The sequence below is a fragment of the Delphinapterus leucas genome, chromosome X, assembly GCF_059928025.1.
Source record: "Delphinapterus leucas isolate spDelLeu-1000000601 "Yukka" chromosome X, BTC_Dleu_Yukka2, whole genome shotgun sequence".
NCBI classification, from domain to species: Eukaryota; Metazoa; Chordata; class Mammalia; order Artiodactyla; family Monodontidae; genus Delphinapterus; species Delphinapterus leucas.
The window spans coordinates 1920950-2042213 of NC_143150.1; the positions used below are offsets into that span (position 1 = coordinate 1920950).

Here is a 121264-nt window from a genome sequence, read left to right on the forward strand (position 1 = left end):
AACAGTAGTATTTGCTGTAGCTCAGGGCTCCGTGTTTTTATTGTGTGTATTCACATTATCTGTTACTGTGTGTGTTCCTTTTGTCTGTCCTGCCTTTTATACACAGTTCAACAAGAGATATGCTGCTTTGTTTCCATTGTTCGAGAAAGGTTTTTTTACTGTCTTGATTCAGGGAGCCAAGGACAGAGGCTCATCCGCACCGGGTCCAATTGCAGGGTGCCCCTCTTTCTCTAGGGGAGTGACCTGCTTGCTTCTCTGTAAAGCTGTGACCTTCCACGTCGTTAGGGGACCCCCCCCAGGCCATTTTCTGCAAGGTCGACTCGTGCTTTCTTCTCTAAGGCTGGGTGTCTGAATCCGATAAGATGCGCTTTACCTTTATAAGTGACATTTCTGGTGAGGTTGTGATTAGAAATTCAATTTACCCACAAGCCCGACGCGGATGGACCGATGCAAATGACTGCTTTGCTCTGAAGCCCAGTGTGGCCGCACAGTGCTTAGGGATGCGCCAACTGCCTTCGGTCAAGGTCTCCAATGACTTGTTATAAACTTCACCTGAGGTTACTTATCAATGTATTATGATCTTGCTATGACCTGAATGTCTGTGTCCTCCCCAAATTTATATATTGAAATCCAAATGGCCAATGTGCTGGTATTAGGAGGTGAGGCCTCTGAACAGTGATAAAATCATAAGGGCGGAACCCTTGTGAATGAGATTGTGCCCTCGTAAAAGAGGCCTGAGAGAGACTCCCTCCGCTTCTGCCACGTGAGGATACAACGAGAAGTCTGAGACCCCGAAGGGGGCCCCCATCTGACCATGCTCACACTCTCCAGCTCCCAGCCCTGTGCGAAATCACTGTTTGTGGTTTACAAGCTACTCCAGTCTCTGGTATTTTGTCACAGTGGCCCGAACTGACCAAGACAGGAACTTGGTACCGAATAGCGGGAGTGCTGCTGTAACGAGTACGGAAAAATGTGGAAGCAGCTTTGGAACCCCGTCATGAGTAGAGGCTGAAAGAGTTTAGAAGCGAGTTTGATGTGGACCCAGAAGGTAAAGAGGAGAGCCTCAGTCTTCTCAGTAGAATGTAGAATCTGTGAGCAATGAAATTGGCTGTTTGGTTGAGGAAATACCTAAGTAAAGTGGTCAAGGTGTGGCTTGGCTTCTCTTGAATGCTCACAGTAAAATTCAAGAACAGAGAAATTACTTAAAGATGGAACGATTAATCAGAAGGGAAGCAGAGCTTAAAATTTTGGAAAATTCTCAGCCTGTCCGTCTTGCAAAAAATGAGAAAGCGTGTTCGGAAGAGAGCACTAAGGGTGTGGCCGAGCGAGCCTTTGATGAGCAGACTAGCGTGGCTGTGAGCTGAGGATTTCATCAGCCACCCCAGCAGGAAAGCTGCCAGCTGGAGCCGAAGGGGACGGAGACAGGAAGGAGTGAGGGAGGCTCTTCAGAGATCATCAGCGCTGCCTTCTCTTTTTCAAAAAGAGGTCTGGGTTTCATCCCTCCACCTGGGTTTTGAAGGATGGAGGGCACCTGGTGCTGCAGGCGTGAGACCCAGGCAGAGAGCCTCGGCTTGGACAACACCCAGTGGAGCCATGGGGCTGGCACTGCGTCCGGAGCCCAAGACTGGTCGAACCACGGGCATGTGACTGGAGCCCGGGTGGGCTGCGGGCGCCCAACTCCAGTCCGTGAGACCTGCTGCGTGGGCTGTGCCCAGCAAAGCCCTGGGGACAGGGACGCCCCAGTTGTCTGGAAGGCAGGACTCCTGTTCCCCTGGGTCTGGTGGGCAGAGCATCGGGTTAAAGAAGCTGATACTCAAGCCTTTGTGTTTGATGTTTCGCACTTGCTTGGGACTTTCTTTCTGATTTCTCCCTTTTGAAATGGGATCGTTCACCCTCTGCCTGTCCCGCTGTTGTATATTGGAAGCACAGCACTTGTCTGATTTACAGGTTTACAGCTGGAGAGGACTTTGCCTCAGGATGGATTGGACGGCAAGTCTGACCCATATCTGATTTAGATGATATTTAGATGAGACTTTGGACTCTAGACTTTTGAGTCAATGCTGGGACTGCTTAAGACTTTGAGGGCTGTTGGGATGGAATGAATGTATTTTGCATGTGAGAAGGACATCACTTTGTGTGTGTGTGTGTGGGGGGTCCAGGGCCAGAAGGCTAAGACAAATGTGAATGAATAAAAGTCAAGGTTCATGTCCCGTCAACCCAAATTCCTCCATCAAAAGACAGTTGTGGGCGATACAGTGGATCTGCATCTCGCTCTGTGCTCATCGTCTTCAGGTTTTCTGGAGCATTTTCTGCATTGCAGGGCTTCCCATTTGCATGGTGGCATCAGGAAAATCTAACGTGACCCTGGTGTCAGTGGGCTGTGTAGTAGTCTGCACAGGTGTAACCTGTTAAATGGAGAGCTAGCGAAAGAGCAAGAAGAAAAGGTTTCTTTTTTTAAATTAATTTATTTACTTTTGGTTGCATTGGGCCTTTGTTGCTGTGCGTGGGCTTTCTCTAGTTGCGACGAGCGAGGGCTACTCTTTGTTGCAGTGCGCGGGCTTCTCATTGCAGTGGCTTCTCTTGTTGCGGAGCACGGGCTCTAGGCGCACAGGCTTCAGTAGTTGTGGCATGTGGGCTTCAGTAGTTGTGCTGCACGGGTCTAGCCACTCCGCGGCATGTGGGATCTTCCCGGACCAGGGATCGAACCCGTGTCCCCTGCATTGGCAGGTGGATTCTTAACCACTGCGCCACGAGGGAAGTCCCTGAAGAAAAGGTTTCAGTGTGTGACTATTAGAAAATGGGACACTAAGGACAATGCCCGCAAAATGCCAGGACAGATCATGATAGCTGGCTCTCCCTCATCCATTTCACTTGTTCCCTGAACGTTTCTGGTAATTATGCCTTGCTCACTGGTCTTTGGCCAGCAGCCCACCCCAGGAAGTCACCTGCTTCTGGTCAGGGTTGATCCTAGGAATCTTGAGCCTTCGTCCTGTACAGGTTGATGTGGGTTCTTCAGGTAGATCAGGCTGTTCTCAGGAGTTACATACATTCTGCGATTTGGTCTGGATCTCTGTATCTGCTATCCAGTGCTGCTTTTACCCAGCCACCCTAAAAGCACAGTGGTTTGTTACTTCTTATGAGTTGATGTGTTGGCTAAGCTCTGGGTGGGGGCGGGTCTTTGCTCCACCTGGTATTGGTTGCGGTCCCTCTTGTGACCTCATTCAACTGGGCGCATAGCTGAGGAGGCTGGAACATTCTAGACGGCCTCAATCCCGTGTCTGGCAGTCGGTGCTGGCTGTTGGCTAGGTTCTATTATTCTCTTCCACATGGCATCTCATCCTCCAGGGTCTTTCTCCCTGCAGGGCCTCTCAAGCAAAACAGCTCAAGCTTTTTTTCCATGGGACTGGATTCCAAGAGGGCAAGTACAGAAGCTGCAAAGCCTCTTCTGCTTAGACCTGGAAGTCACCCAGTGTCACTTCTGCCACAGTTGATTAGTCAAAGCAAGTTGCAGGGCGAGACCTGGTCAAGAGAAGGGGAAATAGACTCCACCTCTTGTTGGGAGGAGGGGTGGCCCAGGCATATTGCAGAAGGACGTGCAGAATGGGAGCCACTGCAGTGGCCATCTGTGGAAACAGTCCGCCCATCGGTGAGAAGTGCTGCCAGCCCCCACATCTGAGAGAAAACCCAAGAGACAGGAAGACGTTGTTAAAAGTTGGCACTGAGGCTTCCCCGGTGGCGCAGTGGTTGAGAGTCCGCCTGCCGATGCAGGGGACACGGGTTCGTGCCCCGGTCCGGGAAGATCCCACATGCCGCGGAGCGGCTGGGCCCGTGAGCCATGGCCGCTGAGCCTGCCCGTCCGGAGCCTGTGCTCCACAACGGGAGAGGCCACAACAGTGAGAGGCCCGTGTACCAAAAAAAAAAAAAAAAGTTGGCACTGAGGTCGCTGATAGGGGAACATGTGGGTAGGCGACAGCAGCACTGCCCCTTCCTAAGTATCGGTGCCAGGCTGCCCACCATGATACTGTCCTGCGGGGCCATGTGTTTCCAGCCACCTTGGGCCTGACAATCTGTCCATTTTGTGTATCCCTAAAGCTATTAATAAACAAGGGGATTTTAAACCTTGGAATATGATCTTGCAGTAGGTGTAAAAGTCATTGTGCCAAAACATATTTTAACTGTTTTTATTGAAGTGAAATTCATATAACATAAATTAACCATCTTAAAATGTACAGTTCAGTGGCATTTAGTACCTTCACAATGTTGTACAACTATCACTGCTGTCTAATTCCAGAACACTTTCCTCATCCCAGACAGAAACCCTGCGCCCGTTAGCAGTCACTCGCCATTCCCTGCTCCCCCCAGCCCTTGGCAACCCCCCAATCTGCTTTCCGTCTCTATGGATTTGCCTGTTCTGGACATTTCATATAACTGGAATAATGCAATATGTAGCCTTTTGTGTCTAGCTTCTTTCATGGAGCATCGTGTTTTTGAGATTCATCCAAAATACAGCATGGATCAGTACTTTATTCCATTTTATCAAAACATATTTAAATTAATAACATCTAAATAAATGTACAGGGTAGCTTTTATAATCCCACTGAGCGATTTTTAATAACTATGTTGCATTCGTTTTTAAATTAACCCTTTTTTTAGATAAGTTTACTTATTTATTTATTTATTTATGGTTCCGTTGGGTCTTCGTTGCTGTGCGCGGGCTTCCTCTAGGTGCGGCGAGCAGGCTTCTCATTGCGGTGGCTTCTCTTGTTGCAGAGCACAGGCTCTAGGTGTGCGGGCTTCAGTAGTTGTGGCACACGGGCTTCAGTAGTTGTGGCTCGCAGACTCTAGAGCACAGGCTCAGTAGTTGTGGCACACAGGCTTAGTTGCTCTGAGGCATATGGGGTCTTCTTGGACCAGGGATCGAACTCATGTCCCCTGCATTGGCAGGCAGATTCTTAACCACTGTGCCACCAGGGAAGTCCAAACTAACCCTTTTTTGTTGAAGTATTGTTAATTTACAATGTTGTGTTCGCTTCAGGTGTTCAGCAAAGTGATCCACCTATATATATATATATATATATATATATATATATATATATATATATATTCTTTTTCAGATTCTTTTCCATTATTGGTTATTATAAGTCATTGAATATAGTTCCCTGGGCTGTAGAGTAGGACTCTGTTGTTTATCTATTTTATATAAAGTAGTGTGTATCTGTTAATCCCAAACTCCTAATTTATCCCCCCCCCTCGCTATTGCCTTTAGTAACCATGTTTGTTGAAGCAGTTTTTAGGGTTTTTTTTAAAAATTTTATTGGAGTACAGTTTATTTGCAGTGTTGTGTTAGTTTCAGGTACACAACAAAGTGATTCAGTTATACATATACATGTATCAATTCTTTTTCAGATTCTTTACCCATACAGGTTGTTACAGAATATTGAGTAGAATAACCAGCTTTTAGTTTCATTGATCTTTTCTACTGTTTTTCTTAGTCTCTATTTCATTTATTTTCTGCTCTGATCTGTATGATTTATTTCCTTCTACTAACTTTGGGTTTTGTTTGCTCTTCTTTCTCTAGGTGCTTTACACATAAGGTTAGGTCGTTTATTTGAGACTTCTCTTGTTTCCTGAGGTAAACTGGTATCACTATAAACTCCTCTTAGAACTGCTTTTGCTGTGTCCCACAGGTTTTGGATTGTCGTGTTTTTGTTGTCATTTGTTTCTAGGTATTTTTTGATTTCCTCTTTGATTTCTTCAGTGATCCATTGGTTGTTTAGTAGCATATTATTTAGCCTCCACGTGTTTGTGTTTTTTGCAGTTTTTTTCTTTTAGTTGATTTCTAGCTTCATAGTGTTGTGGCCAGAAAAGATGCTTGATATGATTTCAGTTTTCTTAAATTTACAGAGGCTTGCTTTGTGGCCCAGCATGTGATCTATGCTGGAGAACGTTCCATGTGCACTTGAAAAGAATGTGTATTCTGCTGCTTTCAGATGGAATGTCCTATAGGTATCAATTAAGTCCATCTGATCTAATGTGTCATCAAAGGCCTGTGTTTCCTTATTGATTTTCTGTCTGGATGATCGGTCCATTGATGAAAGTGGGGTGTTAAAATCTCCCACTATTTTATTTTATTTTTTTTTTGCGGTACGCGGGTGTCTCACTGTTGTGGCCTCTCCCGTTGCGGAGCACAGGCTCCAGACGCGCAGGCTCAGCGGCCATGGCTCGCGGGCCCAGCTGTTCCGCGGCACGTGGGATCTTCCCGGACCAGGGCACGAACCCGTGTCCCCTGCATCGGCAGGCAGACTCTCAACCACTGCGCCACCAGGGAAGCCCGAAAATCCCCCACTATTATTGTGTTACTGATGATTTCTCCTTTTATGTCTGTTAACATTTGACATATATTGAGGTGCTCCTATGTTCAGTACATATATATTTACAGTTGTTATATCTTCTTCTTGGATTGATCCCTTAATCATTATGTAGTGTCCTTCTTTGTCTCTTGTGACCATCTTTATTTTAAAGTCTATTTTGTCTGATATAAGTATTGCTACTCTGGCTTTCTTTTGATTTCCATTTGCATAGAATACCTTCTTCCATTCCCTCATTTTCAGTCTGTATGTGTTTCTAGATTTGAAGTGAGTCTCTTGTAGGCAGCATATATATGGGTCCTCTTTTTGTATCCATTCAGCCAGTCTATGTATTTTGGTTGGAGCATTTAGTCCATTTACATTTAAGGTAATGTAGTGGAAATCACTGCCGCCAAACAGAAAAGAGAATGAAAAGAAATGAGGACAGTTTAAGAGACCTCTGGCAGAACATTAGGTACACTAATATTCACATTATGGGGTCCCAGAAGAAGAAGAGAGAGGAAAAGGGCCTGAGAAAATATTTGAAGAGATTATAGTTGAATAATTCCTTAAACTGGGAAAGGAAGTAGTCACCCAAGTCCAGGAAGCGCAGAGAGTCCTATACAGGATTAACCCAAAAAGGAACACACCAAAACACATTGTAATCAAAATGATGAAAATTAAAGATAAAGAGAGAATATTAAAAGCAGCAAGGGGGGGCTTTCCTGGTGGCGCAGTGGTTGAGAGTCCGCCTGCCGATGCAGGGAACACGGGTTCGTGCCCCGGTCTGGGAAGATCCCACATGCCGTGGAGCGGCTGGGCCCGTGAGCCATGGCCGCTGAGCCTGCGCGTCCGGAGCCTGTGCTCCACAACGGGAGGGGCCACAATGATGAGAGGCCGGCATACATCAAAAAAAAAAAAAAAAAAAAAAGCAGCAAGGGAGGGACTTCCCTGGTGGTGCAGTGGTTAAGACTCTGTGCTCCCAATGCAGAGGGCCTGAGTTCGATCCCTGATCAAGGAACTAGATCCCACATGCATGCCACAACTAAGAGCTCACATGCCACAACTAAGGAGCCCATGCACTGCAACTAAGGAGCCCACGTGCCACAACCAAGACCCGGTGCAACCAAATAAATAAATAAATATTTTTTTAAAAAGCAGCAAGGGAAAAGAAACCAATAACGTACAAGGGAACTCCTAAAAGGCTATCAGCTGATTTTTCAGCAGAAACTCTGCAGGCCAGAAGGGAGTGAAATGATATCGTTAAAGTGAAGAATGGGAAAAACCTACAACCAAGAATACTGTACCCTGCCAGGCTCTTGTTCAGATTTGATGGAGAAATCAAAAGCTTTACAGACAAGCAAAAGCTAAAAGAGTTCAGCACCACCAAACCAGCTTTATGGCAGATGTTAAAGGAACTTCTCTAGGTGAAAAAGAAAAGACCACAACCAGAAACAAGAAAATTATGAAATGGAAAAGCTCACTGGTAAAGTCAAACATACAGTAAAAGTAGGAAATCACCCACACACGAAGCTAGTTGGGAGGTTAGAAGACAAAAGTAGTAAAATGATCTGTATCCACAACACACAGTTAAGGGATACACAAAACAACTAGATGTGCAATGTGATATCAAAAACAATCATCATGGGGACTTCCCTGGTGGCACAGTGGTTAAGAATCCTCCTGCCAATGCAGGGGACACGGGTTCCAGCCCTGGTCCGGAAAGATCCCACATGCCGCGGAGCAACTAAGGCTGTGCGCCACAACTACTGAGCCTGCGCTCTAGAGCCCGCGAGCCACAACTAATGAGCCCACGTGCCACAACCACTGAAGCCTGTGTGCCTAGAGCCCATGCTCTGCAACAAGAGAAGCCACTGCAATGAGAAGCCCACACACCACAACCAAGAGTAACCCCTGCTCACGGCAACTAGAGGAAGCCTGCGTGCAGCAACAGAGACCCAATGCAGCTGAAAATAAATAAATAAATTAATTAATTTAAAAAAAACAGTCATCATGAGAGGAGGAGAGTACAAATACATTTGAAATTAAGAGATCAGCAACTTAAAACAATCACATATATAGAGAGAGTGCTATACAAAAACCTCACAGTAGCAGCAAAAAAAAATCTATAATAGATATACACACAAAAAAGAAAAAGGAATCCAAACATAACACTAAAGATAGTCATCAAATCACAAGACAAGAGAACAAAAGAAGAGGGAAGAGAGACCTACAAAAACAAATCCAAAACAATTAACAAAATGGCAATGGGAACATACATGTGGTGCGTTCTGATCATGCCTCGTTATTCCCGACCCCCCCTTATTCACATGCACTGTACAGCGGGCCACCCAAGCCAGACAAAGGGGCAAACCTTGCTGTTATTAGGCAGCCATCTACCAAGGATGGTGGCATGGAGAAGACCCTTGTCAGCACTGTTATTAATTTGAGGACTGACCTTGGAGAAGACCAGTACCAAAGAGCATTGTGAAAGGAGAGTTGTCAACTGCTTGATAAGAGCAGAGATGCCCTAGAACAAGAAATGCCTGTGGCCTTGACAGTGTAACAAGAGTCACAATATTTGATAACAACCCACAGGAGAAAGTAACACAATAATCGGTAAGAATTTTAGCTCCTCCATTAAGGAAGGTCCTTTGCTACTTGTTTTGTTTGCTTGTTTATTTTCCTACAATTGGCCTCAGTTGTGAAATAACCATACCAAGGGGCAGCAGGGAAGCACCTGTGTTAACGGAATTTTGAGCTGTCAGTTCCTACTAGGGTCAGAAAAAAACCTCTACCCTCTGGGTAGAGTACCTGTGCTGAAAAGATACTGATTACTTAAAGACCCCTTTCTTCTGAGCGCCCAGGCCTCTCTACTGTATTATACATAAGTTTTTAAACATTTATTGACTTAATACACCTTTACATATATTATGCAAATTTACACTTACATACAGTGACAGTGAAAGATGTTCAGGTGGCAATGTTATTTAAAGCGTTAAGATTTTAAGTTTTCAAACACAACCAAAACCACCAGGCAGAGCACAAAGCAATGCTTATGCTACAGTAATTTTCTGAATTTGAGTGTTATGAGAAGCAATTTCGTTTTTTCACAGACAAGAATGTATCAGCAAAAACTGATCATGTACTTCTGGGGACTTCCCTGGTGGTCCAGTGGTTAAGACTCTACACTCCCAATTCAGGGGGCCCAGGTTCGATCCTTAATCAGGGAACTAGATCCCACATGGCACAAAGAAAAGATCCCACGCGCGGCAACGAAGATCCCGCATGCCGCAGCTAAGACCCTGCACAGCCAAAAAAAATGTGATCATGTACTTCTGTATTCTCCGTCTCTATGAATTTTAATTCTTTTGGAGATCGTCCAGGTAAAGATTATTTGCTAATTACCTCAATTTATTATTCACCCAAGGTCTCAAAGTCAATGGATTAGGGAATCTTAGAAATTATAGTGGGTCGAGATAGAAGAAAAGTACAATCACAGTTGATGAATGAGAATTACTCACTTTACAAAGTGGAGTAGCTTTGTAGAGCTACATAATTACTGCTATTGTTGGAAATTTAAAAGGATCAATTTTTAAAACAAAAACATTAATTATGGGACTTCCCTGGTGGTGCAGTGGTTAAGAACCCATCTGCCAATGCAGGGGACACAGGTTCGAACCCTGGTCAGGAAGATCCCACATGTCATGGAGCAACTAAGCCTGTGCACCGCAACTACTGAAGCCCGTGTGCTACAACTACTGAAGCCTGCGTGCCTAGGGCCCGTGCTCCACAACAAGAGAAGCCGCCGCAATGAGAAGCCCACGCACCGCAACGAAGAGTAGCCCCTGCTCGCCGCAACTAGAGAAAGCCCACGTGCAGCAACGAAGACCCAACGCAGCCAAAAATTAATTAATTAATTAATTTAAGGAAATGCATTATTTTAACTCAATTTAGTTCAGCTCACGTGTTTACATTTACATAACCATAGATATTTAATGTAAGAAGTGATAATTTTTTACAAGAAACTTTATTGAATGTAACTTCCTAAACTCATGAAAATTAACAAAATAATTTATTGAAGGGTTTACCTTGCATAGAAATATTGAAGGAACTTGGAGTTTTAGATTACTACCTTGGCTTTATTTCATCAAATGGAGTACAACTAAGGTCACGACTTGATAAGTGGGGTTCAAAAATTTTAATCACAAAAAATGAGGGGTTGTGTCATTTGGAGATGAATGCAGTGACCGGGGCCTTTGCAACCCAAGGCCACCCAGTTTCCAGCTTAAATGGCCCTAGAATCCGGTGACTGGTGGGGACTTGAGAAGCCTCCCAAGTGTTGGCACCCATGCCTCGGCCCTGGAGGTGTGTGGGGCAGACAAACTTCAAGGCTCAGGGCCTTCCTCTTGGCTTTCCCGTTCCTGTCGGGCTTGCAGGCCACTGCCCCATTTATCTCTCTTATGTTGTTAAGGCCCTTGACATATTGGTGAGAGTGTTTAATACGGAAGGGGTTCCTGAAGCTTCTTTATAACTGCTAACGTTTGGCCTGAGAGCAATATATGTTTCCTTTCCCTTATTCTGTAACTTAGCAACCAGGATATTGCGACAATTACAGAAAAAAAAATCCAGTTTTCCATTTTCTCTCCTCCAAAAACTTTTTTTAGAGAGCGAAAGAATGTATTGAGGAAAGAGGGCTACTGCTTAGACTTTTACTATAATAGCCTAGTTGGTTTTATATGGTTATTTATACATTTTTAAAAACTTATTAGAGTATAATAACCTCAAGTTCTATGATTTTATTGATTAATTTTTATCTTTTCCTTTTTGAGCATTTAGAAATGACCTTTGTGCACAGAAAAAAACCCATGATGTGATATTGTCCCCACAAGATCAATTTCTTTAATTTATTTAAATATCTGAATAGGTATACTGACCGGCGGGCAGGTCCACATTGTGTGGGTTCTGAAGTTTAAACAATCTGGATCCTTCTTTAAGAAAAAGATACACATTTAGTTCCAAAAGTATATATTTATTTAGGAAAAGAAAAGAAAAGCAAAATTCTACTATTGTATTATAATTTCAATTTCAGCTGACTGTATTATCTTTTTCTCCCTTCGTTTTGGCTGCATGCTCTGATCACATCTTTATAGGACAATGATTGTGAGACAGGATTTTCTTTTAAGGGAATAGCACAGTAAGTAAAGCTGTCTTCCTCCCAGCCTGCCTGATGGAAACGGCTTACTGTGGATGGTTTAGAAGAGTCTGTTTCCGTTTCGCTGGTCCTTGTCAGGAAAGCAACCTCAGGAGCTTCCTCTGAGGTTTTTTGCTCAGAGGCCCAGCCCTTGGGGCTGAGCTGTGGGTGTGAGCGTGGCCCAGACCCTGCCAGTGTTCCAAGCCAGTCTGCGGTTTCTTCTGTGTCCTCACCTTGAGGGACCAGGACTTTTACAGCATCAGAGGTGCGGGCTTAACACTTCCAAAGGTTTTCCTCCTGGGAGTCTTTGAGACCAATGAGAACAGGGGTTCTCTGGGCTTTGAGAACCTCAGTATCTTTGCTTGTTCATTTCTTCCGGAAGTGGGCAAAAGTAGCTTTCCAAGGAAACTCCTCCCACTGATATGCATACGGAGGAAAAGGCCTCGCTGTCACCCAGCAGAAGCATCTTCTTGAACTCACTCGTATGCTGGAGACTGTCAAGGAGTCCCCCCACTGCAACTGTGCCCCAACTGGGGGTCCTCGTTGGGTGCAGGGTCGATAGGGTCAGGAGCTCCTGGGTGCGAATTGGCAGGTGGAGTGGAGCGCCCACATTTCCTGGAACCTTCCCACAACTTCTCCTGCCGTCCTGCCACGTGGGTCAATCCTGGGATTCCTCTGCTTCTTCAGAGGGGAAGAAAGACAGAAAGCCGACAATAAAACACCATGACACATGCACCAGATTGGCAAGAATTAACAGTCCCAACTCTGACAGCACCAAGTCGGCAAGGGACACGAAGTCTCAGGAGCCCTCGGGCATTGCGGCTGGGACCGCAACCTGGCGCACGTGCTGGGAGAAAGTCTGCTCAGCATGACCATGCGCATGCCCTTGGCCCCAAGCAGTCACTCCCAGGTGTGTGTCTGTGCCCAGCAGAGAGGCATGCTGCGCACAGGCTCCAAGACGAACTTTCGTAGCAGAATGTTTGACTCTGTCATGAGCAAAAACCGGTAACCACATAAATGCCCATCAGCAGTAGAACAGAGAAATAAACTGTGCTATAGTCACACATCGGAAGACCATACAGGAGTGACAGTTAAGTATAGCTGTATCGAATAACACACGTAAATCTCATAATAGTGAGTGAAAGAAGAGAGACACCAACTAACCAATACTGCGTTACTCCATTCACATAAAGTCCCAAAATAGGCCAAAGGAAACTCCTGTTTGGGGAAGCTTCTTTAGGGGGCAACACTCTAAAGAAAAACGAGGACGTGATTATTGCAAAAGTGAAGACAGGAGTGCCAGCTGGCTGTGGGAAGAGGACTGCGGCTGAGAAGTGGTGACACAGGTGTTCGCTTCGGAATTGTTCTTTAAACTGTACAGTATATTTCATGCGCTTTATTTCAAACGGCTTTATTGAGGTATAACTTACATACGACAAAGTATATTGTTTAAAGTGTACAATGTGGCACGTTTTGACACATATATACACCTGAAAAACCACCACAATCAAAATGATGAGCATAGCCATCACTCCAGAAAGTTCCTTGCACCCCCTGTAAATCCTTTCCCCGCAGCACTCCTCATAGACCAACCCCTGGGCAACTCCGATCTACTTTCTGTCACTATATGTTAGCTTGCATTTTCTAGAGTCTTATATCAATGGACTCACAGTATATACACTTTTTCTGCCAGCTTCTTTCTCTCAGCACGATTACTTCGAGGTTCATCCAGGTGGTTGCATGTTTCGATATTTCCTTCTTTTTTGTTGTTGAGCAGTATTCCCTTGCGTGGGTGGACCACAGACTGGTCCCCATTCATACTCTGAAGGGCATTTGAATTGTTTCCAGTTGGAACTATTACAAATAAAGCCGCTCTGAACATAAAAATGCAGAGAGTTTAATTCCAGGTTGAGATAGCAGATTGAACACCTGTATCTAATTCTGCCCTTCAGCAAAGCTACAGTCCAGAGACTTTTGAGAGAAAAAACAACATAAATCTCTGAAAGGGGAGGGCAGAGGCTGAGAGCACAGCAACCATGTTTTGGGAGCCGAGGAAACAGGTAGGTGTGTGGAAACTGACTTAGCCGGCCAGAAAGTCAGAGGACAAAACAAGGAGTCAATGGGCCGTGAAATTCTACCTGGACAGGGCAGAGAGCCTTTCCCTCTGCACCCGGATGGGGGCCTCCAGGCAGGGTGTTACAAGTGTCTTCTCTGGGGAGTCCAGGTGGGACTGAGCTTCCAGTCACTCGCCCAGAATTGCAGGACAGGAGCTGCCAGATTGAGAGAAGGCCCAGTGCTTGGAGGAAAACAGAGCCTGATGCTTTCTTTAGAGCACTGAGGACGAAGGGAAGAGTCAACAAGTTTCCAGAGAGAGGGGCCAGAATTTAGGAGAAAGAGTCAGGATTCAGAAGGGCAACCCCTGAAACCAGAGCTAATGCACCAATTTCTTCTAGACGCTGGAGGAGAATCATTTCCAACCCAGCATTCTGTAAGTAGCCAAATTATCACTGGGTTCTCACAAGTGTCTCTCCTGCTTACTTTTCTCAGGGAACTGAAGGTAAGCACGACAGAGGAAAGCAAGAGCCACAGGGAAACAAGCTCCAACAGAGGAGAGAGACGGGGAGGAGTTCCATCCAGGAGGAGCCAGCCTGGATTGGAAAAAATGTTATGCAAAAGACAGACGCAGGTGGTCCCCGGTCTCCATCCCGGCCCTGCCACACGCCCGACCAGGGAGCCCTGTTTCCCAGTGGTCACTCATGATCTTGCCCGCTGGCATCTCCAGAAGGGAGCTCCGTGAGAAGCAGAGGCCAGACCACAACCCGGAAACTCTGTGCAGCCTCCCGTCTCTGGGGAGCCTGGACCCTGCAGTGATGATCTGACAAAGGTTCTAGTTCCTCTTGACACTGATAATAAAGGCGACAGAGATGCAGGTGTGTCTTGAGAATGTCTCTGTTAGGTCAACTGACATTTGAGTGCCAAGGACGGGTGGAGAACAAGGTGTGCAGCTGCGATTTCACGTGTTGTGGTGCAGAGGGCTTCTCGGAGCCGGGACACTTGAGCAACTGCTTCCGATTTCCTTTGAAGCATATTCTGTGACCACTTTTTGTAAATTTCTCATTGGAACCAGAAAACATGTATTCCTGTAGTATACACAGCTTGATACATAGAAAACCAATGTCATGGATTATAGTTTTGGCCAACTCTACTGTACTGTAAATATTTAGAATGTCTCTGTATATTATGACGTTTTGACATTCTGGCTCCGGAGAGACTGCCCTTCCCAGGGCTAGCCAATTCTTCGAGATAGCAAAGGGCCCAGCCGGGAGTATGTCTTGGATGTGAAGAGCAATCCAGTGCCAGGCCTCCTCCATCTGCCCTGACAGCCTGGGAGGCAATACTCCTCCACCTTCATCGTCCAAAGGCCAGGTGCCAGGCGACTAGAGACACCCACATAGCCCAAAGCCCACGAGAGTGTTCACCCTGTCCCACCTGGCCTTTCCCTCGGAAACCCCAATAAAGGCCTTAGCCTAAAGCTTCCCCTCAGTCCTGTTCTCTGACTCCTGACCATCCCGGGGCTTCCCCATGTGGCTCTGCAGGGGAAGCATCCTGTCTCTAGGACCCGGGAAGGGAAGGCACTTTGTCTTCCTGAGACTCTCCTCTGTCTCCTCTTGCGGTCGCACCTGATGGATCACCCTTTAAAAGAATACGAGAGCCTTCTCTTTGTTTTGCCCCAAGTATAAGACTGTTATATTTCTGCCCATTTCTTCTTTGAGTATTTCCAGCAAATCGTGCTTTCTGTGCTTCAGTGAAATGCTGCTCATAAAGATTCATTACAGTGACTTCTTTATGGTAAGGTGCTCTCCTTATTGACATAAAATGATACTTTTGGGGTACCATTTAATATTCTTTGAATTCTCCTTTGTCAGACACTAATATTGCTTTTTCTGTTAATTTACGAAGGAGGCACATCTAAGGGACAAACCAGCGCGCCTTGGCTTGGAGTGCTGGGTCCACAGGGTGTAGGGAGGCTGGGGGGCATCTTTGGTAACTGGTTCAGGGGTAATCATCCCATTTTGGAAATGAGTGATTGTCTGAAAGGAAACATTCTGAAGAATGACGGTGAGCATGAAATCCATGAAGATTGGGAACTGTGGAGCTGCTGTCCCCAAACACAACATACACGTCTGGAAGCGTGAGTTTACAGAAATAACAGTTCAGAGAACGCAATCAGGGCTGGAGGGAGAAGAGGTAGGACAAAGTTCCAGTGGGCTGACTTCCTTATTTTTTGATAACAGCTATTGCTCAGTGTTGTTCAATCAAGGAGTAAAGGTTTGACTATATTATTTAAAGGTATAAGTGAAACCACGAGAAAATCTAAAAGTAATCATATAAACGGAAAGTTTGGAGGAGCAGAGGGCAGGGAGGGAGGGAGGTAGCAAGGAAGATGCGTGTGTTAATTTCCTAGTCTTTTAAAGTAGAGAATTCATTGATGGACCTGCCCCAGGCCTTTTTGGCCTCACATCCATGCCTCTGCTGGGTACTACGGCAGAGGGGAATGACAGACAAACCAGTGACCAAATATTAAGCCAGAAAGGATCCTGAAGAAATTTCCAAAATAGAAAAGAAAGTAATCCAGAACACATTCTTGGCATAGAATGTTAACAACAAAAGCGGAAAAGAAAAGAAAACAAAAACCTACCTATAGAATTTAGAACACCCTTAAAACACATCTTTGGTTAAAAAAAAAAAAAAAGCCAAAAAAAATTGCAGAATAGCTAAAAAACAGGAATTATGAGAACAGAAAGTACTGAGTTGGAACACAGAGAAATCAGAGAACTAATAAATCAATCCCAAAACTGGTTTTTTGAGAACGCAAAAACAAGACAAAAAGATAAAACAATAGCCAACCTAAGCAAGGTCAAAAAACAAAGCAAAGTTAAAAAACCCAAACTAGGAAATAACAACACATACTGATGGAGTCTTTAATCTCCCAAAACCCCACAGAAGTGGCTATAATCCACCCTAGGGCCACAAGCACCTTGTGATCAAGGCAACAGAAAAAGTAGTTATGGCAGGGGAACCCTTAACTACAGAAAAAGTTCTCGTAAAGAGACCTCTGAGGCCTGACTGAACTACCGCCACCATTTCAGTTGTCACCTTCAGGCTCAACCCAGTCCAAGTGGAGCAGAGGGGCTGAGGCCTCCCAGAAGCCCCTGAAGGGTTTGCCTGAACTTCTCATTGGCCGGAACTAGGTCACGGGCCACCACAGTTCCTTGCAGCAGGATTTCTTCCTGATTTACACAAGAAAAGAGTGGGATTCAGAATCTAAGCAGAGGGACTTCCCCAGGGGCCCAGTGGTTAAGACTCCGCGCTGCCAATGCAGAATCTAAGCAGAGCTCTACCGACGAGGCAGAAAGGGGATCTACCCTGACTATGTCTGGGTCTCTTCAGGGCTCTGCTCAGTCCCGTTGATCATTTGTCTCTTTCAGCACGAAAGCTGCACTATTTCCCTCAATGTCATTTCCCCGTGTGTTTGGATAGCTGGTAAGGCAAGTCTTCCCCCGAGTCAACATTCTCTTTACCCATCTTGTGCATTTACTCCGATGAACCTTAGAATCATATTGTCACGTTCTATGACACTCAGGTAGGAAAAAATGGGTATCATTTCTTGGGCACCTTCAAACCCCAATATGCTTTTGTTTCCCGAACTTCCTCCAGTCTCCTACCTCCCCCTTAGTGATTATCTTTTCATCTTTATCAGGCTGGTATGTAAATGTTAACTCTGACAGTATACAAGTAAAGTGTAGCTGATACCAAGTGGTCAAAGATACATGGCTATTGAAAGTTAAGGGAACAAGAGATCTGAGTGTATTATTCAAGCTTACAAGGAACTAAAGATAACAGTGTGAATATCAAATATGGTGTGTCAGGAGTCCCCAAGACCACCCTCAGGAACACCCAGGCCTGCCGAGTTAACCCTTCACTACACCTGAGGGGAAGAAGGCTGTGTCCCACCCTGTAACAAAACCTATGCCTCCATGTTTTGTGCACAGGTTGACTCTAAAAGTTGAAAAGCCGAAGGCAAAAGTTCACATTATGATGTTTCTGTAAATATTTTTAAATGCCAGATCAAGAAGACGCATAACTAGGATTACATCAAATCTAATTTGATGACCCCCGTTTGAAAAGAGAAGTTTCTTAGCAACAAGGGCCAGTGGATTCTCTTTTCTTAAACATCATCAACTGGTAGATTTATATTTTACTTTCCTTCTTATTCTGATCATAACTTCCTGATACAGTTCTTTTTTCCCTGCTGTTTCTAATTGGTTTCCTTATTTTCTTGAACTAATTACCGTCATCATATTTAATTTTCTTCAAACTCCCAATCACACTATCTAATATGTTGAGTTCACATACATACACTTTAAAAAAAATAAAATAACTTTTCCTCTCTCCCAGAGCCTGCCATTCTCATATTCCAATCTGGACAGATTGCCAGTCAGGCCTTCTGCCCAGTTGGCATCCCTGGTATTTCCTGTCACTGCTCTCCTAGATTAGATCCACTGTCTTGTGGATCCCACATCTTCCTTTTTCTTGGCTTACACCCTTGTTTTGCTGGAGAACATCCTTAAGTAGCTTCCTAAGAAAATATATTTGAGAGGTAAATTTTCTTAGGTATTGCATATTTTAAAATGTTTTTATTTCATTTCACACTTGATGGATATCTTGGCTGGTGTAGAATTCTAAACTGAAAATCATTTTCTCTTGGAAGTTTGAAAGCATTGCCCTATTATCACTTTTTAATTGTTGCCCTATTATCCTTTCTTTTTTTTTCTTTTTTTTACATCTTTATTGGAGTATAATTGCTTTACAATGGTGTGTTAGTTTCTGCTTCATAACAAAGTGAATCAGTTATACATATACATATGTTCCCATATCTCTTCCCTCTTGCGTCTCCTTCCCTCCCACCCCCCCATCCCACCCCTCCAGGCGGTCACAAAGCACCGAGCTGATCTCCCTGTGCTATGCGGCTGCTTCCCACTAGCTATCTACCTTACGTTTGGTCGTGTATATATGTCCATGTTGCCCTATTATCTTTTATCATCCGGTGTTATTATGAGGTCCGATTCCTATTCCTTTTTCTTGGTTTTATCTTGTGAAAACTATTGTTAATTGCTTGCTGAACTTCCTAGATCTCTTGCAAAGTCCTTATATTTTCTCTATTTTTTGTCTGTGTTGCTTTGTTCTATTCTCTAGGAGATTTCTTCAGTTTTATCTTTCAATATTTCTATTGGAGGGACTTCCCTGGTGGTCCAGTGGGTAAGACTCCGAGCTCCCAATGCAGGGGGCCCAGGTTCAATCCTTGGTCGGGGAACTAGATCCCACATGCATGCCGCAGCTAAGTCTGCATGCCACAACTAAGAAGTCCACATGCCGCAGTGAAGATCCTGAATGCCGCAACTAAGACCCAGAGCAGCCTAAATAAATAAATTAATTAATTAAATATTTTTTAAAATATTTCTATTGGAATTTTAACTTCTATAATCACATTTAATTTCCAAGAATTATTTATTGTCCTCTACTCCTTTTACATAATATTCTGTTCTTGTTCTGTGGATACAGTCTTTTCTTGGTTCTCTGAATATGCTAATTAAATTTTTAAAATTTCCTATATTTTCCTCTGCATTTTCTGGGATTCTTCCAAGTTCATTTTTCCCCTATAGTTTATACTTGACTATTTTTCATGTTGAAGTCTTTCTTCAAATTTCTGATGATGCTTTGTGGTTTAGTAAAGAAGGGCTGGATAGCTTTTGCAGATTTAATCGGCTTTAGGGCAATGGGTCAATTCTCCTGCTATGACTCCTCTGTGTAAAACAGGGAGCTGAGGAACAGAGTTGCCCACATCCATGCTGGAAGCCCTAGTTCTCTACAGACATTTCATTTAATTTCTTTAGAGAACTGTCAGGTATTTTCCCTGCAGGCCTGCACCAGCTGCTAGCTCAGCTGTCTGGTGGAGGAGAGGAAGTCTCAAATGATGCAGTCATTCTGTATTGGGGCCTTCAATTAATCCCCATGTGTTCAGACCCATTTAATTCTGTTGCTTCCACCATGTGCCTGCTGATTCTGAGCCTACTCTCCGGTGTTATATCTGGCTCCACCTCCTCTGTAGTTCCTTTGTCAAATATTCTAGGCTGGATTTTTCCTTCTTACTTTATTATTCAACTAATTCCCATCTGCTTTCCAAAAAATCGTTGAAATGTGTCAACTGAGGATAACCCCCCATCCTCACCACATTCTCTTCACTCTGATGAGTCTATTCCTTTCTGTTCCTAGATACTTTTCTTGTAGTGAGCATCTAAGGGTAAAGAAAGAAAATTCCCTGTGTGTGTATGTGTGGGTGTGCACGCATAAATGTGGGCATGATGTGCAAGAATCAATTCATTTCTTATCTATTTTCCTCTTTTTAGTCAGTCAAATATTTCTTTCTTTATTTACAATTATTTATTTATTAAATAAGTTATTTATTAAATTGAAGTATAGTTGATTTACAATGTTGTGTTAATTTCTGCTGTATGGCAAAGTGACTCAGTTATACATATATATATATATATATATATATATATATACATTCTTTTTCATAAACTTTTCTATGTTGGTTTATCACAGGATATTGAATATAGTTCCCTGTGCTCTACAGTAGGACCTTGTTGTTTATCCATACTATACATATATACTAGTTTTCATCTGCTAACCCCAAACTCCCAATTGTTCCCTCTCCCATATTTTCTTCTTTTCTAATAAATGTAGTTATGGTTATTAATTTTTCTAGATGACCACTTGGGCCACACAGCATAGGTTTTAATATGTACAGCTCTCATTGTCGGTCATATCTGAAGAGTTTATAATTTCAGTTTATGTTTCCCCTTTAACCAAAGAATTATTTTGAAGCCTGTTTTAAAACTTTTTGTTTTGTTTTACTTTTGCCCATTCTTTTGTTCTTAAGTTTTAATTTTATTGTATTGTTGCCAGAGACTGAAATGCATGATTTCTACGTTTTGGAATTTACTGAGATTTTTTTTTTGAGAGGTCTAATTCATAAGCAACTTGAGGAAATGTTCCATAGAGTTTGAAACATATTTGTGTGTTTTATGTTTTGTGGTATCATCTGGGATGTTAGTTCTAAAATTTTGAACTGTTTTACCCTTCTCATTTTCTGTTGTCATTTTGGATTTGCTCTAAATATATATATATATTTTTTTCTATCAGTTCAAGGGATTTAGACGGAGCGGAAGTTTGGGCTCTGTCTGCCATATAGATAAAATCCCTCAGGTTGTGGCTTTTCTGTCAATTGCTATCTATACTATATTTTTCTTCTTTTTATCTTCTATAGACCCATTTTCAAGGGGATGCATTTTAAAATTGTTATAGTAGTCCCATTTTTTAAAATGTCCCATTTTAAATTCTACTAGTAAATACTTTAAACTCTACTGTATTTTTCTACTTTTCAAGGGCAGAGTGAAATTTTATCACTTAAGTTCCGTTTATTCAAACTAAGGAATTTGGCAAGACCCTCGTCATTGGTTTTCTCTTTCAAAAATGTCTTGACATCTAGTCTTGTACACCTACTCTTCTCGCCTAGATTTTGACTCAGGCAAAGAATTTCCAGATTAATTTATGAAGAATTGACATCTTTATTATGTCAACTCTTCCTTTCCAGGATTGTGGTAGTTTCTATTTTTTTTCAGGTCTTCTTTTATGTTTTTCAGTAAAGTTTTACAGTTTTTAAATATAGTGTTTTGGCATTTTTTATTACGTTTATTCCCAGCTGTTTTATAATTTTTGTAGAGTGAGTTGAATCTTTTTTTTCCCGTTACTTTTCCAGCTTTTTGTTACTGGCTGGACCTGTATGCCTGTGTCCTAACAGCAAGGGAATCCATTTGGGATTAATGGGTCTTTCTCCTCACGATGAAACTCCAAGGATAAGGTTTAAAAGACAATGGGAGGTGAAGGATGTGTGTTTTATTTTACATGAATGATGTTGCACCATAGATCTTGTTCTATTTCTTGCTTTGTTCCCCCTTAACACCATTAAATGTGACCTTTCCTTTAAGTTTTTTAAGAGGTACCTTTGATCAGATTAAGGAAATTCCCTTCTATTCATAGCTCTCTGAGTTGCTGCTGGTTTTTCTTTTTTATCATAAGCAGGTGTTGAATTTTATCAAAGGCTTTTCCTGCATCTATTGACATGATCACATAATTTGTTCCCCTTAAATCTGTTAAGTTTGATTTTCTAATTTTAAACCATCTTTGCATTCTTAGAATAAAACTCAGCTTGGTTAGGATATATCAATATATACTGCTGGGTTCAGTATATTTGTCTAGAATTTTTACATCTATTTCCATATCCTGTGTCTTCCTTTCATTGGTTTGTTATAGTAATTATATTAGTCTCACAAAACAAGTTTGGGGAGATTTCTTTCTTTTTTATGATTGGAATTACCCAATCATTAAAAGTTTGGTAGATGTCAGCTGTAAAGTTCTCTGAGCTTTTTTGGCGGGAGGGGTAGATTTTTAAAAAAACATAGTCAATGGCTTTGTGGTCATAGAGGGTCTATCTAGACTTTCTGTTTCTAGAATCAGTTCTGGTAAGCTGTGCTTTTCTAGTAACTTATTCATTTTGCTTATGTTTTCCAATTATGATATACAGTAGTTTATAATACCTTTTTAGAAAATTTATCTGTTTTATCTATTATCTATTGTATAATCTATTGTATCTATGGTTATGTTTCCTTTTCATTTATAATATAATTTACTTGTGTCTTCTCTTTCTCTATCTAAGAGGGCTGGCTTTTGTTTCCAGCTTTTCAAACCATCAGCTTTTGGTGTTCTCAGTCTTCTCAATCGGTTGTTTCTGTTTAATCAAATTCTGCTCATCCTTATTTTTCTTCCTTCTGTTTCCTCCAGGTTTACTTTGCTGTTCCTTTTATAGTTTCTTGAGTTAGATGTTGAGCTTGTTGACTTGTTGACTCAACCACCTACTCAACATCTCGTCTCAACATTGCAGGTCTAATAGGCACCCCAAGCTTAACATGGCCAAAACAGAATTCTTGATCTGTACCTCCCAAAATGTGCTTTTCCTACAGTTTTCCCCATCATGGTGAAATCACCCATTCACTCAGTTGCTCAGGCCAAAAACTCAGGACCCCTCTTTGTTTTTTCTCTTTCTCTGTACGCTACATCCAATCCTTTCTGCTCAATTTTGAAAATATAGCTTGAATTTCACAACTTCTCAGAACCTCCACTGCTACCACCCTAGCTAAAAACCACTCTCACCTCTGCTAGACTGTTGTCAGGGTCTCCTGACTGGGCTCTTGCTCCTTTTGTCTCACCACAGATCTGCACACTGCACCTGCAACATACATCTGATGATGTCAGCTCCCGTTCAAAATCTTCCAAAGGCTTCTCATCTCAGAATAAGCTCCCAGTTCTCCAACTGCATACCTTACCACCCTGTAGCCACATAAACTTCCTTGTTACTCCCCAATGTACCAGGCATAGTCTCTCCTCAGAGCCTTTGAACTTGTGTGGAATCTTCTTCTCTCCTCAGATAACCATATGGGGGAATAAAATGAGAGCAAAAGCCTGTGGATATCTAAATAGCACCCCCTTCACCCTTGCTTTATCTATCTCAAAGCTCTTACCATTATGTGACATTATATTATATACTTATTTGTATGTTTACTATGAGTCTTCCCCCACGAGAACGTTAGATTGCTGTCTTGTTCAGTACTGTGCATCCAGAGCCTGGAACAGTGCCTGGCACATAACAGGGAGCTAATAAATGAATGGGGGCTGGGGAGTGACATCAGCGTCAGAGGGTTCCTTGTCAAGCATGGAACTAGCACAAAGAGCATTGGATGAATTGGATGACAGCTGGAATCAGAGTAAGGTCGCCTTGACAAACAGTCCTATCCTGAACACTCCATTAGCTAAAACTTTTCTCATGCTCTTATTTTTCCATACCAGCGTTGCTGGATCTTAGGTCCCAAATCACGTCTTCCAGGCAGACCTAAGTGCTGCTTCCTTTGTGCTCCCACTACTCCTTCTGCCCACCCACACCAAACCGTCTCATCCAACAATGACAGGTCTCGTGCAGCCTTGGCATGCACCCTCTCCCCCCCACCAGAGTTTCAAGAAGGCCAAGGCTGTGATTTGTTGTTCAGTTTATTCCCTGCCCCTCTGAGAGTGTGGTACAAGGCAGGCTCAGATGGAAGAATGCATTGGGTAGGCCTCTTAAAGCAAGGTCCCTCGGCTGGAACAATGTCAGGCAACTTTGCTGCTTGTACTGAAGGTGGTGATGTTGAGAAAACGTGGGTGCTGTGAAAGGCTTATGGTAACGTACTTCGTGCGTTTGTGGACAGCGGGTCAAGGGCCCGGGATGGCCGCACAAACAGGCGTCCCGAGCCTAGGCCTTCACTTGCCCCAGCATCCCATTAATCCTTAATATTCAAATTCCGCCCACTAAACCAGCCCCTCGGCACCCAAGCCACCTCTTTTCCCCAAATGACGGCCGTCGGCAGCCAATCGGCAGCTAGAAGGGGCGTCCGCCCCTTTTTCCTTTGCCGGAACGGACACGAACTCCCGCCAATTGGAGGCGTCGCCGCCGAGGCTCCGCCCCGCCCCTGCCGCCGCACCCAATGGCGGGCCGGCTGGCAGCGGCGCCGGGGGCGGGGCGCGGGCGCGCAGGTGCAGCAGCGCACAGGCCGACCGGGAGGGCGGGGCGCGACGTCGGCCGTGCGGGGTCTCGGCGTCGGCGGCGCGCGCGCTCCCTCCTCTCGGAGAGAGGGCTGTGGTAAAAGCCGTCCGGAAAATGGCCGCCGCCGCCGCTGCCGCGCCGAGCGGAGGAGGAGGAGGAGGCGAGGAGGAGAGACTGTGAGTGGGACCGCCGCGGCCGCGGGTGGGGACCCTTGCTGGGGGGCGGGGGGTAGGGGCGGGACGTGGCGCGGGAGGGGCCCGCGGGGTCGGGCGACACGGCTGGCGGATGGCGTCCCTCCTCTCTACCCTCCCCCTCCCGCTGGTGACGGCGCCCCCCCCCCCCCGGCCCGTTACCCGCACTTGCGGGTGACCGTCCTCGGCGCGGCCTCCCAGGACTGCCTTCGCCTGGTTCCCCCCGCCCTCCCGCCTTCGGCGCGCATCCCGGCCCCCGGCCCCGCGGGCACCCCTGTCGCCGGGGTTTCGCCTGTCGGGGCTGCGCGCGCGCGTCGTGCCCTTCGCGGGGCTTCGGGCCCGAGGCGCCGTCGCGCGCCCGCGGCCCCGGCCTCTCCCTGGATCGCGCTTTCCCGTCTCCCTCCCTCGCGCGCCCCCTCTCCCGTTACTCGGCCCCCCCACGGGCGCGCGTGCGCAGTCCGCCTCCCGTCGGGAGAGTGCGCCACAAGGGCTCCTGCGCTTTCACCCCCATCTCCAGGCTTTGCCTCCCCCTCCTTCTCGCCCATTCCATGACTTTCTGCCCCCACTGCGAGCGAGTTTCTTTCGCATCTACCAGGAACAAGTAGGTGGGAATTATTGTCCACCCACAAAAGGCACTAGACATTGTGTTCCTGACCCCACAGCTCATCAGAAAGAGGCGGTTATAGTTGCCATCAGGAGCCGTGGGTAGGGGACTGTGTCCGGCAGCACCTGAGGCTCTTCGGTGGGAGCGCGCCCCCAGGGCCTTTGGGGGTGCCGTGGCCTCAGAATACGAGCGCCCTCCCATCCTCCCCCCCTTCGCCGGCGATCTTCAGTTACATAAGTGGAGTGGGACATAGTATGTGACGGGCTTCCATAGTCCTGGAGCGTGCCCTGCTCAAGATCACCAGTACCAGATGGGGCAAGTTCACCGCATCGCTGTGGCTCCTATCAGTTGGTCCCTGAAAGTTTATTTTCTTTTTAGTTTGGTTCTGAGTCACGCAAACTGAAACTCAGGTGACTTATTCGTGGCGTGGCAATGTTTTTGTGGTTTTGCACTGAAGACTTAAGGTCATTGTGAAGAGTCTAAAGATTGCTCTTACAGAGGAGACCGTTCATGGCATTGCTGAGTGTGGATCCAAGGGGGAAAAGCTGTCTCTGGAATACACCTCTGTGGCCGTCGCTTCTGTTGTGAGTGTGTTCGGTGTGGATTGGTCACAGCAGAAATGGGCTCCACCACAAAATTCATATTCCTGACTCATGGTCAGGCAGATGTGTGCTTCTGGTTTTTCCAGGAACAGGAACAGGCTCTGCAGAGCCATTCACACGTTGTGTCTCTGCTGTGCGGGATCAGTGCCCCAAATTGTAAGATGGTAGGATCAAATTCAGGGGGTGGTTGGTGATTGTGGAACCGAACCTACTGGCCTGGGAGGCTGAGTGGCTTACACTTTGTAGGACTCTGGCAAGTTTTAGGCATTTTGTTACATTACAAAAATGAAGCATATTTGGGCCTTGGTAGTAAAATTTATTGTTAATAGGCAGTTCCTATACAGGAGAAGTTCGGGTTTCATGGCCGGAATTTTCATCTGCATCTGAGTGATTTCAGCTAACAATGAGATTAACCTCTCCTCTCGGGTCCTTTGAAATATGCTGGATCTTTATTTTTTTTTTAAAAAAATCTGGATTTTTTTTGGTCTTTTGGGAATTTCCACGAGGGATTTACGGAAATAGGCTTATTTATGGGTTTTTTAGGACTTCTACTTAAAATCCTAGTCACGGAGCCTAGGAAACATTTGCTTTTATTTTGTTACCCAGACATATCAGAACCTTAAAGGGCACAATCAATCTAGTAGAAGTACAGTTGATTGAATAAGTTGCCACAGAATACCCATTCATGACATGTCAGCCAGGTGGCCGGCCGATCACTGAGGTGCATTCCTGTCTGCACACACAGATAACACAAGCTCACTTGACGAAGATTCCAAGGTTTGTACGTCTAAGCCTGAGACGTGACAGGACAAGGGCTCTGCTTTGTTTTGCGTCATTGGCAGTGCATTAGCCTCCTTGGGTGCCCCTCCAGTTAGTTGTTCCATCATATCCCTATCCCTTTAAACTGCACAGACAGCTTCCAGAATATAGTTTCTCTGCAAAGTGATTGGTGGCATCTGAAGTCATCATGTCCTAACAGCTTGAAGAAACCTTCTGTGGCTTTCTTGCCAGTACTGGTCTGTCACACCATGCTCTTTTTTTTGTTGTTACAGATTTGCCTGGAATGCTTTAAACGTAGAGTCCCGGGTCTTTGTTTCACTTGGTAGAGCATGATGCAGTCCAACCGTACTCCAACTTTTGCGCTGCGCTGCTTATGTTTCAGGAGGGTTAGAATACAATTTTGCATTCTATTTGCAATTTCCAGCCACAGCCATTGTTTCCCTGCCTGCCCTGCCTCTGTGTGGCTGAATTTAGTGGGGTGGGGAGGCAAGCTGTGGAATTTGACAGAAGAAGTGGCTAGATGAGTCCAATATGATTTTACCCCACCCAAATACCCCTTCCCCCATGTGGAGATGGCATGAGAAGCTCGCTTCTTGAACCTAGAATAAAGAAGAGCAGACGGAAAAGTGTCAGTTCCTTACTCGAGGGCGGTTTCCACCACTAATACACCTGCCCAGACTATTTACATTATAAATGATGTCTCCTGGAACCTGTAATCTTTTCTTTATTTTTTTAAAACATCTATTTAATTAATTTATTTATTTTTGACTGTGTTGGGTCTTCGTTGCTGCGCGCGGGCTTTCTCTAGGTGCGGCGAGCGGGGGCTACTCTTGGTTGCAGTGCAAGGGTTTCTCATTGCAGTGGCTTCTCTTGTTGCGGAGCACAGGCTCTAGGCGCGCGGGCTCAGTACTTGCGGCTCGTGGGCTCTAGAGCACAGGCTCAGTAGCTGTGGCGCACGGGCCCAGTTGCACCGTGGCATGTGGGATCTTCCCGGACCAGGGCTCAAACCCGTGTCCCCTGCATTGGCAGGCGGATTCTTAACCACTGTGCCACCAGGGAAGCCCTGTAATCTTTTATAAAGGTGAATATCAGTGAAAAGCTTTTAATTGGCTAAGAGCAGTTTGTGGCCAGCCTGCCCAAGTTATGTATGAGAAGAAGAGGAGCACAGAAAATGTTTGGCATTTGTAGTAACTAGTGTTTTAAGTGCAGAAGTAGTAAAGCATTGGTCCTAGACTGGTGGTTCCAGGGAGTGTGGCAGGACACCTGCTTGTTCTCACCACCCTCTGCTCTGGTGACATGCATGCAGACCAGCCTCGTGTGGCCGGCAGACGCAACCTTTTTTCTTGGGTAGAGCATTACTGCCGCTCCAGTGGAAGGACCTTGTCCTCAATGCTTCTGTACCAGCTCTCTCCAGTCAAACTGCCATTGTCACCGCTGTGCCTTTACCTCATTTCGGGTAGGACGGATGTAAATGAGTTCCTCTTCCTGGGACTCACTGACACAAAAGTTGTGCTCTTCTGCCTTTACCTGGTCTCTTCTGCCTTTTTCTGGCAAGGAAGCTCTTCTTACTGAAAGCTTGATTTGCATGCCATTGCTTAAATACCTGGTTCCACCCCTTTGATGGTAGGTATGGTGTGTGGGGGAACTGAGTGGGAATGGGAATTGGGGGGCTGGCAGGGCATGCCCACTCCCATGTTTAAGGGGGGTTGTGACCGTTCCATTACAGAATAAAGCCTTGGCCTTTTTCACTTCTTCAAGGCACACTTGCGTTGGTTCTGCTGGTGTATGAATGTGTCTTTAGCATAGCTGTTTTACAGTACTGCAGAGGTCTGGACTCTTGGGAGCAATCCTTAGGAAGGGTTCAGTTGGCTTCTGTGCCTAAGAGATGGGGGCACTATGTATATGGACCTGCAAATCATTGCTTTATTGGGTCTTCACCTAAGTGCTCTCATTTGCTGGCTCTTTTTTTTTTCTCCATGGAATCTTGAGTTATCAGAGATCTTAAAATTTCAGAGCTAGAAGGAACCTTAGTCTAGCTCCCTCAGTTTACAAATAAAAATGCAATTTACCAAAAAAAAAAATGCAGCTGTGAGAAGTTGTGGCTTTTCCAGGGCCTCCCAGCCAGGGTGCCAGTTTGATTTTTATTATATGGCTAACTGAGTAATACTGTAACCTTGACTTCTGGGATTTCAAAGTGTTCTATGGCTCGAATGTTTAAGGGAATTATAAGGCCTCACTGCACCTCAACAGATAATTCCAGGTACCATCCTGGTAGTTACAGACCAGCAGTAAAAGACTTGGTTGGTGTTGCCCTTCCTCTGGGTTTGATTACATGAGTAATTGTTTGTGTGAAGAGTCTCTAAGTTATACACTCTAGGCTTTTTTTAGTCTAAAGATAAAAGTGCCACTCTTGGGCCAGCAAGGTATCAGAGATTAGCTAATATGGGGCAGTTTAGGTTTAACAAGGAAATGACGGTTATCTTGATAAAAAATAGAGTTACAAAAGACCTTTTTTGAACATGTGTTCAAAAGCAAAATAGAAACTATCAAGCTATTAACCCAGTTTGTTGAACATTTCGATTTCCTGATCTGAGGGGCTTAAACGTGATTGCTCTAAAACAGACTTGTGTATTTTTGAGGATAGCTTTGGATCTCCCAGGGCACTTGGTTTCTGTTGGTGTTGCCTTTTTTCTCTCACGGTTAAAGCCCCTTTATGTAATGTTACAGCAGCTTGTTGCAACTTCAGCTGCTTTAAAATGAAGGGAGACTTTGCCTCTGGATTTCATGTGTTCTTCTTGGGATGACATTTTGATGTTGCATGTTCTCTTGAACATGTCTTCTCTCCCTGAGTATTTCTGTATGACATGTTGCAAGAAGTACTAACCAGAGATCGCTACTAACGGTATGTCTTATAGTGTCAAAATTTCCCTCAGAGGTGACAAGACCTGTGATAGTGTCGGTTCTAACATGCATGAGTCTTTCCTTTATTTTAGTACCGTGTGTTATATGTCAGTAAATTGCAGTTTATTCTTTGTTTCTAGCTAGGTAAGCCGGGAGATAGCATAGTACTTTGTCTGTATGTTTATCTTCAAAATGTCCCAAATAGCCCTGGGAAAAAGGTCGTGGAGCACAATGGGGGCTTTCAACTTACGATTTTCTTTGTTTTAGGCTCCATAAAAATACAGACTCACCAGTTCCTGCTTTGATGTGACATGTGACTCCCCAGAATACATCTTGCTTCTGTAGACCAGCTCCAACAAGATTCCATGGTAGCTGGAATGTTAGGGCTCAGGTAAGTAACCTTCCTTTTTTTTTTTTTAGTATATGTCCTGGTTTGGCCATCTGTTTTTAAAAAAAAAAAAAGGAATAAAACAAGTTATACTACTCTTGGACAGTATAAAAGTACCCCAAAGACTAAAGACATAACTGTGCCAAACTGTGCCATATAATAAAAAAAAGTCACTTCCCTGAGCCCTGAAAGGTCAGTTTGGGTAGGGCTACTTGGTAGCCACAGTGTGATCTGGGGGCGGGTGTCAGATTAGAGCCGGAACTGGTGACCTGCACCTTCAGTTCACCTTCAGGCAGGTCAGCTGAGCTGAGAGCGCTTTGACTGAGCTCTTCACTTGCCGCTACTGCTGTCGCCTAGCGGCCTTCAGCACTGTGCTTTGTTTGCTTTGGTATTGGGTAAATGACTTCCTGGTCAACATTAGTGAGTGGCAGTAATGCATTTTCAGACGTGGGAACTGGTGTGTGGTCCCCTAGAAGGATGACATCCTGAAAGCTGTTGCCAGACAGCGGAGCCCATGGCTAATGGTGTGTGCTTGCCACACTCCTCCCACGGGGACTGCAGAGAACGCCCAGATACACTTCTGGCTCTTGAGACTCTAGAGCAGAATGAATGCCTTTTGAAAAGCTGGGAAGCTAAGTCATTTGAGTCTGACACTCAGAGGCTCTATCAGCTGCGCTTTGGGCTACTTTGGCGCCACTGCGTGGACTTTAATTTCGTAAAAATGAGTGGTTCCCTAATTTCTCAACTGTCTGGCTCAATATCTTAAGCTTTTTTAGAGTAGGGGTCACTCCACATTTGATGTTTTGACATCCGGATTTCAAACATTCCATGTGGTAAGACAGAACGTTCTAATTTGATTTTTCCATTTCTTTTCCTAAGAAAAAATGTGAGTTTACACATATGCTGCCATTGTGATTCCAGCTGAGACCCTCAAGTAGCACTTTGCTGTATCTCTCTAGTGGTTTCTGACGCCTCAGTGTAAAGCCGTGTGGACATCCGTAACAGATCGCCCATTTCGGGGCTGTGCGAGGGGCAGAGTTTGGGTGGCAGAGAATAAAAGGTGTAGAAGGAAGTGAAGAGCATCACACTGCCTCCAAGTCCCAAGTTGGGTTTCACTCCTGATCCTGTGACTCAAATTGTCATTCCCGTTTACCGCTGCGGGCTGTGCTCTGGGCCCTGCCGACAGGGCGTTCTTTGTACGCCACGTATTTATGCTGGTGGGAGTTCTGTGGCTGGCGCTTTGTGCATTGTCTCAGAAATTGTGTGGACTAAATGTAACATAGGCAGTGAATGGGTTTCTTCTGATAGATATTAGGCCTAAGGGGGTGATTTATGTTTTAATAGTCTTTTTCTCAGATTACGAATGGATTTTAGAAGACAGTGGTGACTCTGTACAGTTTCTTCTAAGAAATGTAGAAAGGAAGAGATGTTTTTAAAAATATCTCTTATTACTTATGAATGGGAAAGACACGGCCATTTGAGCTTCAAGGAACTTAGAAGGTAATTCTCAAAGGACAGAACCTGTTTTTAATAGATAAGTGCTTGATATCTTGCTATTTTTCTCTTCCTTTTTAAGAAATTATAAAAATAATACATGCTTTTTATAGAAAGTTCAAACCATTTTAAAGTATATCAAGTAAAAAAGCGAAAGCTCCCCATTACTCTCCGTACCCACTACCCAGAGTAACTGCTGTTAATAGCTTAACGTAGATCCTTCTGAATCATCTTCTCAGGCTACACCAATATGCACCTTTCGTATTTTTGACAAAACAAGAATGGTATTGTACGTATTCTGCATCTATCCATGTGATGCGTTTCTCTGCCTCATTTCTGTTTAATAGCAGCGTGGTTTGGTGCCAATTTACTGTCATGTGTTGTCCCCCTATTGGTTTTCCCAGTGGTTCACTTTTTAAGATGCTGTTGGATTGAACTTCCTCATGTGCCAGTCTTTTTGAAGAATGGCTACCTAGACTTGGAGTTACTGGTGGGTACTACCACATCACCTTCCAAAATGTCTATCCCATTTCCCATGACAGTCTTAGAAAGTGCCAGTTCCCCATACCCTCCCAGAATTGGATATCCATCTTTTTTTTTTTTTTTTTTTTTTTTTTTGCGGTACGCAGGCCTCTCACTGTTGCGGCCTCTCCCGTTGCGGAGCACAGGCTCCGGACGCGCAGGCTCAGCGGCCATGGCTCACGGGCCCAGCCGCTCCGCGGCATGTGGGATCTTCCCGGACCGGGGCACGGACCCGTGTCCCCTGCATCGGCAGGCGGACTCCCAACCACTGCGCCACCAGGGAAGCCCTGGATATCCATCTTTTAAATTTGTGCTCCTTGGGTTATTACTGGCGTTGAATGTCAGTAGTCATTGGCCATTTGTATTTGGTCTTTGTGAATTGCCTGTTCATATTCTGCATTTATCCTTCCCTCGGGATATTTCTTTTTAAGTCAATTTATAAGGACTCTTAATGTATTAAGGAAATTAATTCTTTGTCATCATGCAGATATTTTTCCTACTTTGTTGCTGTGCGTGGGCTTTCTCTAGTTGTGGCGAGCAGGGGCTGCTCTTTGTCGCGGTGCGTGGGCTTCTCATTGCGGTGGCTTCTCTTGTTGTGCAGCACCGGCTCTAGGTGCGCGGGCTTCAGTAGTTGTGGCTTGCGGGCTCTAGAGCGCAGGCTCAGTAGTTGTGGTGCACGGGCTTAGTTGCTCTGCAGCATGTGGGATCTTCCCGGACCAGGGCTCGAACCCGTGTCCCCTGCATTAGCAGGCGGATTCTTAACCACTGCGCCACCAGGGAAGCCCATGTCATGTACCTTTTGATCCTGCTTGTCTTTTTGATATATAAAATTTCTGTTATGGTTTCTTCTTTTGCTTTTATACTTAGAAAGTCCTTTCCTACTCTAAAAACATGACAATGTGCATCTGTATTTCCTTTCTTCCTAAAAAACTTGATGATGTGCTATATTCATATATACATATTTGATACATGCAAAAGAATCTTATAGGTAAGTTGTCCTGTGTTTTTTGTGTGGTATTTAAAATACTTGTTTTTGTATTTAACTTTGCGGTGGGATGAGGTCTAGAGCCCACCTAGCCAGTTGTATCATAGCCATTTGGTGAACCAGTCATCTGGTCTTCATATGCTTCATCTGGTGTATCATATGCTGAGTTCAGGTGAACAAAGCATCTCTTACTTTTTTCTTTCTGAATTTTTTCTTTGTGAGGCTTGATGGCAAGCCTGTCAGCAGATAATCATTTATTCATTCACCCAACAAATATTTTAGCCCCTGCTTTGAGCCAGGGATGGTGCTGGGCCCTGCAAGTACTACCTTCTTGACCAGGCAAGGGGTGGCGGGGTAGGCTACAGAAGTCATGATGCCAACTGCATGGCTACAGTGCTCATTCCGGAAGACTCAAGAAAATAGTGGATCTTCACAAAAGTAGGTTTTAGATAAACTAGGAGGAATCCAGAGGGTGTGTGTGTGCATGTGTGTGTTTTAAATTCTGACATAGAAGTTAAAGCTTTAGGGTAGACTGCAACATAAGCATAGTTTGTTTTCTAACTCATGTAATTGAAGTCTGATTTGTGTCTTGATTTATGATGAGGGCTTTTTGCTGTTAAAATAGTTCTATATTCAGCTGGCTTGGTTGTGATGGAATAAAAGTTGCGTACTGATAAAAATGGTAATTTTCTTCTATGATGATTTTGAAGCTTTCTGTAATAGCTGATAAAAATAAAGACAGGATTTTGGTGAATATAATCTTAGGGGAACAAGTGTAATTTTTTGCAACTTGTATCATTTAAACCTAATCAATACCCTCAAAACTGAAGTGGAATCCTGATTTTTTTTTTTTTTACTTAAAGAAATGATATAAATGATTTGTGATTAAGGAAAAGGCTTCTTGTATAAGGCTGAGGGTTTTTTTTAATGATGTTTTAGAATAGTTAGGTATATAGTACGGAATGAAAAAGGTGGTACAAAAGGTTACATGGTGTAAGATCTCCTTGCCACTCTGTCCCCAGACATCCATTTCTCTCCCTGAAGGCAGTCATCATTACCAGTTTCTTATTAATCTGTGTGTGTGTGTAATTTTTAAATTGTGCTAAAATAGTCATAACGTAAAATTTACTGTTTTAGCCATTATTAAGTGTACAGTTGAGTGACATTAAGTATATTCTCATTGTTGTGCAACCATCACCACTGTGTATCTCCAGAACCCTTTTTATCTTGCAAAACTGAAATGGTCCCCTTTAAACCATAACTCCCCATTCTTCCTTCCTCCCCCAGCCCCTGGCAATCACTCTTCTACTTCCTGTCTCCTGTGAAATTGACTCTTCTAGATACCTCATATTATTATATGTGTTTATGTATATATTTTATGTATGTGTCTACACACACAAAGGTGTGTGTTTTTTTTTACCAAACAGTAACATACTGTGCGTATTTGCAAAGTTTGCTCTCTTTAGTTAATATATCTTGGTGATAGTTCGGTATCAGTTTCTATAGAGCCACGTCACTCTTTTTAAGGGTTGGGGTAGTAGTCCATTATGGATGCACCGTAATTTCTTTAAGTGGTTTTCTCTTACTGGATATTTATGTTTCCAGTGTTTTTTATTTCATTAACGCAGTACTTAATAGTTTTTTACATAATACCATTTTGCTCACAGCCAAGTTTATCTGTAGGAGAAATTCCTAAAGATGGAACTTGCTGGGTCAAAGGATATATGCATTTTAAACTTTGATAGATATTGCTAAATCAAGGATGGCCTTTTAATTGCACAGTTTTAGAGAAAAAACTACATATGAGTAGATAAGCACAAAAATGTATGACTGCACTGCAATTTGTAGAGATTAGAGAGCTGTTTATTAGGCTAGGAAGAAATTGCTTTCAGCAGTTAGCACGAGAAAGCAAAATTTCAGAAGCTTCCATTTCATGATCTCATGTGAGCAGAGGCTGAGACAGGACCCTTTACTTGGCAAGGGGAACTTCAGCCTGTTCTTGTTTGTGAAATCTTGAAGAAAATGGAGCATTTTTATTTTGGTACTGTTCTAAGTTGCAGTGGCTCCTTGGGACTCAGGGTTGCAGAGTGCCGCAGCTGCTGGGCGTTCTGTCTTTTTCGTATTGTAATATGTAATATGCAGTTGCTTCACTTGTCTTTGACCATGGTACTCTTACATTGCAATACTTTATTCATTTACCCTGTACTAATTGAGCATCTATTATTTGTCAGTTCCTATCCCAGGTGCTAGGGACTGTTCCTAGCCTCAGTGGTCTTGTGGTCTAAAGGAAGACAGACAGGCAAATAGGCCATTACTTTACAAGGGGCTAAATGCTACAGTGGCCACTGAGGGTGCACATAAATATTAGAGGGATCCCACCTAGACTTTAGGGTAGGGTCAGGGAAGAGAGTTCTTTGAAAAGTGACCCCTCCCCCCCCAAGACCTGAACGATAAGGCAACATTAGCTAGTCCAGGAGAAAGTACGTGTGGAGGAGAGAGCAGCCCGTCTGCAGGCTCGGATAAGAGAGAACTGTCAGGCTGGCCGCGAGGGCTCAGGGTGCGGGGATGAGACAGGCAGGGGTCTCGGAGCAGCTGCGCTGGCAGAGTGTGCTGGTGGGAGATCAGACACAGCTGCGCCGGCTGTGCCAAATAGGCTCAGCTTCCCTTCCGAGCCGCCGCGCTCTGAGAGCCACCGGAGCCCCCGGAGGCCGTGCCAGGCGCTCTGGCCACCCGGCCTGTTCCCCCCACCCCGCCCCTGCTCTCCAGGCCATCTGCCCTGAGTCGGCTGGTCGCCTACCCATCAGGCCCCTGGGGCTCCTGCTCCAGACCTCTTCCTGGAACCTTCCTTCCCTCCACTTCTGCCCCAGGGCTTCACTCTGACACTTGATACTGCGAGGAGGGAGACAGCTTGCCTGGCGTGTGAGTCAACTATGGGACCAAACGCACTGCTTAGTTCTGATTTTTATTTATTATTTTTTTGCCAAGACTTTCGTGGTGAAGGAAGCAGTGCATGAACAAGCTCACTCCTGTCTTGTCAAGGAACAGGTCCACCCTGATGAGCCCCTGTGGACGGCGCCGCCGTCATCCCCGCGAGCCCGGGCTCGGGCGGTGGGCTCCTTGGCTCCTGCTGCTCCGCGCTCGCGCTCCTGCAGGCCATCCCAACCCTGCTGCTTCTCAGGTCCTGCCTTCCCACAGGCCTCCTGGCCCTCTTACTCCCTGTCCTCTGCACTCTACTCGGGGGTAGACTCGGGTACTTTCTCTTCATACTCCGGAAATGTTAGCAGTTTGCCCAGTTCACGTCAGCCTCCTCTTACGGAACTCGAATGGGACAGCTCCAGTGACACCCCAGCCTATGGTTGCACTTGCCGCTCTGTCCCCCGAAGGTGATGGGCATACTCCCCATGCGTGCTCTGTGCTGTGTTCCGCGTGCCAGTATATAACATTCAAAAGTGTTTTGCAAATTTACAGGATGGTATCCTACTGTATGTGCCATTCTGCAGCTCGCTCTTTTCACGCTATACTTGGCCTTTTGAGCCTGGTCCATGTTGCTCTGTGCAGACCTTCATTCATTTAACATGTCTCCTTGTGCTGTGGAAACATCTTTACAACCAAAGTCCCACCAGAGCCCTGAGGGAGAATGGAACTGTGGAGAAACAAGGATTGACATCTGGTTTATGTTTACATCCTTTGGGTCTATTAACCGAGAAGAAGATATTTTTATTTCTGTGTTTGTGAAAGCTTTCCACAAAAAAAGGCATCCATTTTCCAGACTTATTAATAGAGCAGTCCGAAGGTTTTATTTTTAGATTTGAAAGAAATCAAAGAAGGCTTCTGAGATATGCACATTTCCCTTCATTCCCATCTCCTTTGCAACATTTCACGTTGCTGCTAAGACACCAACTTGAGCACTTTTCAGCATGAGCTGACTTTCTACATGTAAATTATTTTTGAAAAATTAAAGCATTTTCATTTTTCTGGGGTTTCTAGTGGTACTTAAGTTTTGACATTTCCTTGAAAAGTTGTATTTCAAATTTGTATATACATTTTTAGTAACTTATTTTTAAAATATAAATTTCTGTGTGTTTGTGGGGTTTGTGTTTTTGTAAACACAGAAGCTATTAGTCCATATTAAGTACTAATTCGCTCTAATATTTTCAGCTGTTTTTGGAATTACACTTGGCAAAAAAATAGACAAATGTCTGCAGTTGTGACAGTTTGTCTTTTTGTTCCTTTTAACTCCAGAATAAATAATTCTAGTGAATTTTTTTCTAGGTTTGTAAGAACACGGGAATGATTCAATTCATCATAATAAGTAGTTAGGGAAGGTTGGAAGTCTTTTTTAAGTGGTATCACTGTACGAAACTGTTAATACAGCTTGTAAGCAGCTGTATAAAATTTCTTAACCACTCTTCCAGGTTGTTTAAGACAAAACAAAATGAACAACCAAACGAAAACTATTCATTACGCTCTTTATTTTTTAATTACATAAGTAAAGCATCATTGTAGAAAATTTAGAAAATGCGTATGGAAATCACTCTGGAAATTCCACCATGCAGAGGAAACTGCTGTTACTGTTCGATGTATATCTTTCTAGACTGAGGGTTCTGACTCAGGGTTGAGAAGCCAGGGGTTCTATAACCTTGGATGGGAAAAACACTCCATCTTTATTTTCACTAACCTCTCACTGAAAATTTAATGACAAATATAGGCAGCAGACCATGGTAGTATTAGGAGTACCTGTGATTTTGTCACCAATAGAGATCAAAGATGCTTTCATATCATATTACAATTACAGAGATTTTGAAATATCACTTGTGTTCATCACAATTCAGACTTAGTTATCAGACCCACCTGTAGATTTGGCTGTTTTAGTGGCTTACTAAAGAAGCACATTACTCTAGCACCAATTCTCGAAGTAAGTTGTTAATCAATTTCTATGCATTTTATTTTATGCACTTCAAAACATTCTTCTGAAGAGTGGTTCAGAGGGCCAAAAGGGCCCATGGCATAAAAAGGTTAAGAATGCCGGTTGTGTCCATTATACTGTGCAACTACAAATACAAGAACAGCCGGCACTTGAGTGGTCACTGTGTTGGGGAAAGAGATCAAGGAAAGCCCTAAAGCACAGGTGCAATAAAGAGAGACAGAATGACATTAAAACTTAGTTCAAATTATTATATCAGATATTTTTTGTGAACACATTTAGTGTTTTCCAGATACTGTGCAAAGTGTAATGCAACTACAACTGGCAAATAATAGCCTAAAAGTTACCTTTGCTATTGGTATTTTAAACATTCTTCTAGAGTCTTCCTTACGCACCTGTGTGCATGCATATATGTTGTTTTAGATAAATGGGATCATATAGTATGTGCTGTTGTAACTTGCCTTCTTTCCTCAATGATGTTGTAGATATCTTTCCATGTCACTAAAAACATAATATCATCACTTTTCCCTAAAATGAAAGTAACTTAATTGTATTTTCTAATTATAAAAGTAATATCTGTTTCATGAAAAAAAATGTTTTTTAGAAAATATAGAGAGAGGAAAAGTAAGAATTGCCCATAAATCTGCCGTCTACAGATAGGTAACATCTGGATAATATTTGTTTGTTTTTTACAGAAGGACTCTTTTTTTAAAAATAATATTTATTTATTTGGCTGCACCGGGTCTTAGTTGCGACATGTGGGATCTTTAGTTGTGGCACATGGGATCTTTAGTTGAGGCATGCAGGATCTAGTTCCCTGACCAGGGACTGAACCTGGGCCCCCTGCATTGGGAGCACGGAGTCTTAACCACTGGACCACCAGGGAAGTCCCTGAATAATGTTTTTACATCATTTTTAATGACCATCTGACATTTTATTGATGGCTATACCTTGATTTAATTAGGATTGTTTCCATTGTTTCTGTGCTTTCATTGCTCCAGATGATGGGTATGGCTGTGTGCTGACCATTCTACTCTGTGCCTGTGTCTCCAGCTTGCGTCTCTAACCTCTCACTTGAGCCCCACATTGGATGGCCTCTTCAGTATTTCCCCTGGAGTTGCTCATAGACATCTCAAATGTAACAAGTCCCAAACAGAACTCTTGCTTTTTTTTTTTCCCCCTTCAAATATGCTTCTCTTCCTAGTTTCTATCTCATTAAATAACATCAGCATCCACCCAGTTACCAATCTAAAATCCCAGGAGTTGTCCCTGATTCCCTTCTTTTCCTCACCTTCCTGTAATTCACCAGCAAGTCCTGTGGGCCTCTACATTCAAAATGTACCCCAGAACCAACAACTTCCCACCATCTCCACTAAGACCTCAGTCCTTGCCACAGGTCACTTCACTGATGGATGCAGTGGGACTTTGGGTGACATATTAAACAGCTTTCTCACCAACATTAGGAAACACTACATGTTTCATAGGCCTGTTTGTTACAATGACACTTAATTCTAAATGATGGAATTGTTCCACATTTCATAACTTTTTCATCTGACCAATACAGTTCAGTTTAAGTACTGAGTTCCTTGCTGCTCTGTGCTGAAGGATATGCAGTTCATCAGGCTGTCATCCAGCCATTCATTCCATGATGGAGTCAGGTGTCCACAGTACCTGGGGCACTGTGGTAGGCAGGCTGTAGGGTGACTGAGACAGATGGGTATCTCTCCTCATGGAGCTTAAGTTTGGCTGGAGAGACAGACTTTAAATAATGCACAAGTAATTATGTAATTACAATGGGTTAAGTGCTCTAAAGGACAAGTTGGGGGGAGTGTTCACTGTGATCATATGTAATGGAGGAACAGCTGAGCCTTGGGAGGGATAAGGAGGCCTGCCCTAAGGAGGCAGTGCTGAAACGGGGAACCAAGGGGTGAACAGACGTGGGCAAAGCACAGAGTGGAGGAAGGCTTTCCCAATGGAGAAGAGCATGTGTGAAAGCCCTGAGGCTGGCAGGAGCTTAACCATCAGAGAGAGATACTTAAGCAGCCCTGTGTGGCTGGAGCAGAGCAGGGGTGGGGGGATGACAGAGATGCAGGGTGAGAGGTTGACGAGCTGGGCGCAGGATTTTAAAATTTATTTATTTTTGGCTGCATTGGGTCTTTGTTGCTGCACGCGGGCTCTTCTCTGGTTGCAGCAAGTGGGGGCTACCCTTCCTTGTGGTGCGCGGGCTTACTGCTGTGGCTTCTCTTGTTGCGGAGCATGGGCTCTAGGCACGCGGGCTCAGTAGGTGTGGCTTGTGGGCTCTAGAGCACAGGCTCAGTAGTTGTGGCGCACGGGCTTAGTTGCTCCATGGCATGTGGGATCTTCCCGGACCAGGGCTTAAACCCGTGTCTCCTGCATTGGCAGGCGGATTCTTAACCACTGCGCCACCAGGGAAGCCTTGGGTGCAGGATTTTTGATGTTAATGTCAGAGCAGTAGGAAACTATTGAGGGGTTAGGTTGCTTGGATTTTGATTTTTTTTAATCAAAATATTACAGCCACTTGCTAACAACATAACCTCTCTCAAAGGAGGTTATGGTGAAAACAGCAGTCTACCCCTCCTCCTTCCTGTTCCATGACCTAGAGATGCCAGCTTTTAACGGTTTCTACTTTTAGTTTCTTTGATGGTTACCGTCAAAACTAAATTGTATGCTTATACATCTTTTTTGATTTGACAACGTTGGGGAGTTATGTTAACTCCCTGAAGTGAAAGAAGACAACTTAGCTTATATCACCTCCCTTGTTGAGATTCATATTCACGTTTTCTCTGTGACTGTAAACAGTGGTTCCTGTTCTGTCACCTTTAGTCCGTACAGCACTTCCCCACTATATAAGGGGATATAATGACCCTGCATCAGTATAAATGCTGAATCTTTGCCTTTGATTATTAAATTCCAGAGTAAGGAGTTGGTGTAGTAATCATCTCAAATGGTGGCAAAATATTTGCTGTTGTATTTTCTGTTGTCTCATGTCAGTATGGACTCATGGCGTTTTATTTATTAAATGTTTTACAGTTCAGCCAAAGTCACTATTCGCTTTTGATCAAATTATTCCAAATTTGGTCAATGAGATTCCCTTTATGCTGGCGCCTGTGTCATCTTGGCATATCCTTATTAATTAGTCCTTGAGTGATGTTTTGCTTTCTGGCACAAGACATTCCATCCCAATGTGTGCTTTTCCTACCCTGGAACTGGTTCCAAGAGCTCTGGATCCTTTTAGTGGGAAATGGTATTTAGAATCCAAGATTTGGGTGTTAGATATGCACACTCTTACTGGGGTGATATTGTATCTAGGCTCTTGCAGTGGGCAAAGCTAGAAAACTTTGAAAAAATTTCTTAACTCATAAGTACATAATGATATCTACAATGGAAATTTAACATTACAGCGTTTGTCTTTAACTTTTATTTTATCCTTGTATATCTTTCTTACACAAAAAGTGTTCATTCCTAATTAACATTAACAGTTACTTATTTGCTTTATCTTGTAATATACATAAAATAATTATAAAATTGTAATACCAGTATTGCTACTAACAATAAAAATCCTGAACGAGGTTTGTTTCTTTTTGTCATTAGGATGTATCTCACCAAGGATGTAAAATCAAGATTATTGTGCTCAAAAGTCACTTGGGGAATTTGCTTCTAGTAGTAGTGAGGTAGCTCATCTTGGAGTATCCCCCACTCCCTTGCAGATAACAGCTAAAAACGCAAAGACAAAAATAAAAAACAACTATTTAAGGGCACTAGAGAGTGATTAAAGCAGGCAGAAACTGGAGGGAAGTTGATACTTGGAAGAAAGGAACTGCATTAGATGAATTTCCTGTTTATAACGGCTTTTTACCCAAGGGCAGTCCTAGTCAGTGCTGCTGCAGGGAGACTGAGACTTGGATAGAGACCTATAATCTCAAGGGTTAAGGACTCAGAGGACTGAAGGCACAAATCCTGGAAAGCAGATAGTCACGGGCAGTTGGGGTGGGGGGCGGGGGGCAGCAAATTCTCCATATAAACTCTAGCTAAGGCCAAAGGAATAAACTGATTTCAACTGCTGCCCACCATAGGGAAGACAGTTTGGAGTCTGAGTCCTATCAAATTAACTGCCTGCTAAAATAAAACATCGGTACTCTTCATTGGAACATAATAGAATCCAAAGTCTGACAGTGTATCACTCAAAATATCTAGACGTTTGAAGAAATAGGAAAAATGTGACCCTTACTCAAGAGCAGGGATAAGCACATTTTTTTCTGTACATAGTAACTATTTTAAGCTGTTATAACCGTGCTCAAGAACATAAAAGAAAATATGCTCATAATGAAAGAACAAATTAGTGGTCCTAAAAGCCAATCTTATCAATAACACATTAAATGTAAATGGACTAAATGTTTCAGTGAAATGGCAGAGATTGTAAGCTGAATTAAAAAGCAAGACCCAGCATATGTTGTCTTTAGGATAACCAGTTTTAATATAAAGACTCAGCTAGCTTAAAAACAGAAGGATGGAAAAAGATATACCATGCAACCAGTAAGCGTAGGAAAGCTGGAGTGGCAATACTAATATCAAAAAAAGCAGACTTCAAAACAAAGGATATTACCAGAGATTAAAAGACACATTTCATAATGATAAAAGGGTCAGTTCATCAGGAAGAAATTAACTGTCATAAATGTGTATGTGCCTAATTACAGAGCTGCAAAATACATGAAGAAAAATTAGCAGAATTACAGAGAGAAATAGACAAATCCATAATTGTACTTGACAATTTTAGTACCCCTCTCTCAATAATTGGTAGAACTAGACCAAAAAATCAGTAAGGATGTAGAAGATCTGAGTATTACCAGCCACATTTATGCAATAACACACTCAACAACTGCAGAACACACATTCTTTTCAAGTGTACATGATACAGTTCAACAGTGTATTATTTGCTGGACCCTAAAACAAGTCTCCATAAACTTCAGAAGCTTAAGATCCTACAGATTATGTTCTTTGATCAGAATGGGATTAAATAAGAAATCATAACAAAAGATTAGGGGAAAAAAACCCAAATATCTGAAAATTAAACCACACATTTTTGAATAACCCATGGGTCAAAGAAGAAATCACAGGAAAAACTAGAGAAGATTTCAAGTAATAATGAATTATAATGAAAATACAACATATTTAGTGTTATAGGGCGCAGCTAAAGGAATACTTAGAGGGAAATTTATAGCTTTAAATGCATTTATTAGAAAAGAAAAGTATAAAATCAGTGATCTAAGATTCCATCTTAAGCTAGGCAAAGTAGAGCAAAGTAAACCCAAAGTAAGTAGTGGGAAGGAAGGAAGTGACAAAGGTAAGAGCAGAAATTTATGAGATAGAAGACAAAGAGTAGAAAAAATTAACAAAACCAAAATATATCAACAAAGTTGATAATCCCCTGGCCAGACTAATGAAGATAAAAAGAAAAGCACGTAAGTTGCCAGTATCAGGCATAAAAGGGGATATTACTAAAGCCTCTTCAGACATTAAAAGGATTATAAGGGAATGTTACGAACAAGTTAAATTGACAACTTGGGTGAAATGGACAAATTCCTTGAAAAAAAGGACATCTAAAAATCGACATAATATGAAATAGAAAAAAGCCCTTCATTTAGTAAAAAGATTCAATTCATTATCAAAAAAATTTTCCACAAAGAAAACTCTAGGCCCATCTGGTTTCACAGCTGAATTTCATCAACCATTTAAGAAATAACACCAATCTTACATAAACATAAGCTTTTAGAAAATAGAGGAGGAAGAAGAAATACTTTGTAGTTTGTTTTATGAGTCTAACATAACCCTGATACTAAATCTTACAAAGACATTGCATAAAAAGAAAATTACAGATCATTATCCCTCATGAGCATAAATGTCGAAGTCTTAATAAAATATTAGCAAACGAAATCTAACAGTATATTAAAAAGATAATATATCAACCAACTCAGGCTTATCACAGGAATGCAAATGTGGGGTAACATTTAAAAACCAGTCTGTAATTCACCACATTAAGAGGATAAAGGAGAAAAACCATATAATAAACTCAATAAATATAGAAAAAGTATTTGACAAAATTCAGTGCTCATTTATAATAGAAACTCAGCAGATTAAGAATAAGAGGGAACTTCCTCATCTGATAAAGTGCCTTAAGAAAGAGATACATATAAAGTGTATTTAATGATGAAATATTGAACATGTTACCCTTAAATCAGGGAAAAGTTCTAACCAGTGTAAGGCAAGAAAAAAGGTAAAAAGCATTAATATTAAAGGAAGTGAAACTGTTTTGGGAGGTAATGTAGAAATTTGAAAGAATCTATAAGAGAGAAAGATGTACTAGAACTAAAAAGTGAATTCAGCACGGTCTCAGGATACAAGGTCAATTTTACAAAAATTAACTCGAAATGAAATTTACAATGCAGTCCCATTAGGAATAATTTAATGAAAAACGTACAAGGTCTGTACACTGAAACTGGAAACATTGCTGAAAGAAATTAAAGACCTAAATAAATATAAAGATATACCATGTCCATGGATCGAAAGACTAAATAATCTTTACAACAATTCTAAAATGTATATGGAAATGCAAAGTACCTAGAATATCCAAAGCAATCTTGAAAAAGGGCAAAATTGGAACACTTATACTACCTGACTTTGACTTACTGTAAAGCTACAATAATCAAGACTGCCTGGTACTTGTATAAGGATAAACACATAGTTCAGTGGAAGAGACTAGAAAGCCCAGAAATTGACCAAACTTCTATGATTGATTTTTAACAGAGGCACCAGAGCAATTCAGTGTGAGAAAGGAAAGCCTCTTCAGCAAATGGTTCTGTTCATACCAGACAAAAAGGAACCTTGACCCTACCCATATTAGTTGCCTAAGGCTGCTATAACAAAATACCACAAACTGGATGGCTTAAAACTCAAGGTGTCCTCAGGCCCATGCTCCCTCTGAAACCTGTAGGGAAATCCTTCCTTGCCTCTTCCTAGCTTCTGGTGATTTGCTGGCAATCTTTGGTGTTCCTTGACTTACAGCTGCGTAACTCCAGCGTCTGCCTTCTCATCATGTGGTGTTCCCTGTGTTGTGTCTGTATCTTCACATGGTTATCTTCTTATAAGGACACCAGTCATATTGGATTAGGTACCCACCCTACTCCAGGATGACCTCATCTTAACTAATTACATCTGCAATGACCCTATTTCCAAATAAGATCACATGCTTAGGTGCTGATCACATTCTTAGGTACTGGGGGTTAAGACTTCAACATATCTTTTTTGAGGAGGACACAATTTAACCTGTAACACTACCTCACACCATACATGAAAATTAATTCCAGATGGATTATGGACCTAAATATAAAGCTATTAGGAAAAAACAGAATATCTTCACAATCTGAAGATAAAGGTTTCTTAGAATACAGAAAGCAATAATTATTAAAGGAAAAAATGGGTACATTGGACTTCATTAAAATTTAAAACTTTTGCTCTTCAAAAGATACTATTAAGAAAATGAAAAGACAAGTCACTGAGAAAATAGTTGAGACAAGTCGCAAATAGAAAGTCATATATCTGACAGAGGACATATCCAGAATATATAAAGAACTCTTACAACTCAATAATAAAAAGAATCTATTTTTAAAACAGGAAAAGATTTTAAAAGTACTTCATAAAGGAAGGCATCTGAATGATGACCAGTATTCCCACGAAAAAGTGCTAACATTAGTCATCAAAGAAATGCAAATTAAAGCCACAGTGAAGTACCACTACACACCCACTGGAATGGCCAAAACTGAAAACTGACAACACCAAATGTTGCTGAGGATGTGGGATGGGGCTGCCTGGAAAGTGGTGCCAGGGAACTTTTGTGGCCATGGTAACATCGTCTATCTTGATAGGAGTTTGGCTTATACAGGTGCATGCACTTGACAGAGCTCATCAAATGATACCTTTAAGATTTGTCATTTCACTGGATGTAAATTTTACCTAAAAAAATGAAAATGAATTTTCATCTCTTGTTAATGATATGCATGCTGAAGTGTTTGGGGATGAAGTGTACTGGTGAACTTTGAAATGCATCACAAATAAGATGGATTGATGGGTGGATGAATCATGTCAACAATGGTAGAATCTGGGTGATGAGTATGTGGGTGTTCTTTGTACAGTTTGTTCAATTTTTCTGTATGTTTCAAATTTTTCTTTATAATGTGTTGGAAAAAATGTCACTTGGAATAATTCTTTTCTGTGTGGTTATGTTACTGATTTGATATAGTTAGGTTTATTTGTGTTCAGTTTTGTGGTTTGCTTTTTTCTCTTTATTTTTGGAATACATAAAGTATTTGATGGTTCAAAAGTCAAGCCTAATCTGATTGGGGAATTGCTACTTTACCAAACTTTCTTTAGTTACAATTGTGGAATCACAAAAAGTTATAATTGTCATAATGATTCTTTATATTAATAGCCTATATGTACACTTTATGTACACGTAAACAACATGTATGGGTTTTGTAATTCTCTTTTGTTATATTTATTCTGATTACATTTATTGAAATGAAATTTGGTATCTGTTGAATCTAGTATAACAGGCTTGAATTTAAAAGAAAAAAAAAAAAAAAAAAAAAGCCAAGGGCTTCCCTGGTGGCGCAGTGGTTGAGAGTCCGCCTGCCGATGCAGGGGACACGGGTTCGTGCCCCGATCCGGGAAGATCCCACATGCCGCGGAGCGGTTGGGCCCGTGAGCCGTGGCCGCTGGGCCTGCGCGTCCGGAGCCTGTGCTCCGCAACGGGAGAGGCCACAACAGTGAGAGGCCCGCGTACCGCAAAAAAACAAAAACAAAAAAGCCAAGCCTCAGATGGTAACTAGACTTGTGGTGGTGATCACTTTGTAATGTATACAGAAGTCAAATGCTGTACACCTGAAACTTACATAATTTTAAAGAAGGCCAAAATTTTTGTCTTATTTTTAAGAAGCTAAGCCTATAGAGTACTCAGAAGTTATTAGTTTCTTGCTTATCCTTCTCGTGTTTCGTCTTGCAAAAAGATAAACCAGTAAATATATGTATTCTTATTTATCCTTCTTACACAGAAAGCATGCTTGACATGCTGTTCTGCATCTCGTTTTTAGTTTGTTTTCACTTCCTCTATCCTGGAGATTGCTTCCTATCAGCGTCGATACCCTCCTTGTTTATGGCGGCGTAGAGCTCTCCCTTCCTCATTCTTTTTGTTCCTGCTGCACAGACTCCGTTGTATAGATGAAGCATGCTTCAGTCAAGCAGCTCCCTGTGGATGGACATTTGGGTACTTTTCAGTCTTTTCCTGTTGTAAACAATGACACAGTGTTGTTTCGTATTTGTAACTAACCCATTTTTAATCTTTGAACTCCTGTCCTCTGTTTCTTTTTTGTTTGTGGATGTTTCTGTTCTGGTTTTATGGCTGAATTATCTTCTAAAATATGAGAATATTATCTGTTTTCTCTAGGGACAAAGTTGATCTCTCTTCCATATTGCTGGGTCTCTTCCCCTGACCCTGGAGAGCTGTTCGGGTTGGTGACAAGAGGCCTTGGTAGCTGGCACCCTACCCTTGCTCTGGTGGAGTCACCCATTCCCTGTGGGGTCCCTCCCCCTAGGGAGGGTTGGAGTAGGAGTTCTACGGGGGCTAGGGCAGAGCAGGACAGGCTGTCCTGCAGACTTGGCTTTGGTGGGAAGCAGACAGGGGTCCTCCCTCACACCATGGACCCTTGGAGGGCAGACGGAGGTGGGCTTCACCTGGGCTGCTGCCGGCCACACCAGGAACCTTGTGGGAAGGAAAGGAAGGTTCCAGCCTCTGATTTAGAAAAGACCCTTTGGTTTCTTGCCTGTGGAAGGAAGTGACACCTTGCCACTCCACATGTGCTCCACTAACCAACCCCAGTACTGTCAGCCCTCCTTGGGAGCTTGCTGCAAGTGTCCTGCCCCCAAACCTTCTGGATCAGAATCTGATAGTCAGCAGCCCCCCAGGTGACTTGTGTGTCCGTGAGAGTTTGAGGGGCACTGCTTGCCCCTGGTCTGGTCTGCTCTGATCTGAGAGCCTTTCTGGGGTTCTGTCAGGCACAGGGGCTCCCATCTCCTTTGTAGCTCCCTTGTAGTGCACTCACTCTGTTCCATTAGCCAACACACCCTCTTTCCAGCACTTAGAAATTTGTGAGACGCGCCTCATCTGTTCAGAAGTCCCCTCCTGTTATCGTTTCTGTCGTCTCTGTTGGAGGTTTCTTCCTCTTTATGCACCTGTACTTCGTTTCTTTGAGGCTTGAAGGGCCAGGTAGCAAATGCGTGTATACAGCTGGTCATCCTCTAGTGAAGGATTTTAATCAAGGAACTAGCTGTAATGTGACCTTCATCAGAGGTGGTGAGGAACAGAGGTCAGATGGACTGGAGGCTGGGTGTAGACAGTCCTTTTTGAGAAGTTTTGTTGTGATGAGGACCAGAGAAATGGGCTGGGTGGGGTCAGGGGTGGTGGTGGGGGGTTGCAGAGAGTCTGCTTCAAGGGGGCTCTTGAGAGCACGTTTGCACAAGGAGCCGGAGGACCTGGGGTCCTGGATGAGCAGTCTGCTTGGAGAGAGGCCACGGGAGGGCAGGCCCTGGGTAGGCACTTCCTCCTTGAAAAATGCGGGGAGTGTAGAAGGCGCGTGGGTCCTGTGTAAAAGCCCAGGAGTCTAGCGAGAATTAGAGCTCAAGCAGAAGCTGGTGAATTTATGGGACAGCTGCAATGAAGGACCCCAGAGCAGGCGGCTTCCACCCATAGCAACGCATTCTCGCACAGTGCTGGAGGCCAGAGGTCCGAAATCAAGGTGCCACATGGTCCCACTCTCTCCGGAGACTCTTCTTGCCTCTTCTAGCGGCTAGTGGCTGCCTGGAAATCCTAGACGTTCCTTGGCTTCTGGTCACATCACTCCAGTCTCTGCCCGCATCTTCACTTGGCCTTCCCTTGTGTGTGTGTCTTGCCACCCTAAATGCAGAATGATCTCACCTTGAGCTCCTTCACTTGGTTATATCTGCAAAGACCCGTTTCTAAATAAGGTCACGTTTGCAGGGTCCAGGGGTTAAGACGTGCAATACCTTTTGGGGGTTACCATTGAACCCGCTATAGAAACCTGTCCATCTCCAGGATAGAAGGGCCCAGGGAAGGCCAGGAGTCCCCACAGAACAGTTGTTTTTGGTGGAATCCAGGCTGTAAGAAGATGGGCAGAGGCAATTTGGACCTATTCCGTGTAGGGTAACCACAGTAGTTTTAACTAAAGGGGTTCATGGTAGATTTAATACGATGGTCATTTTGTCCTAAGTAGTGTTCACATAGCACCCATATGACTCCTGGCTGTCTGGCTGCCACAGTTTGGCAGCTCTAACAGGACAACCCTCTTTATTCACTGGCAAGTTTGTGTAGTTGAAATCAAGTGTTCCCTTAAGTCCGTGCTCGTACTTCTGTACCTTGTTCTATGACAAGACATAGAAATGAAACATGAAAAAGTGGAAGTACTTAAAATTGTGTTCTTGGAGACACCTTTTTAAAGATGCACATACTCTGAAGGATAGCCACATCTCTTTATTCTTTCTCGAAGTCAGACTTTTACACTGGCTGGTGCTGGTGCCAATTTGACCCTAATCTTTTTCCTCATACCTTCAGCTCGCTGCCCCTGTAACCAACTCCAATAATGCGTTCCCCTCACGGGCACTCAGGCACCTTTGGTGTTCCCATCTTTTCTCCGGCCCTTGCCTCCCCTGTGTCTTCTCTCATCTCCTTCCCACTGACGCACCAACCCCGCAGCTTCACCACTTTGTTGCCTTGTCATACTCAGTTGATAGGGCCCCAACCCTGGTAAAATGCAGCCATCCGCCGGCTTCCCACCTGCTCTGCCGCCCTACCCCGCAGCTGAATGTGGCCCCCTGGTTGCTCCCATTTTGAGTTCACGTCCACTCACTTCAGGAGCATTTCATGCTGCCTGTCATACTGCAATTCCCTGGTCTCTCCTGGCTTCTGCCACCCTCCTCACCAGCTGTGACACCATCTCGAAGCTGATACCTCATTTCCTGGTTCCTGGAGAGCAGGGAAGCAATCCGAGGAGGACGTCCCCAGGCCCAGCATCCCCTCGGCAGCCTGTGCCCTTGCTCCCCGCTCCCCGCTCCTCTCCTGGGCCCCTCTCCCCATCCCCTCAGCCAGCCGCCGCCTCTCCTACCTGGAAGGGAGCTGCCTCCATCCCAGCACCCTTCCAGCTGCTCTGCTTCTCGTTATTGGCAGGACTCTTCTTTTGTGTCTCCATGTGCTCTCTTGGGCCCTTTCCAACTGGTCCTTTGCTGACACGGATGATGACCTTTATGTTTTAAAATCTGGGGGCCACTTGTCACTTTTCCTCTTCCCCTGCCTTGAGGCTGCGCACCTGCTCAGCTGGGCCTACCCTGACTGCCCTGTTTTTTCCAAACCATAGCTTTGGTCCCTTCGTAATAGAAAAGGTGATTGACTGTGTTTATCTTAACTGTCTGTCGTCCCTGCTGGGGCAGAACTATGGGGTGGGGTTGTTCGCCGTGTTCACGGAGGTGGCTTGGACACCTGGGATGGTGTCTGGTGTCCCTGAGTCCTGAGAGGTCCTGGCTGAGCGTGTGCCAGGTCTGCCTCTGCGCCCCATGCGCTGTTGGGGGGCCTTGGGCTCAGACTTCTCTCTACCCTCGCTACCGAGGGGATCTTTCTCGGCATCAAGGCTCTCTCATCCACCTGTGAGCCGCTGGCTACCGGCTTCATGTCTTCAGGGTGACTGGGCCCCCTGAAGCCCAGACCCGCGCACCCAGCACCGACTTGACCTCTCTGCTCAGCTTCCAACAGGCTTCTCCAACTGTACGTGTTCAAGCCTGAGCTCCCAATCCCTCGCGCCTGGCCTTTCCCTGGCCTTCCCTTCCCAGTAAACAGCAGCTCCATCTTCCTGCGCCTCGGCTCAGAAAGCCGGTGCTAGTGCCCCGTGCTGCTCTCTCTCATGCCACCTCCCGCTCCACGAGCGCCGCTTGTTCCCGCTGGCAGGTCTCCCCAGCTCCGTTCTTCCATCCTGCTCTGACCTCCCGCCTCCCTCTGCCCTTGACCTCGGCCTTGTCTCTGTTCAGTCCTGCAACATGTGGACTCTCCTCTCACTCAGAGTCAAAGCCAAAGTCCTTACAGTGGCCTGCAAGGCCCAATCTGGGATCCCCTCTCCTGCCCCTCATCCACTGTAGCCCCCCTGGGCCCTCCAGGTACACCCCTGCCTCAGGCCTCGACCCCCGCTCTTCCCTCTGTTGGGAACATTCTTCCCCCAGGAATCGCCCGGCTCCCTTTTTGATCTCCTTCAAGTCAGCTCAAGTGTCACCTTCCCAGTGTCGCCTTCCCTGAAGATTGATGCCACCCTCCCACTTTCCCTTGCCTCGCCTAGCCCTTGTCATCACCTGCTATATGCTGTTTTGCTTGGTGGTTTTACTTGTGCTCGCACGTGCTCTCTGCCACCCCCTCCGCTCTCCCTCTTCCTCCCACTAGAATCTAAGCCCCTGGAGGGCAGAGGGGTTGTTTTTGCCTCTCCCCTGCTGTATCTCCAGTGCCTGGAATCATGCATACTTATTGGGTGGACAGATGGATGAATTCTGCAGTGGGACCTTGCCCTAAGATTTTGTCTTATACTAAGAGGGGCAGAATAGAATGCAGCCTGCTCTGCTGTTGACTCGTTAGCTTCTCTGTGGCCAAGAGGAGCGCTATTCTTTATGGTTTAATCAAATCTGCAGTCTGGAGCAGAAGGTACCTGCAAAGGGCGGATGTGTGGACTTCGAGTTTGAGGTACTTTGGGGGGATTTGCAGTTATCCAAAAACATGGCATAAATTGATGAAAGCCTAAATAGCACCTACCCTAGTCCCCCCCCCCCAACCTTTTTCTTTTTTGGTCACGCCGTGTGGCTTGCGGGATCTTAGTTCCCCAACCAGAGATTGAACCCAGGCCCATGGCAGTGAAAGCACCGAGTCCTAACCACTGGACTGCCAGGGAATTCCCAGCACCCCCCCCCCTTTTTTTTTTTTTTTTTGCGGTACACGGGCCTCTCACCGTTGTGGCCTCTCCCGCTGCGGAGCACAGGCTCCGGACGCGCAGGCTCAGCGGCCATGGCTCACGGGCCCAGCCGCTCCGCGGCATGTGGGATCTTCCCGGACCGGGGCACAAACCCGTGTCCCCTGCATCGGCAGGCGGACTCTCAACCACTGCGCCACCAGGGAAGCCCCCCTTTTTAAATATAAAGGCATAACTTGTTTTATTGTGCTTCACAGATAGTGCATTTTTTACAAATTGAAGGTTTGTGCAACCATGCGTTGTGCAAGCCTGTTGGTGCTGTTTTTCCAACAGCGTTTGCTCACTTTGTGTCTCTCTGTTATATTTTGGTAATTCTCGCAATATTTCATGCTTTTTCATTATTATTATATCTGTTGTGGCGATCTGTGATCAGTGACCTCTGATGTTACTATTGTAAAAAGGTTACAACTCGCTGAAGGCTCAGATGATGGTTAGCATTTTTTAGCAATAAAGTATTTTTAATTAAGGTCTGTACACTTCTTTAGACATAGTGCTATTGTACACTTAATGGACTACAGTCTAGTGTAAACATAACTTTTATATGCACTGGGAAACCAGAAAAACTTGTGTGACTCGCTTTATTGTGATATTTGCTTTTTTGTGGTGGTCTAGAACTGAACTCACAGTATCTATGAGATATGTCTGTACATCCTTTATGAGTGTATAATTTAACAGCACGATTTCCCAATGCAGCTTTGCAGAACAGGAGAAATGAATTTTAAAGGCTGTCAGGTGCCTTTGCCATCTGTGGCTTCGTATTTGTATAACAGTATTTGTGTTTTGCCAACAGACGTGCAGCTTAAAGTACTCATGAGAATGGCCTTTGAAGAGGTGTTTACTGCCCACCCCAGCTCCTGGGCCTGGGGGCCTGACCACTGCTCACTTGGGCCCTTAGCGACCCCTACAGACACCTGGTGCAGGCCCTGTAGCCAGGAGGGACAACCGTTTCTGGCATGTTGCTTTTCCCCAGTGGGTCATGAGCTTCTGGAGCAGAGACTCCACATGAGGCCTTGGGGCCTTCCCCTGCATAGTACAGCGCCTGGCATGAGCAACCGATGGTGTCCCTCCGGGTCTCCTGGAAGCCATAAGGGGCAGCGTTTCTGGCTCACCATGCAGCCTCTGGGCACACGTGTGTGCATGTGCCCGCTACCTGGACCTGGTTTCCCGGCGCACTCCGCGGGCTTGGGCCACTCCTTTCCCTGCCTGGTGGCTCTGGCTAATTGAACTTTCTCAGTCTCAGCAATTCAATCAAACACTGTTTTGTTTTTGTTCTGGTTGGGTTATGACACCCACTACTATGAAGGAAAGAAAAGGAATCTGGTGTTGTAGGAGGTGGTATGTTGTGTCATTAATTGTTTTATCTGTAAGCTTTTTATATTTTTGCAATGAGTTTTCTTTGAATAAATAATTCTGAGAGTTTATCACATAGAAGGCATATGTGTGGTCCTCAGTACATTCTGAATTTTCTGGATTTATTTTTGTCTCTTGAATTCACTTATACACAATTCAAAGGCTGCATTTTTAGCCAACAGAAATAGAAAGAAAGCAGCTCAGAATTTATGTCGTTTTTCAGTAGCTTCAGTTATAGTGATTGTGATAACTTGGTGAAAAAAGCTGTGTATCAAGTAAACTTCACATATGGTTTATCATGAATATTTTTTTTGACTTCTAAGTACCTTGATACCTTTTTGTGTTAAAAGAATCCCCTACTCTGTGGATCTTGGGTTTGAAGCAGGTGGATCTTAGCTTCTACTTAAGAAAGCCTAAAGATGGGGTTGGAGGCTTGTGGTGTCCTCTTGTGTGCCCTGACGTCTGGGGGCAGGCTGTCCATGGCTGTAAGTATCTGGGATCCAGGGCCCCTCAGTCTTTTTCCCCCATCACCCTGAGCAGGTGACTTCCATCCTCAAGGCTGCGTGTGGTCCCAAGATGGCAGTTGCAGCTCTAGCTGTTGCATCTTGCTCTCCAGGGAGAGAGAAGGAGGGCACGGGGGTAGGGGAAAAGGGCACTTGCTGGCACACCCTCCAGTCCCATTCAGTAATTTCCATTTCCGTCTCCGTGTCCATCATTTTTTTTTTTCTGAGGAACAAACAGCAGCTACAATAGCGATCATTTATTTCTTACTCATGGGTCTGGGTCAGCTGCAAGGTGGGGTTCAGATCTGTTCTCAAGCCTGTCGTTCCAGGACCCAGGAGGGAGAAGCAACTGTCAGAGATGGTCTCTTCTTAAGGCAGATGTCAGGAGCCCAAGAGGAGTGAGCAGACCCACAGAGGCCTTTTAAAGTCTCTTCCTCCTCGGTCCCATCAGTGAAGCCAGATGTGTGAGCACGTGCAGAGCCAGTGGGCGGGAGGTGTGCTGAGCGCAAGGTTCTGTTAGGAAGGCAGACAGAGGACCTGGGTGTTGGGGGGCAGCTGGTAGTGCCTGCCATGGGGGACCGATGTTCCTGCCCCTTGGTCTCCAGAAGCTAGGGGGCGGCCATGAGACCCAGGCTTGGCCAAACCCATTCTCCCTTCAGGGACTTTGACTCCTTTTTTTTTTTTTTTTTTGGATCTTAGTTCCATGACCGGGAATTGAACTCGGGCCCTCGGCAATGAAAGCCTGTAGTCCTAACTACTGGACCGCCAGGGAATTCCCCGACTTTGGCTCTTGAAAGACAGTGAGCGATAAGTCATGGTAGTGGCACATGCAGCAGGAAGCCGGTGTCAGTGGCTCATGTCTGAAGTTGCTGGTGGTGCTGCCCAGGGTGGGTGTCCTAAGCACACGGCCCCTTCAGTGCAACCTTGGCTGCGTTTTCAGTCATGCAGCTGCTTTTCTGGGCTTAGTTTTCTAGTCTTCTCTTCATTTCCACATGCTGCCGCGGAACTCCTTTGTGACTGGGGTCAGCTAGAGTTGTTTTCTGTTGCTTGCAGCCAGGACCTTGCTTTCGCTGTTTTATCTTGAGTAGAGTGGATGAACATAGGCTTTTTGAGCCAGGTTCCTTTAGGATTAAATCCCGGCTTGTTCACCTACTAGCTTTCAGGTCACTTTTTCCTCCTTGAGCCTCAGTGTTGCCTTCATTTAAATGTTGCTTTTGTGTGTTGCTGAGCATTCAGTGAGATTGTATGTAAAGCGATGATAGTGAAAGTATTGGGAACATATCCTAGCCTGAGGTTTTTGGTGGACGATATATCACCTGGGCAGTGGGTTAGCAACCTAGGAGTACTGTTAGCAGCTCAAAGGGCCCCGCTGGGCAGGGGATGAGAAGGGACAGGGAGCGCTCCTGGGGCCCACTCTGAGCAGCGCTCTCGGCAGGCCCTGGCCTCCAGCAGAGCGCAGTGGTGCTTGACAACCAGAGGTTGTTTGCTGAAAGGAGGAATGCTGCGGTGCAATTTCTTGGGATCTGGGCGAGTCTGAAGTGTTTGGAGAAAATAGTTAAGCTGCAGATCACCACCCAGCGAATCGTCCTAGGGTTAATGCCTGCCACTGGGCAGCGGGGACAGTGATTGTTGTGAGCGCACTGGGGCAGATTTTTAAATTTCCTTTTTATTCTACACTTGAATGCAGCAGTTCTTACTGCTAACTTACTACCAGTCACCACTAATGAACAAAGAGCATGAACAGGAAATTCATAAAGAAGAGATACAGGTGGCCAATGAAGATAGGGAAAGAGTTCTGCCTCAGTGATAATCAAAGAGACACACATGGCAACAAAGAATATGGCATTTTGACCTACCAAATTTGTAAAAACTAAAAGGACAAATAGAAAGAAAAGACCTGGTGCCAGCGAATGTTGGGATTGGCTCCTGCTGCGTAGTTCGAGCCCCATGTTCTGGGCTGGCCTACACGCACCGTCAGGTGAGGCCTTTCCTCGTCTCTGGGTGCATTTGGATCCGCTATTGAGCAGGTGGCCCATGCACATGGTTCACAACTCAGGAAGTGTGAGCTCTAGAGTGATGCTTGGTCTCTCAGCGTCCCTGCTGCCACCCGGGCCCCTCTGCAGGGAACAGCTGCCTCCAGGGGCTTGTATGTGTCTTTGAGGTGTTCTGTGCACATACACGCACTTCGAAACCTATTTTTATTTCCCTGCACCTGCTCAGGTCAGTGTGGCTAAGGTATATTTTTGTCCATTTCATCTGTGTTACTAAGTTTACTAGCAAGAAGCCATGCTTACCTTTTTATAAACCTTTGCAACATCCGTATTTATCTCCTTTTTCATTCTAGTGCTGTTACTTTTTCCTTCTCCCTTTTTTCCCTGTCTTGGTAAAAATTGTTTGGGTTTTATTAGTCTTTCAGAGAGTGAACTTGTGGGCATTATTGTCCTGTATTACTGTATGTCTGCTTTCCAGTTCATTAAGTTATGTAAAATTTTATCTTTATTATTATATCTTCTACTTTCTTGGAGTACATTCTCTGGTTTTCTTTTTCTCACTTCTTACATTCTAAACTTAGCTCATTGGTTTTCAACCTTCTTTTCAAACATAAGCATTTAAAGCTGATCCTCAAACGATTTCTGCTACATCGAGCAAGTTTCAGTGTGTCGCATCTCCACTTAAAGTCAGCTCAAAGGGTTTTTTTTTTAATTTCCTCTGTGAGTCCTCTTTGACCCACAAATTATTTAGAAATGTGTTTTTTAAATTTCCAAGTACATGGCTTTGTGGGGTTTTTTTTCCTAGTTACTATTTTTAAAAATAAGGTCCTAGCTAGGGTTTCCCTGGTGGCGCAGTGGTTGAGAGTCCGCCTGCCGATGCAGGGGACGCGGGTTCGTGCCCCAGTCCGGGAGGATCCCACATGCCGCGGAGCGGCTGGGCCCGTGAGCCGTGGCCACTGAGCCTGCGCGTCCGGAGCCTGTGCTCCGCAACGGGAGAGGCCACAACAGTGAGAGGCCTGCGTACCGCAAAAAATAATAATAATAAATAAATAAAAAATAAGGTCCTAGCTGAATGGCACCATGCTCCAAGACTGTGGTCTGTGGGGCATCCGCTTCACAGCTTGTGGGGCAGTGCGGGACCACCCGGACGAGCATGGGCTGTCGGTGGGGCGCAGGAGCCAGAAGAAGCTCGTCTCCTTCATCTCATCCCTGGGATTATGAAAGTGTCCTCTCTTCCTACTGTTGTTCTCTCTACTTGAGTTCCTCGCTACTGGGGAGCATGTGTCACAAACTCCAGTTTCTCCAGGGACTTTGTTAATTTTGGCTTTATTATTTACTTTGAGGCCAGGTTTTCAGTTTTAGAAACCGTTTTGTCTTCCTGGTGGATCGAACCCTTTAGCATTATGGAGTGATGCTCTTTGTAATTAGTCGTGCTTTTGCCTTGAATGTTGCTTCATCTGATAGTAATGGTGCTGCACCGCCTGTGTTTTTGGTCAGCGCTGCCACTTTTAATTTTCCTCCGTTCTGTGTCTTTATGGGTTAGATGTAGCTCTTGAAAATGGCAAATAGCTGGATTAAAAAAAATCCATTCTGTCATATCTGTTAACATCTATTTAATTACTGATGCATTTAGATTTGTCTGTACCATTTTATTTTGTGCATTCTATTTTTTCCACATTTTCTGTTCTTTATTTTTTTCTCCTTTCTTGCCTTCTCCTGGATTGAGTTGTTTTTTTAATCATGGTAAGATACACATAACATAAAATTTACCATCTTAACCATTTTTAAGTGTACACTTCAGTGGCCCTAAATACATTCAAACTGTTGTACTACCATCTCTTGGAATGAGTTTTAATTGTTGTCATGCAGTATATGTAGTACCATACCCTGCTTTTTCATTTACCATTTCACAGTAGAACATAAGCATCCCCATTGTTACGGACTAAAGTGTTTGTTTGTCTCCCCACCCGCCCCCCGCAAATTCATATGTTGATGCCCTAACCCCAAATGTGAGGTTGTTTGGAGATGGGGCCTTTGGGAGGTAATTAGGATTAGATGAGGTCTTGAGGCTGGAGCCCAATGGGATCAGTGTCTTTATAAGAAGAGACACCAAAGATCTCACTCCCTGCCATGTGCCATGTGCCATGTGCCATATGAGGACACAGTGAGAAAGCAGCCGTCTGCAAGCCAGGAAGAGGGCCCTCACCAAGGAATCTGCCGGCACCTTGACCTTGGACTTACTGCGTCCAGAACTGTGAGCAATAAGTTTCTGTTGTTTAAGCTACTCAGTCTGTTCTATTTCGTTATGGCAGCCCGAGCTAAGACACCCATGTTAAGAAAAACAGTGAACATCCTTTTAAAGCTAACTTAGATTCCATCACAAATTTAGTGTATCTTCTGTCTTGGCCTTCTGTTGGCTCCCTACCCCTTACCTCTGGATGCTTCGTATCTTCTCTGTGCCAGGCTCTCCAAAAGAGGAGTTTATGTTTGTGATCTCACATCGCCGCTGATCAGCTCCTGGGATCACCTCTCCACTCAGTCCTTCCGCTCCCCCCACCGCCCCCCACACACTCACTCACTCACTCACTCACTTACTCGTGCGGTGCTTCCGGACCAGCTGCTGTCTGCCTGCCTGATCAGGATCCACTCATGGAATCCGCAGCAGCCCACACAAGGCAGGCTGGTCCTTACCCATGCTCTGCAGGTGAGAACTTACCAGACTCAGCATTTATCTTAGTAGCCTCTCCGTGGCATCTGAAAATATTGATTTCCTTCTTGCAGCTCTTCACTGACAGAAAGGGGAGTTAAACCAGGTCATGTCCTTTGGCCCTCGTCTCTTCATCCCCTCCCGCTACACTGGGCTTTGCGGCCTTCTCTCCCAGTATTCCCACATGATGATGAAGTTGTCTGTTGCCGCATGTGCCCCCTGCTAGGGTGAGGCCACTGAGGGCGGTGACTGCCTCTGCTTGCCCACCACAGCCTCCCCTTGGCATCTCTGGTGTGGCACTCGTTACTCTTCTTGTTCGGTGAGTGACGTTTGTAGGTCTGTCAGAGGTCTGGGAGGAAGGCAGTTAGCAGCGAGGGGTGTGGCTCTTTGTAAATTACCCCCCAAGCTAAGACATTTCAGTAGAAGACTTTTATGCATTCTCAGATTTACAAAGTAAGTCCGCCTCAACCTACAGGTGGCACGTGAAACACTAGAACCAGAAACAGCTCAGCTAGGTTCAAGTGCCCTGGAATTTTTGTCCCATCAAGGGACCGTTTGTTTCAGGGCTGTGGTTCTCTCAGCCACCTCGACTTGATGGTGCATCCTGGGAGTGCACAGAAGCCAAGTCAAAGCTCGTCTGTGGAAAATGATCTGAAGTTGAATTAGGTGTTACCAACACACACCTGTCTCTGTTAGCTCCAGGAAGCTCTAATTTTCCAGAAGGGGGTCTCGTGGACCCTAGAGGTGTTTTCAGAGATCTAAAGTTAGCCAAGCAGGTTCTTCTCCACCCGGGTGCTGTCCCGTCCCCCACAGGTGAATCTTGGGGTTTCAGCTGACATCCCATTAGGTGGCGACAGAGAGCACTGAAAAGGAGTATGAAGGAACTAGAACTTGTTTTCACTTCTGTGAGAGAAAGGCTCGCACTAGTCAGGTTTTACCATGCAAGGCACTTAAAAGGCTTTGCCCTTTTTCTTCCTCCCATTCTCCTCAACCCACTGCCTGCCCTACCACCCTCCAGACCCCCCCCAAAGAAGGTGGATAGGTCAGAAGGCTAAACAGCCAAAGCCCGTGTCCTCTGGTCTCTGTCATGGTAGATAGCAGCACCGGTCCCGCAGGCTGGGAACCCGAGTGTCACCAGCCCTGCCGGTCTCCTGCCCTCCTCCCGCCACCGGCCTGATTCAAGCCTTCCAGCTCTCCTCCACGTTTCTCCCTGCCACGCAGTCCCTAGTGTCAGATCTCACTCTCCTGCTTTAAACGTGAGAGTGGGGCCCCTGTCCTCCAGTGGCGTCAAGGCCCCTCACACGACTCTCGACTCTTCCGCTACCACTCCTTTTCTCATCCTTGTGCCCCTCAGCCACGTAGGACTGAGCTCATACTCCTGGCCTTTGTCCGGGTCCCCATGCTGCATTTCCCCCTCCTCCTGGTTCTTGAAGACTCGCCTCGGGTATCCCTTCCTGCAGAGAGTCCTTCCTAGGCCCCCAGGCCCCATCTGGGTCAGACCTCTCCTCTTGAGCTCTGGCTCCCCGCGGGTACCTCACAACCAGAGGGCGGCCTGTTGACTGTCCCAGCCCACACACCCCGAGCAGGAGCGCGTCCTCCGTGTTCATGATCCACGCTCTGATTAAAAGCACGCTGTGACGCGCAGGCCCCTCAACTGCCCGTCATGAGCTTGCTTGCCACCCTGGACAGCCCCCCTCCACTGGGGACTTGGTGCCAGGCCCACAGTCTTTGTCTCTCTGTTCCTGACCATTCCATCCCACAGGTGGCTTAAGCATGCACATAGAGGGCCCTCCTAGTGCTTGGCCCCCAACTTTTGATCACCTCTGTTCCAGTGACCTCGGCCACCTACTGCCAAGGTCACAGCCTGGACTTTGTCGTCGCTGGAAACTGCTCCACCCCTGGAGCTCTTAACAGACAGCTCCACTGGTGACAGAGACTTCCTGTTTTCCTAGCTCCCCAGGAATCTGTCAGTTTTCCCTCCTCTCGTGAATCACACCCATCACTATACAAACGTGTTTTCGAATTTCCCATCTTTACCAAGCGCTCCCTCCTCAGCTCCTGCCCAGTTCTCTGTTCCCTCTTTGGCCAAGCTTTCCAAGACTTGGCTACTCAGTATTCCCCCTCCTCACCTCCCACTTCTGCTTCGGCCCTAATGGATGTTTGCGTTACCCAGGCCAGTGGTGATTCCTCCTCTTGACAGGCTTGTTCCCTCCTGGAATCCCCTTCCTGTGTCTCTTCGGGGACCCCCACCAGCACCCTCTCCTGGCGCAGCATCACTGGCTTAGTCGGTTTTATTTTCTTTGGCCACTTTCACATCTGAGCCCCCTTCCTTGTCTGAGGGAACTCTTACCCCATCCTATGAGCTTGCTGAGAGACCAGGTGACCTCTGACTGTAGTCGCTGAAAATGCCATACGCTTCTTTTCATAATTTCCCTTTCAGCTGGTACAGTGGTTGGTAAACTACATGCCAAGGCCAAGTCTGGCCCACTGCCTGTTTTTGTAAATAAAGTTTTATTGCAGTCCAACCCCACTCCTTCCTTTATGCATTGCCTGAAGCTACCTTCCCGCTTCACTGGCAAGTTGAGTGAGTGTGACAGAGACGGTGAGGCCTACAAAGGAAAAAACGCTTACTATCTGGCCCTTTACCGAAGAAAATGGCCTAAGCCCTCCAAGGGGGTATGGCCCTGCGCCTCGGGCCCTCACGTCAGACCCACCCTCTCCAAGGGAGCAGGGCCAGCTCCCGCAGTGGCTGCTGTGTTGGCGGCCACTGCTGCCCCCTGCAGGGTGGCAGAGGCAGTGCTGGCAGCAGGGTTTGGAATATTGTTCTTGGCTAACGAGATTCAAACCTGTTTCTCCAACCCTCTGGCCACCTAATAGCCTTTTATTCCCCCCAGTTTTTGTTATTGGGGTAAAATACACATGAAAAAATTTACCATTTGAACCGTTTTTAAGTGTACAGTTCCATGGTATGAAGTATATTTATACTGTGCATACATCACCACCACCTTCCATCTTCCAGTAGCTGTTTAATCAAGTCCTTGTCTGTGTAAATCAGCTAGAGTTGGTCTCTGTTGCTTGCCACCAATAATCTGGACAGGTACACCTGATCGTCTTTCTAATACCTCGCTCCTCTTTGTCTGTCTCCTTTGCTGACTCTTTCTCCTTGTCACAACTCCAGATAACGGGAGGAAAGTTGTCCACACACAAACATCTGAGGTGCCCTCACCTGTTCACCTGGCTCTTCAGACCTCTGCACCAGTGACTACCAGATCTCTGTCTCCAGCCTAGACCTGTAGAAGGCGAAATGCCTCAACATCGAAAACATAAAATACGGAAGTCAGAATCCTTGATCTCCTGCGCTCCCCCTGCCCCCAGCACACACATGCCCTCCACTGATGGCACCTAGAGCAGCCACCGCGTCGTCTGCTTAGACTCTGCAGTAGCCCCACACAGCAGGCAAGGAGGCCACTGTGTGGATCCCCAGCCAGAAGTGCAGTCCGCAGGCAGCCTCCAGCTGCTGGCTCCTTTGGGCTTGGCCTTGGCCTTGGCCTTGGCCTCAGCTGTGAGCACTTCCTCACTCGGTCACACCAATTCCAGGGCAGTGCCCAGGTGGCTGGATGAGGCAGGGGGTATAAAACCACTGCCCTGCCATCACTGCCCAAGGTGGCCTGGAGCTTTCTTGAGCCTGCATTGCAATTCAGCTTCATCCCCTGCCCAGATCTGCTTCCTCTCCCTTCCGTTCACGAGTGTCAATCCCTAATAAACGTTCAGTACCCCAAACCGTGAGCCCACCCCGCAGCACCTTGCGTCTGCCTGCCCCCTCGTCCGCCCCTCACACTGTATTTTCCATTAAGAGTGAACTTTTTCAGACTCTTCATCTGATCATGTCACTCCCCTGAGAAAAACCCTCTGAGGGCCTCTCATCCCTCACAAAATAAAATCTAAAGTCTATTTCCTGGAAGCAGGGCCGGCTTCCTGGACATGCAGCCTGTATAATGCCCAGGGCTTAGAAGAGCCACACTTGGTTTACTGCTCTACTGCGGCCATGTCACAATTCTCCATTTTTGAGTAAGAGGCCCTGCAATTTCATTTTATACTGGGCCCTGCATATTATGTAGCCAGGCCTGCCTCATTTTGAGCTCATTTTCTGCGCCTTGCTCACCTGGCTCCAGCCCGCCATTCTTGCTTTTCCTGGAACGTGCCAGACTGTTCCTGGGGTCGGGTCCTTGGCTCTTGCTGGTCCTTAGTCCTTAACACCTGGGCCCCTCTTTACATGATCCCTTGGGGCGCTTGAAGAATTCTTTATCCTTGAAATTGAGGAGGTTAACCACAGTCCCTCTCACTGGTGAGTGGTGTTTGTTTGTTTGTTTATCACATTTTCCTGGGAACATGGTGTGTTCTTTCAGGCTGCAGATGCAGCTCACTTCGTTTCAGGTTAGTCCTCTTATAATATATCTTTGATGGCATCTATGTGCCATTTTGGGTTCCCTACTACAGGGACACGAATTATCCTTATGTTGGATTGTCTTTGTCTCTCTTCCAGTGCTATTAGCTTCACTCTAATTGCTTTAGCTTTTATCTTTTTCATCTGCATACACTGTTTGTCTAGTTTGATTTTCAGCTACGTATATTCTGTTTCTGGCTGTTTTTAAATGTATTTATTAGTTCCGTAATGATGTGTTTTGGTCTGCAGTTTATTTCCCTAGGTTGGGAATTTGCCCTTTCATCTTACTGTGTTTTATCTTCTCATCTTTGAACTGTTATTGAGAACATGTTCTTATAAAGTTGTGAGGAATTTCCTTCTCTTCCTTTTGTGTATTCTCTTCTTGGTGGGATTTTGCCTTTCCTGAGCCATCCCCCTCCCTTTTATTTTGTCGCTTTTGGCCATGTTTCTAGAGTTACCATGTTGTTTCTTGTCAACTTGGCTCAGGCTTAGACGGCTCCATCCAGTCGCTCTGTTTGCTTTGGTGCAGCAGGGGAGTTCTGGCTCTCTCTTCCCCGTCTTCTGGCATCCTCTCTCACTGCTTTCCCCTCTGGGCTGTCATGAGCTCGTTCTCTTGTGGGCAGAGACAAGCTGTACACGTGGGGGAGCTGCAGTCAGGGGGACTCTTCGGCAGCATCTGGAGTCTTCTCTCTAGCCTAGGAATTGTGTTAATTGTCTTACGCCAGGGCTCAGTCTAGCCGCTTGAAGGACATGTATGCCATTCCTATAAGGGATATGGGAAGGGGCCACCCCAGGTTCCCAGTGGTCCCCTGGCCTGGCTCGCTGGGTGCTTTACCTGTTTCTCCTGCACCTCCCGGTTGCAGCTTCTGTAGTTCCTGGGCCTAAAAGGAAAAAGTTACAGACTCCTACCCAGTTGCTTCTTTCCAGCTCAGTGAGGAGAGGTTTCGGGGTGTTGTGGGCTCCCCAGCACGGCTTCCAGGGGTGGGGCAGGAGCTCAGTCTTGCTGCTGCTTTGTTCTCTGGAATCCTTTCTTCGGCTGCCAGGTTTTGAAATGTACTGCGCTCGATTTTATGTCCCTTTCCTTCGTTTGCTGAATTCTGTCCTTCACACTCCTCCTCCCCACGTCTGTGTGTTTCTCATTTTATTAGGCATTGGGAGAGAGCAGTTCTGTGGGACGTTGTAACCCGCCGTTTGAACCTAACCGTCTAATCCGTGTGGAATTGATTCTGTTGTGTGGCGGGAGGATGCAGTGGTCACAAGAAGCACGTCACGGCCCTGCCACCCCTCCGTGTTTTTCTCTGGCTGTTCACAGGCACTGATTCTAGGTCAGTCTCCGCTGGAGAGCTGGTAGTCATGTTCCCATTGTATTTTCTACCCAGTTAGTATTTGTACACAGGGAAGCCGCTGACTGGTTGATATTTGTCTTGTCACCAGGCATGTTAGTTACTTTTTTTTTTTTGCGGTACGCGGGCCTCTCACTGTTGTGGCCTCTCCCGTTGCGGAGCACAGGCCCCGGATGCGCAGGCTCAGTGGCCACGGCTCACGGGCCCAGCCGCTCCGCGGCATGTGGGATCCTCCCAGACCGGGGCACGAACCCGTGTCCCCTGCATCGGCAGGCAGACTCTCAATCACTGCGCCACCAGGGAAGCCCCATGTTAGTTACTTTTTAGCCGGTCCCCAGAGTTGTTTACGGGATAGAGATTAGTCCCTACTGCTTGCCCACTGCTGCCCACTGCCCTTCTCTGGCCCTGCCTGCTCCCAGCAGTGCCCAGGGAAACCCCTCAGCCTGTTGCTGGCCTTGCCGTGTCGGCCTCTAGGCCCTTCCGTCTGCCACCGGCAAACCGCACTTCAGCCAGCCTGGCTTCTGGGTCCCACCGTTGTGACCTTGAAGATTTCCTCGGCCTCTGTTGGTGGGGGGGCATCCTGTCACCACCGACCCCCCTGGCAGGTCCCTCCTTGGCATCGCTCACGGTGCCTCAGCCATTGGTGGCACCCTCTTGTTTGCCAGCTCTGACAGACACATTTCCCCTTTTTTCTATTGTTGGTCATTTCAGTGGCTCCTATGTCATCATCGGGAAGCAAGTCTGTCAGGCATGCAGCTGCGGGGTGACGTACACTAGTGAGAGGCACAGCAATGAAAACAAGGGCATCACCTCAAGTGAGAGGAAAACAGTAATGACAGAAAACTGCAGCAGGAAAGAGCTGTGGGAATCTATTGCTGGGGACCAAAGAGGCAGGCGTGACCTGAGCGCCCGTGCAGACTGGCTGTGGGGACCTGAAAGCTGGATATTTGTCGTGAGGGCACCGGAGGCCAGCTTTGCCCCGTTTGTGAGGAGGGTTGCCGTGAGCACCCTGCGGCGTGGAGGAGACACGATGGAAGAGACGTAGCTAGATGTGGAGGCCAGGGAGCAAATGCTGACGACACAGGCTGTCCAGGGGAAGAGATGAAATCACAAAAATGTCAGTCATAACGACTGGCTTCTTGGTTTTCTCCCATTCCTAACTCATTTGGCCAGCCCCCTCTGCAGTGGCCTGCATGGGGACAGTTGGTGGTGAAGCCACCCAGCTTGGCTTTAGTCATGCTCCACGACTGTACCAGCCTCTCACGCCGGGCCTGATCCTTCCCCCACCCACAGCGGCCCCGCATCGCCTTCCGGAGCGCTCCCCCGGCTCCCGCTCTCTCCCCTTTCACAGCACTCAGCAAAATCGCTATGATTCCATTATTGACTGTATGCTTTAGAAGATTGTTTGTACCAGGAGAAGGAGAAGAAACGGATGCAGGTAGAAAGTGTGTCTTGTTACCGGAGCAGCCTTGGCCCCAGCACAGCTCGGGCCCACTACCTAGATTGTCAGCTACCGAATGACTGAGTAGGTGACATGAAACACCTCCACCCCGCTCCCAGTGTCCTTGTCGTGATGACTTCTGTTCAAAGCTTGCCCCTCCCTGCTAGGCATTCCAGAGTGGAAGCAGTTTCTGCCACCCCACTTTACTCCTGTCTAGTTCCAGAACATTTTCATCACCCCCAAAGGAAGCCACGTGGAAAACAGTCTGGAGCTTCCTCAAAAAGTCAAGCATGGAGTACCCGTGTGACCTAGTGATTCCACTCTAGGTATAGACCCAAGAGAATTGAAAACATACACCCGTGCAAAAAACTTGTACTCAAATATTCACAGCAGCTAAAAAGTAGAAGCAACCCAGATGTCCCTCAACAGATGAATGGATAAACAAAGTGTGGTGTGTCTATACAGTGGAATGTTATTCAGCCATAGAAAGGGAAGAAGTTCTGATACATGCTACAATGTGGAAGAACCTTGAAAACATGCTGAGTGAAAGGAGCCTATCACAAAAAGCCATATGTTGTATGATTCCATTTATATGAAAGGTCCAAACAGGCAGATCCATAGAGACAGAAGAGAGATTAGTGGTTGCCAGGGGCTTGGGAGTAAGGGGGGCTGGGGAAGTACCTGCTTAGTGGGTATAAGATTTCCTCCGGGGGGGTGACAAAATGTTCTGGAACTAGATAGTGGTGATGGTTGTACAACATTGTGAATGTACTAAGTACTGCTAATGGTAAATTTTATGTCATGCATTTTACCACAATAAAAAAAAAGATCAAACACCCTCAGAATATTTAGCCAACAACCTTCAACTTGGCTAAATGCCTAGTCATTAAACTTCTTGGACTAGATTCCTTTCTGACTGTCGTGGTTACCGTGTCCTGGGTTTCAGAGATGGCATTCAGGTCAGCGTGGTCCAGTCTAGCATGTGTCACCGTAGGTCCCCACATTCGCCAATTTCTCTCACATGGACAGCAGAGCTACTTGCCTGAGCGTTGTAAAACCTGCCTTTATGATTTAGGGTAATGGGTGGAGTCAGCTGTCATTTTAGTGGGTTCTTATAAAAATTGAGATATAATTCATATACTGTGAAATTCACCCATTAGAGTGTACACTGGCATTTATACACTCATAACGTTGTGCAACCATCACCTCTATCTAGTTCCAGAACATTTTCATTACACCCCCCGCCCCCCCCAAAAAAATCCCTGTACCCGTTAGGAGTCATTCCCTATTACCCACTACCCCCGGACCCTGGCAATGCATAATCTACTTTCAATCTCTGGATTTGCCTATTCTGGACATTTCATATAAATGGAGTCATACAGTGTTTGTCTTTCTGTGTGTGGCTTACTTCACTTAGCATAACATCTTCAATTCAAGGTCCATCCATGCTATAGCAGGTGTCAGAGTTTCCTTCTTTTTTTTTTGGCCCCACCACGGGACTTGTGGGCTCTTAAGTTCCCCGAGGGCCCAGGGATCGAACCTGGGCCCTCGGCAGTGAGAGCATGGAGTCCTAACCACTGGACCACCAGGGAATTCCCGAGTTTCCTTCTTTTTTAAAGCTGAATAACATTCCATTATATTTTTATTCCACATTTTTTTAATAAATTTATTTTTATTTATTTTTGGCTGCGTTGGATCTTTGTTGCTGAGTGCAGGCTTTCTCTAGCTGTGGCGAGCGGGGGCTACCCTTTGTTGCGGTGCGTGGGCTTCTCATTGCAGTGGCTTCTCTTGTTGCGGAGCACAGGCTCTAGGCGCGCGGGCTCAGTAGTTGCGGCTCACAGGCTGCAGAGCACAGGCTCAGTAGTTGTGGTGCACGGGCTTAGTTGCTCCGCGGCATGTGGGATCATCCCGGACCAGGGCTTGAACCTGTGTCCCCTGCATTTGCAGGCGGATTCTTAACCACTGCTCCACCAGGGAAGCCCCAGACCACATTTTGTTTCTGCATTTATGTGTACCTGGACACTTGGGTTGGCTGGTTCTACCTTTTGGCTACTGTGAACTGTGCTGTTATGAACATCAGCATCCAAGTATCTGTTCGAGTCCCTGTTTTCAACTCTCTGGGGTCCATACCTAGGAGGGGAATCGCTGGGTCACATGGGAACTCCACGTTTAACTTTTTGAGGAACTGCCTGACTGTTCTCCACGGTGGCAGTGTTTTTTCAAACTTACTTCTCTCCTGTGTGGGGTAGACTCACGCTGTCAAGGTGAGACTTACCGTGTGGTGCTCATTGCCTTCATTCGGGGAGGGTTCTACCTTTGGGTGGCAAGAACTGTGTTTTATTTAGCTTTTCAAAACATAGACAGTTTCTTGCATCTTCTAAAAAGTGGGGTGTTAAAAAATACACTGAATTCAGAGCGGGTCCACTAAACTTCAGGTTCCACCATTGAAGCCTTTGAGCTGAACCCCATCCCCTTTTTTGCTCCCCAGAGACCACTGAGACCCTCTTCCAGTGCCAATTTGATTTCTCTCAGATCTTTAAAGGGGCCAAAGCTGGCGTCTCAAAGCGCTGCTACGTTTATTGATTCGTGCAGAGAAGCCCCCTTGATTCTGAGATTCTGCAGCTCATACTGGAGCATGGAAGCAGCCACTGCCAGGAGGCCATTTCTCTCCTCTGGTTCCTGACCATTGACCTGGGGAAGTGGCCGCCACCCTGTCCTTCCGGTTCGTGGCTTTGTTGTGGTACTTGGGCTCCTTACGTAGCTCCATGGGGTGGATGACTGGGAATGAAAGGTGCTGAGACACTCCATCTCCTGAGATTGGCCTGATGCAAACATGACTGAAATTGGGAAAGGTCAGGATATTGCTGGTGCTCTGGAGGTTTCCTAGAGCTCACTCTGGAGGGGGCAGGATTCAGATTCAAGTGAAGAACACCTTTTAGCTGTGGCTTTCACCTGGCTTTGTGGCCTTTCTTTTCTTTTTTAATATGGAAGCCTTGGAGATTGAGTAGTCACACCTCAGCTGCAGTTGTCTGGTCAGCTGCACATGTCAGCTGTTGGCTGATTGCACCCCTGGAATGCACAGGAGCCTCGGGTCAAAAGAGTGCTATCAGACCCCTCGGGATACAATGATTTGGCCTGAAGTCAAGATTCCGGCAACTCTCATTTTCCTTTGCTAGATCAAAGGAAGGATTTGATCTCATGTTTTCGTTTTAGCAACAAAATTACCAAATGATGTTTTTTTCACACAAGAGCCTTCTCTCAGTCTTCGTAGATATTTAAGATTTGTGAAGGCCTTCTGCTTCAATGTGATACCTGCATTTCCCCCACACCGTGCACAGATTAGTTGTTCCATCGATATTAGAAGTCAGGTCCTAGGCAAGGCTGCCTTTGGCAGTGATTTTTTTTTTTTTTTTTAACACGAGGAAGTACCTCGACACCTTCATTCACACTCATGGCTTCACCATACAGAGCATAACGCTGTTGAAAACATTGCAGTTCTTTGAGCCACTACAAGAAGGCACTTCTGCGAGGTTTTCAGCCTTTTGTCTTAATGTATTCATGTAACGTGAAGGCGTTCTCTTTCATTGTTAGGAAGCTTGACCGAAACGGCTCTAAAGTATTCCTGTCCAGCAGCAGTTTCCGGTTATGTTGCTGTCGTCTGCCCCTTTGTGGACACGCTGCCCGTTGCCCCTGCCGCCGCTGACAGTCGCTCCATCGCGCTCCTGAGCCCTGAAGGATGGCTCTCCTCAGAGCATTCATCCGGGGCAGTTTGTGCACTCGGGGGCTTCAGCATCAAGCTCACGTGCAACCATATTCACGTTCCCCAAACCCCCCACTGCTGCCGTTGTAGCGCCTTCGGACCAGGGAGCCAGTCGCTCCTCGTTGTCCCGTCTCTTCAGTCTCCTTTTGCTCCTCACGCCGCAGCCCATTTTGAAGAGTCCAGGCCCGCCAACGTGTAGGATGCCCCTCTCTTTGGACTCTCCCAGGCGTTTCCTCGTGGCCTCTTCCTTCTCCCTGGCTCTTCTGCCGGCCTCCTCCGCCAACAGGACCCCTCCCTTCCTTCCCTGCCTCTTTAGCCTGCATATTCCTTACTTTCTGGCCAGCTTGTGAGTACAGGTAAGACGTTTTAAACACTGTCCTCTGTAATATCTTCTAGAAGATGTTCGGTCCGGCATTTTTAGTAGTTTCAGCAAGAGGAGTCTCTGCAGACCCGTCCGCCTCGTTGGCTGGGAGCTGATCTGTGGAAGCCTGGGACCTGTCGTCCCAGCATGACTGTCCTCCGTGACCCCTCCCTCTCCATCACTGTAGACGTCACCATCTGCCTTTCTGGGCCCTCGGTGACCACTCCAGCGTCATCTCCTGCCAACCCCGACCCACCAGGGCCCAGGCGTCCAAAGTCATCATGTACTCACTGACACAAGCCTACTGCTTTGCGTGCTAAACTAGCCCATGCTACTTGAAGCTGATGGGCAGGGGAATGGGGCCGTCAGAGGAAGCGGAGGTAGCATAACATGTGCGTTGTGATCATCCCTTGGCAGAATTATTAAGCGCTGCTCCTGTGCACCGAGCAGGGAGACGACAGGAAGGAAGATGCACGCTGTCTGGGGGGTTGAGCGGCGGGGTGGCATATTCAAAATGCACTGTGCGTGGAGCAGGGAAGGCCTATCGGAAGACGAGAGCGAGGGCTGGCCCAGAGCCACTGTTACACAGAATGCTTATCCTGACTCGCTTCTCCCTCCAGGGAGGGGTGTCACAGTGGTGACAGGGTAGGGCTATTGATAGTGCCGCCCGCCCGGGCCCACCTGGTCTGGCTTGCCCCGAGCACTCCTTGTTGGCCTGGGACTGGGATAAGCACTCCTCCTCAGCCCTAAACACCCAGCTGTGTCTGGGCTTCCTCCGTGCCTGGAACAGAGGAGAGGATCGCTCTTTCTTTGTTGCCTCCCCTCACCCCCGCCCCCGAAATTGGGAGCTCTAGAAGACCAGAGAATGATGCTGGTTCTACCCTGGCCTCCCAGCCCCTAGCAGAGGCTGGCTCAGGGCAAGGGCAGTCGATGAACACACGTCAACTCAGGCATGACCTCAGGCAGGTTCCCTTGTCTGGTTGTACTTGCTTTTCTTTTCACCTATAACACTGAAGAGTTGAACAGGTGAATACCCCCAACTCTAAAACGTGTGAACTTAAGAACTAGGTGCTCAGTTCTCACGGTCCTCTCAGCAGGTGTGTGTGTGTGCGCACATGCATGCAGAGATACACGGTCTGGAGGGCTGTTTGGTTTCTTCTTTGTTTTTTAATATTTATTTATTTATTTATTTGGCTGAGCCAGGTCTTAGTTGCAGCACGTGGGATCTTCATTGCGTCACGCAGGCTTTTTAGTTGTGGTGTGTGGGATCTTTTTAGTTGCGGCATGTGGGATCTTTAGTTGCGGCATGCAGGATCTTTTAGTTGCGGCTTGCATGTGGGATCTTAGTTCCCTGACCAGGGATCGAACCCTGGTCCCATGCATTGGGAGCACAGAGTCTTAGCCACTGGACCACCAGGGAAGTCCCTGTTTGGTTTCTTTGAAAAAGTGTGTTTCAGCAAACCCTATAATCCTCCTGGTGGGGGGCCTTGAGTACTCGCCTAGTACCCCAGCCTGGCCCCCTTCCTCAGGTCACCCTGGCACTGAGCAGGTGGCTGGGCCGAGGGTAAACTCATTTGGATTACCTGTTTTCCATCATTTTTGCCTCCACTCCACACCCAGCAGAATGGCTTCCAGACTTCTTCGTGGGCTTTTATTTGCAGAGGAGTAGCAGTCAGAAAATAAAGTACCAAACACCTCTGTGCTCCTCAATGCACAGAATTGAAAATCACCATATTCTCACAGTTGCTTCAAGTAATTTCAATTTTTTTTTCTTTTGTCTGCATTGGGTTTTCGTTGCTGGGCGTGGGCTTTCTCTAGTTGCGGCGAGTGGGGGCTTCGCTTGTTGCGGAGCACAGGCTCTGGGCATGCGGGCTCAGTAGTTGTGGCACGCAGGCTCTAGAGCGCAGGCTCAGCAGTTGTGGCACACGGGCTCAGTAGCTCTGCGGTATGTGGGATCTTCCCGGACCAGGGCTCGAACCCGTGTCCCCTGCATTGGCAGGCGGATTCTTAACCACTGCGCCACCAGGGAAGTCCCAAGTAATATCAATCTAAAAGAGCTAGAATAATCACAGAGTTAAAGTTAAAGGCCTTTTTATTCCCATGTTTGGTGCTATTGAAACGTCATTTATTGTATACTTAGAAACAGTGGAAAAGGTAAATTTTATGTTATGTCTGTTTTATCACAATAAAAAATTCTAAAAATCCAAACAGTTCATTTAGGCTAAGTCAGAGTCCGGGCACAGGGGCCTCCCCACTTTGTAGCCAAAGAACTATGTTCTCCCCTCCTTGAGCTTCTTTTGGTTTGTTTATGTTGAAGTGTAGCTGGTTACGGTGCTGTGTTAGCTGCTCCTTCAGCTTCTCGACGCGGGTGTGGCTGTAGCTCCCCCCCTGCTGCTGGCCCAGGCTTCGTCATCCTCGGTTGGTGGCATCACCATCCTCGCAGGCTTTGGCCATGGCCCTTAGCTCATCCCCGGCCCTCGTCCCCACACCGGCCAGCTCTGTTGCTCCACCTCCTGGTCACGTCCCCAGTCCTTGCCCTCCTCGCCCCGGATCACATGCCCAGAGCGCCCCAAGAGGCCTCCCACAGGCTCCCTGCTGCCCACTTAGGTCCCTGGCAGGCCATTCTCCACATAGTAGCCAAAGGGATCCCATCACACTCAGAATAAAACCCGACACAGCCCCACGTGCCCCCTTGAGGCCTCTCTGCTGCCTGGAACCTTCTTCCCCCATAAGCCCATTGGACCCTCACTTCCTTTATGTCTTTCTCTCCTTCCCCCAACATCACCAAGTGGGTTTTTTCTTAACTATATTCTAATCAGTTCATTCTTTTGGACAGTCACCTGGTCACTGCATAGCCCAACAGAGGAGCCCTTTCAGCCCACGTCCTTTTGACCCTTCTGCCACCCCTGTGTGCTGCCCTGCCTTTCCACCCCACAGGCCACCCCAGAACTGGAGCCCCCACTTTTCCCCAGGCTAGCCTGTTTCCCCTCCGTGGATGCTAGGCATGTTCCCTTCTGTTCCCTTTTGTTTTCATTTTGTTTTTGGTTATGTAAACTTTTACATGATTCAGAAATTGAAATTCTGGTTTGACACACCCGGCGAGGTCTCGCCTCGCTCCTGTCCTCACCTTGGTCCTGCCTACCCCGTGCCAGGACTGATTCCCTTCGTTTTTGCCATCTGCTTCCTAAAGTCCCCTTCTTTTCTCCCCCAGAGGGCTGCCTACAGTGTACGGTGTTCCCCTCACAGGAGGTCCTGGGGGTCCCTCACTCATGGTTCGGGCCGCCCGGCTCTCCGTGGTGCGCACGTCGGCGTCTGCCCAGCAGGTCTCTGGCGGCGGCTGTCTGGCTTGGCCACAGTCTTGAGCCGGTGAAAAGAATGTTGTCGCCAGTAACGTCGGGCATCTGTTGTTTTGCATTTCTGTGGGTGTCTCTTCAGGGTAGGTTTCTAGAAGGGCTGGCCCTAGATGGCATCGGCACCCTTGCTTGTACCTAAGAGGCATTCCTGGGGCGTGTGGTTTGTGCTTGACTTCACCATAGTTAAATTATCAGGGGAGTGCAGATGAGGGCTCTCAAGAAGCCAGCCTTTGCCATCAGTGCAGTGTTTTTCTCTGGCTCGGGACTGCCCAGGTTCCCGTGGTGACAGTGGGCTGCGGGCTGCATGGAGCTGCCCATGGCTCTTCCTCATCTCCCATCAAGGAGCTAAGCCTGGAGAATTAGAAAGTCAGCTGTGTGCTAGAGCTCACACTCGGGGCCCTAAACTTCTGGAGGCGGAGCCAGGATAGGGAGGAGGTCGGGGTGCGCCCTCCCCACACCCTGTCTCCCCATATGCCTGACCTGAGTGTTCCTGGTGCGAACTCGCCATTGGTGACTTAGCCACGTCATTGGAGTCTGGTTGCCAGGGCACGCCATGGTGCCTTTGTTGCGGTCTCCGCGGTTTGGCCAAGAAGGGAAGTCACTTGGGGTGGGCCGACGTGAGCCGCGTGGGCCCAGGCAGCTCTGGGACTGAGATCTGAAGGACAGAGGAGTCTGGCTCTTTTCCCGGATGAGATGAGCTGCTAACTGTGGGCTTCTCAGGTGCCTGATTCCGAGCCCACGATTCTTCTTTCCAAGCCTCCCTGGCCCGGGTAGTGTTCTTGCCCTCTTGGCCTGGCCATGAGGGCATCATGGCCAGACCCTGATCCCGGGGCCTCACAGTGACCATTGCCGAAGTACACAAGGAGGGGACCCTACCGGGTGGGACGGAAGCATAGGGAAGGAGCTGTTCTGTTGGCACGAAGGAATGAGGAGGTGCCCGCCCTGGAATGAGGAGCGTGTTCTTCTGCACCTTTCCGTTCTCTCTGCTCTTCCATCCCATCGGCCAAGGCCAAGGCCCTGTGTCGTCAGGAGCGTCTGGTGATAAAGGCTCCCCGACCTGGGATTGCTCCTCTTCTCACGCCAGAACCCTGGGCATCAGTGTCTGGTTACCCACATCCGCCAGTGTTTATACGATGCCTTTGTGACTCTTCTCCCTCTGGGGTGTTGACCCATTGCTGAGATGAGGAGACCGAGGCACGGGATGCTGAGCTCACTTGCTCAGGTCGCGTTTGGAAATGGCAAAGTCAGCATTTGAGCTCAGGTTGGCTGGCTCCGAATCTGCGTGTTTTTCCACAGCGCTGTGCTCTGCGCCACCGCCCAAGGGGCGCTGTTGGACTGTTCCCGTCAGCAAGTTGTACTGTGCTGATTTTACTGAGCACACGTTTGAGGAGACCCAAAACACAGAAGCTGTAGTAACAGCCAAGCCAGGCCTTCGTGACGAGGAGCCCCCTCCATTTTGGTGGGTAGGTCCCTCTCCGGCAGTCGAGGAGGGCCTCTTGTCATCCGTCATACACGGAGGCCCTCGGGCACAGCTCGTAACACTGAGAAGCCACCTTCTCAGTGCAGGCATGCTAGGAGTGGGACTCAGGGCGACCACGGCGCAGGTAGGGTGCGGTGGGCCATCGCCGTCAGCAGCCCAAGGGCTCTAAAATGATGTGTGCAGGGGAAGGGCATCTGGATCTGGGCGAGCACTGGCAGGGCAGCCCCTCTCTCAGGGCCCTGCCCACGCTGGGGCGCCCGGGGCCTGCTTTTGCTCACTGTTTCTGCAAACCAGTGTGTTCTCCGTGATACTTACGTACTCGTTTAATACTTCAGGGAAGAAAAGTCAGAAGAACAGGATCTCCAGGGCCTGAAGGATAAACCTTTGAAGTTTAAAAAGGTGAAGAAGGATAAGAAAGAAGACAAAGAGGGCAAGCATGAGCCCCTGCAGCCAGCGGCCCACCGCTCTGCTGAGCCGGCAGAGGCAGGTAAAGCAGAGACCTCGGAAGGGTCGGGCTCGGCCCCAGCCGTGCCGGAAGCTTCGGCCTCCCCCAAGCAGCGGCGCTCCATCATTCGCGACCGGGGACCCATGTACGACGACCCCACTCTGCCTGAAGGTTGGACCCGAAAGCTTAAGCAAAGGAAATCTGGCCGCTCCGCTGGGAAGTATGATGTGTATTTGATCAAGTAAGTAAGGGTGACTCCTGTTTCTACAGAGCGGGGAGGGCCGGGTGGGCGGGGGGTCAGGGACCGGTGCTAAAAAACTGATGGGGACCCCTTGGAGTGGTAGCTCTTTGCTGCTCCTTGATCAGGAAAATGTGTGTGCATAACCCCACCTCGGGTCAGGGGCTTCAGTAGTGACCACTGCTTGCGGGCGCGACCAGGTATGCTTGGAATGACCGCGTACGTAGGTCACCGCCCTGAATGAGATGTGCCCGGGGTAGCAGAGTGTGGCTTTCCCGCACCTGCCGTCAAGGCCTCATCTGGAGCTGGAATAGCAGTAGGGCCTACCCAGGGCCTCAGTGAGGGCACCAGGAGAGGCCTCCTGGGAAGCAGTGAGGACGCAAGGTCCTGCCGTGCACACTGGCCTGGGCTGGGGATGCAAGGGAGCTCCCTGGGCTCGCTGCCATCTCCCAGCTGAGGGGCCCTCCTCAGAACCTGTTAACCTCTTCTTTCTGGGACAGTACTTCTCTGACATTGCGTCATGAACCCAAAGAAACAGGAGTTCATAGGGCTCAGTCTGCTCTGTGAATCATGTTGGGACAGATGGGCTCTCTGATAGGGCCTCTGGGGAGAGACCCAGATGGGCTCCGTGTGCCTTTCCCGCTGTCCCTTGGGCCTTTGTCCAGCTGTGAGCTGGTCGTCGGGTGTTACCTGTTCAAACAGAGTAACTTCGAAGCCAGAGCTTCAGAGGACGAGTGTGAATGCGTGCATTTCAGTTCTTCCCCTTAGATGGTTCCAGAAAGGTTAGCAGTTTTCAAAGGCTGCTTTCAGACAGCCTCATTTAATTCCAGCAACTCAGAAAAGGGTGAGCAAAGCGTTATCCTACTGACGGGTGAGGAAACTGATTCCAAAAGAGGCTAAGCAGCGTACCCGAGGTCAGCCTGACAGCTAGACAGGGTCCCCAGGCCAGACCCCTTTGGGGGCCAGAGGAGCTTGGTGGCAGGCAGCTGCTCGTGGGCATCCAGTCAGCACCAAGCCGTTCTGGCACCAGAGCAGGCCTCGCGGGTGCCCACGGCCGTTGGGCAACCCGATTGCTTCCTGTGTAACCGAGGCCGCAGCTCCCTAGTTTTAGCTCATCTCAGCTTTTCTTAAATGTGACTCTTGTTCAGCTGTATCGTCGGGCGTGCCAGTTGCAGAATGTCTCCCGTCAGAGGGCCCGCCACCACCTTCTCCCCTGCCCATCTCTGACATGGCTGTGGGAGCTTCTGATCATTCTTTGTGTCTCTCCGTTTGTTCCCACAGTCCCCAGGGAAAAGCCTTTCGCTCTAAAGTGGAGCTGATTGCATACTTCGAAAAGGTAGGCGACACCTCCCTGGACCCTAATGATTTTGACTTCACGGTAACTGGGAGAGGGAGCCCCTCCCGGCGAGAGCAGAAACCACCTAAGAAGCCCAAATCTCCCAAAGCTCCAGGAACTGGCAGAGGCCGGGGACGCCCCAAAGGGAGCGGCACCACGAGACCCAAGGCAGCAGCATCAGAGGGCGTGCAGGTGAAAAGGGTCCTGGAGAAAAGTCCCGGGAAGCTGCTCGTCAAGATGCCTTTCCAAGCTTCGCCGGGCAGCAAGGCCGAAGGGGGCGGGGCCACCACGTCGGCCCAAGTCATGGTTATCAAACGCCCCGGCCGGAAGCGAAAAGCTGAGGCTGACCCCCAGGCCATTCCCAAGAAACGGGGCCGAAAGCCGGGCAGTGTGGTGGCGGCTGCCGCCGCCGAGGCCAAGAAGAAAGCCGTGAAGGAGTCTTCCATCCGGTCTGTGCAGGAGACCGTGCTGCCCATCAAGAAGCGCAAGACCCGGGAGACGGTGAGCATCGAGGTGAAGGAGGTGGTGAAGCCCCTGCTGGTGTCCACCCTTGGCGAGAAGAGCGGGAAGGGACTGAAGACCTGCAAGAGCCCCGGGCGGAAAAGCAAGGAGAGCAGCCCCAAGGGGCGCAGCGGCAGCGCCTCCTCACCCCCCAAGAAGGAGCACCACCACCACCACCACCACGTGGAGCCCCCGAAGGCACCCGCGCCGCTGCTCCCGCCCCCGCCCCCGCCCCCGCCGGAGCCCCAGAGCTCCGAGGCCCCCGCCAGCCCCCCCGAGCCCCAGGACTTGAGCAGCAGCGTCTGCAAAGAGGAGAAGATGCCGAGAGCAGGCTCGCTGGAGAGCGACGGCTGCCCCAAGGAGCCAGCTAAGACTCAGCCCGCGCTCACGACCGCCGCCGCGGCCACAGAAAAGTACAAACACCGAGGGGAGGGAGAGCGCAAAGACATTGTCTCATCCTCCATGCCAAGGCCAAACAGAGAGGAGCCTGTGGACAGCCGGACGCCCGTGACCGAGAGAGTTAGCTGACTTTACACAGAGCGGATTGCAAAGCAAACCAACAAGAATAAAGGCAGCTGTTGTCTCTTCTCCTTATGGGTAGGGCTCTGACAAAGCTTCCCGATTAACTGAAATAAAAAATATTTTTTTTTCTTTCAGTAAACTTAGAGTTTCGTGGCTTCAGGGTGGGAGTAGTTGGAGCATTGGGGATGTTTTTCTTACCGACAAGCACAGTCAGGTTGAAGACCTAACCAGGGCCAGAAGTAGCTTTGCACTTTTCTAAACTAGGCTCCTTCAACAAGGCTTGCTGCAGATACTACTGACCAGACAAGCTGTTGCCCAGGCTTCCTAGGGTGCGCCTGCACCTCCCTCCCACCCAGCCCCCCCACGTGGTCGTTAGGGGCAGAGAGCACTTGAGAGGACACTCCTGGTTTTGGTGCCGTTGGCGCCCCAGTCTCAGCTCTCCTCCCCCCACCCTGCCCGGCCTCCAGCTCCCCCGCCTCGCCCACTCCCACCCACGTCGGGACAAGGAGGTGTGAGGCAAGAGAGGCAGGTGGATCCTTTAGAGAAGATGCGGATGGCCAGTGGCTATAGCCCGTGTGATCCCACCTGTGGTGGCACAAACCTGGCCCCACGCCGGCCCCAATCCAAAATCGACAAGGACATTTCACAGGACGGGGAAGTAGCACCTGTTCGCCCCAGTTCTGGCCTGGCTAGGAAGGAGTCATCCTTTGAGCCGCTGGGTGTAGACTGGCCTTAGCCAGAGGAGACGATGGCCCAGGGCTGGCCTCCCGCGGGTGGCGCTAGAGAGAGGCCGCCAAGGCCGCAGGACAAGGCCCAGGCAGGCCGGCCCAGGCTCCAGACCGCCGAGCGCAGCAGGCCAGGCGGAAGGGATTCCTAGTCGCTCAGAGCAGTTGTGACTGGTAGTTAGAGCCTTAGTAGATGGGGCAGGGGCCAGGGGGAAGGAGGGGGAAATGTTCTTCCAAAACTTTCCAATTCTAACTCCTCTAGGGACAGCTTAGAACTATTTGCACTATTGAGTCTTCATGTTCCCACTTCAAAACAAACGCTCTGAGAGCAAACTGGCTTGAACTGGTGACACTTTGTCCCTCAGGCCACCAGACGTGACGGTGTTGACAACTACCTGGATCTGTATATACTTGCGCTTGTTTTAAAGTGGGCTCAGCACATAGGGTTCCCACGAAGCTCCGAAACTCTAAGTGTTTGCTGCAATTTATAAGGACTTCCTGATTGGTTTCTCTTCTCTCCTTCAATTTCTGCCTTCTTTCATTTCATCCTTTCATTTCTTCCCCTCCCCCCACCCTCATCCCTTCTGTTCCAGGCAGCCGCAGTGCCCAGCTGTACCCTGAGCCGACGCTGTCAGCTCAGGGCCCCAAAACTCACCCCCCTTGGCCTTCCTGCCATCAGCCCCAGCCCCCCTCCCACCCATTCTGAGCCCTGAGGAAGCCCCAGGCTCTGCTAAATCCACCTGGCCCTAGTGTGCCTCGGCCTCCGAGGGGCAAGGGAGTGGCAAGGTCTTGCTCTCCTAGGAGTCCCCTTCCCTGGTCAGACCCCGGATCCCAGGCCTTCTCAACCTTCCCACTCAGCAGAAGTGGGGGAGGGAGAAGTTGGGCCGGATATGGATTTCGAAGCCAAGGGCAGCACAGAGACCCACTGTGGCCTGCCAGTGTCATTGAGTGGCCCAGCCCTGACCTTGGCCTCTGCCAGACCGGCTAGGGGCGGGGTGGTCGGGCGGGGCGGCAGGCAGAGCAAGTGCAGACGCCCCACTGCTGCTCCTCAGAGCACAGGTTCTTTTCTGCGGGCCCCGTGTGGCCTCTGCTTGCGGGAGACGGGGTGCGCTCGTACCTCACGCATCTCCACGTGTGCACCAGGGCTGTGGCGTGGGCGCGTAGAGGCTTGGGCTTGTTTTGGGGTGTTCATTGACCAGTTTCAATTCAGGATCCCGTGCTTTCACCCTCTGTTCAGGAAGTCCTTATCTAACTGCATATCTTCATCATATTGGTATATCCTTTTCTGTGTTTACAGAGATGTCTCTTATCTAAATCTGTCCAACTGAGAAGTACCTTATCAAAGTAGCAAACGAGACAGCAGTCTTATGCTTCCAGAAACACCCACAAGCACGTCCCATGTGAGCTGCTGCCATGAACTGTCAAGTGCGTGTTGTCTCGTGTATTTCAGTTACTGTCCCCTGGCTTCCTCACTGCGGTGTAACCATGAAGGAGTGAAACATCTTAGAAACCGTCTAGCACTTCCTTGCCAGTCCTTAGTGATCAGGACCCATAGTTGACAGTTCCAATCAGTAGCTTAAGAAAAAAACATGTCTGTCTCTCCCAGAATGGTTAGAAGCAAGGGAGTTTGCCCCGTTCTGTTTGTGGAGTCGTAGCTGGCCTTTCTAGCATTTTTGTATCCATTTCTTGATGCTGCAGAAGCAAGTCCCACAACCAAACCTGCTCTGCTGTCGACCCTCCGGGCTTCACTTATGACTCCTCCCCAGGAAGGGCTGGGCGTCGGAGTAGGGGGAGAGTCCTTCGGGATCCCTCTTCCTCCAAGGACAAAAGGCTCCTGACCCTGCAGTGGCCTCGCACTCCTGGTAACCCCCAGAGGACTCTTATTCACGTGAGCACGGTGTCCAGCCCGTTTGTTGTGGGGGCACCATCTCTTTTGCTCGGTCAGGTTTTTAGGCATTAATTACACTTTTCGTCCAGTAAAATGTGGCTCCTGGGACCAGTATCAAGAGCTGGCCTCCCCATCAGCTTGGTACAATCTGGTCCTGGGCAGAAGAGAGCTGGGCCTGCCATTGCCCCCCTTTCACCCATAACAGTTCATTCTGGGGCTGACTGGCATTGGCGGTCGAGAACACAAAGTTTCAAGTGTCATTTTCTTTGGGCCTGGCCCGACCTGCAGCCTCCCTCACTCTCCAGCTTCTTCCCTTAGAGTTTCAAGGCTGCAGGTGGCGCCTGAGGCACCTTAGGGTTTTCTCTCCCCGCCCCCCTTTCTTCCACGTTCCCTCTTCCCCAAATAAAGGCATTACGAGTGAGTCACCTTTGGGCAGGGGCCCCGAAGCTCCCATACCACCTCTGTCCTGGAGTCAGGTTGACAGGAGGTTGGAGGGAAGGCCTAAGCCACGGAATTCTCACCAGCTGTGTCTGGCCCAATTTGGAGGTGTGACCTCGATTTTGTGTGTACTTGAAGACCATGAAGATCGGGGGCCATCTCTTAGGGACTGTGTAAAGAAGGCAGGAATTGACCGACAGCTTTCAGACACCCGTGGGCTAGGTCAGAGTCACATTCGGTCTCCCCGGCCCTCATTCTGGTTATTAGTGACTACCTCCTCTCCTGATGGAATTCTGTGTGTCCTCAAGCTCCTCCCACCGTGCCCGGCCCAGCCCAGCCCTGCCCGTTGGTGGGCTTGTCCTAACCAGTGTAGTTGCTGGCCTTGACACTGCAGTGAGCTGGGGACACTGGGCCACAGCCAGGCTCCATCCAGTTCAGCTCCCTTCCGCTGCTGCTGTACTCCCGTATCGAAAGGCACAGGAGACACTCAGAAATGCCACGGCCCCTAGTCCGTCAGTGCCAAACTAGCCAAGGACCCCATCCCCTCAGCTCCCCGGAAAGTGGAAGCCGTGGCGGTGGCCCGGGGGCGCCGGAACGGCCACAGCCAGCACCTGACTTCTACTCCTGAGACCCCATGCCGGTGCCGGCACCAGTCTTGTTCAGCAGTGGCATTCCAGGCTAGAGGCCACAAATGGTGGCGGTGGGACCTGGAACAGCGCCACGTGGTCGCTTGCCCCTCTGCCTAGCTTGTCATCGTCGTGATGGCCATCGTGAAGGAGGGTACTAGCCAGAAACAAACCACCACGTTTAGTGGGAAAGGAGTTTCCTTAGCTGACGGGACCTCTGGATTTTTAGTAACTTTTAATAAGCAGCTCAAGCCCAGGAGGGAACAGAGGGTGTGAAGTGAATCCACCAGGTGTGGCCACCTGGATCTCCTGGAACCCAAGTGGAGCCTGGCAGCTGAGCTCTGTGCCCCCTTTCCGGAGCGTTCCTGCCAGGCTCTCTGGGGTGACGGGACCAGGGGAGGTCACAGATACCAGCTCTAGCTTTGTCCAGCCATCCCTAGCAGGGTCGTGGCCCCAAATTGTTTCCTGATGCGAGTTTCCCACACGGGTGGCCCAGGCCATCCAGACCTCGGGAAGTAAGCTCTCTCTAGAGCCCTGTGTGCATTGGCCTAGCCAGTCCCCTGAGTCCCGGCCAGTGGCCCCGGGGTGGGGGGGAGCACGGCCACGTTACCAGGCCTAGTAGTAGAGCCCCTGCTCTCTTGCCCGATGGCCCCGCCACGTCGTGTTCTGGCTCTTAGCTGCTCTCTGCAAGGGCCCCATCTCACTTCTCTTCATCCGTGAACCCGTCCACTCGAGGGGTTTGTTGAGTCTCGGTTTTTGCTTCTTTCTCTTTTAGAAACTTATCAATCTTCAGAAAACATAGTGTAATTGTTAACAATTCTCTAGGATACTGCCTCCCCCAGGGTCTAAAGTTCCATGTTAAAGGGGAAAAAAGTGAACACTGAAACCCCTTGTCGACAATTCAGAAGGAGGACCTAAAAAACATTTAGCAGGAAACTACATTTCGATGTCTGAGTGAATAAGAGCAAGCTTTTGCAAAAACGCTGATCTAACAGTACTTGGAGCCTGGCCTAATGTGTGGCAAGTGCTGCGGGTGAAGGGGAATCTGGCCTGAAACTGCTGGATCTGAGCCTTAGGGCCCTCGTGTCACTGGAGAGCCCGTCTCTCCGTGGGTAGCAGTCCCTGAGGGCTCAGCTGCCACCCGGTCCTGGGAGAAGGCCTGCCTGTTGCAAAGCTGCAGGAGCCCAGCTCTGGGTGTGGGAAGGAAGGAGAGTGCTCACCAGTGAATCCGAAGGCCCGTGACCTTCTCGCTACCCGGCACCACCTGTTCCTTGCTCCTTTCTGATTTCCGCAGAGCCTACCCCAAGTGCTGATTTGTCAGGAAAAAGAAGTTCTAACTAGGGTGATGTCTCTTCCCCAGCCTCTGCCTGCGGTGCGGCCTGCCGCCAAGGACAGCCCCCGGCTCTGCTCTTCTTGGGGCCTGGGTGAAGGGGTGTGCCCCCTCGCCCCTCACCCGCAAGCGCCCCCGGGGCAGAGGGAGGGCAGGGGCGAGGACCCTCACGGAGGGAAATCCAGCTTTGAGTTTCAGAACGTTTGGGAAAGTTGCAAGTTACCTTGCTGTGCTGGGTCCCCCTCTATCTTCCCTCTCCTCAGGTCCTGCTCAGCAGTGAGAGAAAATGAAATCAAAAGGCCACAAGCTTTGGCCCCTGCCCACTGGTAGTTCCTCTCCCCACAGTGTTTGTGTGTCAAGTGACAAAGCTGTTCTTCCTGGTGACCCTGATTATATCCAGTATCTTATAGACTATACGCATAGACCTGCTTGGTCTCTTCTATCCTGGGCTTTTGTTTTGCCTTTTAGTTTTGCTTTAAGTTCTTCTGTCCCTTTTATTTAATGCACCGACTAGACACACAAAGCAGTTGAATTTTTATATATATATATCTGTATATTGCACAGTTATAAACTCATTTTGCTTGTGGCTCCACACACAAAAAAAGACCTGTTAAAATTATACCTGTTGCTTAATTACAATATTTCTGATAACCATAGCATAGGACAAGGGAAAATTTTAAAAACAAAAACAAAAAAAACACAAAAAACAAAAACAAAAACAAACAAAAAAAAAAACCAAAAACAAAAAACAAAAAAAAACCGACAAATCCGTCTGCTGGTCACTTCGGTCCAAGCAGATCTGTGGTCTTTCCTCGCTTCTTTCAAGGGCTTCCCAGTGCCGAGTGAAGGAGGCTCCGGGCAGCACCGGGTTTTGCACTGTTTCTCCCGAGCTTGTGAGAGAGGCTCCAGGGTGCCACTGCGGGACGGCTCATTTCAGTGGGTGGGTGCAAGAGTGCTCCCTGGCTCTGGCAAAGCCCGGAATGGCACTGCCTGGTCCCCTTCGATCTCTGGGTGGGGCAGCTGGAGTCCATGGGGGTGGCCTGGTCCCCCCACGCCTTCCAGCGACCCAGTCCGAGTGATGGTATGTGGAGAGCCGGCTCAGCAGGCCTCCCCACCGGCAGGGCCCCCGCTCTGCCGAGTCTGGGGGCTGGAGGGGAGGCAGAAGGCCGTGTCTTGTCTCTGAAAGTGTGAGCCGTACCAGGTAGAACACCAGGGACCCCAGAACCACACATGAGGTTCAGTGGGTCCCCTCCAGGAGGTAGCGAAGACTCCAGAAATGTCCCTTCCTCTTCTCCTCCAACCTATGAGTAATTGCATTTGCTTTTGTAATTCTTAATGAGCAATACCTGCTAGAGAGTTTAGCCGTAACAGTTCTTTTTGATCATTTTTTTTAAGTAATTAAAAACACCAAAAAAAATAAATCCAGAAACTTGTTCTTCCAAAGCAGAGAGCATTATAATCACCAGGGCCAAAAGCTTCCCTCCCCGCATCATTACTTACTTCTGAGGCCTGAATCCAAAAGAGAAACACTCGTAGGCCCTTTGGGTGGCCAGGCTCCCCTCGGGCCCCTCGGAGGACCTGGGCGAGGGCAGCTTCCGCCTTCGTTCAGTATTAGCGGTGGGTCCCTGCCTGCTCTCCCACCCAGCCCGGGGCCGGGGGCAGAGGAGGCCGCCGCCGCTGCTGTCCGGCCTCGCAGGTGGGTGTCCGCGTTATCTGCGCGCATATGCTTTCTGCCCGAGATCTGAAATCAGCGCCGAGTTAGCCTCACCCGGTGACCTCTCGCCCTGCCCGCCCGAAGCAGCAGGGCCCACCCAGTTCAGTGTTTCTGGGGAGCTGGACGGTGGAGTGCAAAAGGCTTGCAGAACTCGAAGCCTGCTCCTTCCCTTGCTACCAAGGCCTCCTTTTCCGTTTGAGTTGTCACTGCTTCAATCAATAACAGCCGCTCCAGAGTCAGTAGTTGATGAATACATGACCAAATATCACCAGGACTGTTACTCAGTGTGTGCCGAGCCCTCTCCTCGCACTGGGCTCCGTGTACCCGGACACTGTAACGTGTGCTGTGTTTGCGCTCCTCCCCCTCCTCCTCCACGCTCCCCTCGTCTCTCTGGGGTTTTTCTGTTTGGGTTTGGTTTGGTTTTTATTTCTCCTTTTGTGTTCCAAACATGAGGTTCTCTCTACTGGTCCTCTTAACTGTGGTGTTGAGGCTTATATTTGTGTAATTTTTGGTGGGTGAAAGGAACTTTGCGAAGTAAATCTCTTCTGTGTTTGAACTGAAGTCTGTATTGTAACCACGTTTAAAGTAATTGTTCCAGAGACAAATGCTTCTAGACACCTTTTCTTTACAAACAAAAGAATTCGGAGGGAGGGGATGGTAACTGAGAGGAGAGGGTCTGTCCTTTCTCTCCAGGAGGGGAGATCCAAAGACAGAACCCCTGCCCAGATCAGCCAGAAGCCACCCAAAGAAGTTAAGCCTAAAGCCAACGGACCGAATAGCTGACGTGCTGCCATTTGCAAAGTCAGAGCAAAACCAGGTTTTGTTCCACTCAGTGAATTCTTTTGCGCACCCCCCCCCCCACGCCAGGTTATTAGCATCATTATTATTTTTTAAGGACAGACAAGGTTGATGTTCTTGCAAGGGGAGCCAGGAGGGGTGTGAGCAGAGCCAACCTCGCCTCAGTGGGAGAAGGCTGGGGTGGGCCTGAGGGGCGGGGCTCAGCTAGAGGATGGCCATCTCCCTGGAGACCTCCACCGTGGCCACAGGTCAGGTGTATGTTGACAGGGCATTACTGTTCAGGGTGGGCATTACTGTTCAGGGCACCATCATCACATCCCACCCCATCCCGCAGTGCACGACACTAACGTGACCTCTCGATTCCCCTGCTTTCCCGGACGAGAAGATGATGGTGGAGGGGGGCGCACTCCCTTTACTGTCATCCGATCCCCAGCAAAATTTGGACATGAAACCCCCTTCTTGTTTCATGGCAAAACCCGATCCTCCTCAAAGAAGCCGTTTACCTCCCATTGTTTAGGGCTGATGGAACAGGGACAGACGCGTGCTCCCTTAGCGCCCGGGGGGCCCCTCCTCTGAAAGGCAAGGACAGTGCTGACCCTAGTGACCATTTGTGCATGGGGCTTAGGAGCGGGAAGAACCAGGCAGGGTTGCTGCCTCCTCCTGAGTCACAGGGACACAGGTCGCCCTGTGTAGAGGGAGCTGGCTCCAGCCCCGAAGCCCAGAAGCCTGACCAAGGGCGGGAGAGGTGTGCGTGGGGCGTGGGGAGCCGCCCAGGACAGACTTGGCTGGAGATGTCTCCAGAAGCCCTCTATCGCATTCACCTTCAGTTTTTGTGTTTTGGGACAATTACTTTAGAAAAATAAGTAGGTCGTTTTAAAAACAAAAAATATTGATTGCTTTTTTGTAGTGTTCAAAAAAAGGTTCTTTGTGTATAGCCAAATGACTGAAAGCACTGATATATTTAAAAACAAAAGGCAATTTATTAAGGAAATTTGTACCATTTCAGTAAACCTGTCTGAATGTACCTGTATACGTTTCAAAAACACCCCCCCCCCACTGAATCCCTGTAACCTATTTATTATATAAAGAGTTTGCCTTATAAATTTACATAAAAATGTCCGTTTGTGTCTTTTGTTGTAAAATCAAGTGATTTTTTCATAAGGTTCTTTTACTATTTGAAAAGATGGGCAGCACGCAGTTTTATTTTATTTTTGTAAGTTTTTTAATACGTGTGAAAGCCAAGAATACTCAGCATGCCTTTCTAAGTGACGCGTTCGCACCTTTTGTTGGGAAGTACTGTATCCTGTGCTGTTAGCATTCTCGATAAATCTCTCTGTGAAAGTGACTCCAGGTCTGGGCTTTCATTATCAGACAGCTCCTAGGACAGCACGGTGGTGCATTTCCTGATCCACTCTGGCTGTCCCCGAACACGCAGAAGCCAGCCGCTTTCGGGGGCGGCCACGGGAGGAAAAGGCAGCCTGCGCCCCGCACCGGCCCCTCTCGGGGCTCCCCGAGGGCCAGGGCAGGGCCATCCCCTCGTCCTGGATGTGCCAAGGTGCTTTTGGAAACCCCCCACCCCCTCACCCCCAGCTCCGACTCCTCTGGCGCCTCCTGCCTGAGACCCTGCCATGGCCTCTGCTGACCTGGCTCCGGCTGCCCGTGTTCCCTGGCTTCCCGTGAGGCTGTGGGCACTCAGGAGCTGGCGGCATCCCCACAGCCGTCCTCCATCAGGCTGTCGATGGCCTGGAGCGGACGACAGGTGCTCAGAGTCCAGAATCACAGGCACATGTGGACACACCTACTAGGAACTAGACAGTCCTGGCCTGGAACATTAAAACGAAGGGTTGAAATTCGCCCTGTGTGCGTACTGAGCATCCCTCGGGTGCCAGGGCTGTCCCAGGAGCTGCAGTCCAGCAGTGAGCAAGTAGGACCAAGCAAGTCCCTGTTCCCTCAGTGTGTGCGTGCCCAACAATTTCCCATCCTCGGCTTGGTACTCTCGGCAAGGGCTGTCCCCGTGGGAAGCCACTGGGGCTCAGGGTGTGGCTGGCCTCCTCTTTGGGAGTGGCCGGCGTTGGCTGCAGCTTCTAGGAAGAGGCTGCAACGGAGGCCCATCTTGGGCGGACCTGTTTTCTGGAAAGAGCCTTAAATAAGTCTGTGGATGGACAGCCTGGGGGCGGGGAGGGGGGTAGTAGCCCTCTGGGGTCAGGATCCAGAGGGCAAGGGGGGTGGCCAGGGAAGACCTGCTGCCTTTCAAGCGTGCATCCAGTTGGAGAGACAGAAGAGGAAGCCACCCTTACTGCTTTGGGGGAGTCTTCCCCCATCTGGTGGGGGAGGCAGTTGAGTGCCGAGGCTGAAGAAGGACGCACCAGGGATACCAGGCATAGCAGGGGCTGAGGGCAGCTCCGCCCGAGGGGCCCGGGGGCTCTCAACCCAGCTTCTACCTGAGGAGCTGCTTGAGCTCCACCTTCGCGTGAGGGCCACGGAGCTATAGGTGCAAACTCGTGGGTGCGGGAGCCCCGGCGCATTCTTGGAACCCCAAGGAGTTCTGGATGGCTTAAGGCTGCTGATGTGTGCAAAGAGCCAGACAGAGGTGGGCAAGAAGGGGCCACATCGTGACAACGGTGGAGGCCGTGCGGAAAAGCCGGGATCCCATCGGAGGGCTTCGGGAACCGAGGGACGGTCTTAAGCAGGAAGTCGGTGTGGAGTGATTTGTCCCTAAGGAAGGCCCCTCAGGCAGAGATGAGGCAGGGAAGCCTCTGGGAAGCCATTTGATCTAGGTTCATCTAGGCAGGAGGTAGTAGGGGGCAGTGGGCCTGTGGGGAAGAGACGGACTCCAGAGAAGTTCAGGGGGGTGACAGGAAAATGGTGGCTGCTGCAGCGGGGTAGGGAACAGAGAGTCCGGAGACGTCAGCGGCTGCAGAGCCTGGTGGGACGAAGGTGGGGAGACGTCAGGCCGGGAACGGAGCTTGGTGCCTGCTTCAGAAAAGAGAGTGGGAGCAGCCGGAGCCTGCCGTCCTCACGTGTGACAGGAGAGGAGGGACAGCCAGAGCTGAAAACCTGTTTCTAAGACATGTAAACACGTTTTATGTGCTAGTGGGAAGGAGCCAGCGAAGAAGGAAAGATGGCAGGTACTGCAAAGACCTAACAATCGCTGGAGCAGGTTCCTGAAGGAGCGGAAAAGATGGGATCCAGGGCCCAGGAGGTGGGTGGAGATGCTCTGAGCTTCCAGACCGTTCTTCCTGCACCCAGCCTCACGGCCAGCTGAGGGGAGTCAGCCGGGGAGACTTCGTGTGACACCATCTGACCCTGTCCCACCTGGATCTCTTGACCACTCTCCACAGCCTCCCGCATGAAACCGAAACTTCTGAAGAGGACCTCCCAGCGTCTCTCACAAGGCCCGCTTCTAGCCTTTCTGGAACGCCTGCGCCGTGCCCGTCGTCCCCCAGCCCTCGGGGCCCTGCGCAGACGGCTCCTCCTCCCGGCAGCCCGCCCCGCCCTCCTCGCCGGGCCCAGGGGCGCTGCCTCCGCTGGGAGTGACCGCGCGCGGCGCCCCCGTGTGGCCGGGGCTCGTGACGGCGGCGGCGGCGGGCGACCTGGCGGAGGGCCCGGGCACCGCCCCTTCCGCCCCGCCGGCCGACGCACGAGGCCGGCTTAAAGGGGAAGTGAGTCAGTGTCCGCGGACTCGGCCGGCCGAGGCTCGCGCCCGCCGCGGCCCCGAGAGGCCCCGGCCCGGCGGCGGCGGCGGCGGCTGCGGCCATGGCCGGGGGGCCGGGCCCGGGAGACCCCGCGGTCCCCGGCGCCCAGCACTTCCTGTACGAGGTGCCGCCCTGGGTCATGTGCCGCTTCTACAAAGTGATGGACGCCCTGGAGCCCGCCGACTGGTGCCAGTTCGGTGGGTGGTGGCGGGCCGGCGGGGGCGGGGCGGGGGGCGCGCGGGGGCCGGACGCCCCGGCCTGACGCACCCCCGCCCCGCAGCCGCCCTGATCGTACGCGACCAGACCGAGCTGCGGCTATGCGAGCGCTCCGGGCAGCGCACGGCCAGCGTCCTGTGGCCCTGGATCAACCGCAACGCCCGCGTGGCCGACCTCGTGCGCATCCTCACGCACCTGCAGCTGCTCCGTGCGCGGGACATCATCACGGCATGTGAGCGCGCGGCCCCGGAGCCCCCGGGACCTCCAGAACCCCCAGGACCTCGGGAGAGGGGCCGCCCAGGGCCTCCCCTGGAGCTCCTCCCCCCCCCCCCCTTCGCCTGGGCCTAACAGCCCTTTCCTTCCTCTGCTTCCCAGGGCACCCTCCCGCCCCGCTTCTGCCCCCCAGCGCCACCGCCCCGAGGCCTAACAGCATCTCTGCACCTTCTGAGGCCGCGGCCCCCAGCCCCCAGAAGTTGCACTCGTCGGCCTCCACCCTCCTCTCCCCAGGTAAGGCGGCTCCCGGGGGTTGGCCTGATGAACCGGAGGAAAGGAGCCCCTTGACACTGGCCACGGCTGTGGATCCAGCCACTGGCCTCTGCCTGCCTCTCACTGGTGTCTTTATGAAGCTCTTCCAGGCTCCCAGACTCATTCTGACCCTGAGCTCGGCCCTGTCCCGAGCCCTGCTGCCCTCCGGCCACCACTGCCATCGCCAGCCCCTTCCTGTATCAAGGTAGGTGGGTCCTGCCTCCACCCAGAGGTTTGAGACAAGCGATGAGAAGGCAGCCTTTGGTACCCTGGGGAGCCCCAGCCGGCCCAGCAGGGGTGGGCTAGGCAGAGGGGAGGAGGCGGGACCTCGCCTGATCTGGGGTCTCTTCCCACAGCGGAGCCCAGAGAGCCCAGCGTCCATCCTGCAGGGGGCCCACTCCTCTTTCTGCTGGCCCCTCCGTGAGATTTGCCAGGGCACCCACGACTTCTCAGAGGAGCTGAAGATCGGGGAGGGCGGCTTTGGGTGTGTGTACCGGGCTGTGATGAGGAACACGGTATATGCTGTGAAGAGGCTAAAGGAGGTGTGTGTAGCGTCCAGGCAAAGGCTCTGGAAGGCTGTTAGCCGACCCTCACTTTTCTGGTCCTCCCCCCACTACCCCACACGGCTCCTTCAGCCCTCTGATTTCCCAGTCCAAGGCCCCCGCCCCTTGCTTGTTCTGGGCCCAAAACAGGAGGCAGACCTGGAGTGGACCACGGTGAAGCAGAGCTTTCGGACCGAAGTGGAGCAGCTGTCACGGTGAGCCGCCTGTGGTGTCCCTCCTGGTGCGGGCAGCGGGAGAGGCCCGCCAGGACCGTGTGTCACGCACCTGGCTCCCTTGGTCTCCCAAAGCCTGCCAGGCTCAGGCTAGCTGAGGAAACGGCAGGGACTGTCCCCACGATGGTCAGATGGAAGGCGTGGTGGATGCTGGGGGCCAAAGTGCTCAGACCCCACTTTTCCAAGCAGATTTCGTCACCCAAACATCGTGGACTTTGCTGGCTACTGTGCTCAGAGTGGCTTCTACTGCCTTGTCTATGGCTTCCTGCCCAACGGCTCCCTGGAAGACCACCTCCATGTCCAGGTAGCCTTACCTAGGCTGGCACGTTGCATCACACTTGGCACCCGGGCAGAGCGGGACACAGGGCCTGGGCTCTCGGCCTCTGCGAGCGGGGCCCCTCCCTGCTGCTCCCGCATGCCCAGAAGCCTGGCTCGTGGTGCCTCTGAAAGGGGGTTCTGGACTCGGAGTAGCTTGACTCGGGCTTCTCCCCTTTGCAAGCAGGGTAGCGGAAGGGTCGCGTCAGCATTGCCCTGAGGGAAGGAGGCGATAGACAGCACCGGGGCCCCATCTAGGGAGGCACCCACAAGACGCAAGGGCTAACCGAACACAGGGCAGGAGCACCTCTAACCTCACGCTGAAGGGCTCAGGATAAGCGTGCTGTGTGCGGGGAGGCGGGGAAAGAGCCTCCGACGACATCCTGATCACCCCAGAGCCAGGACTGCCAGAGCCTGGGGGGGGTCCCCAGGGCATGATCCCAGCCCCGTGCGCTGTGCAGAGAGAGCACCGCAGGAGCTTAGTCGCCACCCTCTTCTGAAGTAGCTCATGGAGACTTTGCTCCTCGTTTTCCAGAAGGGGAAACTGAGGCCCAGAGAGTCAACTGCTCGTCCAGACCCCTTGGTGACAGGTGGAGGGAAGGATGGGGGTCAAAGAACAGTGGCCCACAGCCTCCCCTCTGCCCCTTTGCTCCTTCTGCCCTTCCAGACCCAGACCTGGCCCCCTCTCTCCTGGCCTCAGCGACTGGACATACTTCTGGGCACGGCCCGGGCAATTCAGTTTTTACATCAAGACAGCCCCAGCCTCATCCACGGAGATGTCAAGAGGTGAGGAGGGGACACAGCCAGGCCCCCGGGGCCTCTCAGAGTGGCAGGAACATAGTCTACGGCAAGGGGTCACGCTCCCAAACCTTCCGCCGGCAGGGAGCCGTGGTGCCTGCTCGCCACGGCCCACTGTCTGGGCCCAAGAAGCCTTGCCCTGAGCGCCCCCCATGAGAGTGGGCCTACCCTCTCCCGCTCGAGACTCAGGTCGGGGATGTCAGGGCTGGGGGCTCTGGGTCACTGAGTACCCGGTGTGGGACAGGTGTGGAAGCAGAGGCCAACGACGGGCCCCACCGATGAACAGGGGCTGAACCGTGTGAGGGTGCTCTGGGGGCCACGTGCTCGGAGCCCCAGGTGGCTGGAACGCTCAGCCGCACCAGCCACTGTCTGCAGTCTGATTTTGTCAGGACCAGGCAGGTGGGGGGTGGGTCACGGAGTGGGCCAGGGCCAAGGCCGGGCCCACACCACTCTCTTCCCTCCCCAAGTTCCAACGTCCTTCTGGATGAGAGACTGATGCCCAAACTGGGAGACTTTGGCCTGGCCCGTCTCAGCCGGTTTGCAGGCGCCAACCCCAGCCGGAGCAGCACTGTGGCCCAGACTCGGACTGTGCGTGGCACCCTGGCGTACCTGCCCGAGGAGTACATCAAGACGGGGAGGCTGGCTGTGGAGACCGACACCTTCAGTTTCGGCGTGGTGAGCCGCTGGGCCCTCTGATGAAGCTTCGGCTCCAGGGCCCTGCCCTCCCCGGCGCGGGCCGCTTCGTCGGTCCCGCACCTCGTTTCACGTTTGTAGTTTTGAATTCTTTTGTTTCAAGTGGGCCCTCCAAACCGCCAGAGCTTTAGTCCCACGGCTGCGGCTCTGTCCCTGCTGAGAGTCGGTCCTCGTGTGCCTGTCTGAGGGATGTGCCCCTGTCAGCCCCGGTCCACGCCCAGCAGCCCCTCTTTGGGCTGGGCCTCCCCATCCACTGTGCACCCCTCCCCCCACCAGTGGGCCTGCCTGCCTCGCCCTCCAGCCTGTCCTCTCTCCAGGTGGTGCTGGAGACCCTGGCCGGCCAGAGGGCTGTGAGGATGCACGGTGCCCAGACCAAGTATCTGGTGAGCCTCCCGAGGCAGGGCAGGGAGGAAGGTGGGCCGGGAGGGAGACAGTGAGGCCGGGAGGTGCTGCTCTGGGCGACAGACAGGCATAGACCTGGAGGGCGGAATGATCTGGAACGCAGTGCCCCACGGGAGCCAGCCTCTGCCGCTGCTGACTCATCCTTGAAAATAGGCAGGGCCCCAGACGGCTTCATTTACCTTGCTGAGGAGAAACCTGTCTGTCCTCTTGGATGCTGTGGGCCTTTCCAGACCCCGCCTGGGCTGGGGGCGGGCGAGGAGGGTGCCAGCCACAGTGGAGAACAGAACAGGGTGGGCGCGTGGGGACGGGAGAGGCTGTGGCAGAGAATGCGGCCGCCTCTGAGAAGCCCTCCCGGGTGCTGTGGAGCAGGTCCAAGCTGCCCGGGGCCTGACCTGGAGCCAGGAGCCCAGCTCCTCGCCAGGCCCGTCTGCGTTCGGTCTGCGCTCGGTTGGCGCGTGTGCTTCACGCTTTACAAGCTGCTGTGTTTCCTGGCCTTCCGCCCCGGGCTTGGGGCTATTTCTGTCTGTTGCCGGGTCTTGGTGGGTCTGTGCCAGAGCCGGGCAGCCAAACAGGAGACCTCCTCCACGTGGGCCGCTCCGCCCGCCCGGTGTCAGCACCGCCTCGGAGCAGCGCACCACACCCCTCGGGCCTGACCCCTGGTTCTCTGTGCCACAGCCAAAGCGAGTTTTCGTAACCGTGAGGAGGCTGTGGAAGCCCCCTCACCTGCCCGCCAGCAGCCCTCTCTCTGTCCCCCAGACTCGGGCCGGCTCCCCGATGCCTGCCCCAGGGCCTTTGTAAGAGCCTTTCCCTCTGCCTGAAAGGCCAACCCCCCCCCCCCCCCGCCAAGCCCAGTCTTTCCTGCCAGTCCCTCCCCTCTCAGAACTCAAGGTGGCCTCTGGTCCTGTTCCCAGCCGTCTCGGCTCCGCCCTCTCCGGCTAGTTCATCCCTTTAGATCCCCGCTGAAGTGTCACTTGCTTGGGCCTCCCTGCCGCAGTTTCCATCGGTTAAGAGGCATGTCGGCGCCTCTCCCCTCCCAGGAAGTCAGCTCTGTGAAAGCGGGCCCGGGTGCTGTGTGTGTAGCTGGATCCCTGGGGCCTGGGGCACCAGCGACGAGGGTCTGGGGGTCGCAGCAGAAGGCATGGCCCCCGGTGACCACACTCACGTTACGTGTCCCGCAGAAAGACCTGGTTGAAGAGGAAGCCGAGGAGGCTGGTTTGGCCCTGAAAAGCACCCAGACCACACTCCAAGCAGGTCTGGCTGCAGATGCCTGGGCCGCCCCGATCGCCACCCAGATCTACAAGAAGCACCTGGACCCCAGGCCTGGGCCGTGCCCGCCAGAGCTGGGCCTGGCCCTGGGCCAGCTGGCTTGCTGCTGCCTGCACCGCCGGGCCAAGAGGAGACCCCCCATGACCCAGGTAGGCCTGTGAGGCAGGGGGAAGGGAAGCAGCTGAGATGCCAGCCACCCGTGGGAGACCGTGGCCTGCTGGAAATGCCACATTCCTGGCACTGCCGTGTAGGGAGCCAGACACAGCCCCTCGCAGACCTCTTTCTGGAGGAAGTCTCCAAATGTGCCTTGCCTGCCTGTGCTTCTGCTAGGAGTGGCCGGAGCTCCACTGAACCCCGCCTGGTACACAGAGGGAGGCGAGAGGCTTTTTACTGCGCCCCCTTCTGGCTGTGCTGCGCCACTGCACCTACCGTTTTGAGTCCCCTCCCCATCACCCACCTCTCTGTCTCTGAGAAGAGGAAGAAGCCCCATTCGAGGGCACCAGGGCAGCGAGGTTCGCTTCCTAGAAGACAGAGAGAAGCCATTCTAAGTCCTTAGCTTTGGTGGCTACAACTCTCTTCTTCATCCCTGACCCGGAGCCGCTGTGCAGTTTGACCACCTTCTGTGAGGACCACTCGCCCTGAGAGCCCCTCTCCCTCCTCGCAGGCGTACCAGAAGCTGGAGACGCTGCAGGCGGCAGTGGCAGGGCCGTCTCTGGAGCCAGAGGCCGCCAGTCGCAGCCCCCCTTCCCCTCAGGAGAACTCCTACGTGTCCACCGCTGGCAGTACCCTGAGCGGTGCCAGCCCATGGCAGCCCCTGGCGGCGCCCTCGGGAGCCCTGGCCCAGGCTACAGAGCGGCTGCAGAAAGGCGCCAACCAGCCCGTGGAGAGCGACGAGAGCACGTCCGGCCTATCTGCTGCCCTGCATTCCTGGCACCTGACCCCGAGCTGCCCCCCGGGCCCAGCCCGGCCAGGCAGCCCTGGCCCAGGGGCCGCCGTGTGGGCGCCAGCACCCCTCGGACAGGCTGGCTGTACTCAAGGGGATGCCACCAGACAGTCGAGCTGGGGGAGCAGCCCAGGGCTCCAGCCCACAGCTGTGGAAGGTACCTGGGGACACGTGCCCAGAAGAGGGACCAGCGGCCTCCTTTGGTGGCAGTCCCCATCTTCCCCACCCCCGGCCTTCTGGGAGGAGAGAACTGGGTGGGGCCTACCGTTAAGCTCCCTGTGTCCTTAGCAAGTTCCAGGCCACTGTCTCGGGGAGGCCCCCCACCCGGCCTTGGAAAGGCCCACAGAGGACGGTCCCGTGCCGTCTCATCTCCCCAGACCGCGGCCTCAGCTGGCTGAGGAGAGGCCAGGACCTTGCTCCCCGAAAGCTGGGGGCAAGGAAGGCCCAGTCCGGGACCGGGCTCCAGGCCCAGCAGCTAGCCAGGGCCCTAGCACGGCCCCTTCCAGGCCCCCGCTCTCAGAGCGCCGAGGGCCTCTGTCCTTCCGAAGGGCAGGGAGCTGGGCTGGGGACCAGGAAGGCTCATGGGGCCAGAAGTGTCGGCAGGGAGTTCCAGGGCCATCGGCCCCTGTGGCTCAGTGGGCCCTCTCTCCACGCCAGGACCGCTCCTGGGCGGCTCCACGTCGTCACTACCCCCCCAGATTGTCATCAACCCGGCGCGACGGAAGATGCTGCGGAAGCTGGCCTTGTACGAGGATGGGGTCCTAGACAGCCTGCAGCTGCTGTCATCTAGCTCCCTCCCAGGTACCCCAGGACTGTGCTCTGCGGCCGGGCGGCTGGCCTCTGGGCCACTCGGAGCCTTCGTTCTGCTGGGGCCCAGATGGGGCCCCCGCTCCCCGAGCCCGTCACCCCCTCGAACGGCGGCCGGGAGGCCGGCCGGCCCCCACGCCTCCTTTGGGACATCGTGTATTCTGGGTACAGCCCTGTCCCGGCTCGCTCTCCTCCTCCTGACGACACGCACCTTCCCTTAGCCTGGGGGTGCCAGCAGCCCCCGTGCTCGCAGAACACAGGCAGCCCCCACAGCTACGTTCCATTCCAGAGAGCGCCCCGGGAGCAAGGGGGAAGCGCAGCCCAGCCCTCGAGTGCCTCCCCCTGTTTGCTAACCGACTGGCGTCCCCCCCGCAGACTTGGGCCTGGAGCACCGGGACAGGCAGGGGCCCGAAGAGACTGATGAGCTTCAGAGCTGATGCCGCCTGTTCAGACCCCTGAACGCAGAAGTCAAAGTTCTCACGGTTGGAAGTCCTCACAGCTCGCGAACCCTCGGCAGCCTTGGGGGCTCCGTCCTCACGGAGGAGGGCAGGCGGTGGCCCTGCTGCTCTTGGGGCGCGGGCACGGGCAGGGCTCAGGGCCCCCCGGGCCGGCTGCGGCCGGCTGTCAGTAGGGCAGGACATCTCAACAGCCTGCCTTGAGGCCAGCATTCGCGGGAGAGGAAAGCCGATGTCGTTGGAGGGGCCGGTGGCGGGGAGGAGGGCAGGTCTGAAGGCTGCTGGCCACACAGGCCAAGGAGGAGAGGTGAGTGGTCCAGTGGGACTAGCGGGGCGCCAGCTCCCCTGAGAGCTGGGCGGGGCCTCTGCAGCCCAGGCCTACAGCAGCAGCCCTTAGCCCTTCTTTTCCGACCTTGCTGAAGCCCTGGGGAAAAGCAGCCACTCTGATGACGGGAACCGATGAGGCCGGGGCCCTCCCAGCTGCTTGTAACTGGGAAGGGGAAAGTGAGCTGTGGCTGTCCCGTGGTTCAGTCCACTAGCTAGAAGCGGGAGTTCTGAGAGGCCCCAGCAAGTGCAGCAGCGCCTCCCGTCAGGCCAGCGTCCGCAGGCTTCCCCAGGGAGCCGGGAGCCAGCCTAACAGGCCACCGAGCCAGGTCGGGCTCCAGAGGCCACAGGCTCGGCCTCAGGCCCGGGCACTGCTTGTGACAGAGGGGCCACTACCCCAGGTTTGGCTAGGCCCAAGCCTTGTGTTACCCAGACAGTGAGAAGCCCCAAGACAGCAGGGAGTTGGCAGCAAGACAGAGAGGAAGGAAAATGAAAATGGGACTCACGTTTGTGGAAGCAAGTCAGCGTTGGTATAACTGAGTCTTTGTGTCTGCGATCATGAGTCACACTACATGCGCCACGAAGCTAGGCACTGGTGCAGTCCAAGTTGTCCTGGAGTAATAAATACATACACTTTGATCGCTGGCTGTACTTGTAGGCTTTGTGGCCCTGAAAGCCTTGAGCTCTTCCAGTGCTTCTCGGTGTTCTTGACTGTCCAAACCCAGACCCTAGCCTCCCACCCCCAGGTCCTCTGGAGGTTCTTGTTCCCATTCCCATTAAGCCACCGTGCTGGCGGCAGATCCCCAACACTACTACCCAGCAGTACTTTCACAGGTTGTTAAGTTTTCCCTATTTTATGGATTTTGACGCTATTGTAAATGGTACTTTTATTTCGTTTTCTAGTTGATCATTGACAGTGTATAGAAACACAACTGAGTTTTGTATATTGGCTTTGCATTCTGTGGCCTTGGCTCTAACTCACACCTTAGCTCTAGTTTTTTGGTGAATACCTTGGGATAGTTTATGCACACAATCATTTCGTCTGCAAATAAAGACAGTCTCACCTCTTCCTTTCCGTCTGTATGCCTTTCAGTTCTTTTTCTTTTCTAATTAATTAGTTAATTAATTAATTTGGCTGCACCGCGCAGCTTGCGGGATCGTGGTTCCCTGACCAGGGATCGAACCTGGGCCCATGGCAGTGGAAGCGCGGAGTCCTAACCACTGGACTGCCAGGGAATTCCCTCATTTATTTTTCTTGCCTTGTTAACACTTGGCTAGGGCCTCTGGTTAAATGTTGAATAGAAGCGGTGAAAGTGGACATCCTTGCCTTGTTGTCAATGTTAGGGGGCAAAGTGTTGGCTTTTCGCCATTAAGTATGATGCTACCTATAGGATTGTCATAGATGTACTTTGTCAATGTGGTAAACCCCATAAATTGATTTTCCAATATTAAACCAACTTTGTATTCCTTAGATAAAAACAGCACTCGGTCATGATGTGTTATCCTTTTATATATTGCTGAATTCCATTTGCTAATATCTCTTGAGAATTTTTGCATCTGTGTTCATGAGGGGTATTGATCTGTAGTTGTCTGGTAATATCTTTATCTGGTTTTGGTGTCAGGGCCTCATAAAATAAGTTGGAAAGTGTCTCCTTCTCCTCCTGTGTTCTTAAAGGGCTTGTGTATCCTTCGTGTTACTTCTTTTTTTTTTTTTTTTTTCAATATTTATTTATTTGGTTGCTCCAAGTCTTAGTTGCAGCAGGCAGGCTCCTTAGTTGTGGAATGCATGTGGGATCTAGTTCCCTGACCAGAGATCGAATCCGGGCCCCCTGCATTGGGAGTTCAGAGTCTTAGCCACCGCGCCACCAGGGAAGTCCCCAGTGTTACTTCTTTAAATGTTTGATGGATTCACCAGTGAAGTCATCTGCACCTGGAGTTTTCTTTGTGGGAAGGTTTTTCATTATAAGTTCAATTTCTTTAATTAGATATGAGGCCCTTCAGATTTTGTTTCTTCATGGGTCAGTTTTCATAACTTGTGTCTTTCAAGGAATTTGCCCATTTCATCTCAGTTGGTATAAACTTAATAATCCCCCCTTACCCTTTTATGTCTGTAGGATCTATAGCAATGGCCCCTCTTTCATCCCCAATATTGGTAATTTTTGTCTTTCCTTCTTTTTGATCAGCTTGAATAGAGGCTTATCAATTTTATTGATCATTTCAAAGAAGCAAGTTTGGTTTCACTGATTTTTCTCCATTGTTTGCCCGTTTTCTGTTTTATTGATTTTCCACTCTTTATCATTTCCTTTCTTTTACTTGTTTTGGAGTAATAAATCTTATTTTGCTCATCTTTTTTCAGCTTCTTAAAGCATAACCTTAAATCACTGATTTTAAACCTTGCTTTTTCTGACATAAGCATTTTAAAGCTATAAATTCCCTTTGAGAACACCTTTGGCTGCGTTCTACTCATTTGGATAAGTTCTCTTTTCATTATCATTCAGTTTATAATGTTTTCTCATTTTCCTTGTGATTATTTCTTTAACCGATATCTTACTTAGAAGTGTATTTAGTTTCCAGATACTTGAGAATCTTGCAGATATCTTTTCATTACGTGTTTTTAATTCTGAGAGAAAAGGCCTGCAGTCTCCAGCTGTAGTTGTGAATCTGCCTTTCTCCTTTCAGTTCTGTCAGATTTTGCTGCACGTATTTTGAAGCTATCGTTGGGTGCATACACATTTAGGATTGTTGTGTTCTTGATAAATTGGCCCTTTTATTATCATTTAATGCCCCTGCTTATCTCTGATAATGTTCTTTCTTTTGACGCCTGCCTTATCTGGTACGAATATGAGTGGCTACTCCCAACTTCCTTATGCCTAATTTGTTCCGTGGTATAACTTTTTCGGTTCTGTTCTTTTAACCTACCTGTGTCTTTGTATTTAAAGTGCAGTTATAGATGCATATGGCTTGGTGTTGCTTTTTGTTTTGTTTTCTTTTTTGTCTGTTTGTTTCTTTTTCAGTCTTACTTTTTTTTTTTTTAGAATCAGTTTTATTTATTTGTTTGTTTTGGGTTGTGTTGGGTCTTCGTTGCTGCACGCAGGCTTTCTCTAGTTGTGGCGAGCGGGGGCTACTCTTCTTTGCGGTGCGTGGGCTTCTCCTTGCGGTGGCTTCTCTTGTTGCAGAGCACCGACTCTAGGCACACGGGCTTCAGTAGTTGTAGCACGCGGGCTCAGTAGTTGTGGCTCGCGGGCTCCAAGTCCCTCAGTCTTACTTTTTTAACCCCTCTCATAATCTCTGCCTTGTAATTGGTCTGTTTAATCCATTCACACGTGATGGTTAGGTTTAAGTCTATCATCTTGCTATTTATTTTCTATTTGTCCCATCTGTTCTTTGTTCCTTTTCTCCTCTATCCCTGGTTTCTTTGGATTAATCAAATATTTCTGGCGTTCTATTTTTTCTCTGCGGTTGGTTTGTTAGCTCTGATAACTGAGGCCACTGGTTCTGCTCAGGAGCCCCCTCTTCCTGCACCATATTCTGGAAAGTACCTCCAGGCAGAGATGCAGGCTGCTCGGAGCCGTCTCCACATTTGTCTTCCTTCTGATCACAGTCGTGCGCTGCCTGTTGGCCGATATCTGAAAATAGGTGTTTCAAATACTTTGACTGGTTTCCTAGTTGTTCACACCGAGAGGGCTATTCTGCCCAGAATCAGAACTTTCCCCTCTTTTCTGAGGAATTCTTCAATCCTGAGATCACCCCATCTTTCTCCTGCAGGATCCCTTTCCTCCTCCCTCCTGGATCTGCTTTCATCAGCTCACTGACTTTGTATAGCTGTAAACAGCCAGGTGCCAGCCACTGCTGAGATCTAAGTCGGTACCAGTTATCTGTTGTTCCAAACCACCTCGAAGTTGAGGGGCTAAAACGATGACATTAACTTTGCCTGTGAACTTGCAACCTGGGCGGGGCTCCGATGGGACAACTCAGTGTCAGCCAGAATGACCAGAAGGCTGGTTGCTGGGACCATCCGGAGGCTCCCACGCGTGTCTGGTGGTTAGCCAGGGACCCTGCTGGGACTAGGACACCTACACATACCTCTTCCTTGTGGCCGTGTGGCTTCTTTCCAGCGCGGGGCTGGCTTCTAAGACCGAACCTCTTGAGACAGCCTGCTGGAGGCTGTGTCACCTTTCGTGGTCTGCTTTCTGCTGCACCCTTGAGGGGAAAGGAATTACAGTCCACCTTTTGATGGGAGGAGCGTCAAGATTCATGGACGGGTTGAAAAGCAGCCCAAGGGCATTTCCGTCACCCTGCAAAGGTCCCTCATGCGAGAGGAGCGCTAGGCTGGCTTCAAACACGTAGACGAGTCTGCTGTGTTCTTGAACCTCGCATAAATGGAACCGTGTAGCACGGGCCCTTTCGTGCCCAGCTCCTTTCACTCGGCCGGTAGTTTTGAGATGCAGCCGTGCTATTGCGAGCAGCAGTAGCTGACGGGCTTTCACGCCCGAGGCGTGTGTTCTGTTGTAGAAACAGACCGCGTTTCGTCCCTTCTGCCCTTCACGGACATCTGGGTTGTTTTCAGTTTGGTGCTGGTATAAATAAAGCTTCCCTGGACATTTTCATGCATGTCTTGGTTACGGATGCCCCCCTTCCTCTTGGATGTTACATCCGTTAGGGTTTAGGCCGAGAGGCAGAGCGACTATTGGTAAGAGAAGAATCGTTACAGATACGGTTAGACCCTGCAAATCTCCATGAGGCTGTGGCTTCTGCCTCTGGCGTTGGGCCTCAGGTCAGCAGCCCTGGCCGCTGGAAGGGAGAGACAGCCGTTCGTGGGAGAGCAAACCCAAATGGAGCCTGCGTCTTTCTCGCTGTATCCAAGTGCTGGCGATGCAGGTGGCCTACAGACAAGCGGGCACCCCACAGCACAAAGTCACGCGCGCAGCTGGCCTGGAATTTGGACCCGTGGGAGGTGCTGCTGGGGCTTGCTGCCCCCCAGCTGCAGGATCCCATGCAGATTTCTCCTGTGGCCGACGCTGACCTGGGACCACACGGCGAGCGGGACTCTGGGAAACGTTGTTTCGGTTCAGCTAGAGTGACGCGGGAGCAGAGTAGCCCAAGCATGGTACTCGGGGCAGGACTTCTGGGTCACGCGGGATGCGCGCGGTCGGTTTTAGCAGGTTTCTAACAGACGTTTTCCCGAGTGGCTGTGCCAGTTTGCCCCCTTCCCCGGCACTTGGCGTTCTCAGCACGTTTTCACTGGAATCATTCTGACGGGGGTTAGACTCGTGGTTTGAGTTCGCATTTCCCCGATGACTAATGATGAACGTGAGTTCGTTGGCTTATTGGCCATCTGGAGGTCCTCTCCTGGGAAAGGCACATTGTGTGATGAGGCCCTTGTCCTCGCTGATATGCGGTGCTTCGGTGTCCATTCGGAGGATTGGTCTTGGATGATATGTGTCCCATAGTATCTTCTGCCACTCTGGAGTTTACCTGTTCACTCTCTTAATGACGTCTTTGATTAACAGTTCTTAATTTCAGTGAAGTTCAACATGTTGATCTTTTCTGTTTGGGTTACTGCTTTCTGTGCTCTCTTCAGGGTCATGAGGATATTCTCCTTAGACTTCTAGACACTTCATTGCTTTACGTCTCCTATTTAGGTCCATGCTATATCTCAAATTGATTTTTGTTTCTGCCTCAGGCTGTCCTTTTTTCCCACATGGACATCCAGTCTGTCCCACACCAGTTAGTAAAAAGACCATCCTTCCCCACTGAATCAAAGTGGGGACTTTGTCACCAATCTGCTAGCCAGATGTGACTTCTGTTCCATGACACCAGGCTCTCTGGTGTCCCTCTACCAGCACCACCCCAGCTTCATCGCTGCAGCCTTAGAGGAAGTGTCAGTTGTTGTGAGTGGTGAGCCCTCGGGTTTGTTCTTCCAGATTGTCGTAGTTTTTCTGGGCCCTTTGCACTTCCATATAAATTGTAGAGCAGTTGGAACTCTCCCCCACTGCTGGTGGGAATGTAAAATGGGTCAGCCACTTTGGAAAATGGTGCGGCAGTGTCTTAAAACGTTATCATCCACGTATACCATGATACAGCTCTTCCCCCGCCAACATCGATCTGAGAGAAACGAATTCTATGTCCACACAAAAACTTGTCCACGAGTGCTCACAGCTGCTCTAGTCACAACAGCCAGACAGTGGAAACAATCCAAACGGCCATCAGGTGACGGGATAAACAAAGTGTGTGTTCACACAACAGAAGAAAACTTAGCAATAAAAAGGAACAAACTATTGGACTCAGAATAACTACAGAGTGAAAGGATCATACACACTGGATGAATCCATTTATATACAATCCTAGGAAATGCGAACTTCTCTCTCCTGACAGAGGCTGCTAGGTGGCTGCCTAGGGCTGGGCGGGAGGGAAGGGTCACCAGGAGCGAGAGGAAACTTTCAGAGGTCATGGATATGGCCATTCTCTCAATTGTGGTGACGGTTTCACAGATAGAACTTTCAAGGTCTAGGCTTTAAACTACGTGCAGTTGATTTTATGTCAATTTTACCTCAGTATAGCTGTTTTTTCAAAATACAACGTGACTCTTTTAAGCAACATATTGTCGGGGGGGGGGCGGTGGTTTTCCATTTAATCCAGCCTGGCAATCATTGTTTATTCATTGGCATTTTAACGTAATTGCCCATATGGTTGTGTGTGTATTTGTTGTGGTAAAATACACATGACATAGTATTTATCGTGTGAACCATTTGGATCCGATTCAGTTGCGCTGGATACATTCACAGCGTTGCGTAACCATCACCACTAGCGAAACCCCCAAACTTTCATCATCTCCAACATAAACCCTGTGCCCACTAACCAGTGACGCCCCATTCTCCCTCCTGAGATGGCCGTGTTGTCCCATCTGCTCTTTGTTCCTTCCTTTTTCCTTTCTCACCTTCTTTCAGTGTCACTTGTGTCATCCTTCTTGGGCCCCCCTTGCCCTGGTGCTGCTGTCTTCACGTCGGCGTGGTTTGACTTATGCTGTGTTTACCTCGTAGAGTCCCCTTCTAACGCTCTGCATGCCTTCCCGCAGCTCTGGTCTTCCACCCTGGATCCCTCCTTCCCTCCCTTGCTTTCTTTCTCAGATGATTTCATTTCTTGACCGAAAATAAGGTCAAGAAAATAATCGGAGGATAACATCACCATAGGAGGCATTAACGAGCATGACCCATCCTCAGATGTTTTCTGACCTTGACTACTGCAAACCACCAAAACCCCTCTGTGGATCCCATGGCCTAGACGTCAGTACTTTTGGAATAACACTTCATTTTTAAAATTTTTTATAAATTTATTTCTTTTATTTATTTTTGGCCGCATTGGGTCATTGCTGCAGCGCGCGGGCTTTCTCTAGTTACGGCGAGCGGGGGCTACTCTTCATTGCGGTGCGCGGACTTCTCGTTGTGGTGGCTTCTCTTGTTGCAGAGCACGGGCTCTAGGCACACGGGCTTCAGTAGTTGTGGCGCGCGGGCTTAGTGGCTCCGCGGCCTGTGGGATCTTCCCGGACCAGGGCTCGAACCCGTGTCCCCTGCACTGGCAGGCGGATTCTTAACCACTGCGCCACCAGCAAAGTCCCGAGACCACACTTTGTTTATCCATTCTTCCATAGATGGAAATGCGGGTTGTTTCCACTTTGGGGCTGCTATGAAGAGTGCCGCTATGAACGTTTGCGTGTAAGTTTTCCTGTGGCTGTGTTTCATTTCTCTGGGAGTGGAGTTGCTAGGTGATACGGTAACGTATGTGTAACATTTTGCTGCACCATTTTACAGCCACACCGGCAACCTGTGGGGGCTCTAATTTGTCCACGTCGTCAGCAGCGCCACGTGATCGTCTGTCCTTTCAGTGATAGCCGCTCTAGTAGGTGTGAAGTGTATTGAAGTTTGGGTTTCTACTTCCTTAGTGGCTAATGACGTTTAACGTCCTTTCACGGGCAGGGTCGTTTTCCTGCAGCCTGGAGAACTACCTGCAATATTTCTTACAGGACAGGTAGGCTGGCGTTGAGTTGCCCCAACGTTTGCCCGAAATGTATTTATTTTGCCTTCACCTTTAAAGGCTATTTTGCTCGGTATAGAACTCCAGGTTGGCAGTTTTTCTCTTTCAGCACTTTTAACTATATTATCCCATCACCCTTCATTGTTTCCGTTGAAAAGCCATCATTAGTCTTATCACAGTGCCTCCGCAGTCAATGTGTTCTTTCCCTCCAGGTGCTTTCAGTACTTCTTCTCTGTCTTGGATGTTCAACGGTCTGACTTTGTGACGTGCTTCGTGCCTAGCTGTGATTTTCTTGGTGTCTGTGTTGCTTAATGTTTGTAACCTCCTTGAACCTGGGGTTTGGTGTCTTTCTGTCACTTTTGGAAAATTCCCGGCCACCATCTCTTCAAACATATTGCTTCTGTCCTCTTTCCTCTGCTGCTTGAGAACCAGCCAGGGTGACTCTTGCGTGCACCCTCATCTCAAGGATTGTAGCCCCTCAAGTCAGGCCTTTGCTGCCTGCTTGTTCTCTGGTGCCGTCAAATGGTTCTTTAAAAATATACATTTTGTCCAGCTTCTCTATTGCAGTGACAGTTGGTCTGATATACTCTATCAGTCGTGGCCAGAATCAGAAGAAGTCACCAGCACGTCTTATCTCCTTCCACACTGTAGATTTCTCCCTTCTGCCTCGTTCCATCTCCATAGCCCTGCCTTGGCCAAACCGCCGTCAGCTCTGTCACGGCTGGCTGCAGCGTCCCGCGTCCTGCTGCGGGGACCCTGCCCCTGCCTGGCCCTCCAGCCTTCTCTCCTACCAGTCGGGTCTCTTCACAAAACTCAGAGGTTAAACTGTGCTGTCAGTCAAGACAGGTCTGTGCCCAGGCAAGCCAGAGCGAAGTCCAAGCAAACCTATGTCCCTTCACTTTTCTCTCCGTTGAAGGTACGAACCGTACTAAGTTCCACCACTAATGCTGGGTGGTTTTTTTGGTTTGCTTGTGCTCTACGGGCCATCAGTTGCTGTGGCAACCTGGAGTAAACACTTGCGAAAGGAAGCTCTCTTCGCACCGTCAGCGGGAGGGTCCAGGCTGGCAGAGGGCAGGGGACCCGTGGTCTCCTAGGGACAGGAGAGCAGAGAGACACCGCTCAGCTAGTGACAAATTAGAAGAGACGGTCGACTTGTCCTATCACCTTCATTTTTTATCATCTCACCAGGTTGCAAATGTGACATCAGAAATACTCCCTCGCTGTTGTTTTTCTAGAAGAGAAAGTCAGCAGGCACAAACAGTGAATGGAGACCTCCCTCCTGGGTTGGGTTTTCCGCTGAGTCACTGCCTTAATGGCTCCCCAAGATAACTGGCTCCCCCTCTCTTAGCCTGTTTCTAAGGCAACCAGTGAGCAGGCTGGGAGCAAAGCCAACCTGGGATCAGGAGTCCCATTCCTGGCCACCATGTGGTCATTTTTTCCTAGCCAGAACACTGCCTTTTAAAAATACCTGCTTTTTATGAAGAATCCCAAACAGTACATGAGTGTAGTGTACAAAGGAAGACAAACCCCTTCTCACTTTCCCCGCCTGCATCTCCTCCCCGAGAGCAGAGGGCAGCCGCGCAAGCCTCAGTGGTCCACATCCTGAGGCCCAGACCACGCTCGCCCCCCTGCACCCAGCTGGGCCCCCAAAGGCTGTGCCCTGTTGCGCACACTGTCTGGATATACTATCAAGTGACGTAAGTGGTCCTCTGCGGAGAGTCAGGTTGTTTCTAGTTCTTTCTTCTGTTTGTGCTTTTGCCACCATAAGCAATCCTGCATCCTCGCATGTGTATTTTTACACACTTAGGCAAGGGTATTTTTTAGGTGAGGCCCTCCGGAGCTGGATCGCTAGGTCACTTTGGTACATGTAGCCCACCTGGCCTCCAAAGCACCAGGTATTGGCAAAAGTTTCACCTTTGCAATCTTTTTGGGTTTTTTAATGTTTATTTATTTATTTAGCCAGTGCCGGGTCTTAGTTGCGGCACGTGGGATCTTCCCTGCCGCGTGCGGGATCTTCGTTGCTGTATGCGGACTCTTAGTTGCAGCATGTGGGCTTCTTAGTTGCGGCATGTGTGTGGGATCTAGTTCCCCAACCAGGGATCGAACCTGGGTCCCCTGCACTGGGAGTGTGGAGTCTTACCCACTGGACCCCCAGGGAACTCCCCACCTTTGCAAATCTAATCGGTGAGAAGGCATATCTTGCTTTTTATTTTCGTTTCAGTATAAGTGAGGTTGGACGTTCTTCACTGGTTTGCCTGCATTGGCCTTTTGAATTTCTTTTCACGTGAGCTATCTAGTCATATTCGTGGTTAGATTCCACTGGGCTATGGGTCTTTTTCTTATTGGTACGGAGAGTTCTTTCCATAATCGAGATCATATGTGCTACAAGTATTCTATCCTCATTTGTGATGTGTCTTTAACTTTGTTCCTGGTACTTTCCATTCAAAAATGTACTAATCTTCACCTGTCAGAATGGCCATCATCAAAAAGACCACAAATAACAAGTGTTGGCAAGGATGTGGAGAAAAGGGAACCCTCGTGCACGGTTGGTGGGAATGTAAATTCGTGCAGCCACTACGGAAAACGGTATGGAGGTTTCTCTAAATACTAAAAATAGAGCTACCATGTGATCCAGCAATTCCATTCCTGGGTACATATCCAAAGAAAACGAAAACACTAATTTGAAAAGTTTCATACAGCCCAGTGTTCATAGCAGCGTCATTTGCAATGGGCAAGATAAGGAAGCTACCTAAGTGTCCAACAGATGAATGGATAAAAAAAGATGCGGTATATGTATACAGTGGAATACTACTCATGGGTTAAGGAGGAAATTTAAATCTTTTAAAATACTAAATACCAAATGTAACCTTATGCCAGTACATTTGGAATAATAGCTTATTTTTTTAACATTTATTTATTTTGGCTGCACTGGGTCTTAGTTGCGGCACACGGGCTCTTCGTTGCGGCATATGGGATCTTTAGCTACAGCATGAGGACTCTTAGTTGCGGCTTGTTGAATCCAGTTCCCCAAGCAAGGATCGAACCTGGGCCCCCTGCATTGGGGGTGCAGAGTCTTACCCACTGGACCACCAGGGAAGTCCCTATGCTGGCGGTACATTTGAAATTCTAGATTAAATGAATGATTTTCTTCGAAAAATAAAAATCTCCAAAATTGTCTCAAAAAGTAGAAAAACTGAGTACAACAAAAATCACATATGATATGGAATCATATGAAAAGGGCCCGTGTTCAGCAAATTGTTCTCACCTTTCACAGAGGCATTCCCGCGGTGGGACAAGCCCAGGGATCCCCGAGTGTGAGCAGAAATGAGACTCGGGGACCCTCCCCAGCTGAGGCCTGTTGGGGGCTGAGGCCGCGTCTGCACCCCCTCCCCATACCCCGTGTGGCCATCTGGCTTCGGACCATTCTGCATCTTTGGCTAATTAACCTGGGAACCTAACACCGCCTATGCTGAGGATGTGTGCGTGGTCCCTTGCTACCTGTGTGCAGCCACCAGAGCCACTAGAGGTGACCAAGGGGGCAGACTCCCCAAAATGACCACCAGAAAAACCTGTTGATCAGGCAAAGCTGAGTTTACTGGACTCACCGCCAAGGCAATGAGGAAGAACACCCGCCTCGACAGAGGAACCTAGAAAAAAGGCTCAGAGCCTTAGAGCCGTGCAGTGATTTCCAGGCGGGAACCTGGGGGCAGGGCTTTGGACTGGTGGACACAGCCTAGGGGCGGGGCTCCACCCGGGGTTGGGTTACAGTCTTCCCTTCCTAGGGCAAGTCCGTCCTGAAGCCAAACGCTACTGTGCTCTGCTCTGCTCCCAGTTGGACAAGGCAACGGGAAAGGATGCCCAGTCCCAGGATTGTTCGTCGTGGGGACAGGGTGGCCTGTTTGTTCCCAGTGCAGCTTAACACAGGACTAGGAGAGGGTACTGGTGTCAGATTTCACAAGTAAGACCCCCTCGGCCACTGTCGGCCCCCACTCGCTCCCCTGGGAGGCCACCAAGATGACTTGTTGGTCAAAAAAGGCCAAGATCATTGCAGCCTGCAGTAAGAGAGACCACGACCTTGACAGAGCCTTAGAGGCTTCTTGGAGGGGCGAGGTCAAGGGTGAGGTGTTTCTAATTAGGTTTTTCCAGTCTGGTGTAAGGCAGGTCTTTCAACCAGGGGGTCTGATCGGGATGGAGCAAACCCAGCTCAGGACTGGCGGATCCTGCCAAGCGAAGGCTTTGAAGGTAACTGGAAGAATAAAGGGCCCTCTGAAAAGCCCCGCTGAGCCTGCTGTGGTTCTTGGCTGGAGGCTGTTACCCTGATGAGGGCCGGCTGAATAATCTAATGTTTGGATAAATGGATTTTGAGGAAGCTCCTGAAATCAACAGTAGAGTTATTTGCAACTTCCATGTCCTAGACAAGAATTTCCGGGCATAGTACAGGCACCAGGAGCTAAGGGCTGGGCGATCGTGGTTTCAGTTCTCACCTGAGCAGGTCAGAAGCTGCCCTGGTGGTGGGGGAAGCCACCTCTCCCTGGGGCTGGCTGAGAGGCACCTTCCAGCACAACCGGCCCTCCCACGACCAGGCAACGAGGACCACCGGTGGCGGTGCTGTAGTATGGGAGGGGAACGCATGGGCGGCTTGCCCTCTGCAAAGCCCAGGGAGGGGTGCCCCCAGAGAACCAACCCTGGAGACCAGAGGTGCTCGAGTCATCCCCATCTCATCTGGAAGTGGCGGAGCTCCTGGTGCTGGGGGACCCGGGTGAGCCAGGGCGGCCCGGCCGCAGGCGGCCTGCCCCGCCAGCGTCTGGCATAGTGAGGAGATGGTGCGTTTCAAGTGGGCTGTCTCGCTGACTTCTACCCACAAGGATGTCCTCCTGAGGGACCCCCCCAGCAGCAAGAGCCGTGGGGTGGGCAGGGTTGAGAGGCGAGGGAGAAGGCGAGCCCGAGGCGGACGGACTCCTGGGCAGGGGAGAGATTTGAATCGGGTACAAGGGGGATGTTTGGAAATGAACACCATTGGATTTAAGACCCAGAATGAGACTGACTACAATGAAAAGTGACGGACTCGGCCTCCCATTTCTTAAGGGGGATTTACTACAGCCCAATGGAGGGGGCAATTGCTGGTAAAAATAAAACCATTTTCATGCATATGCTTCCAAGGAGTTGAGACTACCTGTGAAGGCCGATTAAAGGCATGAAGCCCGATCCTAAAATCAGACAAGCCCAAAGAGAAGACCATGCCCGGTCTCAGATCAGACCCAGCACAGAACGCCAGAATCCGGGCTGGCGAGGCCTGCCTCACATGCCATCTCATTAGCCCGGACCAGAAACACACCTCCCTGAGTGACGCGGGGCCCAGTTGCCGAAAGGAGCAGTGACCCCCAGCAAAGGAGACTCGAGACTGTCAAGTTTTCTCGTTCTTGGTGTGGCTTTAGGAAATGGGGATGGAACGGGATACCCCGCAACGTTTCCTAACTTCTTTTTTCGTAGAAACCCGCCCCTTTTTTGGTGCGGTGTTAATTTTCTAACCAGCCAACTGACTGCGTTTCCTTATGTTTTAGAATTCTTTTTTCAGTTGATTATCTTGGACCTTTCAGTTGTACAATCATCTTATTTACAAATAATGAGAACTTTGTCGTTTCCAACACATATTCCTTGTATCTTTTCCAATGTGAAATAATAATGCTGATCGATCGTGGGATGTCGTCTTTCACCATGAAGCATAGCGTGGCCTTTTGGCTTGAGAGGCATATACGTCAGCTTCTGAAGCGACTAGCATCTGTTTACGGATTTCACTGCCCAAAATTGGGTGGAGTAATACTTCCCATCCCACTTGTTCTTCCAGAACGTTTCCACTCCCCCATCAAGAAGTAGAGTCCCCTTGACCATGGAGTCTGGCAGAAGGGACCAGTGACATCCAATGCTAGGTCCGTCTCTCGAGTGGCTCACCACCCTTGGAACCAGGTGTCGAGCGGTGAGGAAGGTGACGCGGAGGTCATGTGTGCAAAGGAATCAGTGCCTCTGTCACCCCGGCTGAGCGCCCAGCTGCCATCCAGCACCCACTTGCTCTTGGTGGGCTGGCCCCGGCCGACACCACATAGAGCAGAGGTGAGCCCTGCCCACGCTGCAGATCCACCAGCAAAATGGACACTTGGCATTGTTTCGAGCCACCGTTTTTTTGTTTTGTTTTGCTTTTTTATTTTTGGGCCGCACCGCGTGGCACGTGGGATCCTAGTTCCCCAACCAGGGATCGTAACCACTGGACCGCCAGAGAAGTCCCTTAAGCCACCGTTTTGGGGTAGTTTGTTGTGCAGCCGTAGTGAACTGGAATGTCATCTATTCCAATTCCTCTCTTATTAAGTGAATTGAATTTTACCAAATACCTTTTTCCCTTTTTTTTCTTTTTCTTTCTTGCGTTATGCGGGCCCCTCACCGCCGCCGCCTCTCCCGTTGCGGAGCACAGGCTCCGGACGCGCAGGCTCAGCGGCCATGGCTCACGGGCCCAGCCGCTCCGCGGCACGTGGGATCCTCCCGGACCGGGGCACGAACCCGTGTCCCCTGCATCGGCAGGCGGACTCCCAACCACTGCGCCGCCAGGGAAGCCCTCCCTTCATTTTTTATTGTGGTAAAAATATGTATAAAATTTACCATTTTGACCACTTTTAACTCTGAGTTCAGTGGTGTGCAGCCATCACCACCATCCATCCGCAGAACTCTTTTCATCTTCCCAACTGAAACTCTGTCCCCGTTAAACAATAATTCCCCCTCCCATCCCTCAGGCCCTGTCGACACCCACCATCCTACTTTCTGTCTCTACGAGCTGGGCCACTCTAGGCACCTGATAGAATGGAATCATACACTCTGTCCGATTGTGTCTTGTTTTATTTCACTCAGCACAATGTTTTCAAGGTTTGTCCATATGTTGAAACATGCGTCAGAATTTCCTTCCCTTTTAAGGCTGAATGACATGCCACTGTGTGTCTCTACCACGCTTTGTCCATTCATTAGTTGATGGGCAGTTGGGTTGCTTCCACCTTTTGGCTGTTGTGAACAATGGTGTACAAACATCTGTCCCAATGCCTGCTTTCAATTCTTTTGGGTGGATACCCACAAGTGGGATTGCTTCAAATACCTTTTGACAACTACTGATGTCATGTTTTCCTCCTTGGACGTATTAATATTACTAATTATAGTAACATCATTCCTGATTGGATCATCTCTGCACTCTTGGAATGAACTCCACTTGGTTATGGTATATTCATTTCTTAATCTGCTTTTGGATTGTCTGAGCTAATTTTTAATTTTTGAAATGTGCATCAACAGTTCAGTGAAAAGATCTGCAGTTTCCTTTGTGCTGTGTGTGTGTGTGTGTGTGTGTGTGTGTGTGTGTGTGTGTGTTATCTTTGTCAAGTCTGGAAACCAGATCATACAGTTACTCAGGCCAGAAGCGCCCACTGGGCACCAGACACCGGCCTGGACCTCCGGAATGGAGCCCGGACAGGGAGCCACAGGGAGTCTGCCTGTGTGCTGCTCTTGCGCTTCTGGGAGAAGGTTCCTTCGGTTTCATTAAACACACTTGGAAGCTTGTCTTTACTTTGTGGGGTCAAGGTCGGCGACGTCGGTTTCCCCGCCTCCCAGCTGCCAAGCCACAGAGAAGCTGGGCGAGGCGAGGCCACAGCTCGGAAGCAGAAGGCAGCTGGCCTCGGGGTCTAGCGGTTCAGGAATGAGGAGCTGGCCCTGCGGGGGCCCCAGCTCCCCCCTGCGGGGCCCTGCCCACTCCCCCGCCCTCCCCCCTCCTCCAACAGCCCCGCCCCCGCCTCCTGCACAGCCTCGTCAGTCGCGGGGAAACGCAAGAGAAAACCGCAGTGACAGGGCTGTGCACACACACCAGGATGACTAACACTAAAAAGACTGGTCATACCAAGTGTCGTCAAGGGAGTGGAGCCAGCCGCGGTGCAAAGTGGGCCAGCCACTTCAGATGACCGCTGGCCGGTTTCTTATGAACTTGAACTTCACCTACCCTCAGGAAGCCATTCCGCTCTAGGTGTGTACCAAAAAGAAATGAATGAGCACGTCCATACAAAGACTTGTACCCGCGTGTCCACAGCAGCTTTCTTTATATGAGCCCCCAACTAAATGCCCATCAACAGGCTAACAGATCGACAGAGCTGTCGGATCTCCATATCGCCCACTACTACTCAGTAATAAAAAGGAATCAATGTGCTGATATGTGTATGAATGTCACACGCCGTAAGCTTCCGTTTATATGAACTTCTAGAACGTGCAAAGCCAATCGGGAGTGACGGAGGTCACAGTAACATTTAGTCTGGGGCTTGGTTGATGGCGCCTCCGCTGTGTGTATGGAAGGTCCAAGTGATTACACTTAATATGTTTGGGGTCAATAAAAATAATGCGGATACGTGAGCCCCTGAAGCTGTAAATTTTACTTTAAATAACATTTTCAGTATCACCCACCACTCTTACTATTTCGTTCTTTTTATTACTGCAGTTCTAAGTATTTTAAAATTCTCGTTACGTTTTCTTTTAACTTCGCAATGTGTGGCAATTGTGTGTCTGTCTGTGTGTGCGCACATGCGTGCACCGACTTCTAACCTAATCACGCTGTCTTCAAATACGGTGGTCTGACACCAAGTTTCCAGCTTGCCATCATCTTCAGACACCACTCGCGGCCACGGGGGCAGTCAGGGTGCCCTTAGTCACCCGCCCCTTCACGTTTTCTGAATCTTCACAGAACTATTGTCTGCTTGACCTAAACACCGTCGAGGAAAGCGCATGGAAACCTCCCTCTACGGTGCTAGATTTGTCTATTTCTCCCTGGAGTTCTGTCAGTTTTCGCTTTATATATTTTGAAGCTATTTTAACATTATTCCCAACATGTTCTTGTTTTGTCTGATATTAATATAACCATGCCAGCTCCCTCTTGGTTAGGAGGTGCCGAGTATATCTTTTTTCTCCTTCTTTCACGTGTGATCTTTCCGCAGACATATGTTTTAGGTGAGTGTCTAGTAAACAGCATATGCCTGGAGGTTGTGGTTTTGATGCAGCGTGACGATCTCTGTAATCTCTGACGGTTCCCCGATCTGAAGTCCTCTCAGAGGTGACATCTGTTGTTTGCTGTGTCAGCCACCCCAGAAGCCCCGCTAGTGGGGCTGGCTCAGCTCCTTGTGGGTGTCACAGGCTCAGCTCCACCACCTGTTTGGGTTGTACACTATAAAGAACAGTCTGGAAAGAAAGCCCATCTGAGTGGCAAGGACAAATAGTTTCAAATGGAAAACGTTTCCGAATGGCTGCCCGGCAAGGGCAGGGCGCTCTCTGGGGAAGCTGAGTTGCCCCATGACACAGCCAGGTGCGTGTGCCCGTGCAGTGCCGACGAGAGGGTTTTGAAAATTAAGAATATATTTTCAAAGCATAATGAGATCCCACGTCGCGCCCACGAGGATGCTTATAATCAAAAATCAGTAACAAGCTTTGTGTGCTGCGGTGAGAACGGTCCGGCCGCTCCCGGACCGCATGGAATCAGCCCCCGTCCCAGCATGGCCACTCCCAGCTACCGACCCAAGAGAAAGGAAAGCACCCTGTCCGCACAGAAACTTAGGCACAAATGTGCACAGCGGCATTACTCATAAGAGCCAAAGGTACAAACGACCCGAATGTCCACCTGATGACTGGATAAGCAAAAGGTGGTCTAACCACACCGTGGAGGACTATACGGCCGTCAAAGGGAATGCAGTACTGATAGATGCTGCAACACGGATGAACCTCGGAAACGTGATGCTGGGTGAGAGCAGCCAGACACAAAAAGGCCGCATGGTGTATCAGTCCGTTTACACGAAAGGCCCGGAAGAGGCAAAGCCAGAGCGGCGGAAAGCAGCTGAGTGGCTGCCAGGGACCGGGTGGCAGCGTGGGAAGACTGCTAGCAGGCCTGCGGTTTCTTCTGGGCTGACAACAGTGTTCTGGAATTCACGGTGATGGTCGCACAGAATATACTAAACAACACCGGAACGTACACTTTATTTTTCTATTTATTTATTTATTTTGCGGTACGCGGGCCTCTCACCGCTGTGGCCTCTCCCGTTGCGGAGCACAGGCTCCGGACGCGTAGGCTCAGCGGCCATGGCTCACGGGCCCAGCCGCTCCGCGGCACGTGGGATCCTCCCGGACCGGGGCACGAACCCGTGTCCCCTGCATCGGCAGGTGGACTCTCAACCGCTGCGCCATCAGGGAAGCCCGAACGTACACTTTATAAATGTGAATTGTATGGTATGTGATTCCTATCTCGATTATTTATTTATGTATTTATTTGTTTGTTTATTTATTTATTTATTTAGCCTGCACCGAGTCTTAGCCGCGGCATGCGAGATCGTTTATTTGCAGCATGCATGCGGGATCTAGTTCCCCGACCAGGGATCGAACCCAGGCTCCCTGCATTGGGAGCGCAGAGTCTTACTCACTGGACCACCAGGGAAGTCCCTCAATTTTTAAACGTATTTTCAAAATGAAATTTGGCTCCCAAGCCACGGTGGCAAGGACTCTATTTACAAATAATAACGTAGCAGCCGAGAGCAGGGAGGGAATTCTGAAGCCCCAGGGCCAACCCCACCTTGGCCACTTCCTACCTCCACAAACTTGAAGGTTATTCAACTTCTCTAAACTTACTTTCCTCGACAGTAAGCCCTCAGTAACCATTAGCTACTCCCAGTATGATTCGTGTTTCCTCATCTACAGTGCAGCCCAAGAGATGCAGCTCCGGGCTGGGGAGAGCGGCCAGGACCCACAGCTGGTTCTGAGCAGACACTTTGTCCTGAACTGCTTTTATGGGTCACCTCGACCAGTACTCACAACCAGCCATGCCATATGAGAGGGGAAACTGAGGCACAGAGGGCTGACAAAACGTATTCAAGGTGTCTCAGCTAGTGAACTGCAGAGATCAATGTCGATTTTTAAAGTGTAGTTAAATGCAGGTAACATCGAGTTTACCACGTTAACCATTTTTTCAGCGCCCAGCTGGGCGGCATTAAGTACATTCAGGTTGGTGTGCAGCCATCCCCACCATCCATCTCTAGAACTGTTCATCTTCCCCAAGGGAAACCCTGTCCCCATTAGACACTAGCCCCCCTGCCCCTCCCCCAGCCCGTGCCCCGCCCCCATCCTACTTTCTGTCCCTAGGAACCCGACGGCTCTAAGCAGCTCACACAAGTGGAGTCCTACAGTATCCGTCCTTTGTGTCTGGCTGACTTCCCTGACCATGATGCCTTGTAGGTCCAGCCATGTTGTAGCAGGTGTCAGAGCGACCTTCCTTTTTAAGGCTGAATAACATTCCACTGATTGGAGGGACCACATCTTGTTTGTCCATTCGTCCACTGATGGACACCTGGGTGCTTTCATGTTTTAGTTACTGTGAATGATGCTGCTGTGAGCACAGGTGTACAAGTACCTCTTCAAGACCCTGCTTTCCCTTCCTTTTTCTTTGTTTTTGAATTTTATTTTATGGTTTTTATACAGCAGGTTCTTATTAGTTATCCATTTTATACATATTAGTGTACATATGTCAATCCCAATCGCCCAATTCATCACACCACCACCCCCCGCTGCTTTCCCCCCTTGGTGTCCATACGTTTGTGCTCTACATCTGTGTCTCTATTTCTGCCCTGCAAACCGGTTCATCTGTACCATTTTTCTAGGTTCCACATATATGCGTTAATATATGATATTTGTTTTCCTCTTTCTGACTTACTTCACTCTGTATGACAGTCTCTAGATTCATCCACGTCTCTACAAATGACCCAATTTCGTTCCTTTTTATGGCTGAGTAATATTCCATTGTACATATGTGCCACATCTTCTTTATCCATTCGTCTGTCGATGGGCATTTAGGTTGCTTCCATGACCTGGCTATTGTAAACAGTGCTGCAATGAACATTGGGATGCATGTGTCTTTTGGAATTACGGTGTTCTCTGGGTATATGCCCAGTAGTGGGATTGCTGGGTCATATGGCAGTTCTATTTTTAGCTTTTTGAGGAACCTCCATACTGTTCTCCATAGTGGCTGTATCAATTCACATTCCCACCAACATTGCAAGAGGGTTCCCTTTTCTCCACACGCTCTCCAGCATTTGTTGTTTCTAGATTTTCTGACGGTGGCCATTCTGACTGGTGTGAGGCGATACCTCATTGTAGTTTTGATTTGCATTTCTCTAATGATTAGCGATGCTGAGCAGCTTTTCATGTGCTTCTTGGCCATCTGTATATCTTCTTTGGAGAGATGTCAATTTACGTCTTCTGCCCATTTTTGAATTCGGTTGTTTGTTTTTTTAATATGGAGCTGCATGAGCTGTTTATATATTTTGGAGATTAATCCTTTGTCCGTTGATTCATTTGCAAATATTTTCTCCCATTCTGAGGGTTGTCTTTTCATCTTGTTTGTAGTTTCCTTTGCTTTGCAAAAGCTTTTAAGTTTCATTAGGTCCCACTTGTTTATTTTTGTTTTTATTTCCATTTCTGTAGGAGGTGGGTCAAAAAGGATCTTGCTGTGATGTATGTCATAGAGTGTTCTGCCTGTGTTTTCCTCTAAGAGTTTCATAGTGTCCGGTCTTACATTTAGGTCTTTAATCCATTTTGAGTTGATTTTTGTGTATGCTGTTAGGGAGTGCTCTAATTTCATTCTTTTACATGTAGCTGTCCAGTTTTCCCAGCACCACTTATTGAAGAGACTGTCTTTTCTCCATTGTATATCCTTGCCTCCTTTGTCATAGATTCGTTGAGCATAGGTGCGTGGGTTTATCTCTGGGCTTTCTATCCTGTTCCATTGATCTATATTTCTGTTTTTCTGCTTTCTCTTCTGTTGGGGAGATACCCAGAAGTGGAATTGCTGGATCCTATGTTTGATTTTTCCAGGCAACCTCAATTTTAAGCCGGGAAAGGCAAACCATAAAGAAATGAAATTCTAGTTCACTGCCATCAGAGCAGCAGACAGTAACTCCTCTCCCAGTACTACGTGCTGGTGAGGCCACGGAGCAACGGGAGCTCTGCTGGGCAGTCATTTCAGCAACCACCGTGGCTAGGGATTTGGCAACTTCTGGTTCGGCTGAAGTGCAGATGTGCTGTGCACAGGCAGATCCCCTGGCGACGTGCTCACATGTAGGCAGAGAGGCCCGGACAGCAGCACCAAAGGAGGAAGTACCCTGATGGGCAGCCAGGAGACCTGGGGAAAAACACCCACAGATCCGGTCCCGAAGCCGGTGGGAGACGGATCAGGGCCACGTGGTGCACCTAGGGAAGGTTACAGCACGTGCGAGACGGCTCCCCTGTGGGAAAGGTCTCGGGACGTGTTGGGGAGTGGACTCCACCCAACTCCGGACGGTGGTTTCCTCTGGGGCAGGAGAGTAGGGTCAGGCCCCTGTGTGATCTGTTAGGCTGCATGAGAAAGGAGAGGCAGAAGTAAAACCACAAGTCAGCAGTTCTGAAGATCCAAGTGAAAGGCAGGAAACGGAAGAAAAGACTAGAAACACATGAAAACGGTTAGAAGGGCCTGCTGGGCTAGCAGGGCGCGGGCTGCAAGGAGCTTTCCCGGCCTGTGGGCGCCAGGCCCCAGAATTCAGCGCTTAGCAGAGAGGCAGCCAGGGCTCCAGGGGCACCTGGCAGCTGAAAACACTGGGAAAGCAAGACCCACTTAGAAGGGGAAGAGGCGCTCTCGAATTTCATAGCTATTTGGGGGCTCGCTCGGGAACAGAAATTGCCTAGTTTATATTTACCCAAAGATTTCTACTCATGGAGGCTTTCGGAGGTGAGAGGGAAATGTTTACCTGTGGGACGTGCCCAATTTTAAGTGCCGAGAAACAAAATCTCCTTTGTCCCCCAGGCTGCGATGAAACATGCTCCACGGGGTTTGGGCATTTCCTCTCCGCCATGGAACATGATTGTGAAGGGCTCCGGCAAGTACAGTTTGGTGAACTGTCCTGTTAACAGTGATGACAGCTGCACTGCTTTGTTTCTGAATGTAACTTGCAACTATTTTATGAGTATTAGTCTCAATAATTTTATAATTAACTTTTTATAATGAAAACTACCTGAAGCAGCTATAGGAGATGTTAAGATTCGACAAAGCTACCTGATGTATAGACAAGAAACCCAAAAGCTACAAAGAAAAAGACAGACGTTTAGACATCCATGACTGGGGAAACCTTCAACCACGTTCCTTTAAGATGCCCACAAAGGCAAAAGACAAATGAGATTAACAAAACGTACGTATCATCTGTGTGACAGATGAATGGTTAATGTTTATAATGTAAAACAAGCCCCTGCAAACTTTTGGAAGAAAAGTCCAATAATGAGGAAAGGATATAAACCAACAACCTACAGAAGAATAAATCCTAACTTCCAACAGACAGGTGCACAAGCACCAGTTGTGCACAAGTGTGCATGCGTGTGTGTGGAGGGGCACGAGTTAAAGTCACAACGAGGTCTTGCTTTGCCCCCATCAGATTGGCACAAGATGGAAAAGCCCCCGACGCCTTGCCCAGCCTCTCTCATCGCCGTTAGAAACTGAACCATAATGTCAGTGGCAAAGGCAACCCGGGTGCCCCTGATCCTGACCCAGAGGAAGGCGAGCTCTGGGGCGAAGGGGCAGGTACAGGATGTTGGGGTGAGGGTGGCCGGTATAGACGCCACTGCAGCAGCGCGGGGCCGGGGGCGGCATCTGGGCCCAGCACCGTGAGCGGGAAAGACAGGTGCAGGGGGGTGTGTCCCATGCTGGGGCCACCGCAACCCTGATGGCGCTCTCAGGTGGCTCGTCGTCCCCACCGTGAGCCTGTATACCTGCACGATCAGAGCAAAACCAATGCCACCACTTTCAGGGGGAGCGGATCCCCAGGCCACGTGTGGGGAAGTGAGGAAGAGGCCAGGTGGTGCCGCCACCGTCACTGCTTCCCGGGAGAGGTGGGGCATCACAGCAGAAGGGCCTGGAGGCCGCCGCCTGCCTTTCGCATGCTCGGTGTTGAAACCTTCAGCAAAGTTGCACATGTATAGTTTCAGTTTCTGCGAAATGAGGGCGCTGCGCAGATGGTTTCTGAGATCCCTCCCAGCTTCGGAGCCTCTAAGCCGTTAGGCCAGACGCAGGGGGAGGGCCCGTCTGGTAACCATTGGCTTCTCTCCTTTCCGGGGGCAAGTTGCAGAGGAAAGAGCAGAGCCCAGAGGGGGCCCGGCCGCCAGCCTCCGTCCTCTGGCACCTCAGACATCGCGGGCGCCCTCGCAGCCTGGAGCAGGGCTGAGGCTGGCTGAGGCCCCGGCCCCGGAAGCCAGGACTCACCAGGGCTGCAGGGGACGCAGGAAGCTGCGTGGCTAAGGCTGGCCACACTTCGAGAAACGCTGATCAAAAACAGGGGGCAGAGAGAGAAGGTTCCAGGCCTCTGGCTTTGGTTGGATGGGTTCAATATAGGGTCGTCTGATTTAGCAAATAACGACAGAACACGCAGTGAAACCTGAATTTCAGATAAACAATGAACACTTTTTCAGTATAAGCACATCTCATGACACATTGGGGACGCACTGGTACTAAAACATTATTTGATGTCCTGCATTTCATCTGACAACCTTGGGCTTCTGGAGGTTTCCGCCCCATGCGAGGCGTCCCTTCCACACGAGTCTCTCCTTTGTGTGGAGTCCACCCCACCCAGGGTCTCCCCAGGCCCCAGAGTGGAAAAGACCCCCTGCGGTTCCCCCCTTTCCTCCCTCCCCGCGGCACAGTGGTGTTCGTAGTTCTTCATGAAACAGTCCTGAATCACCCTGATCTCAGCGTGACATCTGTTTCCTGTGGGGACCCAGCCTGACACACGAGTGGAATGAAACCCAGGAGGTTCCCAGGGTTATTTATTAAATAGGTATTGGTAAAAATAAAATAAAATAAAAACAACAAAATAAGTTATGAGTGCTTGCGGCTCAAAGGCATGGAATGCACGAGGCTATGCAAAGCCCCAATTCTCAGGGGATCCACTCTGCCAAGCAGGGGGGAATCAGAGCCCACCCCACATCAGACCCTGGTCCTCCCCCATTCCTCCACACTGCCACCTCCGTCTCTAACTGAGCCACCCGAGAAATCATGTCTTTCCCCTCCCTCTCTCTGGCCTCTTCGAGGAGATGCCCATAGCCTTCTTCCTCTTCTAGGACACACAAAGCCTTCGAGATAACTGTAGTGGAACAAAGCTGCTTCCCGAAGCAAATGCTGGCCGTGCTCTTCAAAGCCGGCAGGCCCCGCCGCGGGCCCCAGTCCTCAGGGGAGGGGCAGAGGCAATGATCACCGACGGGATTCTTCAGGCAACAGCCTGGTTGAGACCCGCCACCCACTGGAGATGTGCCCAGAACAGAACATCCTGCCCAGGTACCCGGTTTCAAAAGCACCTTGGTAGTCATGGCAACGGTCCACATGCCAACCCTCGAGGCTCCAGGGAGAGGGGCCTCAGGGGACACTGAACAGATGCCTGTGGGCTGCCCGTCCTGAGACGCCATTCGGCAGGGACAGGACATCCTCTCCCTTCTGCCCTTGCCTTTGTCTTCAAAGACCAGATGCCTCTCCCGTGACGGGGAATGAAACAGGTGTCTAAAGAACACGTTAACAAGCAGGCGACCCAAAGGCAGAATGCTCAGCATCTCTTGGGCCTCAGTGTACCCCCCACCCAGGGGGTTGAGAGATGCCAACTCCATGGCCCTACGCTGGGATGCCATCAGGGGATCATGGTTCCTAAGGACCCAGGTTTCTCCGTGGGTGACAGACACTTGACACTTCAGTAACCCTAGCTGCCGAGGACATCTAAGCTATGCCCTGGCTCTGAGGGAAGACCCGGCAAGCAACATTCTGTTGAGGATTCACCTTTTGACATTTG

At 49.3% G+C, this 121264-nt stretch overlaps 2 protein-coding genes and 1 long non-coding RNA gene across 5 annotated transcripts; all 3 read left to right on the forward strand.

Annotated features, from left to right (window-relative positions):
- Positions 1 to 24323: 24323 nt before the first annotated feature.
- MECP2 (methyl-CpG binding protein 2) lies at positions 24324 to 86469 on the forward strand. Of its 2 annotated transcripts, none has more exons than XM_089903956.1 (3): positions 24324 to 24474; positions 74899 to 75249; positions 76528 to 86469. In XM_089903956.1, exons 1-3 carry the CDS (start codon positions 24413 to 24415, stop codon positions 77609 to 77611), a joined length of 1497 nt encoding a protein of 498 aa, XP_089760082.1. In that variant the 5' UTR covers positions 24324 to 24412; the 3' UTR covers positions 77612 to 86469. The 2 variants fall into 2 exon arrangements, with proteins under 2 accessions (XP_089760082.1, XP_089760083.1); XM_089903957.1 differs by lacking the exon at positions 24324 to 24474 and having other exon boundaries at positions 75192 to 75249; positions 76528 to 76582; positions 76692 to 86469.
- On the forward strand, positions 24490 to 74872 carry LOC149744127 (uncharacterized). Of its 2 annotated transcripts, none has more exons than XR_016391263.1 (3): positions 24490 to 29767; positions 63974 to 64150; positions 64880 to 74872. It is a non-coding gene; the product is annotated as an uncharacterized LOC149744127 (long non-coding RNA). The 2 variants fall into 2 exon arrangements; XR_016391264.1 differs by lacking the exons at positions 63974 to 64150; positions 64880 to 74872 and adding exons at positions 52621 to 58700; positions 61560 to 63966.
- A 2359-nt stretch (positions 86470 to 88828) lies between the features above and the next one.
- Positions 88829 to 97409, forward strand: IRAK1 (interleukin 1 receptor associated kinase 1). The gene is made up of 14 exons (XM_022565941.3): positions 88829 to 89016; positions 89100 to 89267; positions 89411 to 89542; positions 89662 to 89765; positions 89917 to 90102; positions 90253 to 90317; positions 90525 to 90639; positions 91318 to 91436; positions 91916 to 92123; positions 92459 to 92524; positions 93722 to 93958; positions 94474 to 94909; positions 95410 to 95553; positions 95935 to 97409. Exons 1-14 carry the CDS (start codon positions 88881 to 88883, stop codon positions 95994 to 95996), a joined length of 2178 nt encoding a protein of 725 aa, XP_022421649.1. The 5' UTR covers positions 88829 to 88880; the 3' UTR covers positions 95997 to 97409.
- Positions 97410 to 121264: the final 23855 nt, after the last annotated feature.

Coding starts and splice junctions, on each gene's coding strand:
- MECP2 (XM_089903956.1), top strand. CDS start 24,413: ATGGCCGCCGCCGCCGCTGCCGCGCCGAGCGGAGGAGGAGGAGGAGGC. Junction 24,475..74,898: donor GGAGGCGAGGAGGAGAGACT/GTGAGTGGGACC, acceptor TTAATACTTCAG/GGAAGAAAAGTCAGAAGAAC. Junction 75,250..76,527: donor TATGATGTGTATTTGATCAA/GTAAGTAAGGGT, acceptor TTGTTCCCACAG/TCCCCAGGGAAAAGCCTTTC.
- IRAK1 (XM_022565941.3), top strand. CDS start 88,881: ATGGCCGGGGGGCCGGGCCCGGGAGACCCCGCGGTCCCCGGCGCCCAG. Junction 89,543..89,661: donor CTCCACCCTCCTCTCCCCAG/GTAAGGCGGCTC, acceptor GTCTTTATGAAG/CTCTTCCAGGCTCCCAGACT. Junction 89,766..89,916: donor CAGCCCCTTCCTGTATCAAG/GTAGGTGGGTCC, acceptor CTCTTCCCACAG/CGGAGCCCAGAGAGCCCAGC.